Below are 135,808 nucleotides of genomic sequence, written 5' to 3' on the forward strand. Positions count from 1 at the left end.
GCATAATGCCTCCATTTTTTTTTTTTTTTTTTTTTGATAGGTAAATAACAATTGTATTAAAAACGCCTTCAAAAGGGTGCACAAAAGTATACACAATGCATACAATAAGCCAAAGGCTAAAAAAGACAAAAAGAGCACAAAAACACCACCCTTAGGAAATTCTGTTTGGGCTTCTGTGTCGGGGTGCAAATGAAGATAAGAATATCATTCTGGAATGTTAGAGGGGGAAACGACAGGGATAAAAGGAAGATAATAAAGTTAGTGATAAAATCTCAAATGGTGGACGAGGTTTGTTTGCAAGAAACCAAAATTAAAGAAATGACTACTGGCCTTGTGCGTAGCCTTGGGGTGGGAAGACATTTAGACTGAAGTGCAGTCAATTCAAGAGGAGCAGCTGGTGGCATTCTGGTGTTTTGGGATAATAGGGTGCTCGATTTGGTTGACTTGGAAAGAGGGGAATACTCAATTTCATGTCGTTTCAAGAACCGTGAGGATGGGGTTTTGTGGGTATTTATTGGTGTGTATGGTCCGGTGTGCCAGAAGGAAAGAGAGGACTTTTGGGAAGAGCTTGGGGCAATAGGAGGTTTATGGAACAACCCTTAGTGTGTAGATGGGGATTTTAATATGATAAGATTTCCTGGGGAACGTAGTAAGAGAGGAGGGTTATCTTCAACAATGAGGAGATTTTCAAAATTGTTAAAGAATTTGGAGCTAAGGGACATTCCTTTGTAGGGGAGCCCATTTACTTGGAGGGGTAGGTTGAATAACCAATCCCAATCTAGGCTTGACCGGTTTTTAATGACTAATAATTGAGACAACCTGTTTAATGGGTCTGTGCAGGGTGTTTTACCCAGACCGGTTTCTGATCATTTTCCTATTTTGCTAAATGGAGGAGGTATGAGGAGGGGACCATGTCTTTTCAGATTTGAGAACATATGATTGGAGGAGGAAGGGTTCAAAGATCACGTTAAAAATTGGTGGGTGAGCTTTAATTTTACTAGGACTTTCAGCTTTGTTTTAGATGAAAAATTGAGAGCCTTAAAAACAATCTTGAAGACTTGGAATACAGAAGTGTTCGGTTTCATCAAGGCTAAAAAGGGCGAAGCTCTCAACCAGGTTGTGTATTGGGGTGAGAAAGAGAAAGTTTCAGCCCTAAATATGGAAGAGTGTGAAGCCAGAAATGAGGCTAGGGAGTCTTATAAGACTTGGGTTCTGAGGGAGCAAATCTCTTGGAGACAAAAGTCAAGGGAAGTGTGGTTGAAGAAGGGAGACAATAACACCAGATTCTTCCACATGATGGCAAATACTCACAATAGAAGAAACTGGTTGTCCAAGATGAAAGTGAATGGTTGTTGATACACCGAGGAGAATGATTTAAAAGATAGTGTGGTTGGGGCATTTCATAACCTCTATTCAGAAGAAGGAGAGTGGTTTCCCTATATTGACGGGTTGTCCTTTATGGAGTTAGATAGCAATGAGGTTGAGAGGCTAAGCTTCCTTTTTTCGGAAGAAGAGGTATTTACAGCTGTCTTAGATCTAGGCAAGGACAAAGCTCTAGGTCTGGTCGGCTACACCATGGCGTTTTGGCTATTTTGTTAGGATATCATGTAGGAAGAGGTTTTGGGTTTTTTCAGAGACCTCGATGAAGGGGGCAAATTTGTTAAGTCTTTGAATGCTACTTTCTTGGATCTTGTTCCTAAGAAGGGAGGTGCAAAAGACCTGGAAGATTTTAGGCCGATTAGTGTTGTGGGCAGCCTTTATAAGTTGTTGGCCAAGGTGTTGGCTAATAAACTTAAAAAGGTAATGGGCAAAGTGATTTCGGAGTCCCAAAATGTCTTTGTAGAGGGTAGACATATTTTAGATGCAGTTTTGATTGCAAATGAGGTCGTGGACTCAAGGTTGAAAAACAATGAAGGTGATATGTTGTGCAAGTTGAATATAGAGAAGGTGTATGATCATGTGAATTAGAAGTTCTTGTTTGTAGTGCTTATAAAGATGGGCTTTGGAGAGAAATGGATTAAATGGGTAGTATGGTGCATCTCTACTGCGAAATTTTCTGTTTTAGAAAATGGATCTTCTTCTGGTTTTATCCAAAGTTCAAGGAAATTGAGACAGAGAGATCCGCTTTCCACTTACTTATTCGTGATAGTCATGGAGGTGTCTAGTTGTCTCTTACGGAGGGCTATTAGTGGGGGCTACTTATCTGATTGGAGGGTAAGAGATAAGAGTAGTGAGGGGATTTGATCTAGCACTTGTTATTTGCTTATTATACTTTGGTGTTTTGTGAGGCGTCTCAAGACCATATGTCTTATCTAAGCTGACTGTGATTTGAGGCTTGCTCAAGTTTGAAAATCAATCTAGAGAAAAATGAGCTAATTCTGGTGGGCAGGGTGCATAATATAGAGGATTTGGCCTTGGAGTTAGGGTGTAAAGTGGGCAGTCTCCCTTCCCGCTATTTGGGTCTTCCTTTGGGGTGGGCCTTCAAATCAATGGCAGTATGAGATGGTGTTGAAGAGAGATTTCGAAAAAGACTAGCCATGTGGAAGAGACAATATATCTCAAAAAAAAAAAGACTCACTCTAATTCGAAACACTTTGTCTAGTATGTCTATATATTTCATGTCCCTTTTTTGCATGTTAAGATAAGTGAGGTTGAGATTGGAGAAGATTCAGAGGGATTTTCTCTGGGGTGGTTGAGCTCTTGTGCAAAAACTACATCTTGTTAAGTGGAACATGGTTTGCTTATAGAAAAGGAAAGGTGGTTTAGGTGTGAGAAATCCCTCTATGGTAAATATAGCTCTCTTAAGCAAGTGGAATTGGTAGTATGCCAATGAAATAGAGGCCCTTTGAAAGCAAGTCATTAGTCAAAAGTATGGTGAAGAGGATGGGGGTCGTGTTCTCGCGAGGTGAGTGAGAGATATAGTGTGGGATTGTGGAAAGCTATTAGGAAGGAGTGGAATTATTTGAATGACAGATTGGCTTACCAAGTGGGTAATGGGCAGAGAGTTAGATTTCGGATGGACAAGTGGTATGGAGATGAGCCACTTTGTGAGTCCTTCCTTTCTTTGTTTACCCTTTCTTCATCCAAGGAAGCTTGGGTGGTGGATGTTTGGAACCTTGAAGGTGATGGGGGTGGATGGACCCCTCTTTTCTCAAGGGCCTTTAATGATTGGGAGTTAGAGTTGGTGGAGCGTTTTCTACAAAAGATCAAAGCTTTTAGGGTGCACAGGGATGTGGAAGATAAAGTGATTTGGACAGTTTCGAGGTATGGGACCTTTTCGGTTAAATCTCTTTATTCTATCTTGGAGCCTGAAGATTCTCCTTTGTTCCCTAGTGGTAGTATTTGGAAATCGAGCACGCCTCCTAAGGTGGCTTTCTTTGCTTGAGAGGCTTCTTGGGGGAAAGTCTTAACTCTGGACCAACTTCAAAGGAGGGGACACTTCTTGGCAAATAAGTATTTTTTTTGCCTCTTTGAAGAAGAGACAGTTGATCACCTTCTTCTTCACTGTGCAAAGACTCGGGTGCTTTGGAATCTTCTTTTCTCTCTCTCTGGTGTGTCTTGAATTCTTTCTTGTTCAATGAAGGAAACTCTTCTTGTGTGCCATGGGTCGTTTGTGGGTAAAGCTCATAAAAATGCTTGGAAAATGACCCCCTTGTGTATTTTGGACAATATGGAAGGAAATGAATTTGTTAGTGTTTGACAATGAGGAGCTTTCATTCCAAAGATTGAAAAATTCTTTGTATGTAACCTGTGGTCTTGGGTTAGGGTGTCTGTAAATTTGAGTCATTTGTTGCTTGTAAGCTTCATTGACTGCTTAAGACTCTAAGTAAGGGCAGGTGATGTTTTTTGTTTTTATCCCTCCTCCTCTAGTTTGAGCTTTTTGGCTTCTTTTATATACTTCCTGTATACTCTAAGGGCACTATATTTTGTGTCCCCTCTTTACTTTATATATGACTTTTCTTTACCTATAAAAAAAAGACCACCCTTGCCTTACTTAGAGTGCAACCAATCAATAAAATCCAACAAAGACAAAGAGCAGTCTCCTATGTGCACCCTAACCCATTCCTAAAAAATGTACAGAAAGGATTGTTTAATTACTTGATCCGTATTTTGGATGTTTTCAAAGGCTCTTCTTTTTCTCTTCTTCCATCTGGTTTAAAATAAACATAAAAGAACTGCTCTCTACACTTTCTTCCTCTTCTTCCTTGCAAATGAACCATGCCAGCTCAAAAGAGCATCCCTGCATTATCCATTGAACCCTAAATAAAGCATAAAAGCATGGCTGCTTTGGAACGCCCCCAATCAATCATCTTATAGGCAACCAAGTTCGCTTTCTGCAATCTAAACAAAGCTTAGATGATCTTCCTCACCCCTCTAACATTATAAAGGATGAAATAAACATCATCTACCAACCACAACAATGTCTCAACTTCCAAATTGTTTACCTTCTACACTTTAAAATTCACAAAACATTTCAACTTCTTTAATTCCCTTTCAAATTTTGAAGGAGAATTTTTCTTCCTCTTCCCACCCTCCTTGTCTTTTTCCTAACCTTCATTTTATTTACAAAAGCCAAAATCTCAACCTTGAAACCTACTATTGAGATGCTAAACCAATTACTAAAAGCTACCAAGTTCCTTGAGGACCAATCCTTTAGAGGCGCCTTCTCCCTTGGAACCAAAACCCACCCCCTCTTCCCTAGCCATCTCACTCATTGTGGCATCTCTTGGCCTAGCCTCAACCTCTTCAAACTCTATCAAGGTTTCACCTACTAAAACCATTCTAATTACCCTCCCCCAAGGAAACAACTCCAATGCCCACCTCAAAACCCTTCAAATTGAGACCATTCCTTAAAAGAAGAGAAGGAAAAGTTGTCTGAATTCTAAAAGAAGAAGTAGAAAGCAATGGAGAACCAGGGTACCTTGCCGCTTCAACCATGAGGACCTTGTCAATGTTTGTGAGGCAAACCACTAACCGCTAAAGCATCAATGCATTGTTTGCAAAGGCTTCAAACTCCTTCTCGAAGCATGACATGTTGCTAAGGATGAGCGCTTTAGAGTCAAAAGGAGCGTTGAAGCGCCTTAAGCCCAATTGAGCTTGGCCCACCTACACCCCTAGCTCACCATCAAACTCACTAGGGCCTAGAAAATGGCCTAATCTAGAATTTGCTTGCCCAATGGGATTACCCCTGCTCAGCCCACACAAAGGGCCTAACTTGGCCTAACCCTCACACACCTTGATCACCTTGCCATGGGCCTCCTTCCATAGCTTGTGATCCACTCCTTTAGTCCCCCTTTCTTAGCCCATCATCTTTTAGAATCCTGCCATTATTTTCTAAAGGCTCTGAATGGGCCAAAATGACCCACCTTAAATCCCTGGCATCCTCATCAAGCCTACACCCACCAACAATGCCTACACCTGTCCAGCCCAAAAGGGCCTTCTCAAAGTCATACAAACACACCACCTTCTTGCTCTCAATAGGAGAACAAGATGGCGTATCAGAAAAAGTTGTCTCACCACTCTTGCAACAAACAACCCACACTCTTTGATAGACACGTCTTCAGCCGCCCTAACACACAACTCCTAATCTTTCCCTACACTCCCACCAGCACATGAAAGCAGCCCCCCCCCCCCCCCCCCCAACTCCTTCCCTAACCTCCCGTTCTCTGCTATTGGGCCTTGTTTCAACCTCAATTAGCCATGATTGTTCATATCCTCTTGATCATTACTTCGTATTTGTACTTAATGGTTATTCCCTTGCTATACATGTTAGTTTTGTTTAAGAGATTATTTTCTATGGGATGCATGTATCAAAGGGAAGATTTATATATATATATAGATATAGATATATATCTATAAAGAGTATAATAAAAATAGGGCCCCCCAAAAGAGCACACCAAAGTATATAGGACGTACAATAGTAGCTAAAAGACAAGCAAAAAGAATGGGGTACAACAAAAAATTTCTCCTTAACCCAACCAATCAATAAAGTCAATTAAGGACATTGAATCATCTACACACAACTTAGTCCAAGGTGAAAGAATACAAATAGAAATCTTTGATTTGAAAAGTCATCGTTTTCAAACGATCCTCTGTTATTTTCTTTTCTAATTGTCCAAAAAATGCACAAAGTAACTACTTGCCAAGCCTTTCTTTTTTTACTTTTACCAACAAAAGAACCGTGTCATCCTAAGAAGGTTTCTCTAACCAAGGAAGATAGTACCTAAGACACTCCAATAAGAGAAAACAACAACTACCATAAAAACCTTTTTCTTGCCACAATGAAGGAGGATGTGGCAATAGATTCTTCCTAGAAAAGACAAACAAACATTTGTTTGCTTATGTATCAAGGGGGAGATTTTCTTGTGTCCTTGGTTTTATTATCATCAGAAAGGGTAAGATTGTTAGGCAAAGGTTTCTTAATTGATTTTTATGATAACAAAACAAAGAATTAGTGTTTAGCCCTTTTCTTGAAGTGTTGAGCCCATATAATTGCAACATTAAGAGCTTCAAGAAGAAAGCATGTGCAATAGACTTAAATTTAGAAGGCCCCTCAAGATCATTTTAGAATCAGGTTGCTTAAAGTTAGGTCAAGTTGCTAATAAAGCATGCCCTAAAAATAAGTTTTAGATTTTGAAGTACAAAGAATCACATTTTTAGAAGACCTTAAAAGAACTCATGTGTTTTATTTTTATTTTTATTTTCATAAAAAAAAATGAGTGTGATTTGAACAAGGATTAACAAGCTTTTATTGTTAGAAGGGTTCTTTTTCAAGTTTAAGGATCAAACCTAAACCAACCTAGGCTGTTGTTATAGGACACTGCATTTTCTTTGGAGTTTCCAGCACAGGCAGTTGATGAGTTCCTTGTGGGCTGGTTCCAATTTTTTGACATGTTTTGACAGTAGCTAACAGATGACCAACTGGCTGAGCACCACCCCCTGTCATCCAATTAGTTAAACTGTTTTATAATGCATTTAGTGCCAATGACTAGTTGGATGGTTAATTGAGTAGTCAACTGGTTTAATGGAAAAATGTGCCTAATAACCATATTTTGCAAGAAAATCATATAAAAGCTTCTTCTTCATTTATAGATTACCTACCACAAGCAAATCATTATAGTAATAAAAACTTGAATTTTTAAGATACTTTAAGTGCAATTAGACTTCATTGCACCTTTGAAGACTAGCTACATTTTAACTTGTAATCAATTTTGTAAATATTGTTCTTGTACTTTATTCAAGTTATGTTTATTGCTCTAGTGTGACTATGTGAGCGAGAGTTTAAGTGTTGGAAGAACACTAGTGGCCTAGTGGGATTGTAAAGTCAATTGGTACCCTAGAAACAAAGTGTACATAGAAGGAATCTTGGTTTTAAGGATCCTTGCTTAGATGAATACTTCAAGGCCTGGATTGAAGCTTGAGGACCGTGGACATAGTTGTGTTGGTGCCAAACCACATACACTGTTAAGACAACTTTGAACAAGAAAACTTTGAAAAAATATCTTGTAATTATATTATCATTATTATTAAAATATCTTGTAATTAAGAAAACTTTGAAAAAGTAACCATAGCTCAATTCAAGCTTCCCCTCCCCCTCTCTTAGTGATTACCTTAAGTTTTCTATGAACAAGACTTCAAAAACATAAGAAATCAAAAAAAGAGGGAATAGAAAATCTAGTATCTACATACAAAGCAGTCCTCCAAAATACAAGATATTGCCCAATTTGTTTTAGTTAACTTTTCACAGATATAATGAAGCAGACAGGAACAAAAGGTGAAATCAAATGGTGTCACCTTGGCAAAGGAGATGAACAGACAGAGAAAATGCCTCTTACCTAAAACTATCACAGGAAATATCAATATGAAGCATGGGAAAACACAAATTTCTGTTCTTTTCTTTTCTGTTTTATCTGCAACTTCTATTGGATCATAAGAAAGCAACTTAACAGATAATCCAATTGAAACCAAAGTAATGTATAAGCGTAGAACACCTTCAACAATTATAATACAATATCTATTGTGAATTGTATTTATTCATCACTCCATCACAGTACATTTGCCAAAAAAAGAATAATGAATGAGGGATTACAACAACAAAATCTTTAGTTAGAGCCTCGAGTAATATAATTCAAATCTCTTTCTCAGTACAGATTCCAGTAAGGTTAACTAATAGTGGTAGAAACAGTAACCAATTTATAGAACCCTTGGCCCTATCCCAATAATATTAAAATTGGATATGGCTCAGAAACACGAAAATTGAATCATACCCATTAATCTATGTGCTCTTAGCTCTCTCCCCATCTTCAGGCATCTCTGCGAGTTTCTTTTTATTCCTCTCTATAGCCTCTGCTACTTCTTTAGGCATATACTTCTCATCATGCTTTGCAAGTACCTCAATTCCTGAAAAATAATAATCTCCACTTCTTGCCTTCCCAGAGACACTCCTCGCGGACACCTCCTTACGGATTTCATCCGTGAACGGCTTCACAAATCCTTCCACCACCACCGAATGTCCCTCTCGAAACAAGTCCGGCAAGGCGCCTTGGTACCGTACCAAGATGTCAGTGATCAGATCGGTGACCACGAACTCCATATCCGGCGAGTGCGCCTGGCTGCATCACGCTGCCTTCGAGCACCAAACCGCCCAACCTGAACTTGTTTTTGGAAGGATTTGCCGCGTAATCCTCCAGAGCCTCAGTCGGAGTCACGCAGAACACCATTTGATCTTGAAATTGGTACAAGACGATGACTATAATCGCCGCGCTGCCGCTGAAGGATAGTGCATAGGTCCAGAGTCGCCGGTTCTGGAGCTGACGAGCTCGAGCTCCGATGTCGATAGTTTTCGACCGGACCGGTAGCGGCGGCCGCCGGCAGAGAAGAACCGGAGACCGGATTCGATGAACTGAAAATCAAGTACACGAGCATCGGAGGAAATCAACGTCTGAGATTCGATCACGGAGATAACCGGATGTTGGCGGCAGAGAGAGGATTGGGATAGGATGGTGGGCGTAAAAGACGAGATCCGAGACGGAACCCAAGCCGAGACGCCATTGAAGAAACTTTCGCGGGAAATTTTACGAGAAAGAGTGGGAAAATTAGAACCGAGAAAGTCAGGGATTTTTAAGGGTTTGGTGTGAGGCAGCACGCAGAGGATTGGAGCTCGTCAGCAGTTGCAATCCGCTACGAGCAACCCTATTTTATCTAAGCACGTGGCAAGTAATGATTAGCAAAAAGTTAATTTTATAATAGCTTTTCCTTTCCAAACCTCCTGCCATGTGGTAAATGGAAATAGAAACATTTTCTATTCTGTGCGATGCAGTCCACCCATTTCGGTGTTCTGAACAATAATACGTCGTCATGTCAGCATGTGAATCCAAGTCTTGCGTGGACCACCCAATCAAACCATCTCTTCCTTCCACTGTATGTATCCAAAAGATTCTCTTTCTCACATATTTAAACCCTAAACCTCATCTAAATAGTATGCCTTCTGCATCTCCCTCAACCTGCTCTCAAAACCCTGGATTTTTTTCTTCAAATTTGTGAGATTTTTATCTTTTCTTTTCGGATTTTTAGAGGCGGAGAGCATCAATGGATTCTCAGGTCATGGTTGCTCTTGGTCTGTCACTTGTGGGCGGAGCGAGTACTTCTATAGGTATGGGAAACTTGTTTTCTTGTACTTCAGTGAAAATTGAAAAATGGGTTTTGTTCAATATGGTTGTGATTTTCAATTTACAGCAAATTATTCTTTGAGTTGGTTCACTTACTGTGTTATTTTTTGGTTTGTTTACTAATTGGTTAGTGATTTTTGAAACGTCTTTTTGGGTAGTTGTTGAGTTTGGATTTTTGGTAATTCTGATGAGAAGAAATGTGATGTATGTTGAAATCGCATAATGGGTTTGGGTAAATTTTGCTTGTAGTTTTAAATTCCTAGCGTTTCAGCGTTTGAGTTGGCTTTTTAGTGACGCAATTTGGTGATTTGGTTAGATTTTGTTTGAAATAACTTCCTTTCACAGAAGAAAATTAGAACAGTCCGGATATTTTCCTCTAGCCAGAGAGGGCAGAGAGGTGCAGAGGCTATGTTTGGTTCCCATAAAATTTGAGGGCAAAAGAGAATAGAGAGGAAAATGAGAAGGAAAGAAAAAAATGAAAGAAGAATAAAAAAGAGATTTAAAGTTAATAAATTATTTTTACATATTATTTTCCTCTATTGTACAAAGATCATACAATTTAAAAACTTATAAATTTCTAATTAATTTTAATTATAGTTGATTTTCTTTCATATTTTTCATAGAGAAACCAAACATAAGAAAATCATTTTTCTTAACATTTTTTTTCTTTCCTTAGTGCTTTCTGGAACCAAACATAGCCCAGCATATTATTCTTTACTCAGAGAGTACCAGAAGAAATTGGGAGGGAGGAAAGTAGAGGTTAATTGAAAGTGAGTCATATAATTATTGACTCACAGTTGAGTTCATTGACTCATCCAGTAATAGAAAGCTCTATCACCTGCTCATGTTAAATACATCCTCTGTTGAAATTTTATGATTTGCAGCTGTTTGGCACTATATCTTTTGGGCATTATTCTTGATTTTTCTGATTGCTTCATGGGCCTTGATGATTAGATAACATTGATCCCAGATGAGGTTTAGTTCCATAATTTAACCATGGTTCCTGGGATGTGGACAGGTGCACTTTTTGTAATTCTTAATGAGACTCCCAACCTGAAGATGCTTGGGCTTTTACAGGTAATGTTCAGAGGGTAAACCCTCCAGTTCTCAAGTAAAAAGTTGTTTGTCTATTCTCAGAATACTAATCACTGGGGTATCACTAGTCCCTTTTTTTTTTTTTTTTTTTTTTAAACTTTACCCAAAAAAAAAAAAAAATGCTTGTCCGAATGATGAAATAAAGTGTTTGCTGAGCTTCATTGTTTATATTCTCTTCTCTATCTTTTTGTCATTATTAATGGATTACCAAACATCTCATTCACCAAGATGATTTTCTAGTTTGTATTATACCTAGTTTAATGAAATTTTTTGGAACAATTAATACATTTATATCATCTATGATTTTTTTCCTGATAGGTAACCTTTTTGTGTGTGCGTGTGTGTATATGCATTACATGGAATCAAGCCTAGAACCTTCTCATCCCCACTCCAACCCCTTACTGCCTAAGCCAGGGTTCTGGAGCATCATCTAAGTTTAAGCTGTCAGAGGCATTCCAGATTTATTATGCAGTAAAATTGTTTGGATATCTGGATTTCTTCATGTAGGGATTTGCTGCAGGCCTCATGCTGAGCATATCTTTCCTAGATTTGGCTCATAATGCTTTGAACTCCATCGGCTTCTTAAAAGGAAACCTTTGGGTGAGCTTTCTTCTTTGTCAGTGTTTAACTTCAAATCCATCATTTTGTTAACATAACTCCATTTTGATTTTGAAATCAATTGCCTATTCATTGACCATGCAGTTCTTTGCGGGTGTCGTTTTCTTTGCTGTTGTGGTTGGTTTTATCCCAGAGCCAACACTTGCTCCCAGTTCAGATGTGAAAAATAAGAAGGTTCGGATGATCTATTCTCCCAATAAAGGGACATTCACTAATTATGCTTGCATATGTATATCGACATTGGGTACTTCCATAATTTGGGCCAAGTATCTAAAGGTTAGTTGGAATGGTGCTTGATGCTGGAGAACAGAAAAATGGGGTTGAAGGGCCACAGGACACTATGAAAAAACATCGGCGCCAAGTTTTATTCAGTGGAATTATCACAGCAGTAGGTATGTCTACCTTGCCAATTTGTTGCAGTCTTCTCTTGGCCTGTTATTTGAATTGCTCCAGATTTATGTGAGCTCTTTCATCGAAATGATTGGAAATTATAGTTGGCTGATAAACTGCATTTTTTATAGATTTTTGGCTAGGCATAACTGCCTATTTGATTGATATGGCTGCTGCTAGGGATTTATATAGAACTGAATTGATGGATTATCTTAGGATATGTCAGAAGGTTGTTCTTTGGGTGCATGATTTTGATCCTCTTGGGATTTTTTTTCTCTTGATACTACTTGATGACAAAATTTTATGTTTCTGTAGTGGTTGTTATTATGGCCTTCTTCATTTGGTCAACTTGGAAAAGGACTCTAACAATTGATTAGTGTATGTATAGAAGGGGTTCGGCAAATTGGTGCATTCTGTGTAAAAGGACTTGGGGACTTGACAAACCATTTGTAGTTCATTGTTTGGTGGCACAAAGAATTTCATCATTATTGTTTGTAGCTTTTTTGTCATTTATGTCTTTCCTCACTCTTTGGGGTAAGTGCTTTCTAGTTGGCACAGTTATTTTGTTGGTAGTAATAGGAGGCAGGTGCGGAAGTCAGCCTCCCTCTATCTGTTATGTTGCATTTGAAAAGAATTGAACAGGAGTGAAGGCCTCCCTTTGTCTGTGTTGATAAATTTGAAAGGAACATAGTAGTGGGGTTTTTGAAGGGTTGAAATGTTGGAGATAGAGGAAGTTGTCCTGGACTTCTTGTATTCATGAATAGTTGATCTGTTTGAGAAGTAGAAGATGCTTCCTTCACTTTATTTGAAAGCCTAGGCTCTCAATGACATTATGTAGCTCTTGGTTGTAAACTTCTAATCTCTTTCCTTCTTCCCCCTTGACTCCCTGGTTGCTTGAGGGACTTCCTTCTTTACTCCCACTATAGTTGGGTCATGGCCTCTTTTTGGCACACGCGCACACACACATATATGTATGTATGTGTGTATATATATATATATATATATAGAGAGAGAGAGAGAGAGAGGGAGGGAGATGTTGAAAATATTTTTGGCATAGCATGCTTCAAGGTACATAATGTTGTAATTGGAATTTGAAATTTGAGATGAAGGTCTATGCTGCAGATCAGGGAAATTACATGATAACTAAGTTGCTTTTGACATTTATTATTAAATACATTTGAAGATCATTTTCTTGCATCTCCTTCAAGGGCATAGAGGTTCTTGGTTGATTGTTAACTCTTTATGTGGTTTGAATAATATTATAAACAAGAAACCGAGGTGCTAAGATAGCATGGATAAATATAGGCCAATTATTAGTATGATTCTACATGCAGAAAGGTCATTGGTTTAGTCACTTAAATGAGTTAACTTATGCCAGTTTTTGGATGCATGATACACTCGGCATTGACTTGCATGTGCATGTGAGAACTCCTGTTGAAGCTAACAATCCAATGTAATTATTTTACTTAGTAATGTAATTAATTAACTTTGTGTGCATAGTTAGATCAGAACCCAAAATGTGAGATGTGATTGTGCTTTAGAGAGCAATTTTGATTCCACACCCCCACCTCTTCTGGCCATTTGGCAGTCCTTTTGTACTGTAAACTGGACATATTGGTTAGCAGATGATGTCCTTGAGAGGTTATGAATAGTGCACAACGAATCAGACACCCTATTTTGTCAAATATCTAGATGAAATATCCTAATCAAGTTTTATCCTTAAATTCTCAGTGGGTTTCATTCCCCTTTCTTTGTTCTATAAGTTAAACTGTTTTAGGTCAGTGTTGGCAATGGAAAGAGGATGAGATTTTGGAGGGATAGATGGTGTGGGGATTCCCCTCTGTGTGAGTCTTTTCCCTTCCTCTTTGCTTTGTCCGCTGAAAAGGAAGCCTGGGTGGTGGATGCATGGGATCCCCTGGCTAAGGGGGGTTGGGGGGGTTGGAACCCTTGCTTTTCAAGAGCTCTGAATGATTGGGAGGTGGAGGAGGCGGAAATTTTTTTGGAGCGTCTTCATGGGAAGAGAGTGCTTGAAGATGTAGATGATATGGTGGTTTGGAACGAATCAAAGAGCGGAAAATTCTCGGCCAAGTCTCTATACCTTGCGCTAGAAGCGGACTGCCCTGTTTTGTTTCCATCTAGCTGCATATGGGATGTGTGGGTACAACCCAAAATTAGCTTCTTTGCGTGGGAGGCTGCTTGGGGTAAGACTTTAACCCTAAATCTTGTTCAGAAAAGAGGATGGTCCTTGGCAAATAGATGCTTTATGTGTCTTGAGAATGAGGAGACCATAGACCATTTGCTTCTTCATTGTTCAAAAACAAGGGTCTTGTGGGAGTTACTTTTCACCTTGGTTGGGGTGTCTTGGGTGTTGCCCTCTTCAGTTAGAGAGACTCTTCTTAGCTGACATGGTTCATTTGTGGGCAAAAAGCGCAGGAAGGTATGGAGAGCTGCTCCTCTTCATATATTTTGGACGGTTTGGAAGGCGAGGAATAGATTGGCTTTCAAGGATGATGAGTTGTCAATCCAAAGATTGAAATATTCCTTTATCCTCTCTCTTTGGTCTGAGGCTAAGTTGTTTATAGTTGAATGCCCTCAATCTATGGTTAATTTTATTGATTGGTTGGGATCCTTTTAAGGCTGTTTTTTGGGCCAGTTGGTCTTTGGGTCTTTTTCTTTTTCTTTGGCCTTTTTGGTGGTGGGTGTATAGGTTTGTATACCTTGCATAGGTTTGTATACTTTGAGTCGCTTTTGTGGCATCTCTTTATAAATGAATTTTTCTTTACTTATCAAAAAAAAAAAAAAAATTAACAGGGAACCTTATCCTCTGAGTTGCAGGCATAAGCTTGCACAATTTTCCCGAGGGAATGGCTGTGTTCCTTGGATCAATGAAGGTAATATCTGATCTTTTACATTATTCTGGGAGTCTTGAGATGTGCTATAAACCTTTTTCCTTCACTGTCAGAATACAATCTCTTATCTGTTTTAGCTGTTCAACTGAAAAATCAATTGTCTTATGGGTATTTCCAATTAATAAAGTACGTACTACCTGGCTATGCATTGCTTTCTTTCATAATTGACAACTTTTGGACGCTTCAGTTCAGTGTATAGCTTTAGCCCAAGGGACATTAGTAAAGATTATTCTTGAGTTGGAATTAGTTCGATGCTTATATAACCCAACTTTATCTGCATTTGAAAAATGACTGTCTTCCAGCCTTGAAGGAATTCATGAATTGATACTCTATTTTTCCAGTGGATTCAAATTTTAATGCACATAGTCCCAATGATAGGGAATTAGTTATCTAGAAGCCACTATTTGTATTCTGAACTTCTAGCCTTGAGGAACAATAAATCACTTATATTGATGCCTCTCAAAATTTTCATTTGTTACATGCTTCTTTTGTAGGGCCTTCGGGTTGGACTAAACTTGGCACTGGCCATTGCTTTGCACAACATCCCAGAGGTAGGACTGTTGTCTTGTAGTATAACTCTGTATGTTGTGTATACTGTTTAGAAGCTATGGGTTCTCTTAAACGCTTGCAATCTGCTGTGAATAGAAGTGGTTCTCGATTGCTCTCATGAGTTTTATTTACAAACATGCAATTGCACGCATACAGATACATTTGACTTCCAACCATTTTCTGTGGTTACTATTGCCAGACAGGTGTTCTGAAATTTGAGCAGCTGCTTCTTTTGTTCCCTATTAAATGAATTATACTGGCTTTAAGTATGTACTGGTTCAGTAGGTAGTCAACTACACCTACCAGAGACATAGTTAATGAAGATGAATCAACTCTGAAGTGCATATAAACATGTTGTTTAGCATGTGCTAAAATGCATGTAAAGGCAACTGGTTTTTCTTTTCTTTTCTTTTTTCTCTTTTGGCTTCCCTGTTTTTAGACTGGTATTTTACTTGTAAATTACAAAAGCATTGCAAAAGAGAAGAATAAACAATAAAGTGGGACAATATTAATTTTAGAGGCAGGAATGTGGACTTCTGAGGGAATTTATAGGGAGGCAGTAACCTCTAGCCTTACTTCTTTGGTCCTAACTTCTTCGAGTTTTCATCTATAGGGTGTTGCTGTTGCACTTCCTGTTTATTTTGCAACACAGAGGTAAGAATTTCTTTAAGGCACTGTAAGTTTAGCTTTTTTAAAGTACTCAAGTAGTAAGGAAAAAAAAAATTGATTGATTGATTTATTTATGGCTTTTTAAAACTGATTTATCTCTAAATGGTTCCTTTTTATATATTCCTCAGCAAATGGCAGGCCTTCAAACTGGCAACTCTTTCTGGCTTTGCTGAGCCCCTGGGTGTTATAATTGTAGGTATGTCAGTCCTACCTTATTGCGTGTTCTAATGTTTGATGCAAAAGAAAGTGAAAGCCACATTTCTTTGGTAGGAAATAGGAAATGCTTCTGAGGTATTATTGAGCCTCAATACTTGAGGTATAGTCAGTCTTTTGGGTCAGGCCTTGCATTTTATGGCATTATTTAACTCTCCGTCTTGAGATTTATGGCTAAAACACATGGAAAACAGTTTTATGCATATGGAAAGAAATATTTGTTGGTGTCATAGACATTAAGGGGTTTTTCTTGGTCTTTACAACCAAGATTTTGGGTTTTACAAATTCTATGGTATTCTATGTCAGTAAGTGACTTCTTCCTTGCATTGCAGCCTATCTGTTCCCAAGCAGCTTGAATCCAGAAATTCTTGAGGGCCTGTTAGGATCAGGTTTGCTTTTGGCTTTTAAAGTTCATCAAGTTGTGAAAAAAACATTTGTTATCTGTGAAAGTTCCTGATATGAATTGGCGTATCCATGCAGTTGGTGGAGTGATGGCTTTTCTTACCTTGCATGAAATGCTGCCATTGGCATTTGACTATGCTGGGCCGAAGCAAGCTGTCAAGGCAGTCTTCTTTGGAATGGCTTTCATGTCTGCAAGGTAAAATCAACTCCTAGCAGGACACTCTTTCAGAAGCCATTTAAAAAGTTTCTGGTAATTTCAATGATTTTGGTAGCCCTACAACCTGGAAGAAAAAAAATAAACAAATAGAAATAAAAGCAAAATCTAAAACAGAAACTAAATGAAGTAACTGAACAAGAAACAAAAAACTGGCAAGGTGCCATTGGTCTTAGATATTTTCATCAACTATCCAGGCATTTACTCTGATCTTAGGTTTTGATTTGGGTTCGTTAAATGCTAGGAAATGCACCTCTTGAAATAATGCTATTTATGTTCCATTAAAATGAAAATATGGATCTCACAAAAAGGGAAAAAGAGCTATAAGGGCTAACACTAGGAGTTTGCTGCTCTTCTAATTCCCCTGTATTTTTTGTTGCAAGCAATGCATGGCTTCTGCTATCTGTGCCTATCCAATTTTACTAGTTCAAATTCCTTGTGTGCTTCTGCATTCATATGTTTCTTATGTCTGTCCTTACACGGTTTTGCAGCCTTTATTTTCTTGAAATCAGCTTACCCAAAGACATGAGCTTGTAGCTATTGGGGCAACTGCCAGTGTTTCACAATGTTGTACATTCCTGGAACCATCATAACAGGGCTGCTAATGGTACTTGGTTGCAGCATATTTCCTGTTAACCTTCTTGCAATCTCTCCCCATCATATCCCAAAAGCTGAGAAGATATGGCTTCCTTGGATAGCAGCTGTTTGTTATCACCCATGGAAAAACTATGTACTTTTATCGCACTTTCAATGGATAAACCAAAATATGTTTAGCTTTTGCAGAAAATTGCCAGCCCCCATGGCCTATGTGATTATTCAGGAATCACCTTTGTCTGCACATTATGATTAAATAAATAAGATGCTGTCGTTTTATTTAGTCTCTCCACCCATTATCTGCTGGAAATTCTCAGGATTTTAATTATTATTGAGTCATTTTTAGTTATGCTGCCATTTTTCTGCAAAGACAATCCTTCCAGGATAGGTTTGTGCCTCTGCATATTGAAGAAAACAGATTGTAGTAATTCCATTTTGATGGAAATGCCTTATGAGATATTCTATAAATGACTGTTACACACTTCCTTGAGTCATTTCACTCCCTAAAACCACCTGCTAAACTTCTCTAAATACTTAAGAAATAGTTTCTTTGAACAGACCTGGTGTAAAGAGATGATCTTGACACTCATAAGGGTTTTTTCTTTAGAATGTGTTGACGTGATTTAAAGCATTGAAGAAGATAGTTAGCACTCATAGAAGGTGACTTGAGACATTATGAGAAGTTTATCATTTTCCCAGAAAACAAACAGCTCAATTAGAAAAGGGACAACACCATACAGTTGTGTGCAACATGCAATGTCATACAAAGGCATGAGAAACTGCATTTATGAAGTCGAGGAAATTTCATAGGCCCCATCTGCATATTTGAATTGAATCTTGTTGAATTGTCAATTGAAAGAAGGAATCTGGTTTCAATCAACCTTTTCCTTCCCTCACTGCAGTTCCTGGGAAATGTAAATTCCCAAACAAGTAAACACAAATCTCATAAAGAGATTCATGAGATTAAAGCTGTCTACTCCTATATCTCCTTAATATAGGAAAAAGCTAACCTTTTGATTGGATTCGTCAAAGTTAAATGAATGGGAATTGCTTGAGAGAGAGTCCTCACTCTCAAAAAGAAAGAAAAAGAACCAAAGTGCTGCATCAACTAAAGGAGAAAGATTGAAAACCCTAAAGTCCCTCCTCCCTAAAGCTTTATTGGCAAGAAAGCAACTTGTTAGATAAACCAACCCACCCATACACTCATTATTGGCACACCTTCAAATGATAAACCAATCCATCAAAATCCTAGTAAATCCAGACACCAAATCAAGAAATTTCAAATTTTGGGTTGCAACTTGGATGGATAGTAAGCTTAAAATATATGTCAAATCAAATCTAACATTGGGTTGCAAATTCTTAACTCATGCTAAGCTTGCAGGCAATTCAGATTCCTACCACCTCCCACAAAATTTCACAAGTTGTCAAATAAAAAAAGTTAAAATAAAATTTTAAATAAATAAAATTCTCATTTCAAAGATATAAAATATAGACCATCTTATAAAATATATTATTAGTTACTAATTTAATATAATGATAATTTTGAGCAAGTTTTTATATTTAAAAATATTTTAATATTTAAATAAATATGGTAAACATATAATAATGTGATGATTCAAGTTTCGACTGTCCCTACCTTCTATCATGATCAATAATAATATCAATAATATATTTTTTTATCAAATATTTCAAGTATTTATTTACAAAAATAAATATACCATTGCTTCGTATTTTCATAAGTCTATTTTGTTTTATTATGCTCACTACATTTTTCCTTCTGGGAGTCTTTGTCCACACTCCAAATTTAGAGGGTCTCTGGAAATCCAAAGCCTGACAACTTTTGAAGACAGTAAAATCTACGAAGCTAAGTATATGACACGGCTGATAACAAAGTCCAAAAGGATTTCTTATTGTCTCTTCTTTTCTTTCTTTTTCATTTTCAAAAAGCCAAAAGGTGTTCATGGGTCAAAAATTAGTGTTGCCCTTTAGCCTTTTCCTTTCCCTGTGGAACTTCTCTAAGTTGAACCCTAAATCTTAAGTGCTTTTGCATCAAAATTAACGAGTGCTTGGCACCACCAACTTCCATATGATTTAGCTAAATCTCAATCCCTCTTGAAATATTATAAGCCAAGTAAGATACAGTTGTTTGCACCTTCACTATAATCATTCTGAAATTGACTCTTAAAAAATTATTCAAGCAAGTAGGATACGGATGTTAGCACTTTCACTATACTTGTTTTAAAATGGATTCTTAGAAGCGTCATTCAAGCCAAGTAAGATACAGTTGTTCTTTATGTGATCAAATGTGATACAATGACAGAGAACAAGATAATGACAGGCGTTCATCATTGGTAAACTTATTAGTCTCCTTTGACAATGTTGGTTGGAGTAAATTAACTTATTTAAGAAATGGTCATAATACCTAGCAAAAGAACATTGTGTTGGAAAAGAGAGAAAAATAAATGAACAAAACATGGATTCATGGGAACGGATGACTTTTATGCAATGCTGAAACTTGAATAATTGATGAATGGTTGAGAGAGAGAGTATGATCAATTAATTCTAAATGTCAAATGATCTAATCATGAATTAATTGAAACTGTTATTGCTATGATTAATCCCCTAAATGGTTGAACCACATGAACAGTCAGATAGACATCATTAGCTATGGAAAGAAAACGTAATCAATGCTATAGGGGATCATGAATGGTTGTGATGTAAGTGCATAGCAATTGCATTAAGCAAAAGTATATATATATATATATATATATATACGCTTAGTGGGGACTTGAACCCCTAAACTTTTCATGCATAAGGGTATAAATATTCAAGTTGATAATTACTCCATGTACATGGGTTTCACACTTTTCTACATGCAGTCACTATTGTATTTGCCTTGACAGCTTTGTTTTTGCAGGCTATGGGAGGAGATGAGTCAGAGATCTACGCAGCTGATATGATTGTTTCTCCTTCCCATGTCTCAGTAAAAGTTAAGGGCTGATTCAAGAAAAGTTTATTGTGTATAGCAGACCTAACATGAGATTACATGTTTATAACTAATGGTATTGATAACGTGCGTATGGAAACAGTCTTTTCCCTGGAGTATGTACAGTAAATCCTTAGAGAGAGAGAGAGAGAGAGGAAAGAAAGAGGCAAGGTGGAGGTTGGAAATTAAAGCCTCTCAGTTCCTGTGGCTGTGCTCATTTGTGAGACACATATTGTTGCTTCCCTACAGTACAATACCCTGGGCTCATTTGTGAGACACACACTGTTGCTTCTCTACAGTACATACCCCGAATGTGTTGATTGATATGACATTTCAAGAACCCTGAACTCCTCTCTCTCTCTCTCTTTCTCTCTCTTCCGCTTCCTCCTAATCATTTGATTTGAATTTTTTTAATAGTGGATCTAAACATAGTATGTGTTCTGTCCATCAACCAAAAACTCACCACAAATAAACAAAGGCAAATGGTATCATATGCTCTCAAAAAGCTGGTGCATTCACAGGTCGAAAAGCCTCTCTGAACCTGCATCCGACCCAAAACATATTTGCCTCTCTTTTTCATTTCTGCCCGGAGATTCTATACCTAAATCCTTCAATGCCCATTTGCAAAACTGCTGGAGCTACAGACCCTTACAAATATTTCAATTCCCATTCAACACACAAGTAGATATGTGTGTGTAATGGAAGCCTGTAATTTATGTGAATGTGACTGTGCATGGCGATAGGTAAATGGGAGAAATGTTAAAGGACTGCATGCACAGTGGATCATCTCATTGATTTGTTTAGCAATAAATGAAAACATATGGGTACAACAACTGTTTTGAGTATATTCATCATTGCATTGCTAACTACATGTCTACAACTGAACTGAGTGAGTGAGTGAGTGAGTGAGTGAGTGAGAGAGAGAGAGAGAGACAGGTAGGGAGGGAGAGAGTGATAGCAGCAAAATGGATTTACAGGAACTGGGGGTTTAATATTAACGTTATTTAATTCTCTCCAACAGTACTAGCTAGGAAGTTCTAATGAAGGGGAAAAAAACAGTAGAGAAAAGGAAGTAAATTAAAGAGATAGAACATGGATCAAAGGTAATCGTAGTGCCAACCGATTACACTTAGTTGAAGTAAACAACCCAATGTCAGCCCAAAATGAGAGATATAGCTAGGTAATTTACTTATAATATGGAGACAGCTGATTACATTTTAACTATGCGAGGATTCGTTGTCTTGCTCAATTTCAGATGCCGGTTCATCCTCTTCTTCGAAGCAGTCGATGCCATAAGCTGCATGGCCATGCCCAAATGCCTTGATATGATCTTTGAGGGACCTCTTGTGCTTGAAATCTGACCCACAAGCACAGTACCAAAGTTTCCCACAGTTCTTCTCGTGGGTTCTCCAGTCACCTCTCACAGCAAAGGCCTTACCACACTTCCTACACATGAAAGGCTTGATTCCATGCTTTCTCTTGTAATGGGTCTGAAGGGTTCTGAAGTCTTTGAGTGGTCTTGATCTTGGATGATCGATGTTGTTCCTGCACCCGGGTGCACAGCAAAAGCATGGGAGTTTAAGCATGGCCGTTGGCTGTGTTCCCCTCAGAGACTCTGGCCCTTTTCTATACTGAGATCCATGCCCCCACATATGCATCTACAGCATGAGGTATTTTGAAGGCAAGTTAAATTAGTCTCATACAAAACCAAAACCATACATTCAATTATATATGAAACTTTGAGTTGGTAACTGGGGACAAAAAAAAAGCATACCATCCAATGAATTTAAGTAGGGCATGCACACAAGACTCAATGTCTTGGCATTTTATGTAGTAAGAGTATATCATATGGTTTTCAAGGCAGTTATAGACAAAGGGGATTTTACTCAACTGTATGGCAAGAAAACAGTGCTATTGATAGTTTAGAAGTTTGGGAGGTTTCTGCATGTATGGTGAATAGAAAGTTCTCTACACAAAAACTGAGTCTGAATTAGCTTCTGTTGAGAGTGTTTACCAAGCCAAAAACCATTTTGTAATTGGGGTGAGGATAAACAACACATTTTGGGTTTGATTTTCTCAACTGGCACATTGTTCTCTCCATATGGTCTTAACAGAAAAAAGAAGACTACAAACTGATGATTAGGTGAGGAACTGTGAGATTTCTTGAATATTCATGGAGAGAGAAGCATGACTATGTCTGGGGTTTTCACTCTATGAGGTTGTTTAATCTCCAGCTTTTGCATTTGGATTGATAAATTAATTTCGGTTGCTTGAGGAAGATCATCTGAGCCCTGGAAGACCTGGGAAATTTTTCAGTTTTACATACCTGCCAATGCGTAGAAACACAAACTTCAAGGAAAAGCACAATGCATGAGTAGTTCAATCACATAAAGAGAGTCGCTGATCTTTGGTCTGTGTTGGACCAGGTAGATTTATTCTTTTTATTCAAATCCCAAAACCCACGAATCATGCAAAAAGCTAGAAGGAGGGGAAACAAAAGAAAGATAAAAGAGAGAAGAAAAATAAAGTGGAAAAAAGAAAAAGGAAAACCCTAACGATCCATATGCGATCTCAGTGGCAAATAAAAGTGAAAGATTGAAATCAAGCTAGAAAAGAAGTATGCAAACAAAGATAGTAATGGGGTTTCTTTCTCTTTTCTACAAAATCAAAAGGATCAAAAACAGAAAGGGAAGTTTTTTAAGCAATGGGTTAATTTCATTAAACATACCTGCATGTTGTTGTATCTGTTGAAGGTCTTAAAGCAAAGAGGACAAGCAAACTGAGTAGGACCAATCAGAATCTGAGAAGGCGTTGGGATCCAATACTGACCCTTGATGAGAGTACTGCCTGTGGAAGAATACCCAGACGCAACAGTGACTTCTTCCTTGTCTTCTGTCTCTGAAGAGGAGAGCCTTGAGATGAGATCCGTAGAACTAGGACTTGGAAGCCCTAAATGTAGAGCTACTGTCACAGTTTCATCATCAGCAGAGCTGGATAAGGTGGTCTCTTCCTTCCCCTTGTTCATGTCCACTTCCATGGCAGTATTGCAGGAGGACTCTTGTTCATCATACCTTGTTGGGCCTAAACTGAGGAGGGGAAGAGCTTCTCTGAGAGGGGGAGAGGGGGGTGAGTAATGATAGTTGTTGGTGTTGAAGTTATTGTAGTACAATTTGTTGAAGTCATACCGAGGAGAACACAAAGATTGATCGGAAGAAGAAGGGGAAGAAGAGATGTGATAAAGAGGATTGAGGTTGAACCATCCATTGGAGTAATTGGAGTAGGGATCGGTCATGATGGAAGTTGAGAAGAAAGAGTAGTTTGGTAGATGGGTTCCTATTATAGAGAGAGAGAGAGAGAGTGAGAAACAAAAAAATAAAGGTCTCTAGATCTTTGAAGAATTGCAAGGCTTAAAGCTTAGAAAAAAAATAAAAAATAAACAAAATCAACGTTGATAAAGTAGACCGAATTGAGTAAAAAAAAGGAGACAAGAAATCACTAGGGAGGCTTGGAAAAACAATAGAGAAAATATGCCAAAGAAGAGAGATTTTGAGGGTGAGAGATCAGAATAAGATAATCTTGGGACTTGAAAGAACAAGCTCCTTATTGAACAGTGTGTGTGAAAAGATTAAAAAAAAATCCACCAACCCAAGCAAAGAGAAGATAAGAATAGCAAGGAGAAAAGGCCAAAGACAAGACCAGGAATTAGGGTTGGAGGTTGTCTCCTATCCTGAATAATCTCATGTTACACAAGCTAAAGAGAAAGAGAGTCCTTTCTTTGTTTTCTTTTTGTACTAGTACAACCATACATACATACACGAGGAGAACAATCTTTTGTTATATATATTAGACTTGTAGTTTTCTCTTCCTCGGGAAACAAATAGTTTCATCCTTCCCGGCATTTGCTTCGGTGGGCGCACCCTGGTCGACTGGGCTCAGTACTAGCTGAGCCTCTGTCCCAAAACCTCCTGTTCAACCGTCTTACATGCACATCAAAGTCAGCTTCACTGTTCTACCTCTTTACATGCACATCAAGTTTACTGTTCTCTCTCTCTCTCTCTCTCTCTGGCTTGGACTTGTGGTTCCAACACCTCAACCCCACCTGGGATTTTAATTCATTTCTACTGCAACATTTGTAGTCTGCTACACCGGACAAGCCCTTACTTTGAACTAACACTCCCCCGTAAAGATGTGTAATAGAAAATATATTGCCATACACCCTTATATTGTTTTACTTGCGTACTATAATCATTGCTTTCCTTCCGTTGCGTCTCTTTCTATTGACAATTTAAATTAAACAACAAGAATGTAATTCCAATTCGTTACTGATTAATCGCTTTCGGATCCATGGGTTCATTTTTATCTTATTCACAAATTCCCGGGTAGGCGATGTAACATGTCAAGGGATTTGGATTGGTGATTTGAGTTATATAACTCAATTGTTGAACCATCCACATCATCTCTCTCTTTCTGTCAGTTGTCCATTTGGGAAATTAACCCAAGCTTGAAGGCAAGAAAATGCTAAGCTGAGAAGCCGGATAAGTTGATGGGCAATGGGCAAGAAGGCTATAGTGATGTACTGCCTATACAGCTGGTTCTTTGGAAGCTTTTAGAGGTGAAGAGAGAAGCAAATACTATGGGGTGAATTTTTACTAGAAGACAAAGTACATGGTAACATTAATACTGGGGAAACATCTTGCTGCAGCCACTGACCAGTATGGGCTGCCCACCCTAGATCCTCCTTTTTGAGAGAGAGAGAGAGAGAGAGAGAGAGAGACAGAGAGAGACAGAGAGAGAGAGAGAGAGAGAGAGAGAGAGGAGGGTGGGAGAGAGAGAGAGTGTGGGACCTTCGTTTATACATATATATGTATATCAGGGCATGAAAATTTGGGAAGGGATGATGAGGGTGTGTATGCTATAAGAAGAAATAGAAACTTGAGGGGCAAAACACGGGGACAATATGAATGTTTTGGCATGTTCATTACGAAATTGTAAGAGAGACAATAACTGTGTCCAATAAATTAATTTAGCTTTAAATACACACGTATACATACACTGTAGTATACATCAGCTTCATTAATTAAGTTGATCGTCATCTGATAGGAGCTGAAGATTTTAATGAATTTCTGAGATAAATTGTCCCCCCAAGCCTACCAAAGACTGAACTGAACGCCATTTTTCCAGCTGCAACCGCCATAATTCTCTGACTTCTCTTGTTGATGATCCTACCCACTTTTAATTTGCTAAGCCGAACACATCCACAAAACCCCAGCTTAAAGCACTTGCTAAACTGCAACACAGCCCCATACTAGACCATAATAACTCTCTCTCTCTCTCTTTCTATATATATATATATATATATACATGCCAACAACAAATGCTTCACTGTATATATAATACATGGCCTTTTGTTTGGATGGAGGGGTACGTAACAACAGCTTCCTCTTATTGACAAGGCCAACTCCAATGGGGCAATGGGCAGGGTACTTGGTAGGTTTTGGGTTCGCCACCGACACAAGCTATGCAAACATTTCAAAATTCCATCGATCCACCGCCTCACCCTTTCTCAAGAATCTTTGCCTAAAATCATGTTCATATCCGCATTAGGGGGAGAGGGTCCATTGCATGTCACTTCCCAAAATCAGATATCTGAAGGGACTTGTAGGCACCGTTCATGACAGATCCCCATCTTGGTGTACTTTGTATAAGGATTATTATTACATGACATGTCACTATATTTGTACACAGACAGTTGGAAAACTATACAAAAATAATAATAATTTATTTATATATAGCATTGAGGATAGAGAAATTAATAAAAGAAATTTAAATTATGTGTTTGTTTTTTTACTTAATTCTAAATAAATTTTTAATGTTTAATAGTGTTAAATATTAGATTATTTATTTTTGTAATATTTTATTTTCATTAAGTATTAAAAAATAAAGAAAAATTAATATATTTTTTTTTATTTAAAAAAAATTATATATTTTGACTTTTTCTATTCAATAAAAAATTTATAATAAGTTATGAAAAAATTAAAAAACAAACAATCTAAATTTTGAAAATAAATTGTAAACAAGTTATATTTACTATGGAATTAACTTTTTAGATAAATACTTGGTTTGTCCATGTTATATATATAGGCACATCTTTCTTCCTCATTGCCCGTTCTTTTTCTTGCCTCAAAGTCAACATTTCACCTATTCTTTTTCTTAATAGAAATTTGGAAGGATCCGCCTATTTTTCTTTAAACTTCACCTAATTACTTTTTTTTTTGTCAAAATCTTTTGGTGATATGTTGCTCTGATTTCTTAAATAAATAAATAAATTGATATATTTGCCAAAATCTTTTGATAATTTTTGTCCTTTAAAAAATTTCTTTAGTCCAAGAAATATTTTACCTTTTTATTCATGCATGCAGCAAAATAATGCAAAACGTTATTGAAAATTGGGTGATTATTTTTTTTCTTTCCTTTCATTATGTACAGTAAAATTTAACCTTTTATAATATATTATATTTATTAAGAAAGATTCCTCACCAACTCATATTTGGAAAGAATCCCGACCCGCTCACACCACTAAGTCAGTGGAATCTCACTCCTTAATCTTAGCTTAACCAAATATTCTTCCATGACTTACGATCATGTTGTTGTTAAGTTGACTATACATTTCTGTAACTTTTTCTATAGTTTAGACTAGATAATTCTCCTTGATCATTTTTGTAACCTCTCTTCAAAGAAATAATATAACAAAAACCATTCTTCATATGGTGTGAGAGTTATTTCAACTCTCTTTGAATTTTGATCTATCATGGCTAATCTTCCTATCACTGATATTTCAAACTCATTAGACTTAGATATGTCTACCTTCATACCCAATGTTTCAACCTCTGTTTTTAGCTCCTCAACTAATCTTATTTCCACCAATGCCAATGCCCTACTTCCCTTAAAGTTTAACTACTCATAATTATCCCTCATGGCATGCCCAGTTTTATGCACTATTGTTTGGTTATAATCTTTTAGGATACGTAAATGGTTCTTTGCCATGTCCCTCTATTTCTAAGATTGCTGCTCATTCCCTCTGTTTACACTAAGATCGACTTATTTTTCATGCCATCTTTGCCTTACTTTCAAAATCTATCATGTCACTTATTGCCTCAGCTAAAACCTCCCATGAAGCATGGTTAAAATTAACCAAACTTTATGCTAGTCGTTCCTAGAGTTGTATCCTTCATCTCAAAAGAAAGCTTTCTTCAACCACTCGTGGAGACAAATTTATCTTAGATTTTTGCAAACACTCAAAAGCCTATATGATCAACTTACCTTCTATCATGTTGCCCCTAATGAAGAAGATTTGGTTGTACATGCTCTAAATGGACTTGGGAAAGAATATAAGGAAATTGTGGTTACCATTTGATCCAGAGGAACATCCATCTCTTTTGAAGAACTTCATGATCAACTAGTGAATCATGAGGAGTTTATGCAATAAGACTCCCCTAATCTTGAATTGGTTCCTATATTTGCAAACCTCACTCACAAATAGTCCCATACTAGAAACTTCTCTATTGTTTCTTTCTATTCCGTTGAAAAACCAAACTCCCACCCATTCTATCTTCCCACTCAACACTCAAAACCAAAGCAACCAAACCTAAGTCATGTCATTTGCTAATATTGTGAGAAACATGAACACACAATCAAGCGTTGTTTCAAGCTCCTCTTATCTCCGCCATGTCCATGCCACAGCCAACAACACTATACCACGCTCTATCAATCACTATTCTTGGCTTGTTGACTCAAGTGCCTCACACCATGTCACTATTAATTTAAGCAATTTAGTAATACATTTTTGTAGGATCTCAGGCGCTACCAACTCTCCTTAAAGCAATTGCTTTCATGAAATGCGCATACCTAAACCTTATAGTGCATTCACCCAAGCGCTCATGGCATTCGAACATGTGGGGAATTGATGGACGTGCTCAACCCTCTAACAAACCCCAGCGACACCCCTGGGATTCAAACCCGTGATCTCGGCTCTAATACCATTTGTAGGACCTCATGTGCTACCAACTCTTCTAAAAGCAATTGCTGTCAAGAAATGTGCATACCTTAACCTTATAGTGCATTTACCTAAGTACCCATGACATTCGAACACATGGGGAGTTGATGGACACGGCTAACCCTCTGATCTGCCAACAATTTTGAATATGTAGGTCCTGATAATATTATTCTTGGTGATAGTAAAGGTCTCTTAATAACACACAGTAGTTGTGTTAAACTCTTCATTCACTCTTCTCCTTAAAAATGTTATTTGTGTCCCATTAATGTAACGTAATTTAATTTCTATTTCCAAATTTTGTCACTCTCATGATGCTTCAATTGAATTTTTTTTCTTTCTATTTTCAAGTAAATAATCTTCGCATGGGGGTATCACTGCTACAAGGGTAGAATAAATATGGTGTTTATGAATGGCCACAACCTACATTTGCTCTTGGACATTCATTTCCTACTCTTGTCACCCTTAAAGCATCTTCTCATGCTTGGCATCAATGATTGGACCATTTCTTTACCAAAATTCTTCAACATGTCATTACTTCTCATAAGCTCCATTATTCCTCGTCTTTCAATTTCTCTTGTAATTCTTGTTTTTGCAATAAAAGTCATCCACTTCTTTTAATGTTTCTTCTCTCACTAGTCATCATCCTTTAGATCTCATTTTTAATGATGTGTGGGGACTTTCTCATGTTTAATCTCATGATGGCTTTCTTTACCATGTCATTTTTGTGGACCATTTTACTAAATGCATTTGGCTATATCCAATGTGTAAAAAATATGATGTCTCTAAAAATTTTCTTCACTTCAAACTTGTGGAGAAAATTTTTTTTTAAACATCCCATTGTCTCTATATATTCAGATAGGGCTAGTGAATACTACAAACTCAAAAGGCTTTTTGAATTTTAAGGAATTCAATATTTACTCACCTCTCTTTACACACAACAACGCAATGCAATCTCTGAAATATGTCATAGATATATTGTTGAAACAAGATTAGCCTTACTTCATCATGCCCCTTTACCTCAACATTTTTTGTCTCATGCATTTCAAATTGTGACAAATTTAATAAATCACCTTCCTACTTCAATTTTGGATCTTATATCTCCATTTGAAAAACTTTTTCTATTTTCCCAAACAACAAAATAAATGTGTCTTTGGTTGTCTCTTCTACCCTTGGTGAAAACCATACTTCTCACTCACAAACTTGACCCCAAATCTCATCTTTGTGTTTTTCTTGGTCACAAACTTGACCCTCATACTCAAAATATCCAAATAAACCATTCATAAGCCCTTCCATAATCTTACATGTTTACCAAAATAAGGAACTCGAATATCCCTTAATAAATGTGCTAACAAAGAATATGAGCTCAAGCAAGAGTCATTGAGACCCACAAGAAAATACTAACTTCCTCAAAATTCAATTTTAAAATTGACTTAGCATCCTACTACAAATGGTTAATTATACTATAATATCTTATGATATTAGAACAATATATAAACTTTGGTCCATGACCTACTATCCAGTACTACATGCAAACTTCTTATAAACTGGTATTCATAATCTAATGAAATAGATGTTATCAACCTCTCAAGATTACCTTTTCAATTCTTAAGTCTTAAATCCTCTTATTATGTATCCAATTGACATAGTCTAGCTCTTTCATAGTATATATTAAATTATAGTTAAAAAATTACTACGATAATAGATTTTTCGATCACATGTCCTTATAATCACCCAAAATGACACATTGTCTTACTCATGAGATATCATGGTATTATATTGAAAATACTTATTGTCACATGTCTTAATCAACAATGACTCTATTCATATGGAATATATAACCATATTAAGATTTCACGCATGTGCCAAAGTCATTGAAGACCTCAGCACTATATCAATATTCTCTCAAGATTGAGAGCTCACAATGCATAATAACTAGGTAAATCATAACTACTTGATAGTTAACGATATGATTAATTATAGGTCCTATTTAATGTATAATCATATATAATAACACACTTACCATAAGAAAAATTATTCTAATGATTAAGAATATAAGTTATTCCTCCAATTATGGGGTAGTGCACTACAATCTTTAATGAATTGTCCAAATTCATAAACCGGATATGAACTACTTATCATCTTGTAAGGAACTCATAACTTAGATTTTTTGTATAACTTATAATATAATTAAGTCAAGTATAATGTAAGTAATATAGTCGTAAATACTCAAACATCGATTAATGCAATTAGGATAAAAAATGGAAACAAAAATCATGATAAATAAATTTATTAATGAAAATTTATTCTATCACATCATATAATGTTTTTATAGGTTTATCCCAACAATTTTCATCACTCTAAATGCGATAAGACTTCACTGGCCGCAAACAATGCAGGGGGACACAAGCCACCAAGACAAAACCCAATATTGGTTGGTTGTGAAGATGATCTGAGTTGGCCAATTGCATTAATACATCAAGGACATTGGGTTTCCCAATCATGGTGGTGCCCTTGCTCAACATGAACCAACATCGTGCATGCCCATCAATACTCGCCTAGTTATCAACATAATAGTCGGTGGCCCCAACTCCTAAAGAAAACTCCGGGGCATTGCCAAATGATTTAAATATTCCCACATGAAGCACATTTTTTAGAACAAATCTAGGGAAGATAAAATGCGTACATGATTAATTGTAAAATACCATGAAATAGAATTATTTAATATGTGAACTTACAATATAAAGTTACAAGCTCCAAGGAGATCAGAAGGATTAATTGTAAAGAAACAAAGAAGACAAGCATTTTCCAAGACACCACGAGTGTGTTAATCTACAATATTATCTCATGTTCTTATATTTCCAAACATCTTCATCCCCACCCGGTTTCCCAAATCTCACCTGCATTAAGGCTTTTTAATTCACCTTCTTAGAATTTCCTTTATTTTTTATTTTTTTATTTTTTGGGATTGGTGTCTTCTCCAATCCATTAAAGGGCTTATCTTTATGTACTTATTTATTTTTATTTTTTAACTTTTTGGTTCATATGAAGATCATTAAATTAAATTATACAATTGGCATATGATTCAATTCTATAATTTGCATGTTTATTCTTTTATAAGGGTTGATAATGGGACGAGTTGGGACCGGCTTTTTTGACCCTAATTTTTAAAGCAAGTGTTTGATCTCTTTCAAGAGCCTTGAGTAATTATCCCATATGTTTCTAAATCATAGTATTCAATCTTATTTTCTCTTCCAAATTCAAGGTCAATTTGAGCATACTTGATTAGATCATAATAAACCCTACTATCGTGTTCAAGTTTCAATATCAATTGTTAGATTTTAATATACAATCTAAATTTATGATGTTTTGTCGTATCTTTATCATGTTTTTCATACTTTTGATCATATTTTTATAGTTTAATCATATTATTTTCTAGGTCACATTATTAGTATATTTTTAGCCATATTATGTTATTCTACTCATATTCTTATCACACACATGAAAATATCCCATGGTAAGAATGGGTATGACATTGAGCTCCAAATCAAACATTAAAATATATAGTTAATTAAGTTTAAATTATTAAATAAAGATATAGAAAAATGAAACTTATATATAAAAAAAAAGTGAGACAAATATACAAATAAATTAAACCTAGATATAAATAAAACAATAAAACCATTATAAGATATAATTAAAGCAAAAATCTTTTATAATAATGATAATTTATTATTAATGTACTTTTAGATGCTAAAAAAAGTGTTCCTTCTACCTTTCCGATCAAACTTATGTATACTCAAGTTTTGTCTTATTAGTTTGCATCTTGATCTTATTTATTTATACTTAATCTCATTTATTTATATATAATCTTATTTATTTATAACTTAATATTATATATTTATACCCTTATATAATAACCTATATTATTTTACAATATTCCTTCAAAAATTCATATTGCGTTTTCTCCAAATAGGGAATAAGGAAATTTTTCCTTGATATAATATATGAATATTTAGTATCAAAGTATTGATCCTGCCTTCATATCCATCACAACAAGGTATGCAAGGATAATTTTGCAAAGTTTGTAATAAAAAAACCCTCCTTCAAAAAAAAAAAAAAATCTCAATTTACATTATTTTTAAAAAAAATCATATTTCCAAAAGTATTTCGTATTTAGATTTTTATTTTTTATTTCCAAAAAGAATTAGTTCCGTGGCAATCTCAATTTTGTGTGTAATAATGAAATATATATAAAGAGAAGAAGTTGTGGAAAATTACAAAAAGTTAACCGCCATGCACGCCAAGGGCTTGCTTTTTTTTTTTTCTTTTTTTTTTTTTTTTTGCAGTAAGGCACGTGTGGGGATGTCAGAGGGGAGGAGGAAGAAGATATTCGTATTGATGGAGAGTGTACTGTAATCATTGGTATCTACTGTTCACAAAAACCTTTTTTTTACTTAATTTTTAACTTTATTTCAAATATAATTAAAATTATTTTTAAAAATTATATATTTTAAAATTATTCAATATTTATATAAAAAAAGTTAAATAAATAAATCAAATTAAATTAATATATAAAAATGATTTATAAATTTTAAATTTTATTTTATTTTTTTCTTTCACTTTTTTTCTTATTTTTTTCTCTTTACATTTTCCTTTAAATTTTTTCACTAAGCTAAGCTTGTAAAAGCCATAAAAGCAATGAGAAGAAAGAGAAGCACTACGACCCTTCACGTGCTGGTTTAGAGCCCGGTCCCTACTATTGTTTATGGTACCATGTGCATGTCACATTTTTTTCTTTCTTTTTTTTTTTTTTTTTTTAAATCAAATGATGACTTTCCAAGAGTCTTAAAAAAACAAATCTCTCCATGTTTGGAGACTAAGGTAGGGATTCACATTTTTTTTAATATAATATAATTTGATAGCTATTCCTTGAAACTATGAGTTAAAATAGTCTATTTTAATTTTTTTTTTGTCTTAAATTAATAAGAACATTTATGATTTTTGTAGAAACTAAAAATCATAGTTTCTAAATTTATGGTTAAGTTATAATTTCAAGATACGAGTTTTAAATTTATATTAAGACTCTAATTTTATATACTAACTTTAAATAAATTTGCACTAAAAATCTTTATTCATTTTTTCCCATGATGTAAATTAATGTTCTCGGATTACCTTTTAAGATGACAAAGAGATCTCAATCAATTGTTTCACTAATTCATTTTTTTCATTTCAAATCATGAATGGAAATATCAATACAAGAATCATTCTTTTTTATAATACAAAAGACTTTATCTTCATTTTCACAAAGAAAACAAGGAAAAAAAACTTTAAGAAAAATGACTTTGGTTTTTTCAGAAAGAAGCATGTATCCTTTCTTTTTTTTTAAGGAGAGAAGAAAACATATTCTCCTCTTTCTAGTTTTTTAGGGAGAGCCTATTCTCATGATGATTTTTTTTTTAATAGTGGCAATTTTTAGTTAGTTTTAGAACTTTTAGAAACTGCTCCCCTATTTTCTCATTATTGGGTCTCGGATTAGGCACCTAAACCAACTCTAACACCTCTTCTACTAAAAATAAAACCTTTTAAAGTAATGATCACATTCTCCCCCTAAATTAAGATGGTGTTTCTTTTTTTAAACTTTTTATTTAAAGTAATTTACTTTCATATTTTAATTTTTTTATTTTTTTTATTTTTTGTTAATTTATTACTCATTTCTAAAAAAAATTATTAAATTGAAAAACTCAAAATATTTTATTTTTAAATACTAAAAATAATCTATTAATTTTCATTTATTTCATAATACTTAATAAAAATAAAATATTAAAAAATAAAAGAATTATTTAGTTTTAAGTTTTATTTAAAATTAAGTAAAAAAAAAAAAATACCACCGAGTTTTTCATTTTCTTTCCTATTTGTTTTCCTTATTTACCTATTTTCCAGATGAAATATTATATTTAGGATAAAATATGATTTATCAATTATCATTTCAACATTTAAACCCTTTTGCATTTTGTTTCTATCCATTAAAGAATGAAAGAGCATGGAGAGAACAAAAGAATATTTAAACCAAAAATTTCCTGATATAATGTGTTGTATCTTTCATCATCCACTTGGGTATGGATTGTTCCATTTTGGGGACAAGGAGCTTAACTAAAGTCGGTGAAGTGGAGACAAAGTAGGAAGATGGGAGGAAACTATTCCTTTATTTATTATTATTAATTATTATAATTATTGAAATGCTTGTCACTTTCTGATTTTATTGACTTAGGTGGAAGTGGAACCTCCATATAGCCATGTAGGTTGGTGGTTGGCCCTTTAGTTTTTTCTTTTCTTTTCTCCACCTAGTGTACTAGGATTAGATTAGGCTTCCTTTTGGCACTCATACAAATTTTAATTCTTAATTCCTATATACCTTTAAATAATTTATTATATTAATATTGAAATCAACCTCTAGAAAGAAGATTTCTTTCTATATAAAAATTTAAATTAAATTTTAAAAAAAATCATCTATATTATTGTTAAAAATATCCATCAAACTAATCGTATAGGGCTCACTTTGTTATATTTTTTCTATTTTTTTTGTGTTAAAACCAACTACTGATAATTATTTTTTTCATGTTTAAACCTTTTTTGACCATACCCTTAAAACTCTTCACGTTACACGCAACAACCAATAATAAATTCAGGATATCATTAATGACAAGATTTAAACTCAATACCATATGTTATGAGACTACATTTTCGGATGTTCATCATGACCAATTGAATTACCCTATGGATAACCACGGTCGATAATTATAGTTTTAGGGTTAAGGTTAATTATGATTTTAATTTTATAGTTAAAATCATAATCATCCACTGTGATTTTGATATGAAAAAAATAAAATATATATATATATATATATATATATATATATATATATATATATATATATATATATATATATATATATATATATATATAGTAAGCACACACTAGTTTGATGAATCCTTTTTAAAACCATTGTACATTGGGAATTTTTCTTTTAGAAAAGAGCTACTTTGATTGCAAACTCTAATTTCCCAGCAAGCTGTGGAGACGAAGAAGCAGGAACACCGACAAAGGAGAAGTTTTGATACAAGGATGGTTTAGATTGGTGAAGAGGACGTGGTGGTTGTTGTTGGTAGAAAACTCCAAAAATGTACGAAAGGCATTCCAAAGATAGTGACACAAAAGACCCACACACACCCCCCACACACATTCTACTTTCAAACTTTCAACCACCCATCCCTCCGCGTAACAATAATCACAACCCTACATTTCAAAATTCAATGCTAATTGCTAATCATTCTACCAGCTTAATGCCACACAATTTTAACCCGAAACCGAAATGTATTTTTTCTTTCAATAGATAAATTTTTGTCTTTATCGAAACTTGACTCCAACCCTTTATTATTTGAGTCGAGCCTCAAATGGGTGTCTTTAACTCGAAAAATTATGAGATGGAAATGAACAAAGAGCAACATACAGAAGGAAAATGCTATTTGACAAGAAGGGAATATTTTCGTTTTATACTTCCCTCGAAGACAATCATCTAATATGGTCAGGCAAACAAGCAAGAAGAACAAAAAAAAGGAAATATCTTACAAGGATTAAATATGCATAAATTTATAATTAATTTTAATTACATTTGAATTTTCTTCCATACATTTTATAACAAAACCAACTATGATAAGGAATCTCAGATCAAACATAGCATAAGACGCTCAATCGAAACAAAGTTAAATCAATCAATTGAGACAAAGTTAAAACTGAGCACACAGTAACTTGAACATGAAAAGAAATGAAACTTGATGGCATTAGCAATAAATCAGCCTGGTGACCCGAAGCCCATCCATGTCCATTGGCAGAGCTAACTTGGAACCCCACAAAGTTACATCTAATCATTTTGGTCTCACTCAGCTTTATCTTTTATTTTCCTCCTCCCATTTTCTCTCCCTCCCCCTTTTCCCTATCCACTGCCCCCACAAAACCCCAAGCAAAATCTAGTTAAATCTGTCAAATTTTCTTGGTACTACCAGCAACCCCACCAGTACAATTGTTGGAAGTTTTATAAAGAAGGTTCAATAGCAGCTATTGGCGACCCCCTAGACAGCATTGTCATACAATCTGTGGACACAAAAGCATGTCAAATTCAATCACAGTTCCCCCAAGTATGGATTTGGAAAAGAAGAATTGAGAAAAAAAAAGCAGAGGAAAAGGTAACAACTTGTTAAATTATGTCTGGCAGAAAAGAAAATGAGGTATTTGTTCATCGAAACATTTTCCAAAAGTAAATAATGGTAGATCCTTTTGTAGCTATCCAAAAGAATTGGCTAGACATGAACAGAGATGTGAATGATGTTGACACATATCTGACACACCAACAGCAACTGGAGATAAGTATCCTACATTGGGCTTGAACCAAAGATCACTAAAAGAGCAATTGTTTAAAGATTTTTCACAACTGTACTAGGATACCACTCTCTTTTTTCAAACCAGTGGTGCATATACCTGCATCCTCCTGGGAGAAGATTCAAGCTCAAGTCTTCAAAATTCAAGTATCGCTAGCTTAAGCACTGGGATGAAGAGTAGACCAGACGTTAGGTTTGGATTGGAATATCAATCGCACCCTCCAAACCTCCTACACACATGCAACAGGGTTTCTAGGAAAAATACAAAAAAATCCATTATGCAGATGTTGTAAAGTAGAATATGATTATTGCCATTTTATAAAGGGTGTTGGTAAGCCTACTCCATGCTGGTGAACTTATACAGTATTGAGTGTAGTAAATAGCCGTACTTGGATAGAACCTCATATGTCTCTCCTTTTTTTTTTCCTTTTTATGGAGCTAAACTCCAGAGAACCTCAAAATCATGAGCAATACAAGTAAAACTGTTTGACACCAGTTAGGGTCTGTACACCAAAAATAAGAAATTGATTATGCAGAAGAAGAATAACAAATAGCATCTATAACAAGGACAGCATCAAGCCTAGGACCTTAGTTTCGGTGACCAACCCCAAAGTGAAACCTCTGTGCCTGCTGGTCATTAAATGCATATTCAAGTCGCAGAGGCCCTAAAGGAGAGTCCAGTCGAATTCCAAATCCATATCCATATCCACTTCCAGGCTTTAGCCTGGCCCCTGCAGGATCGCCTGAAACAAAGAAAAATAAATAAAGAACATTAAGTTAGAATTCTCAAACATTAAGCAGAAAATGGATTGCATAAGTACAAAAGTAACTACTTGAATGCTCAATTGGTTGAATTGACCATTTAAGCAATGGAGCTGTCTAACCAAGATAGTCTTTAAAATGTTTTAAGGATCCAAAAGCATTGATCTGGTGACTGGAGGTGGTCTAAAATTAGCTGGCAATAATGTTCGACATTAGAGATCACTCAAGTATCAAAAAGTCATCATGCCAACAGGTTGTCCAGCAATGGACAGCAGGGTTGTCCAGCAGTGGACAGCAGAGTTGTCCAGCTCAACGGTGACTCTTGTAGGCTTATCGGCTGTACAACTTAGATACATGAAAGGACAGGATTGCCAATCCCTATAGGACAATCCTGTTAGGAACACTATTATCATAAATACATTCATTTTAACAATATGACAAAGTAGTGATTATCAAACTTCAAGATGAAAACATGGGAGCACAAAATGCACTTAGGTTCTATGGCTTTTTTTGAAATTGTCCCACTGGCAACTTATTTCATCATCTTTAATGAACATCCAAAGAAAAAAGAGGGAAAGAAATAGAAAAATAAAGTTAGGAAAGTAAATTTTCCAAATAAATAGAACCTACCAGGCACGGTTGGGCCTGATCCAAGATCGGTTCCATAGTCAGCAAAAAGAGCCCCTCCTAATGGCCCGTACTGCAAAAGACATAAATCACAAGGAAACAATGAGTAGATGTATTTCATCTATTTAAGAAAGAAAAGGGAGGGTCCAACAACACATCATTTTCTTCCTTTCTACTCCATTTGGAGCTACATCCTCAGTATTTGACCATCTGCACCATTCTATCAACACCCTTTGATGCACCACTTATTCTCTTCTCTTTTATTTTCTTTTTTCCTCTTTTTTCTTTTTTGGTTTGGTAGTCTGTACCACTTACCCTCTTAAGGCCTTCAATATGAATAATATCACTTCTTATAGGTGGTGCCTCATCATATGATTGCAAAAGCTTCTCTTAGACATTGTAGAATTTTTATAAGAAACCACTGCTTATATTTCTAATTAGAATTGTTATTGTTCCATCATTTTACTTTCTATCTTGCTTTCCTTAACCCAACAATGACTCAAGTTTTGCTCTAGTTCTACATATATGATATATATCCACCTGTTTTTAAACCCTGTATCAGGAGTTTGTTATGTCTGTCTTGTATTCTTGGAAGCTTCATTCACTTCATGTGCACAACTAGAGTGACATCATCATGGACATAAAATAAACCCTCATTATGTTCCAAACACTGAGATCAGTGAAATCAAATAATTACATTCTTACCAAGGGGAAAGAAATTTCTCCACTACCAACCACATGAGAGCGACCTGAGCCCACAGCACCTTCTTCATAACCTCTCACACTGTTTGTTCCACCAATGGCAAATGCTTCATGAGGAGAGAAATTGCCCACCACATGACCACCAGACAAACTACATGGCAATAAAAACACCACTTCACTTTATTGTGAATAACAACAAAAGCAGCAAACTCATAAACAAACATATAAGCCCTGTTTGGATTGGCTTTTTGAAAGCTATAGGTTCTAATTTAAGCTCAATACCAGTTTTTGTATCCATTTGGATAACTTTATTGTAAGAGCTCATGATTAAAAAGACTTAAAGAGAAGCAAAGATCATATTACACCACATGGAAGCCCTTTAATGACTTATAAAGGAAGCTCTTTTATGTTTAATGAACATCTATAGTACCAAGATTGTCGTTTAAAATCATTGCTTTAGCTTCAGCTTTAGCTAGAATCTAAACCAAAAGTAAGAAGCTATCCCAAACAAGACCACAATTATGTTGATTGTCCTGTTATTGCCCCATGAAGATGTGATGATAGATTATTTCCTTCTTAAAAAAAAAATTCCAAACAGGGAAGCATACCTCAAAAGAAGGCAAGCAGGGCCAATTTCTACACCCTTTCTAGCACGAGCATTTACTCTATTAAAAAACAGCCACTCAGGCAAAACAGGTAATCCCTGTTCCATATTGAACACAAACTGCAGACAATAGCGTAAGTAAGAGGCCGTAGAACATCAAATAATAAATCTGCAAACAGATGATAAAAAACTAACCATTGAAGACCCATGGTCACCAGAACCAGTATAAACACTCTCAAATTTAGCAAGCAATGCATCATCATGGGTATTGCCACTGCACAGTAGGACCAGAAAATTAAAAATGCAAAATCAGAAGCAAGTATAATGTACCACAACTACAATATTAACAACCAAATAACACTTGGCAATCAATCCTAAAAAATATGCTATTATCAACCTTTAGAGATGTATACCTTGCAGTAAGAGGGCTGCTGTAAAAATCCTTAATAATAGGTTTCCCGTGTTCATCATGAGCACCAGCATGCTGCAAAATTGGGAGTCAACAAAATGAAATAGACAAGATACAGAAACTATGACACAACAAAGACAATAGACTAAAACTTACAATCTAAAGTTCAACCTTTTTCACAATTAACTTCCTAAAAACAGGAGAAAAAAATGCAAAAATTGTTTAACAGAACAGCAGGTAAATATATTGCTATGTTATTTGTTGGAGCACGGGCCAAACAATTCCATAAAGGTATGTACTCCAACATGGGTAAAAATAAACAACCATATGTTCTTTATAAGCAAATAAAGTGTATATGAAAAAGTGCCTTGAAGGGGCAAACCCAGTTCAGAAGTCATAATAAGTGAGATAATCCCTCTTGCAAGCATTGTTTAATCACATTATTACAAAGATCCACATCACTCTTTCAGAAATCCCAAGAGCCTTACCAGTTGCACCTTGCCAACAAGCAAGCCAATGGGGAACTAAAGAATCTTAGTATGTTAAAAACTCTTAAACTACCTGAAAAATGAGTCCTACTGTTCCGCTCCAATTTGGCCTGAATGGTCGACTGAATTCAATCCCAGCAGTAACGCGGCCAATGGTCAAGCTACTGTTGGCAGGTTGGCCTCCATGAACAAGAATTCCAGGGGTTCTTGAATTCTAAGCCAAAAAAGCAGTCGAAGCTATTAATCAGCTTCCCGCCATGACAAATATTATAGTAGTTAGAGACAAGAACACCTTATATTACCTGAATCATGATTGATCTAGATGTCCGCTTATCATCTCCTTCAATCCATGGGTCTGTGTAATTTATGCGAAATATTGAGTCAACTTGCCCCCTTTCTAATGATACATTGAGCTTTTGGTTTCGTCCGAAAACATTTCTATGGGAATATGCAAAGCTGCAAACGGAGTTCAAGGAAATATGAGCAACAATCTAGTGTAATACCAGATGATATCTCCAAAAGAAAAATAAAAAATTAACAAAAAATTACAACATTCTAAAGTAATCAATAGTCTCAAACTTCTGAAACAATCATTCCCTCTACTTCACAGTATTGATCATATATTAATGTTTATTTTATAATTATTAAAATTATGTATGTGAGATTAATATGTAGAAGGAAGGCTTTCTATTGTAGATTACATATAGCTCAGCTTACACATATGGAGACTCCGGATGGCACATATGGATTTGACAAAAATGACTATGTATTGAAGGCATCCACAGAGAAAGGGGAAAGCTCTATCATGTGACACACATTGAGGACCACTTTTCTTTTTAATGTTTCCTTTCACATTGTACATAAATTGTTTATTTTTTTATTATCACATATTGAAATTAAAATATTATAAAGTTTAAATTTAAATTGAGCATGTATATATTGGATATTATATACTACTTACATTATAATATATGAAAAATAAATAATTAATGCAATAAATTTATAATGCCAAACTTTTTTAACAAAAATAAACCAAAATATTTTTATATAAAATAAAAAATACCAAAACTTTTTGAAAATAAAATGCAAAACCATGTAAAAAATTAAAAAGTTTGGAAATCACACTTAACTTTAAAATATATATATCAAGTAAATATCATAGCATATACAAAACAAATTATTTAATCTCGTTTATTAACAATTAAAAAAAATAATCACATAAATTTAGTAACCACCTATATATTAGTCTTGTATACATAATTTTAATACATATAAAATATACATTAATATTTGTTTTAATAAAAAAATAAACTAAAATGCTTTCATATATAATAAAAATAAAAATAATTTAGAATTAAATAAAATAAAATAAAACCAAACCAAACCTTATAAAAATAAAAAGTCTAAAAATTGGTAGTTAAAATAAGTCCAAAACCATAGTAAGCAACTATGATTTTAATTTTAAGTTCAAAACCGTAGTTGATGAATATTGCTAAGCTTAAACTCAAAACCATAGTCAACTTACTAGAACTACCAACCACTTTTTGGTCTAATAAATCAAGTTTTGATATATACTCTCTTTCAGATCTAGGAAACAACTCTAAAAGTTTTTTTCCCTTTTGGAACATACAAGAGCAAAACAATCAACCTATTAATATTAGAAGGCCCAAAAGATTTGTTGTCTCCCGTAGGAGTCTAGGTAGTGTCTCAGTCCCAAGGTGGTTGATCATTCTCTTAGATCACATATTGACCATCATCTTGGTAAGCCATATTGCCTCACCAAGTAGCTAATCAGACATGAACCCTCCTCAAACATTCCTCCTTTTGTTCCTTAGCCTATACACTACTCAACCATCCTCCATTCGAAACACAATGGTAAAAAATATAAAATAAAAATAAGTTTGAGAAGCACTAGTCTAGGGATTTTTTTTGTTGGAGAGTCTATTTGAGGGATTTTTTGTATATAATAGGTTAAAATGGTTTACAACTCAGGAGGCCCACACACCTCATGGACCTTATCTTTTCCTTTTCAAGCCCTACAAGAACCCTCCAACAGCTTGTTACCTACATGCAATGGGCGTGTGCTGCAAAAAAGCTTGCTAAATGGGGAGTTGACCTATGGATGGGACTTTGGGTCCTACACTGCGACAATGTTTTTGTATAGGCAAAGATCAAATTTATTAAAAATATAACAAAAGAGCACACAAAGTACACATAATGCATACACTACACTGCAACAATGTTGGTTCACCTTTTGCAACCATCATATCCTTTTGTCCCTAACCTCACCCCAACTCAACACATGGCCTAACTGCCTACTTTCTCCACCATACGCACCCTTACCTATGATAGAGCCCAAGCCACCTTCTTTAACCTCCAAATGGCCTACTACCCCACTCTTTACAATTACGTTGAACCTTGTCATTGTTATAGTTCTCAAAGATAAAAACCACACTGAATTTTCCCAACAAATCAATTTTTCCAATCATACACTTAATTCATTATGGCACAGAAAGGAGCTTATGACAATTGTTATTCTCGCTATTCAATTTCCCTCAGGTGTTGTCTTGGTTGGTGAGAAAAGTGATTTTGGGGTAGCACAGAAGTTTTGTTAGGCAGAAGAAGAACAATGTGAAGGATTGCCCCTTAGTGTTTGTTTTGAATCATTTGACAAGAGCAGAACCATTGGATCTTTGATGGTCTGGAGTGTTTAGTTCAATTGTTGAGAGATGCACTTATTCAGTCCTCAATCTTCCATCTAAAATTCGTTTCAGTGTTGGTTGTCAGTCTATGAATGAATTCATTGAATGTTTCAATTTTTGTCAATTTATGAAACCCTTTATATAGTTCATGCGCACTGGGGGGCGCATCCCTCTTTCTTTGATTGGTGCTATACAAATTTTTGGTTTTTTTTCTTTTGCCTATCAAAAATAAATAAATCATAACCAGTCATACTTTCTATTGGCAACCAATTCAACTAGTAATGGCGGTAATGTATGTGAAAAATCATTTTAAAATTATCCATAATGTCAAACGAGGAGGCATTGAGTCTGTTTTGTTTGCCAATTTAAAAACTGGATTTGAATGGCGGTGGTTTCTCCTGGAGGCAAGTGCTGATTCGGTGTGGATTCAAAGACCTTTGAGATTTCTATCGGAGAGGTCAAAGGGAAAGTGAGTGGGAGAGTCTGCGAAAGAAGCCCAAACTTCTCTTCCTGGGTCCGCTTCAGTGGTAAAGGTTTGGCCTTCCTATTGGAAGGGGTTGAGACCTGCAACAGTCTCAAGATAGGGGAGCATTTCAGAAAATCTTGGGTGGAGGGGGGCAGAAGGTACCAATTGGAGTTGCATAGTAACAAGGCAGGACATTTTCTGTTTTGCACAACTTGGGATGTGAAAGGCAAGAGATTCTCCTTGGTGTTTCCCGAAGGAAGGGGTGTGGTTGGGGGATGGAAACTCTTGGCTAGAAAGTTGAGAAATTTAGGTTTTTCCTTCGCCCAGAGGGGAGAAGAGCCTAAACCCCTTGGTGGGAAAGAGTACTCCATGGTAGAGGCAAAGACTTCTAGCTCTGCTAAACTTCGTAATGCAGTGTGGTTGGAAATCAAAAAGGAAGTGATTGACAGTAATGAGGAAGTTCTGAATAGGAGCTTGGTGAGGAGATAGGGGGGACTCTCTGACCCACCCCCTGACCTCGTCTCTCTTAAGTCCTGGGCTCAGTCCTTTTGGAGGTTGAAAGGAAATCTTCACTTGGCTCTGTTGGGAAGACCCCTTATCCTCTTCGAGTTTGAAGATGTTGGCGAAGCTGAGTGGGTGCTTCATAGAGGGGTGAAGTTTTTTGATTGGTGGAACCTCTCTGTTGGGTGTCTCATTGAGGACAAGGAGTTTCGCGAGGTATGGTTAGAATTCTGGGTCTTCCTTTGCATCTTTGGGGCAAAAGTTTGTTCAAAAGTTTAGGGGAAGCTTGTGGTTGTTGACGAGGATACGTCGGAACGCAGGTTGTTGCAGTGGGCTAGGATTCTCATCAAAGTCAGAGGGTGGAACTTTCCCAGTTCCCTGCAGGTGGTGGTTGGTTCCACCAGTTACTCGATCCAGCTGTGGTGGGAGACTCCTCCATGGAAGAGCGAGGTGCACCCCTTGCAGCGTAGCAGAGGAAGGGGGGGAGGGATTCAGGGCATGGATAGGTCACGCGCCCCTCAAAGAGTAGCTAAAGTTCTTTCTATGAAGGGGGCTAGCATGGTGTTATTGGATGACCCGCTGATCTCTGCAAAAGGGGAAGAAGGCACCATCCCTGATGTGATGGGAGCAGTTGTTGGTACAGAGACCTGTCTGCCCCCTGCAGGTGACGGGTTGGAGCTTAGTGGAGGGAGGTCTTCTATGTTGAGCCAGGCTTTGTTGGGCCCAAAGAAAGATGTTAAACTTAAAAGTCCTCCTTTATTTAAAGCCCAATTAGATTTGGGTCTGGACTGCCCTTTAAGGAGAGGGGGAAAGTTTGTCTTTGGATCCTTTTCTCCTCCTCTCCCTTGTAATTTTCCTCCAGATCGGTGCCCTAGCAACTCATCGACTGTGTTAGCCTCCTTTGAAGGCCCCAATCCTTGCACATCAACTCTAATGGTTTCGATGGCAGCTTTGAAGCCTTCGGTTGACGATGTCCTTCTAGAAGAAGTCCTCAGATTCCAAGGTACACTCTCTTCATCCTGTACTTCTTGGGAGGAAGGGCCTTCTCCTTCTTCTCCTTTCTAGGCTTCGGGTTTTGATGTTGTTGGCAGGGACTGCAGAGGGAGTGTTCTTGTGAAGGTAAGGGGTGATTCCCCAGAGATGGCTTTTCCCAACACATTGGTGAAAGGGGCTGAAGCTGTGAAGGGGCCTCTGCCTATGGTTTTGCCATACAGCTCAGAGGCCGTCTTCCCCAAAAATGTTTCTCTTGATTAGGGCTTGCCTTCCGACAAGGAGCTCTCTAGGTTCAAAGAGTTTAGCAGTTTTTTGGGAATGTCGATTAAGGGGTGTGATAAAGAAATCTGCTTGTTGCTGAGTAAGTTGTGGAAAAAGGCTGGTAGCGGGATCCCTTGTAAAGGGAGGAAGAAGAAATCAGTGCTTGTTTCTCGCTTTGAAAAAGAGCTTAAGAGGTTGGATTGTTCGGTTAGTCATGGAGATTTTGCGCTTGCATCCAGAAGAAGTGGCAAAAACTATTGAGAGCTAATTATGGTGGATTGATGAAGATCAAAACCCTCTCTTCGAATGTTAGAAGACTCAATGACGGGGAGAAACGAAAAACTACTTAAGTCGGTGGTTAGGTCCCAGAAGGCAGATTTGGTTTGTCTTATTGAGACAAAGATGCAAGAGATGTCATTAAAGGTGGTGAAAAGTCTAGGTGTTGGTAAGTCTTTGGATTGGGGTGCAGTTGATGCTAAGGGAGCGTCCAGAGGCATCTTGATATTTTAAGATAATAGAGTTTTGGATCTTCTGGAGCTGGAGTGCGGAGCTTTCACCATCTCGGGTCATTTTAAGAATGTGGAAGATGGTTTTGCTTGGGTATTCACTGGTGTCTATGGTCTAGTCCTCTCAAGGGAAAAAAAAAAGACTTTTCGGATGAGTTGGGTGCAATTAAAGGTCTGTGGGACGATCCCTGGTATGTAAGGGGAGATTTCAACTCTGTTAGATTTCCAGGGGAAAAAAGGAATGAGTTCAATTTGACAACAGAGATGAGAAGGTTCTTTGAAGTCAACGAGGAACTGAGACTAAAGGATTTACCCCTTTCTAGTCACCAATTCACGTGGTGTGGTGGCTCTAACTCTCAAGTCGCATCAAGGTTGGATCACTTTTTAGTATTTGATGAGTGAGAGGACCACTTTCCAAGTATCTTCCAATGCACTCTTCCCATAATTGCCTCTGATCACTTCCCATCACTCTAAAGGGTGGAGGGGTTAAAAAGGGCAAGACCCCTTTCCGTTTTGAGAATATGTGGATTTTAGCAGAAAGAGCTAGTAAGGAAGAAGTGGACTAAGTATCCAGTTGTTGGGAGTAGTAGTCATTGCCTTGCTGAGAAGTTGAAGGCTCTAAAAAAGAATCTCAAAATCTGAAATAAAGAAGTTTTTGGCAATGTCCCCTTCAGGAAATCAGAAGCCTTTTCTCGAGTTCAATTCTGGGATTCCAAGGAGAGAGTTAATCCCCTTTCTATTGAGGAGGAAGAGGCTTTAGAGGAGCATAAGAAATGGGCTTTATTGGAAGAAGCTTCATGGAGACAGAAATATGGGGAAATCTGGTTAAAGGAGGGCGACAAAAACACCAAGTTTTTTCATAAGATGGCCAATGCCAGGGCGAGAAAGAATTTATTATCCAAGGTGAAAATTAATGGGGTTACACTGACTGACAAAGAAGAGATCAAGACTAGGGTGTGCAGGGCTTATCAGACTCTACTAACTAAAAATGGGGACTAGAGGTCGTGTCTTGGGAGTCTTCAATTTAGAGTGTTGGGAGAAGAAAGGTCCAGAAGCTTAGAAGAGCCATTTTCGGTAGAAAAGGTGTTTGAAGCCCTTTCCAGCCTTTATGGTGACAAAGCGCAAGGCCCAAACGGCTTCACCATGGTGTTGGCACTTTTGCTAGGATTTTACTAAAGCTAAGATTATGGCTCTCTTCGAAGATTTATTCCGCCTTGGCACGTTCCAAAGGAGTTTAAACTCCACTTTCGTAGTTCTAATTCCACAAAAAAAAAAAAAAGGTGCGGAAGAGTTGAAAGACTTCAGATCGATCAGTATGGTTGGGGGACTGTGCAAGCTTCGCACCAAAGTCTTGGCAAACAGGTTGAAGTCAATTATGGGGGTGTTGGTTTCAACTAACCAGCATGTCTTTATTCGGGGTAGACAGATTTTGGATGCTACCCTGATCACAAATGAGGTTGTGGATTCTAAGTTAAAGGCCAACGTCTCTGGCCTCCTCCTAAAATTAGACATTGAGAAGGCGTTTGACCATGTCAACTGGGACTGACTTTTTTTTGTCATGTCTAATATGGGGTTTGGAGAAAAGTGGATTAGCTGGATCAAGTGGTGTATCTCCACCGCTAGCTTCTTAGTCTTAATCAATGAAACCCCTTTCGGCTTCTTTTGAAACACTAAGGGCTTGAGACAAGGCAACCCACTATCTCCCTATCTTTTCATTTTGGTCATGGAGGCTCTCAGTCAGCTACTGTCTAGTGCCAGTTATGGGGGCTTCGTTGAAGGGTTTAAGATGAGAAGAAGCAGTGGGGAAAGAAGGGATTTGCTCCATCTCCTGTTTGCCGACGACACACTAATTTTTTGCAACGCCAATAGTGAAAATCTGAGATACTTGAGTTGGGTGTTTTTGTGGTTCAAGGAGATCTCCAGTTTAAAAGTGAATAGAGATAAAAGTGAGGTTATCCCCATAGGAAGGATTGAGTCTTTGGAAGATGTTGTTTCAGTGATGAGGTATAGAGTTGGGAAGCTCCCTACTTTTTATCTGGGACTTCCTTTAGGTGCCTCCTTCAAATCTTCTAGGGTGTGGGATGCAATGGAGGAGAGATTCAAGAAAAGATTGTCTTTGTGGAAAAGGCAAAGGGTTTGTTCCGAAAATTGCATCCTTTGGTAGTGACAAGAGAAGTGGAGGATGCTTTGAGTTGGAAAGAAACTAGGGATGGCATTTTCTCTGTTAAATCCCTCTACTGCTCCTTCACGAGGGCCTATAGTGACCCTTTTCCTTGGGGTCTTATTTGGAGGTCTTGGGCTCCTATGAAGGTGAGCTTTTTTGCTTGGGAAGCTTCTTGGAATAGAATTTCAACCATCGACCAGCTCAAAAAGAGGGGATGGAATATGTCGCATAGGTGCTACTTGTGTAATGAGAAAGAGGAAACTAGTGATCATTTAATCTTGTTTTGTAAAAAGGCTACAATGCTTTGGAGTTTGATTTTCTCCCTTTTTGGTGTGCAGTGGGTTTTGCATTCTTCAATTAAAAGGAATTTGTTTGGTTGGCATGGTACCTTTGTGGGTAAGAGGAGGGAGAAGGCTTGGAGGGCTGTCCCTATATGCTTAATGTGGACCTTATGGAAGGAAAGAAATGAAAGAGCATTCAATGATATCGAACGGTCAAACCAAGCTTTAAAACATTCCTTTTTGTATACTCTTGTAAATTGGGTTAGGGTGTTTATAGATGATCATACTTTGTCTATGATTGACTTTATAAAATGGCTATATACAGCTAGGGGAAAGGTTTTTCGTCTTCTTCACCTAGTTTTTTTGGCGTTCTGATTGTATACTTCGTGTGTATTGTTTTCGCCATTTCTAGGCACTTCTAATACAAGCTCTACTTACCTATAAAAAAAAATGTATGTGAACAATCAACATGGATAAACTATTCTAGACCACTTGGCCAAAACACCATTTTAAACAATTCAACACAATGGAGTATAGGATCATTCAAAATCATCTAGTAATCTGATTTTCCACCATATAACCTCCTTTAATAATTGATACAATATACAGCTATACATGATGATCAACAACTATTTATACAAATTTATCTTCTGAAATTTGATCCACTATTCCTACAAGTAAAAAAAGACATTAAACTTAAACTACTAGTTTTGGTTTAAACTATTAGAATCCTTTTCTTAATTTGTTTCTATCTTAACTAATAAAATCCTATTTTACTTTCGTAGCATATTTTTTCCATGCTTTATTTCTAGGGATATAATAACTTGGCATTTCTGGGTTAGCACTTAGAACTAAAAAATGTAGGGTTCATGAATCTCCAGACTACATGGTTTTCTTTTGTAAATGTTTCAACAATTTGTGGTGATATATCCTAAGAATTTATCAAGGCAATATATAAGGAAGGGAATTTCTTGCCTAGACTACTTCATATCCAGTAAAGGCCACCTGCCCATGAGTCTCTTAGATGCTATGACTAAACTGAACTATTGAATTTCACTAATTTCTCATAAGATAGTATAAAACAGTCATGTATGAAGAAGAAATCTAAAAGTCCAGTATCAAATGAAATGAAATAAAATAAATAATTAAAACTGGAAGAAAATTCACATCTTTCTAGATATCAATCCAATCCCAGTTAAAATCCTTCAGACCAACCAAACCTCTTCAATGAATATTAAATCAATTTCATCTAAGAATATTTTCCTTTTTCCCTTCAAAAAAAAAAATGAGAAAAGATAAGGAAAAAAAGGCTACTCAGAGAAATAGTCCAAGATATCACCTGAAATCCCAATGTATTCAAGCTTGTGTAAACTAAAAATGCACATAAAAACTAACAACTCAACAAGTGTCACAAGAATGAGAAGGCACCTTGATGAATTGTGATACCAATTGCCAACAACAATGCATATCAGCTTATTTGTGAGATGCAGACAAAGGATGCAGTATATAGAACCACAAAAGATGTGTCACCTAGGTACTGTAGTCTGTAACTTACCTTCCAATTAATCCTGATAGTGGCCGACTAGTTGTGATCCTACAAAGGAGAAGTATCACCGATTACAATTTTTTTTCATAAATACAACTTAAATGATATAAATATTAAAATTCAATATACACATAAATCTAGTGACATGGTATTGTTAGCTGGCCACCATGATAACATCACTTACCCTCTTGAAATTCCTCCACCAGCAGAAAAACCTCCACTTACACGCTCAACAACATTCATCACCAAATCAATCTTATCACGATCTGCAATGTTGCAACAAAAGTTTTGCATTTCAGAACAACAAAAGAAAAGAAATTTTTAACTTTAAAGACACCAATGTATTTACACAATTTTTATAAGTAGCCTTTTCCCCCCAGGGAATTTGAACCTACAGGCTAGAATCCACCACATCCCCATCCCCATCCCAACCCCTTTCCACTTGAACCATCAAGGGCACCAACATATGTACATGCACAGACATAACCATTCCAACATGTATATTGTTTTATAGGTACCACCTTTTTTTCCTGGGAATCAAACCAGAAAACCCCCACATCCCCATCCCAACACCTTGCCACATAAGCCAGGCCTCAAGGGCACCAACATATGCACACACCCATACAACCATTCCCACATGCATAGAAGCATCTCCAATTATTTATGCATATAAATTTGTCAATAGTTCATCATGCAAGTAGAATAACATACTAACAGTTATAAACACAGGGAGCTGCCTAGTGTTAACTAGAAACTTTTCTCTCATTATGTTCTACACCTACAGTTCCAACTCTAAATTAGATGGCACTTCCAGTTCATAAAATTCTGAAAAATCTACAAAGGATTTTTCATATGCACAACATTTTAAAAAATAAAAATAAAACAAATAGCACACACCCATCTTACCTCCTACAGATTGGTGAATAATAGAAACATCTTCCATTATTCCCATTGTTAACACAGTCTCCGCATCTCTTTTTCCTTGGATCAAACTATACACCTACACAGAAAGTAATTAAATAGAAAAATCCTCACTAGTCAAAGGATGTAACTAAAAACTATTGTACTAAGCCTGGAATCAGAGATAATACAATGTTATCCAAAGACCAAAGAAAAAATAATATTTTTAAGGCAATAAGTAAAGTTGTTAAAAAAGTATAAGAAAATACTTCAGTACACTATCACAATGGAGAAGTAGGTATTAGTGTCAAAGAAATCCCAAATTAAGTCCTTATTGAATACAAATGAGATGAAATATGTTCAGCTAGAAGGCAATGAGTCACTATAAGGAAAATAGGGAAAAGACCAATGCAAATTGAAGTAAAACTCAGTAAATCAACATGCCGACACCTACATGGCAAACAAAGCTGAAATTAGGGTAATACATCTGGACTTCAACCATTGAATTTTTTGAATCTAATAAAACCACAAATAGCAATACTAAGAATATCCATTTTCTAACTAAATCATCCTTTTGACTTGCCATGGACTAACTTGGATGAAAATGGTTCCATGCAATGATGAGGAATAGTGTCTGTATTCATTTTTTTTATAAGTAAACGCACAGAAAAATGATATATATAAAGAAAGAAAAAGGCATCTGAAGGCCGACCCAAAGCATGCAGGGGTATACAAGAGGTGCCAAAAGGCAAGAACAAAAAGAAGAGCGGATACAAAAAATCTCACCAGCCCTCATCTAGTATGTATTCATAGTTCCATGTACACCAACAATTAAAAATAAATGAATAAATAAAAGAAAAGAAAGGTACAATGAAATTCTAGTTTGAAAACTATTAATCCTTTCTTATTTAATTGACGTACAACTCCACAATAATATTGAGATGCTTGATTTAAGTTTTTTTCAAATTCATAAATAACATGCTCTCCATGACACTGCTATGCCAATTTAGATTGAAAGGAAAATCATTATTGTGTCAGAATAGCTCAATCCTCGGAAGTAGAAAAGCTTACAACACCTATATTATGCAGAGGAAATACCAAATGGTGGTTGAATCTGTTTTAGGGTCCTTTCAAAGGAGAAGCATATCCAAGCAGTCAATGCTAAGTTGCATCTCAGGATGATAGTCTAACAATGCAATGGTGACATAATCCTATAATAATGATGTGGGAAGATGGTAAGAGAATGATTAGCTTAGGGGAAGAGCAATCCAATACTTGTGGGAGGCAATAGCTGCATAGCGAGAAGGTCACAAGAAGCACTCTGGATTATCTTTTACATCTATAACTACCTCAATTTGTTTCATGAAGGGCTAACCGGATTTTTATTTTCTTTTTTAAGTCTTGAAAGTCTTTCCTTTTAAGTGTCACAAAGAGCTCTAGAAAATGTCTTTCAAATCTCTAAATTTCAAGGGTGACAAAGCGCCTTTGAACATCTTGCAAGTCTCTGAACATTTTAGGTTTAAGAAGTCAAAAAGAGTCTACATTGTTTTTCAATTGACTACCTTCTTCTATTTTAGAATAGCTCTAACTTAGAAATTCTTTAGAACTTTATCCATAAAGGTTCTAAAGCACTTTCTCCAATAAATTTAATAAAGTTTCAAAAGTCTCTTCTCTTTGATAAGAGTAAGCCTATTTATAGAAAGGATTGATCTTCGTTCCCGAAAGATTCCTAGCCAACCTATGAACTAATAAGAATGAAATTTCATACATCACAACATGACTCTTCCTAACAGCAAAGCTAAAATCTTCAAGCCAACCAAGCTTCACCCAAGGCCTTGACATTGTAAATTGTCAACAAAGAAAACCAGCACGATCCCAAAGAAAAAATCGATAAGCTCATGTGAGGGGTATGCGTTGCTTAAATAGATGTTGTTTTGTGCAAGGACGGAGAGGAGTTAAATAACCATATTCTCATCATCAACAACAAGGCTCACTTGCTTTGAGACCTTTTCTTTTCATTGAATCCTTCCAAACAATGTAGAGACTTGCTCCCAAGATGACATAGACCTCGATGGCAAAGAGTTGTAGAAAGGTGTGGAGAATGGCTCCAAACTGAAGAGTGTAATGGTAGAACTTTTAGAGAAAAGACGTGTTCGAGTTTGTTGCCAAACAGTTTTTTCTTAAGAACTTTTTGGGATTGGTCTCAGATCCCTCTGAGGTTTGATCTCTCTAGGTTGGACTTTATTGACAATGGAAGTCAACATATAGCCTTCCATTTCTTTTCTCTTAGCAACTTTGTATACCTCCCATGTACTTGAGCCTCACCTCCCTTTTTATTAGTGCCTTTTAATACGTAATAGATGGACTATCAAACTAACCTGACATAGTTGTGAAGACACGAAATAATATTAGTGCAAGTGTAGAAGCCTTGTCAGATCTGCTCATTTCACACTGAAAAGGGCAAATTCTTTTTTAATTCTTTTTTCACAAATGATTTTTTTTCCTTCTTTTTTTTTCATATATGCGCTTTCTTCTCTCTCTTTTCCAAGATTATTTTAACAGATAAAATTAATGGGTTTCCACAAATAAACTTGACTGGTTTTCAGTATTTTTTTAAACAATGACAAAGAACAAAAAAGTTTGAAGAAGAAGAGATAACAAAGGAGTTTATTAGAAGCCAGGTTTCACGAGCAGTTGATGTTTGATCTGTTCAGTATTCATTGGGTGCAAACTGCTACCATTAAGGAGGCTCCATTAGGGTGGCACGATTTCTTTATCGAAAAAAGGCATAAGAAGGTTTGGAGAACAGCTCCCTTGTGTATTTTTTTGGACTGTTTGGAAGGAAAGAAATCACAAGTCGTTTGATAATAAGGGGCATTCAGATCATTTTTTTGAAGAATTCCTTTCTAAGCAATTTGTTTACTAGGGTAAAGATGTACATAGAGACAGATTTTGTAGAGTGGTTAGGTTCTTGTTCAGAAAGGGTGTTGTTTCTTTGTGTTCCCTCTTGTTTTTAGTGCTTTTAGGCACTATTTGTATGTGTCTTGTATACTTTGTTGTGTCCTTTTGGCACTTTAAATATATCATGCTCTCTTTGCTTATCAAAAAAAATGATCTTATTAACCATATGAGAGATTATTTAGGGATAAAGGAGCAAGTGAATTTTCATAGGGGAAAAAATAAATTTGCATTGGAAATAGAATGACATTGATGGTTGTAGCTATTTTTATTTACATTTTAAGAGACATGGGGCACTTAACCTCCCTCAAGAGCATTTTTTTTTTTTCTTGAGAAGAAATATGGAGAAAGATTTTGACCCTCAACATTTTGGCAAGAAGCGGGTGATCAATGGTGAATAGATGTATTCAATGCAAGTCTATTGATGAATCAACAAACCACATTCTTATTCACTGCAATAAAACCAGGCTGCTATGAGGTTTTTTTGTTAGTTTTTTATCGGCAATCTTCAAAATTCATTGGGTTTTCTCACAGTTGATAAAGGAGCTCCTTATTGAATGGAAAGTTCAAGACATGAATAAGGGGAAAAAGAAAGTTTGGCATTGAACTCCCTTTTGTTTGTTTTTGAGAATTTGGAAAGAGCACAATGGTAAAACCTTCAAAGAGGAATCCTATCAAAAAAAACCTTCAAAGAGGAAGAGCTATCAGATCAAGAATTGAAAGAAATCTTCATCAAGTGCCTTATGAAGTGGTCAAGGGTGTCAATGGGGTTGGCAAACTTTTTTTTTTTTTGATAAATAATGGAGTTGGCAAACTATTCACAATTAAATGTTTTTGATCGCTTAAGTTGGGGATGGGTGTTTCTTTCTGCAGGTTGTTTCCTTTTGTTGGCAGTTTTCTTTAACTTTGTGGTACCTCATGAATACCCCCTCTATACATATAGGGTGCATCCCCTTTTATTACATTTTTTTAATCTCATTTATTTTCCTCTAAAAAAATACTTATAATTTTTATAATTTCACATGTAATTAAGACTTAGCAAGAAGCATAGACTTATAACATAAGTTTCTAATTGAAATCATGTAATGTTTTCTTAATTTTAAAATAATAAGATTTTAAGAAATATATTTGGACTAAAAATGTGGTGCAATTCAAATTGTATCACCTTTTATCAATTTTAAAATAATAAAATATAGTCCCAACCTTAAAATGAGATAATAAAAAAATAAAAGAATAAATCATCTTAGTTTATTAAACAATAAAATAAAATAATCAAAATAATAATCCTGCAATTTTGGGAGTATAGTTTGATTATAAAATCTTATGTTCTTTATATATTTGCTTTGTTTACCTATCAAAAAAAATTATAAAATCTTATGTTTTCTATACGCAACATACCACTGTAGCAGAATATATAACAATTACAAAGGCATTTACTTTACCTAGCAATAATCTTATTCAAATTTATACCTAAATAGAACGATAGACAATACAAGTACCACCAACAATAATTAATATTAGAATTTCCCATAGTATTATATTTTATTGGAAATAAAATAATAAAAATATCAAAGTAAGAATCTTAATATTATATATATATATATATATATATATATATATGAGTATGGTTTCTAACCTTGTAGTTATCTTAGAGAACTTCCTGCTTGATGCTAATCTAATTATATTATATGTTGCAATCCCCATTCTTGCACCCATTATTAGATTCTTTTTTAGCCAAGTCCCCATATCATAAGGTTTTGGAATCCGAGGGATCAGACTCCTAGACAAGTACTCATATCCAACAATTGTACTTGAACCCATGTAACATAGATTTTAATATATTTCCTCTACTTGCTTATCCAAAAGAAAAAAAGAAAGCAAAAAAAGAATTCCTAAGATACCATAGAACCCTTTGAACCCTATCATGAACCCAAGCAAGCATTAAGCATCAATGTGCATTAAGGATAAGGTAGGTGGTTATTGATCAAATTTTCCACATTGTACCAAGTGAGCCTCACTTTCAAGGAGCCTTCTTGCAAAATTTGCACCAGATGCTTGTTCATAGTTTTCATGACACTTTTTGATAGACAGAGCTTATTCACATTTAACATGGCATATCACACCTAGAAGGTGTCATTTAACCATTGCCTTGTGCCATTATAAGTGTCACCCACTTATTGGCCTACTAGTATAATCTAAAAAAACCACCCTCCTACATTATTGACATTCTACGTTCAAGGTTACTTCCTGACAAAAATACATATCTTTTGATAGACAAATAAGAATAAATATAATAAAAAAAGCACCTAATGCCAAATAGAAATAGGACATCTTTATAACATATACAGACACATCCATGGAAACGCTCCATTTACCACAGCAAATAAAAATGCCTAAAAGTTCAAATCAATATACACATTATGTCATGATTCACACCATTGGAAACTGGTATAGCAGTCATGAGATTGTGAAGCTGAATGAGAAGAAATGAACTCAAACCAAATTACTAATGGTGTTAGTGTTAATATTATCCCCCCCAACTCCCCTAAATGTGTGTAGCTTAGAGATAATGTCTTTTAGCAATGAATCAGATTTCCAGAGTTTGAAACTCCCCACTAGTGAAATGGTATATGGTAGAGAGCCAAGCTTATACCATCTAGGATTAAATAGTTTTTTTTTTTTTATAAGTAAACCAGAAATTCATTAAAGAAGAGGCAAAAAGCCACACAGCATACAGGTGGTATACAAGCCGGCTAAGGCCTCTAAAACAAAAAACCAAGAGAGACTCACCACCCCTTAAGTGGATGCTAACCACTCCAAAAAGCCTATAAGGGGGAGAGACTCCTCACCTATAAACAATCTAGCCCAACTCCATAAATTACAAACAAAAAAATTCTTAAGTTTCTGGATATTCAACACACCCCCCCCTAAAGGCTAATCTATTCCTCTCCTTCCAAACCGTCCAAAAAATACACAACGGGATGGATTTCCAAACCTTTTTCCTTTTCTTCCCCACAAAAGGGCCCCTCCAGCTAATTAAGATCTCCTTTACAGTTTCTGGAAAGACCCACTTAACATCTACTAACCCAAGAACAATATCCCACAGGACTCTGACCACTATACAGTGTATAAGAATATGATTTACATTTTCTTTTTCACAACCACACAAAAAACAACAATTTGGGAGTTGTAACCCTCTTTTCTGGAGCCTATCAAGAGTAAGCACCTTCCCCCACGTCGCCTCCCAAGCGACGAAAGCGACTTTGGTTGGAAGTCTATCCACCCAGATACATCTAGGATTAAATAATTGAGTAAATTTGTGTAATGGAAAACTCTCTCTCAAAAATCTTAGAACTAGTATCCTAAGCCTAAGGCTTGTGGGGAGACAGTCTTTTCTTTTTCTTGATGTTTTGGTCATCCTTGTACACTTTCTAGGTACCTAGATATTACCTGTTTCAGTTCAGCACATGCTAATTGTTTTTATACAAAAGACAAATGAATCGGTAGTTATTACCTAGGTTACTAGGAAAAAAATACTCTTAATTCTTATTTTACTTTAAATGATCAATAAGTAGAATTCAATTACTCACAAATTTGTGAGTGTCTCAACGAATTAATAAAAGAGATGAAGAGATTCCAACCAATAAAGCGACAATCATATCCACTAGAAGACACCTTTTCAATGATAATATTATACTAATGGATGACAAGAAAACCAAAGAAAATCCTTTTTCCCTGAAAATTGATCATATATCAAAAGGAAAGAAAATATACCAGTAAGGCAAAGGAAGGTTAAAAATGCAGCTATGGTGGAGACTCACTCATTAATGAGTGTCACCCTCACTTTAGATTCTTCTTAAAAACACACTTTCAGCTTCTTCTTAATTATACACTTTACCTCAATATTTATTTACTAGAAATATCATCTGTTTACATAAAAAAGACTAAGGTCCATGTGAATACCTGTCCCTTTTTAGTTGTAAGTTGTCGAAGTATTGTTTCAGGCTTTGTCTTCCCTATGGTTGGCTCACCACTGAAGATAAAGAGTTGGGAATATAATGTTACTCATGAAATCTAAACATACAAGTTCATCAAATAAGACATACAAGTGTAAGTGTGTCTATATATATATATATACACACACACATGTGCATTGTGTGATAAAGATCAACTCAAAGAAGTTCTTACGTCTTCCTATCAAGGAAACGCACGGAAATATCATTGACTTCAGCTTCTGAAACTTTTAATCTAATAATACCCCCAGAAAGAATTTCAACACCTGAAACCTGTCAATGATTAAAAATAATTGTCCATTAACATGAACAGGTTACAGTCCAAATCATGACAAACTATGACTAGTATATAAATAAACAATTGCAAATATGATATCCTAGATGAAGCACTAACCATGCCAAAAAGGCCCCTTTCATTGTACCAATCATTAATGGAAGTTATCACGTCATCCAATCGCCTAATATTAACCACTTTTCCTGCAACACTTGACACCAAAATTAAAAGACAATGGAGGTTTCACATGAGCACATTTGGAAATATGTGAGCCAAAAAGGTAAATAATGTGATATATATATACATAAGCATAAATAAATATAAACAGAACATACCATATCCATCACGGAAAGCATCCTCTAGAAACTTCGATGGAAGAACATTAGCTCCTTCACATACCAACCCTTGAAACTCCTGGTTTGGTTCTACCTTATGCCACAAGAAATCAATGTTAAAAAAAAAAAAAATCCATGCCAAACTACTGCCACCCCACCCCCCACACCACCAAAACAAATATATAAATAAGAAAAAAAACCAAAAAAAAAAAAAAAAGGAATAGATCTTTTTAATTTTCCGGGATCTCACTCAACTTGGATCATCACATTGATTTTCAGCCTAACTAATTACAATTGATGAACCTCATGAAAGCCTGACATCATAGCAAAGATAAAAGGATATCAAGGATCCAAATCTAGAACCCTGGAACCCACTGAGTGTTAGTATATAATAATTAACCCAAGCCATTTGTTTATTAACTTAATCCTTACCTTACAAGATCAGCATTCCACATCAGCAATAAAATGTGAAACATCAGCAGTTTTTCCTTCCTTTCTCATTCCCAGGATGGTTAATCATCTACAATTTTGGTTATACAGAGGACCGTTTATTTCTTGCAGTCTTTACAAGAATACTAAAAGCTTTCTTGTATTCACCGTGTGCTAACATTTCCTTGCCAATACATTTTCTACTCATTCCTAAGCTTCTCTACTTTTTCCTTCTATTAAATGTCCCCACTGATTCGACATTATCAAAATCATCACAGCAACCATATAATTTCCATCCAATCTTCACAATGCAGTTCATAGTGAGTCCATTTTTTTTTTATAAGAATTCATAATGATTCTATAAACACCTAAAAATTCACATATCTAAATACCACTTAAGAAAAAAGCAAAACCACCCACTAATAATGCAAATTAAAATAGCCATTTCTAAAATATTCGAATTATTCACATTTTACAAAACCAAATTAATAAATAGCCAATCATTTTGAATTCAGACCCGAATTGTCCCAAATTTTTCAGAACCACAAGGCAATGCAGTTCATAATGAGTCCATTTTTTTATTTTTTTTATTTTTGATAAGAATAAATAATGATTTGATAAACACCTAAAAATTCACATATCTAAAATACCACTTAGAGAAAAGCAAAACTACCCACTAATAATGCAAATTAAAATAGCCATTTCTAAAATATTTGAATTATTCACGTTTTACAAAACAAATTTAATAAATAGCCAATCATGTTGAATTCAGACCCGAATTGTCCCAAATTTGTCAGAACCATAAGGCCTAAACCATATGCCATCAAAAATTCAATGCCAACCAAACATACCCAAACCAAAACTCAAACTCTCGGCAAAATTAGCTAAGGAAATGTAATAAACTGGCCAATTGTTTTGAATTCTTCTAAGTTTGTCACAACAGAAAAATTTAAAGCCATCCATTAATTAACCAAAGACACAATATCAGCCCAACATACCCAAAACCAATACTAATTCAAATTTTCAGCAAAACTAACAAAAGAAAATAAAAAAAAAGTCAATGCTTTCAAATTCTGTTTGCATTCTTTCAAATTTGTCAGAACCTCAAAATTTAAACGATTCAACTGACTAAAATTCCATCAAAAACACAATGTCTTCCAAACATACCTGAAAAACCAATCGAATCCCATCGCGAGTATCGACCGCGACTGGCATACACGACCAAAAAAGGCCGCTATCAATAATTCTATGCACGTCCTCCTGAACCTCACGCACCGTGAGCGCCGAGTTAGGGCGACACGCCTTCAGCGCCGCCACGGCCTCCGCTTCGAGGTCCTTCCTCTCCAGCTCCTCGCCGTCCTTGTTCCGAACCAGAACCTCACTAATCAACACCCTCTCTTCATCTTCCCTCGGGTGGCGAGCAACGGTCTGGCCCTTCGGCTGAGTTGCCGCGACCTCCAACTGAGTCGACTCGGCGGGCTGAGACAATGACAGCGACGCCGAGCAGAGAAGCGGGGATGGTCTGGCGAGAAAATTGAGGGGTTTCCGAAAATTTCTGAACGAGTTAACGAGATGAATCACTGACTTTGTGGCTTCTGTGAGATGGGAGCCTAGGGTTTGGGAAAAGAAGGAAGGGGGTGAGAGAGGAATTTTGAGAGAAGAAGATGTAAATCGAACATCCTCGTTTTTGGACATTGTGGATCAGTGAGCGAAACAAAGATCGAAGACGGGTTTTGGATGAGAATCTGAAAAACCCTAAGCGGAAATCATTTGCCGGAGGTTTATCATTTTCCTATGGTCTGCAAATTTGCAATGAAGGAGATAAACCCTACTCCGTTTATTCACTGAAATGAGAAATTTTCCCTCTTTAGAAAAATAAAAATAAAACAAATATTTGATTAAAAGGATAACACTGAATTAATTGGTTAAAGGGTTATAATAATTCTCACATTTGTGCCTCTTTTGGGAAGAGTTTTTTTATTTTTTACATAAATGCCCCTAATAATATCAAATATTTATATCTTAATTTTAAAATAAATAGTTATTTTTACAAGAAAAGTACTAAGGGTATTTTTGTAAAAATATGATAAAAAAAATAAAGAAGATTTTCAGAATTAGATTTTACCATTTTAACCAAATAACTGAGATTATAAAATAAAAAATAATAATTTTGTTTATGGAGAAATTTTATTATTTTATCCCTTTTAATACAAAAAATAAAGAAATTAATTTGTAACATACAAAATTAGTAAATTGTATTAATATAAGAGATATTAAAGGCCTACTATCAGCCCCTTAGACCCTTGACTTAACCATTGAGGAATAGGCCTCATGGGTAGGGTTTGAACCCATGAGAGTCTAGGATGAAAGTAGGGAAATCCTGGAGGTTTGGTGGTTCAAACTCTAGGAGTCATGTGAGGAGGCCACGAGCGAGCCAGACACGCACCGCGAGCGCACCATGAGCAAGCCAGACGCGCACCGCGCATGCACCACGGGCGAGCCAGATGCACACCACGAGCGGGCCAGACACGCACTGTGCGCGCACTATGGGCGAGCCAAACATGCACCGCGTGCGCACCAGATAGGCATCGCACGCGCACCTGACTTAGGTGGTGTAAATAAAGGCTAAGGGATTTGGAATTTTAATTTATAATTATTTTATTATTCCATTATGTCTCCTCAGACATATTGATGTCTCCTCAAGAAACAATGAAAACGGTTTGTATTGCTCTTTAAGGCGGGGGTAGGTGACTCAAAGGAGGGAGCCACCAAGAAAAGCCTTGATCGCACCAAGGGGGCACCATGACACGGCCTTAGGTGTGCCTAAGACACACGACGCGACTCGAGCACACACACATGGGCTCCACGACATGTGTGGTGTGCACCCCATGGCCGCAACGGCACAGGGCATGGTGCAGCCTACCCCTTCCCCGAGCAGGCACGAGAGCACCTAAGCCTTGTGCGGTGAGCCAGCCGATGAAACCATGGGAGCAATGCCATGGTCTGATGGCTCCAAGCAATAGCTAACTCGCACCAAGATGCCTATGCACAGCACAGGGGTGCAATGCCATGTACACCAAGAGGGATCAACCATGGGCGCAATGCTATGGCTCGTTGCTGGGAAGCTGGAAGCAATCAACAAGCCCAAGCCATGGGCACCTAAACATGGCACAGGCTCACACATCAGTGCGGCGAAGGCACACTAATGCACTAGATACTTGGTCAAATGGTTGGTGCACGCTGCCTGGCTCAGATGGCCTTGATCAAAGACATGTTGATGGGCACCCGGTCACAAGAGGCACCTTACGGGGGAGGGGTCGACTTGTTAGGGGGACTCACTAGCAGCTTGGCGAACAAAACCTGAGGAGATGGCGGTGTAGCTAGCTAGTGGCAGCTAGATCAGTGACCAAGTCAAGCCATCATTTGACCTGCAATTGGCTGAGGGATGATGGCTGGTGCAAGTGGGTGGCATGTGCAGGCCACTATCTGGGTGGTGGGTGGTTATGCAAGGCAGTTGAGGGCAGTTCTGGCCAGTTGCATAACCATATAGTTGGCTCCAAGATTTGAAATAGGAAATTCAAATTTGTAACTGCAGCTTGAGTCGTTTAAAAGGGCTCCTGTAGCCTTGAAACAGATAAAAAAAGATTGGGGAAAGGGTTCCTTCTCGTATGCTTGGGTGAGAGCATTGCACTCTGGTTCATGAAACAATTTTGTCTTGTAAGAGTGATTAATACAAGTTGGAAAAGGATTCTCGTAACCTCGTGTGTCCTTATTACTTTGTTTTTTATGTGTTTTACTCTGTTTGTCTAAACGCTGGGAAGGAAGGTTGGCTAAGGAAGGGTCCTTAGCACCGGGTACTCATGAAAAATTAAGTGAGATATTCAAGGGTGTGACACCTACCGAGGAAGTGTTTTTAAAAACAGTTTTTTGTTATTCAAAATAAAAAATATAGAAAACACATTTGAGAATTGAAATTATTTTTTATTTTTTATTTTTAATAATAGAAAATAAGGTGTTTTCAACTAACTTTTTTAGTTGTTGTTTTTTTTTTTTTTTTTTTTTTTGCTTTCACTTATTTTATGAGTGTTGTTTTAAGAAATTATTATACAAATATGTAAAATAATTAAAAATAAAATATTAGATATAAAAATTATTTTTAAAACGTGTTTTAAAATTTAAAAACCAGTTAAAATTATTTTAGATTTTGAAACAAACTTTTATTTTACAAAAATTAAATAACAGTTTTCAAAAACTATTTTTCATAATCATTTTAACTCAATATGCCTAAGAGTATTGTTTTGAACGGTTTTTTAGAACAGTTTTATGCTTTCAAAAATAAAAATCATAGAAAATATGTCAAGGCAACTAAAAACTATTTTTTGAGTGTTGTTCTTAAAATATAAAATAAAGTGTTTTTAGATAATATTTTTTAGTTATTTTCATTTGTTTAGATTTATTTTTCTTATAACTGTTTTAAAAAATAACTATACAAATATTTTAGATTTTTAAACAAATTTTTGTTCTTTAAAATTATAAAATAATTCTCAAAAATTAATTTTTAGAATTATTTTCAAAAATTATTTTTCATAATTATTTAAAAAACAGTTACTAAAGAGACCCTAAGGCTCATTGGTATAAAAAAAAAACAAAAAAAAACAACTATTTTAGAAAAATTGTTCGAAAGCATCTTTTGACAATTTATTTTTAAAATATTTTGATTTTTGATAAATTTAAGATATTTTTTATGTTAAAAAATATTTAAAAGGCCAGAATCTTTCATAAACAACTATATCAAACTCTTAAAGTGAAAATTGAAAACTTCAAAAAAAAAAAAAATAGGTATCTTTAATAATGCTTTTAAAAATATTTTTCAAAAATTAATTAAAAAAAAACCGTTACTAGGAAAAGTCAAAACTTTGTTTTAAAACTCAAATATAAAAAATGATTTTATCCACTTATTTTTGTTGATCAAAATATTATTTATATTTTTAATTACTTCTTAATATATTTTTAAAAAACATATTAAATTTATAATTATTTCCTAACACATTTTAAAAAATGTTTTAGAAAGTTTAGAGGAGAACGTGAAGTAAAGAAAATAGAGATAAAGAACAAATGAAGTAAAATAAATTAAAAATTAATAAATTATTTTTATATATCATTTCAAACTCATTTTACTTATTCAACTATTTCATATAAAAATCAAATGTTTTAAATATAAATATTTTTTTACTAATTTTAATTATATATTGTATTTATGATTTAATATTAAGAAGATGTATTCTAAAATGAAATCAAATTTTATTTAATATGGGTTAACCTGATATTTATACATCCCCTTTCATTTTTATTTATAATTTTCACTTACCTCTCATCTCACTTAAAATCGAAAGATATTTGATAAAATTTTAAACCTAAGAAGCTCGGATGTATTTAACTAAAACTTCAATGAGGTAAATAAAACTAACTCATAAATCAAAAGCATAATAAGTCAAGTGGCTACCAATTGAGTGGATAATGCATGAGGGTAACGAATGCAAAAAGCTGCAAAATGACAGAAGGTTGAGGCGAACAGTTGGGGAAAGGTGGGTTTGCAAGCAGGAAAGAGAAAACCTATTTGATTCTTGAAAAATCGACCAATCCAGCAGCTTGGATGATTCGATTGTCTATTCAATGGTTTAATCATTAATGTCGGTTCAATAGTTGGACGAGTCCAACAATTTGGACGGTTCAAACAATTTGATTTCGATTCAATGTTTGAAATGATTCAACTATTTAATCAAATCAATATCATGCAAGTCGGTGGTCTAATCAATTGGACCAGTCGCTACTTAACCAAATCAATACCGATGGTCTAATCGATGTGCAATATTTGTAACAGATGGCCCAAAAACATAATTTTTCCTAATGAAAATTGATACTATTTTATTTTAATTATCAAATTTATTATTTTTATAATTACATTTTATTTCCTTTATTTAATTTGGAGCAACTTTTATTTCTCCCTTGTGTGGGACCATTCGACACATGTCACAATTTTATTTAAGAGAGTTATTACTATATGACAAATTTTACTTTGCCACAAGTGTTTTGTAATATATACTCTATGGTATATTGTGATTTTTTATTTAGGCATTAATGAACATATGTTATTTTACAATTTAATTATTATGTTGTTATTAATGAGTAAAAACCAAAATATTGAAAACGACCTACCATATACTAATATTAGTAGTCTATGACTTTATGATTAACAAAGGAAAAGTGGGAGGTGAAATGTCAATTTGGATGGCCAATCTAGTATGCCATAAAAGATTCATCTCCAAACAGCTTTCCTAGAGTTATTTTCTATCTTCCCAAACAGTCCTTTGGTGCATCCCTCCTTCTAAATCCTTTCCCTAGTGTAGGTTAAAAGAAGAATCATGTGAAGATACTCCATGGTCGGCCATGAAAGGCAATGGAGGGAAGACCAAAGCTTGTCTAAGGGTGTTCACATAAAAATGTGGGGAGATGATGTTGACTTCCACAACTCACCTCATTGGAATAATGGTCGTGGCCAATCACTACGGCCTTTGGGATGTCCAAAACTTCCAACAAAAGTTAAAAGCCTAAATTATTTTTGACATTTAGCTCCAGACTAAAAGTAAAATAAAAATTGGACAAGGACCACTATTTTAGTGGCTCTCAACTTATACCCATTTGTACAAAGTTACATTTTGATAAGGGTGTGTCATGGGTCCATACTACTATTTTTTAGCTACCAATTAATAAGTTGATTAATCAATTTAAGAAATGGTTTATGCTATTTATCCAATTAAGGAAATTTGACATATAATGATGGGTAACATGCTATTTCAAATTTTTCTTTCTATTCCTCGTAGTCAAGTTTCATCGATTTAAACAAAATATCAGTCGTAAACAATCAAGTGAAATCCAATCCATAAAAAAATTGATTTATAGATAACGTTGTGGTGGTAAAGGTCACAATGCTAGATGGTATATATTAAAATACGTGTCATTCATTTAATCACATGTTGACAATGATGAAAGGGGCTTAGGTTTTATATTAATAAACACGAACCAATATCCAATTTAAGTAAGGTTTGTTTGGTTAGCATAATAGAGATAAATACCCCTACTAACATTTATATTAAGGTCACATGCTTAACATAGGTATGAGCTCGATGACAAGGTCGAGGAATATTTAAAATTTATGTAGTGGGGTTGTGACAAATGTGGAACTTAATTTAAATAAGGTTTAAAAAATGGAGGATGATATTTAAAATTGCTATATGTTATTACTATTAACTTATAATTGCTAGTATTTTTCATGTTGTTGTTCAATAAATTAATAGCATTAGGACCGAGGAAAATCTATTAATTAGGCAAATGTTGATTAATTATTGAATTATCGAGATATTGTCTATAATGTCTTATCTTATAAATTTAACATATTCACCAAAGTCAAGACTAATAAAAAATTTATTTATTCGAGGTTATTAATTTATCAAGTACAACCCTACTTCTAATTTTATGCTCATATCTTTTGTTTTACGAGTATTTTAGTTAGAAAATGATTATTGAAAATTTTATAAATGTGACATTCCTAAATTAGGTAAATTTCTCTATTCATTCCTATTATTAGAAAATTAAAAAGGAAATAAGTGTCATATCTATTTATGAATAATTTTATTTATTTATTTATATTATTAAAATTAAATAAGGAAAGAAATTAGTGCAATGCTCATTTTCACTTAATAAAATGCCTAATTGCCCTTTTTAAAATTCTCCTTATTATATACTGATTGCTAGAAAACATGGTTTGAAGGGTTGTTTTACAAATTTGTATCAATCTTCACATGTATATATTTAAAATAAATAAATAATTAAACCATGTAGTCAAATTTAGAGGCAAACTTTTTTTAAATATTTAATTTTAAAATAGAATTATAACTTAATACATTGAGACTATGTTTTTATTTGTATATTTTATCAAAAAAAAAAAAAAAGTATAAAGCAAAGATTTTGCTTCAATCTATTTTTCTTTTATAATTATTTTCTCTTTTTTTATTCCATTTTCTACTCCCTTGCGAAAAAATCAAAATTTCATAAACAAAAATATCATAATAGTTTATAATTTGATAAATAAAATATAAATAGAATTATAAGGTCTGTTTTGGTAATTATTTTAAAAAATAGTTATTGAGAACAAATTTTTAAAATCGTTATTTGATGTTTTGTAAAATAAAAGTTTGTTTAAAAAATCTAAAATATTTTTAATCAATTTTTAATATTTTTAAAAATAATTTTAATATCTAATGTTTTATTTTTAATAATTCTATATGTTTTTATAATTAATTTTTAAAATAGATTTTAGAAAACAAATGAAAATAATAGAAAACAAATAAAAAATGTTATTTGAAAATAAAAAATAATATTTTGTTATCAAACAAATTTTTCTATTTTTTTTCTAAAGAATAAAAAATTATTTTAAAAACTAATTACCAAACCAACCATAATTTTTGTCATTTTCAATACTAGAACTAATATAGAAATTAAAACTCAAAAAGACATCTTAAAAATTAAAATATTATAACACTAATTCTCTATCATATACCACTCATGATGCGAAACATTCAATAATATAAATTTTAATAAGATACAAATATATGAAATTAAGATAAAAATAAAAAAATAAAACAAAAATATGGTTACAATATTATTTAATAAATTGACAAAAATATGATAATAAAATTAATTATAAGGTACGAAATATCGAAACTATTTACAAAATTCAAAATAATGAAATCAAATAAGACCATTCGTAAAATGTGAAATAACGAAACTTTATATATATATATGGATTGACACTTTTATCATAGATCTATACATTTATTTTTAATTTTTATTTATTTTTGGCTATGAAATCCCTTGTTTGGAATAGAATTCCACAAGATATATCATTTTACCGCGAGCCAAACACACCTCATTTAAATAATACAAATATTGGTGGGAAATGGAAATAATTAGACGTTGCGGATTCAAAAGTTCAAAAAGTATACGAAACCAAGCAGAAGAGTCCACCCCTTTCTGTGCGCCACACCTTCGTCAACCAGAATCTTCTATTTCATTCTCACAAAACCCTAGCCCTAATCGTCTAGTGTCTACCCGCCATCTTTTTGGGAAACCCTAATTTCTCTCCATCCTCCCTTCCCAACTCTGCCGCCAAGAGCTCTATCCACTTCACGTGATTCTTCCGTAATCTGACGCCCGGATAAGTCCAAAGAGGTACTGCTGCATCCGCATGAGTCCATGCTCCATTGATGTCTGCTCTGCAATCTGGGAACTTTTCTCTGTCCTTTCTATTTGTTATCATCTCAACTCAATATTCTAGTACTATGCTTTCTGCTACGTTGTCAAATTTTCAACCTTTTTTTTTTCTCTCTTGAAATTTAAGGTCTTGATTTCACTTTTTCGGCTTTGCGTTGTTTTGATTCAATTTCTTTGCTCCTGAAATTTAAGGTCTTGATTTAACTCTATTCAGGTTTCCCCTGTTTTGATCTTTTTCGTAGTTTGATATTTGTACTTTTTGTAGAAAATTACAAATAGGATTTCTTGGGCTCCTTTGTTGTGAATGATTGTTGATTCTATTTTATTTTTTTATTTTGGGAATCGAGGTTATACTAATATTCGTTTTTGTTGGGTTTGGGTTTGGGTGCCCAAATGGGTTGATCCAACCCGACCCAATATATAAGAAGTGGGGGACCAGGGGGAGCAAGCAGTTTCTGGGAGTTTTAAAACTACCCGGAATCTGTCGCTATGAAGCTATCTTTCTCTGAGAAAATCAAGTATAATATTCTTCTTTCCCATCAGTTTTTTTCTTTCATTGAAGGTTTTTGGCACTTGGTATTTCTGAAAAAGTACAAGTATGATGTTTTTGGATGTATGTTTTAGCTCATTTAATGCGTACGATGACCAGTTTTTGTTTTGTTTCTTTGGGTCTTAATACGTTCCTGTTGGAGTTTTTCCTTTTCCTTTTTCTTTTTTTTTTTAATAATTTTATTGTTTAACTTATCTTTTATGTTTGGTACTCCATAAATGTTAGTATAAAGTTTTAAAAAAATATGTTTCAGCTGAGTTTTTGTGATTTAGATTAGTGACCTTTTAGATTTTAGAAAAATATTGAGGTTTTAATTTTTTATTACTGGGTATCTGGTTTATAGGGGTACAAAGTTTCTTACTTTATGTCAGCTCCTGCCCTGCTCAGGAGTGTTTTGATAATTATTTTATTATTTTATCCTCTGTTTGATTGTTGAGAAAGAAGAGGAAATGAAAAGAAACAGAAAAAATGTTAATGTTTTCTGTTGTTGACTTGTTGCTTCTTTATAGCGAGGGATTGAACTCCATTAAGCTGTATACGTGTATCAGACTCAGATGAAAAGTCTAAGATTCAAAATTTTTTTGTTGGTTGTATTATTTTTCCGTACTTTTGTTATGTTTTGTCATCAATCAGATGGAGCTCAGTTTATGAAAATATTTGGCAATTTATATTGCACTGCTTGGAGTAGGAAATGGGAAGTTGGTAACTTCAAAGATGAAGTGTTTGGCTTTGTAGTTCTGATTTATTTCTCTGTTATTCAGGATTGAGGAATAGGCATCCTTGGAATAAGGAAATGGAGATCAATGGAAAAGATGAACTTAAGTTGCCTCTGTTGCAGCCTCTGGATGGTGTTGTAGTTACTGCATCTCAACCAAGTACCATCATAGACAAGAAAATTAAGACGGTTATGTTCAAAATAGGGAATATAGCGTGTGCATCTTGTGCAACATCCATAGAATCTGTACTTCTTGAGCTTAATGGGGTTGAGAGTGTTATGGTGTCGGTGCTTCAAGGTCAGGCTGCTGTTAAATACATACCAGAACTCATTACGGTAAGTCATCTTTGGCAATGCAGCTGAATTTTTCTTGAAATGATGTATTATCCGAGTTTTATAGGGCAAATCAATTCTTTGATCATTTTGAGATCTCAGGATAACTTGGTAGCCTTTATATGGAAAATCAATTTTTTGATCATTTTGTGAGTTTTATATGGCAAATCAATTTTTTTGATCATTTTTAGATCTCATGACAACTTGGTAGCTTTTTGTGTTTCTTTATGAAGAGTTATTATTTTTCACTGGCTTCATGCAGTATAGAATAACATGAACGTGAATTTGTTTCTTAGAATGCTATTGACTATGAATGAATACCCTGTAACTTTCTTATGCCTGAGCATTTGATGCTAGTGTGTTTAATGTGTGCATGTCCTTAAGAGAGGCAAAAGCACAAGTTCTACTCCCTTAAAAATTTTGTTTGCTTCATTCCAAGTATGATATACTCTAGCAGATTTGTGGACACCTTTACAAATCTTGAGTTAGATTACTAATATTTTTATGCTAAGGTGATGTCTTATTTCCTAGATGATGAATTTATGGTTGTGGTTTCATAGTTTCTGGATGTCTATATTCTGGTTCTTTATATTCTTGAATGCTGGAAGCATTTACGTTGGAATTTTGTTTTAGGCAAATGCAATTAAAGAAGCCATAAAAGATGCAGGTTTTCCAGTTGATGACCTGCCAGAACAAGAAATAGCAGTGTGCCGTCTCAGAATTAAAGGCATGGCATGTACCAGCTGTTCTGAATCGGTTGAACATGCTCTTTCATTGGTTGATGGAGTTAAAAAGGCTGTGGTGGGTCTAGCTCTTGAGGAAGCAAAGGTCCACTTTGATCCAAGCATCACTGACTTCAATCACATTGTTGAAGCAGTAGAGGATGCTGGCTTTGGAGCTGATGTCATAAATTCTGGGAATGATGTGAACAAAGTGCACTTGAAACTTGAGGGGATCAGCTCTGAGGAAGACATAAACATAATTCAATCCTATCTTGAATCAGTAGAAGGAGTGAATGATGTAGAAATGGACTTGGCAGAAAATAAGGTAACTGTCAGCTATGACCCTGACCTTACTGGTCCAAGGTCCCTCATATGTTGCATTGAAAAAGCTGGACAGGGCTCCAATTTTTACCATGCAACCTTGTACAGCCCTCCAAGACAAAGAGAAACAGAACGTCAACAGGAAATTTGGATGTACAGAAACCAGTTTATCTGGAGCTGTCTATTTTCAATTCCAGTATTTATTTTTGCCATGGTACTTCCAATGCTTCATCCTTATGGGAACTGGCTGGACTTCAAAGTTCAAAACATGCTTACAGTTGGGATGCTCTTAAGATGGATCCTTTGCACTCCGGTGCAATTCATCATTGGTAGAAGGTAATAAAATAAAACATAAAATTACAGCTTCTTGCTATTGGTATATTTTATGGTTTGAGAATTTCTGATTTAGAGATGATTTTCTGAAACTCAATAATCTTCTTGCTTTGCCTGTGGTTGACAGATTTTATGTGGGTTCATATCATGCATTGAGACGAAGATCTGCTAATATGGAAGTTCTTGTTGCACTGGGCACCAATGCTGCTTATTTTTACTCTGTTTATATAGTAATAAAAGCATTGACTACAGATATGTTTGAAGGAAACGATTTCTTTGAGACTAGTGCAATGTTGATATCCTTTATTCTGCTAGGAAAATATTTGGAGGTTGTAGCTAAGGGGAAAACATCAGATGCCTTAGCAAAGCTGACAGACCTTGCTCCTGATACGGCTCATCTGATAGCATTGGATGATGAAGATAATGTAATATCAGATATCGAAATTAGCACTCAATTGATACAAAGGAATGACATACTCAAGATTGTTCCAGGGGAAAAAGTTCCTGTTGATGGCATTGTTGTAAACGGTCAAAGCCATGTGAATGAGAGCATGATCACTGGAGAAGCAAGGCCAATTGCTAAGAAACCTGGCGATAAGGTATACCTTTGTTGTTTTTCAAATTTCTGATGTTGAAAGACAAACCATTCTTTTTTGTGATTTATAGGTTATTGGTGGGACTGTCAATGAGAATGGATGCATACTGGTTAAGGCTACTCATGTTGGATCAGAGACTGCGCTCTCCCAAATTGTTCAACTAGTGGAAGCGGCTCAGCTTGCCAGAGCACCTGTTCAGAAATTAGCTGACCAGATTTCAAGGTTTTTTGTACCTACTGTGAGTTCATTAGTCTCCTTCATCCCAGATTCTGTTTGCTTGCTGTTTGAATCGTTTGCTCTTGCTTTAAATTGGTAGTTTTTGCTTTTCTTTTCATTTAATTTATTATGATAAGCTCAAAATTAGATTTTTTTGCTGTCAATTTAGAGATGTAACTGTCATCTGCATGAGGATATCAACTTTAGATACTTCGGTCCCTGTTCTAGTCTTTCCAGAAGCTTGTTCCTGGGTTGAAGTATTATCAGAAGAGCTGATGCTTTCTATGAGAATATATATGTTTGTGTGTGCATATGCACCATATGTTTATATATGCATATTTCTCCTACTCTTTCTTTTTTTCTTGTTCGTCAGGGTCTATTCATTTCAGTGCTCATGATGTATTAATGAGTGCATGCTTCTCTTGTGGATTGATGATAAACATACAATACAGCCATGACTGCATACCTAGCTGAATAAAACAAGGAAAAGCTGGCTCTGAATTACACTGCTTCATTCTGGAATAACAATACACTATACACACACACATGTACACACATAAATGTGTATGTATATTCTAGTTTGTGAAGCTGATATAAATTGGAACAGTTAAGACTGATTTTGAAAACATGTACACTACTTCTCCAGAGCTTTGCCTTGTGAGAAATACCCCACAAAAAAGCCTAATGCTTTTTTCTTGTGCAAATTGCTGTCATTGTTATAGGCAGTCTGAAAAGGAAGTTATGCACATCTGCTTGTTGCAGAGTGTTTAACAAACCATAATATAGAAGGAAAAAGGGAAAATATAATCTGGGATTCAGAAAATTACAAGGATGAAATTAATTGATATTATACATGAAACTACTGCCAACTACGTGACAAATGTATAAAAATCATTCCGTGTTTTAATTATTCAAATGAATGCTGGAAAATATTTTCCGTTGGTTTTCAGAAATATGCCATGGTATAAGTTGGAGGGTTGGTTTTCTTTCAATCTTGGACCAATCTCGTTTAGTTAAAAATATTATTGATAAACTCAGTTGCTAATATTTGCATTGGATTTTATTTCCTATCGTTATTATACCTGTATCCTATCATTTTTCCATCGATTTAAGAAGCATAAAATTTGTGCATTATTATAGTTTAGTACAATTCTATTTTCCAGGATGGTTGCTTGTGTGGGAAATTGATTTTGTTCATTCACCATGTGCCAGGTTGTTGTAGTAGCATTTATAACATGGGTGGCTTGGTTCACCCTAGGAGAACTTGGCAGCTACCCGAAACATTGGATGCCAAAAGGCATGGATGGATTTGAGCTTGCACTGCAGTTTGCAATTTCAGTGCTGGTGGTGGCTTGTCCATGTGCTCTGGGACTAGCAACCCCTACAGCGGTTATGGTGGCCACAGGGAAGGGTGCTTCGCTAGGTGTGCTCATCAAGGGTGGAAATGCACTTGAGAAGGCGCACAAGGTAACACCACTATTTTCTGCTAACTACTAGGGATGAACAATAGGGATTTGGATTTGATATTAAAGTTCAGTGTTTAGTACTTTGTTGAACAAAAAAAAAATGGAAAAGACCCACCGATAAGTCTGGTTTGGGGCTCAGGAAAATAGAAAAATGGGCATGTTTTCTCTTGGTATCAAGGAAACATAGATATGTGAAATGGACCTTGACAGCACAGAGTACTGGATGTTTGCAGCACAGAGATTGCTAATTTAATTTATTTATGCCATACTCCTTTTTTTAGGGACTGCTTTCCTGGATCTCAGCTGGTTGTCAATGCCCCATGTAACTCATATTAGTAAATGACTAAACAACATAGCATATAGGCACTGTGGTATTAAGAAGTATATGCTTCATCTAACCATGGCTCCTCCATTTTCATGATTTGTTGTTCCCTATTAAAACAAATAGTCTTTGTTGAGAATATAATCTACATTTCTCTGAAATGAATTGAGTCTGTTTTAAAATTCTCTGTGGGTTGCTTCTAAGATTATATTCCAACGGGAGAAAATGACCCTTTCTTGAAAAGGCTATTACCTTTGTCCAAAATAAAACAATTTGATTTTTTTTTTTCTTTTCTAGTGGGATGCCTAGGTCAGTTTAAAATACTTTTTACTGACTTTAGCTTAAAGCTAAAGTCATGATTTCAAAGGAGCAATCATAGTATTACAAAGGTTCCATTAAAAATGAAACTTCTTTCTGCATAAGCTAAAAAAAAAAAGCTTTCACAAGAAGTAACATTGTCATTGCTTCCATGTTATGCTCGTCTTTAAGCCAGAAGCTCTTTTAATTAAATTACCCAAAAACACACTCAGAAGCTTTTATTGTAGAAAAAAAGGGGGAAAAAAAAGAGCTTTTGACTCACAAGCTTATCTAAATAGCCTTATTTTCTTTTTGGAAACTATCTAGATTATGCTTGTCTTATTCTCATCATTCCATGCATCATTTCACTAAGATTAGCAGCCCATTATCATATGCATTATGACAAACAGCTACTCTTTTTGTCTTTTTCTTGATTTTTAACTGAGCATTATTGTTTGATCCTTCAGGTGAAAACAATTGTCTTTGATAAGACAGGGACGCTGACAGTAGGAAAACCAGTGGTTGTTAGTGCAGTGCTCTTTTCCAGTTTTTCGATGGAGGAATTCTGTGACATGACTACTGCTGCAGAGGTGAGTTGAACGTATTTAGAATTCTGTTTTGGTTTGAAAATTTTGGTATTTTAGTTCATTTTTTTTTTTAATTTCAGGAACCAATTAGGTAGATGTTGTAAAAGTAGGTCTGAAAGGTAGTTGCAACAAAAATGTTCTGCAATCATTGCAAATAATTCAGAACAAAATAATTGAAATTTCAAGTTTTAGTTTTCCTTTTAAAGAAAAATATATGTTTTCTTTTTCTGGTGTTTGTTGTTGTTGGCTCAAAGCAATCCATGAAAAAGAAAAGAAAAGAATGTCCTGACAACATGCCTTTTTTTTTTTTTCTGAGTATAACCGGAATTTCATGAATAATTTGAGAAATGTATGCACACTGCATATGATATTTCTGAGTTGGTTATTTGCTTGGCAATAGAATTTACTAATGCATGCATAGTTGAAAAGCAATGTATATGTATGGATTCAAGATGTTTTGCAGATTCTTTATGCTGCGGATTGAGAACATATAAAGTTGATTTCTCCATGTTTTCCTTCCACCTTCAGGCAAATAGTGAGCATCCATTAGCAAAAGCTGTAGTGGAGTATGCTAAGAGACTGCGCCAGAAGTTTGGCCCTCAAACGGAACAAATGACAGATATTAAGGAGTTTGAGGTGCACCCAGGAGCTGGGGTTAGCGGAAAAGTTGGTGACAAATTAGTCTTGGTTGGGAACAAGAGGCTTATGCAAGATTCTAGTGTGCCAGTTAGTCCTGAGGTTGAGAACCACATTGCAGAAACTGAGAATCTGGCTCGCACGTGTGTGCTAGTGGCAATTAATGGAAAGGTTGCTGGAGCTTTTGCTGTGACTGATCCAGTGAAGCCGGAGGCTGGGCGTGTAATATCTTTTCTCCACTCGATGGACATCTCAACTGTCATGATGACTGGTGATAACTGGGCTACAGCAACCGCTATAGCAAAGGAGGTTGGAATTAAGGAGGTGTATGCTGAGACAGACCCACTGGGGAAAGCCGAAAGGATTAAAAATTTACAGGTATGCTCATTTTCATACTCCAGGGTGTGGATTCATCAACATATTGCTTTTTAAGTTAGCATCCTCCTATCCATAAAAAATTTCCGCTAGATGATAGGAGTACCTTGTTTTAACTATTTATATGAAAATTGAATGCAGATGAAAGGGATGACCGTGGCAATGGTGGGTGATGGAATAAACGATTCCCCAGCTTTGGTTGCAGCTGATGTTGGCATGGCAATTGGTGCAGGGACTGATGTAGCTATAGAAGCAGCTGACATAGTTCTTATCAAGAGCAACTTGGAAGACGTAATCACAGCGTTAGACCTCTCCAGAAAGACAATGTCAAGGATCCGGCTGAACTATGTTTGGGCCCTTGGCTACAATGTGCTCGCCATGCCAGTAGCCGCTGGAATCCTGTTCCCCTTAGATGGAATCCGCATACCACCTTGGCTTGCTGGTGCTTGCATGGCTGCTTCATCCGTGAGCGTGGTTTGCTCTTCTCTCCTGTTGCAGTCTTACAAGAAACCTTTGCATGTTGAAGATGCTCGAGATGTAAGTCACAACTCGAATTCCAAATGAAACCAACCTCATGTCAATCCGCCTTCAGGATGAAGACACAAGCACTTGTGGATAAATAAATTCCTCTATTCTTCTGCCAGATGGGGCTAGAGGTGTGTCTCCAGAATTTCTTACACTGCATCTTATCAAGAACTGTGAGCGCTTTACATCTTCCAGGTTACTGAAATAAATAGTATTACAATCTAGCAACATTGTTAACATTGTAAACCTAACAATGTTTCTTCCCAGTTTACAATTTTGAAGATCATCAGATTGTGAACTGATTGAAACACCATCTTTTTGAGGAATAGAAACGTTAATCCTCGTGAAGTTATGTATGGGAAACTTTTCAAATTTAGAATTACTTATGAGGGAGGTGAAATTTTGTTATTCTGATTTTATCTACTTATTTGTGATGTCCCACGTTGTTTAGGAGAATAAATTTCTTGTACTATGTATATCATTGCTATTATGAGATAATTGCAAGAAAAAAAAATAGTAAATTTATTTATCTTTCTAACAAAATGAAATACTAATATAAATTCACAAATTAAATAAGAGAAATAATTTTGAATTATCATAATTTTTTATTGCTGATGTGGAATCTTGCACGCCACATCAGTCACCACGTGTAAAAGAATAACAGCCCAAAGCATTCTCCTGACTTCACCAAAGATCTTTGTCTCGATGTTGACGTGGGAAACAACCATCGAATTAAATGGACTAATATGTGACTTCAAGTCGGAGATGTAAATTCTCATTTTTCAACGACCAATAAGAATTCAATAGGTTTCTCACCTGACTCATCGTCGACTCAGTTTTCATCTTCCCTTTCAGCACATTTCTCTCTCTCTCTCTCTCTCTTTCTCAACTCTTTCAAACCCCTGTTCTTGTAAAATCTCCGTTGTAGATCATCAAATGGTAAGCTTGATGGAATTTGCGTTTTTAATGAAAAAATTGGTTCAATTTAATCATTAATTGTTGTGTACTTTTCCAGGGGAAAGTTCTTTGCGTTAGTTGGAAATTTTCCTGGGGAAATTCGTGGATTCGAACTTTTTTGGGGTTTTGGATAAGCCTCGACTGTGCGATATGCGTAAGAAAGTTTGAATCCTTTTAGGGCTTTTTTTTTCTATTTAATTTGAAGGGTTTCTGTTTCTAATCAGTAATTTCAGAAGCAAAGTTGTGAGGCGTTTGTTTATTTCTTAGTTTTTGGGTTACTCATCGGTTTGGTTGGTGGAAAATGGTGGAAAAGTAAAGAATAGAGATTCAATATATATATATTTTTCCGTTGTTTTTTTTGGGGGTGGGGTTTAAGCCAAGTAGTTGTATTAAGAGTGGAATTTTTGTGTTTTTTTTTCTTTCTTTTGTTCTAGATATGGAAATTTTAAGATTTGAAGGTTGATTGTTTCCCTTTTCCCTCCATTTTTCGTACTTCAGATTAGGGGTTTGGAACCTAGCGTGAGAAGATGGATAATTCAGGTATGAGGGGTGGGTTTTTGTCGGGTGCGAGTGCGGGAATTTTAGACGTTGAAACTTCTATTCAGAGGCACCAGCAGGCCCAGATGAGTATTCCACCTCATACCCATCACCATCACATGAATGTGATGACTGGCTTTGAGAATGATCATTGTCCCATGGAAGCCAAGGGCTCAACCCCAAAGGGTATTCCTATAAATTATGGTAAAGGGAAGGTGATTGCTCCTGTTAGTGTTGCAAATAATGACAATAGCAATACTAGCGACGAGGATGAGCTAAGTTACACAGAAGATGGGAGCAGTGAGAACTTCGGTGGGGTGAAGGGTAAAAAGGGCTCTCCATGGCAGCGAATGAAATGGACAGATAATGTGGTGAGACTTCTTATAGCAGTGGTTGCTTGTGTTGGGGATGATGGTACCCTTGAGGGTGTGGAAGGACTGAAGAGGAAATCAGGAATTTTGCTGAAGAAGGGTAAATGGAAAACCGTCTCTAAGTTAATGATTAGTAAGGGTTGTTGCGTTTCACCTCAGCAGTGCGAGGATAAATTTAATGACTTGAACAAGAGATACAAGAGGTTGAATGAAATTCTTGGGAGGGGAACTACTTGTAGAGTGGTGGAAAACCCTGCACTAATGGACTCCATGCCCCCAACTATCTGCTAAGATGAAGGATGATGTGAAAAAAATATTGAGCTCAAAGCATTTGTTTTATCAGGAAATGTGTGCTTACCATAATGGTAAAAGCATATCAAATTGTCATGATGTTGATCTACAAGGTTATTTTTCACCTCTTGCCAGAAGTTCAAAGGATAATAATGGTTCTGAGGAGGAAGAAGCTGAGGAAAATGAGGACTTTGATTTTGACGATTTGGATAATGAAGAGTATGATAATGCTGATGGGCATGCACAGAGTATGGGGGGGTTTCATCAAAGGAGGAAAGTGAATCAAGAGGATAGCAATGCTTGGCTACAGTATGCTGGTCGGGATAGTTTTGAAGTGGAAATGGCTGGGATTTTTGAAGACCCCGCCAAGTCTCCGTGGGAGCAGAAAGAGTGGATAAAGAACCGGATGCTGCAACTTCAAGAGCAAATGGTCACCATCATGGCTCAAGGTTTTGAGCTTGAGAAACAACGCTTTAAGTGGTTGAGATTCAGCAGCAAGAAAGGCAGGGATCTGGAGGATTCGAGGCTGGAGAATGAGAGGATGGGATTGGAGAATGAGCGATTGGTCTTGGAATTGAAGCAGAAGGAATTGGAATTAGATTTAAAGGGTCCAGAAGCATCCTTGGATCCAGCTTCTTTTTGCATTGACGGGCTACAAGGAAGAGATCAGATTGAATTGGGCAGGCATCAGTAGCTCCTGTGTACTACTAGTTGCTGTTAGAATCATGTGTGGGATCCTACTAATCCATTATGCAAGAAAACCATAGATGCTTAAGTGTAAGAAATGCATTAACCTCATAAGTGACTTATATTGCTTTAGATTTTATTGTAGGAACATATAAAATTCTCATTTTTTGCAAAGGTTTCTGCCTTAAAGTTGATGATCCCTTTTTTCTCCACCTTGGACCTATCTTGTTCTCCAGACCATGTAAAAGATGTTTGAGTTCTTGTGATTACCTGATTGAGTTTTGAAACTGTCTTTTTTTCCCTTTTTTGGCTGAAATATGTAACAGTCGAAGCTTTGCACTCTTTTTCTGTAATTTCAGAATTGGTGGTTCAAAAGGGCCTCTGAAAAACTTCAATTGAATCCAGATATTTGTATAGCATTTAGTTTGCTTGTTTTATCTGGTGGATAGTATCTTTCTTTAAGACCCTCTCAAATATATTTTTCTTGTTGTGTCATTTCATTTTGTTTGCTTGATTGTTATTGGATTCAGAATTCTGATTCATTCTCTACTAGCATTGCAGTCTCTATTATAATTATGGTTAAACTCTCTGTTTGCTAGAAGTTGCTTTGTGCTTCCCAACACCCATGCTATAAAAGGTCTCTGAAAATTTTCGAGTTAGCAATTTAGTTCTTGTAACTTCTCGACATGTTCATTTTCATCCTGTCCATGGTCATATTGGATTTGGGCTGGGTCGAAAGAGGATTAGAGTCACCTAGAGTATACAGAGAGAGGCACTTTCCATTCTACCTTGTCAAATGGCATTGGTAATACAATTTAGAAGAAACCTGGTCATTAGCCTTACTGGGTCATGAGTTCCTGTTTTCTGCGCAAAATCTTTATTGGTATTACCTGAGTTCTCGGTTTTGATCTTGTATTTTGTGACTTCCAAACAAGATCCTTTTGAGGTGAAGAAGGAAAAGAAATGAGTTTAGATGAAGCAGAAAAGGAATAACATTCAAGGAAGGGCAAGTAGTTCTTCACAGAGAAAGGGAGAGAGAGGGAGGAGATAGAGAATGCAACAGATAAAGCCACCAAGCTCATGCTGATCTCAAGGAAGGCAGAAATGCCCTCAACGTCGTGTATAGTTCTTTTCTCTGCATGCAAGTGACTGTCCTTGGTGCGATCACTTTTTTCTTTGATGAAGGTCTCCCTTACATTGAACAATAAATAAACGCATTCCAATGAAATCTTTTCACTTTGATTGGTAGGCGGACCCTGTTTGGTTGTATATGTTTGAATGATCCTTCCAATTGACCATGAATGTAGTGTTTAATTCCTGAATGATAACGGGTCTGGTTGATGATTTTTTGGGTCAAATGAATACAAAGAAAATTAAAATTGGGGTGGATTAAAGGAATATGCAAATTTGAAATTTATGAAACAAGGTGCATTAAAAAAATATTCGCCCAATAAACAATAGTCAATGCTAAGTAGTTAAAAGATCATAATTGAGAATTAACGAGCCTTTATATTTGAAATTAATGTCAACTAGTTGTTACAAATATTTTCTAGAAGCTTCGGTTGACCGTGTGGTTGATCACTTAGCCAGTTGTTAGGCATTTAAATACATTGTAGATCTTTTGAAGCATTCGAGGGACCATCGTTGCAATTGTCAACAGAATCGACCGTTCCGATATTTCCCCTTTAAATGTAAATATGAAGCATGCGGCATGCGGACGGAGATGACAATTCAATGGCAGCCTAGTAGGTTATTAAAATTAAAAATAATTTCCATTTAAAAAAAAATCAAGAGGAAATGTGTCAGCTTCCAATTGGTTGGAGTAGAGATGGCAAATTTTTCATCCTCCACCGAGCATTTGGTCAAAGCCGCCATTGTGCGCGCCAACCACGTTATTCTAGTCTTCATAGATTTTTAAAAGAAGCGACCATAAAATCTTTTTATTTTAATTTAATAATTGATAATGAAATTGGTTGTGAAATCATTTTTTTTTTCCTAATCACAAAAACGAAAAATTAATATTAATTTTTTTTACATCATATTTTAATACTATTTATACATTATTTTATGAAATGATTATTCAAATATTATTTTTAGAATAAATTATATATTTAAAAATATTTAATTAATTTATGTATATATATATATTTATTAAATGACTTCTTTTACCCATTTTAAAATAATTTATTTAATATTTGGATATAATTTTCTATTGACATTCCTTTAAAAAAAATTATAGGAAATATATAAATTATAATTAATTGATTTCCCTTTCAAGATTAACAATTTGATTTGAAACGTTCAAAATCTAAGAAAAATGGAAAAGCAATTTTCACATCCCTAAAACAGACACCCACCAACGAACTTTTCAACCATTCAAAATTGGGCCCTAGATAAAGGGATCACCAGTCAAAATCAGAGAACTTTCCAAAAGGGCCCACCTCAACTCCCATCACCGTCCATCACGCACCACCTTCCCCCAGTCCAACGCTCTCAAATCCACTCACACCATTTCCACCACTCCATCACAGATATACCCCATTGTTCCTCGATACCCTCCACTTTAAATAGCAGCTCCTCTTTCGCAGAAGCCCTCTCTTCTGCTTTCTCCATACATTCAGCCGCAAATCAGGTGACCTCTCTCTTTCTCTCTCTACTGTCTCTCACTAGGAACTGCGTTTCCATTGCTGAGATCCGCATGATCTGATCCGTTTCCTGTTTTGTGTTTGTTTTTTCTGCTTTTTTTTTTCTCCTGCATTTTATGGATTTGTAGTTAAATCGATTCAGATCTGTTGTATTTTGATTGTGGGACGTGTTTTTGTGCTCTCTTTAGATCTGTGTGTTTTAGGATTCAGATTTGTGGCTTAAAAGGTCCGTTTTTAGTTTAATTTTATTTGGTGTTGATCTGGTGATGTTGACTGTGTACTTTGGATCTGACTGGGACTTTTTTTTGTTGTTTTTGTCATGGTTTCCGTTTGATGTATACATACATACATATATAGTCTATGTATATATATACATGTGTGTATGTTGCTCTTTTTGGAATGAAATAGTGATGTAGATTTAGTTGGTGTTCATGTTGTGGAGATGTAGATATGGATTTTTGAAAAGTTACATAGATTAAAAGAAAATGGTTTCTAGAAATGTGGATAGGGTTCTGCAGGGGTGCTCGAACTTGGCCTGCAAAATCAGGAGGCTTGAATAAATAGGCTTGAGATCTGCTGGCTGATCTCACTTCAATTTCGGTAGAGCTTCAAATTAGGCTCATCACAAGTTGCTTGGTTGGGATTGGAATGCTCATGACTCCAAATAATAGGTTTGGTTAGGGTTTTAAGATCTTTTTGTCTCGTGCACTATCTAAATTCAACTTTTCATTGCGTTCATCTTAGTTTATTAATTGGTTGTAGAGTGCACATATGTCCATTACTAGGCTTCTTGATATTTGATTTTGAAAAATCAACAGACCTCCGAAATTGGGTTGGCTTGGATTTCGGGTGGTTTTGTCTATAGATATTTAAGAATATGAGGTCTATTTTATTTTCTCATTTTAATTTTAATTTTGGTTGAAAATATGTTTTGAAAATGTGTTTTTTAAACTTGTGTTCCATCTCTTCATCTTTGCTGATGTTAAAAGATCACATTTAAAATAAGGGGATGTAGAATGAAAACTGAAGTTCGGATGTATAGAATTGCATGGAGATTAATTATGTTTTATTTAGTCAATTACAATTCTGGATGATGCTGTGTAGGATTAGACTAATTTGGATTTTGAATACAGAGCCTTGATTGGGAGTTCATGATAGTGATTTAGACTTGTTACATGGTACAGGATTTAATCTTTGTTCATTGGTTGGAGATATTTTATATGAAATTCTAATTTTTACTTTATTTTTGCTTTCGCCCCTTTACTTAATTTCCATTTAATGATGGGTCAGTGCTTTTGTTTGTTCCTTTTATGATGGCAATATTGTTTCTGATGTAGTATTACCTCCCTTAGCTTAGCAAAGATTTCTGCACCAAATATTGTCCACATACAGCTTCATTATTGGGGTTAATTATCTTATGAATCTTAACTTAATCTTCCAATATCTTTTAAGTCCTTTATGCTTGTTGAGAAATTTTCTTGTAATAATACTATTTTTGGATTTTCTAAGGTGTTGTTTCTGTTTACAGTGAGCTCTATGCTTCATGTAATACCATGTTTTTTTTTTGGTGTTTCTTAGTTGACACCCTTGCTTGGGTTTTTCTCCATTTCTATCCCTGATTTTTAGGTCTTATAGATTAATTAAATTTATTAATTACTCGTGCATGCACACACACACACACACACATACATATATAGATTAATTATGCATGCAATCTCACATTCTTGGTCATTTTAATATACATACATATGTGTGAGTTATTAGTCTATGTGTCTGTGTAGATGTATGGATAGCTAGATGGATATTTAGGTCTAATAAATTCATTGATAGATATTTCTTAGTTGACACCATTCCTTGCTTGGGTTTTTATTCATTGCTATCCCTGATCTTTTGGTCTGATAGATTAATTAATTACTCAAGCATTCTTGGTCATTGCTCTTGGGTTATGTGACTCTTAATGTGCTAATATTCTAGTGAACACCAGAAAGGAACTGATATTTATAACAAGGAAATGGATCCAGTGTATAATCTGTACTACATAAAGCAACCACAGGTGACAGGCCCCAAATAATAGTTCTGTTTATGAATGCCTTTCTTCTCTAAGTAACCCCATGAAACTGTTTTATCATTCTTCTACATCAATGGTTTGATTCAGTTCTTTGTCATTCTTTTGTATTCTTATTTTTAATGCCTAACTATTGAATCTTTCTGGATTTATTTTTTCTAGCAATATTTTCATACGAGTTTAAAACTGACCATTTTTGCAGGGGTTTGATTTGAAGGCAAAATGGCTGAAAGGCACCAGCACCCAAATATTATGCGGAAGGTAGCTGGTCAGCTCCATCTCAGTTCCAGCATTTCCCAAGATGTTCATACTCACTATGGCAGTTTCCAAAGTCCTGCTCTGTACCAGAGGCGTTCTGCCTTTGGAAATTATTCTAATGTGGTATTGCAGTATCCCATGACCCAGTCATGTCAAGCTACCCAAGATCTGTCATTGATTGCCTCAACTGCTTCACCTGTGTTTGTTCAAGCCCCCCAGGAGAAAGGTTTTGCCAGCTTTGCTGTCGATTTTCTTATGGGAGGAGTTTCTGCAGCTGTGTCTAAAACAGCAGCTGCTCCAATTGAGCGTGTGAAGCTTTTGATCCAAAACCAGGATGAAATGATTAAGGCTGGACGGCTTTCTGAACCCTATAAGGGAATTGGAGATTGTTTTAGCCGAACAATCAAAGATGAAGGATTTGCATCATTATGGAGAGGGAACACGGCTAATGTCATCCGTTACTTCCCAACTCAGGTTTATTATATTTCTTGGATTATTGAGAATTGGTGTATTTTCTCCTCTTGCTTCTGTCACTTACATTTTGTGCTTATTAAATCTAAATTCTTCTCCAGGCATTGAACTTTGCTTTCAAGGATTACTTTAAGAGACTGTTCAACTTTAAGAAGGACAGGGATGGTTACTGGAAGTGGTTTGCTGGTAACTTGGCATCTGGTGGTGCTGCTGGTGCTTCTTCCCTACTCTTTGTCTATTCCCTTGATTATGCCCGAACCCGTCTTGCAAATGATGCAAAAGCTGCAAAGAAAGGAGGAGGAGACAGGCAATTCAATGGCTTGGTTGATGTCTACAGAAAGACTCTCAAATCAGATGGGATTGCTGGGCTTTACCGAGGATTCAACATCTCATGTGTTGGTATCATTGTGTACCGTGGTCTCTATTTTGGAATGTACGATTCTCTGAAGCCAGTGATCCTGACTGGAAAGCTACAGGTTAGTAGATTACTCTGCAGAGTCATCTTGTTTTACACATGTTATGTGGTTAACACAATTTCTGATCCCAAGCCCCCAAAATTGTTTTAGAAAGTACATAAATGAATCTTAGTATCTTAGTCACATACTCTGTTTTGATGCAAACTTAGAAGGTTCATACTGTTACTATGCATGATTTAAATAGTCTGGAAAAATTATAAACTAATCTACTGATTCGACCCATAGAATAATGCATTAAACATGTATATAAAAAATACAACATTGAGTTTACTCGAGCAAATATTGAAACGATGGAGTATATTGTTTGAGTAGAATATTACACCTTGTCATCTGCTACCCATGTTGATTTTCCATGTATTTATTTTTTTATGGTTTTTTTGTTGTCATTTGAGATTTCACTTTGTGAATCAATTTCAACTTTTTTCCGTGTTTGGATGATTTCAGGATAGTTTCTTCGCTAGCTTTGCTCTTGGTTGGGTTATCACAAACGGTGCAGGCCTCGCCTCCTATCCAATTGACACAGTCCGCAGAAGAATGATGATGACATCAGGTGAAGCCGTGAAGTACAAGAGTTCCTTGGATGCATTCAATCAGATCCTTAAGAATGAGGGTGCGAAATCTCTCTTCAAGGGTGCTGGTGCAAACATTCTTCGTGCAGTTGCTGGTGCCGGTGTGCTTGCTGGTTATGACAAGCTTCAGGTGCTTGTGTTGGGAAAGAAGTATGGTTCCGGTGGAGCCTAAGTAAGACCATCATTTCATGCTACTCCTTACACCCTTTAGTTCTCTCTATAGATGGTGATGAAAATCATTTTTGAGTTATTAATCTAAGAATTCATCCAAACCAATTTTTAAGCATTTGAATAACATAGCTTAGGAGGGGGTTTATGACCCAAACATTGTTCCTCATTAAACAATTTTTTGTTCCCACAAACATGATTGTTGGAGAGGTTAAAATTATCCTCTATGGATTTGAATTTATATTCAACTATATTTTTTGCTTTATTGATTTGGTTTTCATTTTCCCCTTGCTCTAATACCATATGATATATTGTTCATGGTGCAAATTTACTTTGTACCTTGGGTAGCCCTACTTTTTCCTCTCGGCCCTCATTTCATCTTCTGTACATGTTTTCATGTTTTATTTTTCATGATTTTTTTTTTTTAAAAAGAAAAATAGATGCAAATGGGGGCATAGCATTTCACTGAGATGTGCAATTGACTTAAGGGCTGTTCCCACCAGATGATAAATGTAACATATATGGGATTAAAAAATTCATAACAACTTGACACATGAAAAATATATAAGATTAAAAAAGTCAAAGTAAAAAAAGTGTATATAAATATTGCACGATGAGAGAAAATCAATGTTAGTTAAAGAAATGGTTTAACCCTTATCTAAAATAAGAAAATCTTACCAACTAGCAATTTACCCTTATTAATTAAATATATATAAAGAGATTATAATTGAATATGAAAATTAAATAGATCCAATATCCTATTGTTTGGAAAATATGTGGGATCGTAGTTTTCAAAAAAACTTTAACTAATTATTGGTGTTAAGGTAATATTTAATATTTTTTTCATATGAATATAAATTTTGTAGATAGAAATATTAGTATTTACATTCTTATTTTTATAATTTATTTTCAAATTCTATAATAATCTTCTTTTGTTATGACTATTTGGTCTTGATGATATACAAAATTAATATATATATATAAAATGGTTCACACCTAACCATATTAATATTATCTGTTTTGGGCCTAAAAAGACCTTCATAACCTTAAAACACGTTTACAAATCTATTCGATGTGGGATATCGTAATTATCCTACATATAAACACAAACGTTATGTTTTATGAGATTGTAGGGCAAAACAAATTGATACCCCTCGTAAGGTTAAACAAAACCCTATACTGGGTTAGAGATTAACTTTGATATCATTTGTAATGATTTACATCTAATCATGTAGATATTGTTTGTTTTAAGCTTAAAGGGCCTTCATGATTTTGAATGTATCAAAAACTTTTTTCTCATATCTCTGATGTAGGATATCATAATATATATATATATTGTTTGCTCTGCATCTAAGGGGCTTTCACAACTTTAAAACGTGTTAAGAACTTTATCTCATATCTGATGTGGTATATATATAAAACTATGTATTACATTTGAATTGGATTTTTAAATGGAGGTGCATGGTTAGAGCATATCAACATTTTGAGTACAAATTATTAAGGGGCAGTGAAGCTCTGATGTCACTTCAATTAATCATAATAAGAGTCCATTTTCTCTTCTTTAAAATAAAACATTATGAATTTAATTTAAAATTAATTAAAACTATGTATTACATTAGAATTAGAATTTTAAATGAAGTGCATTGCTAGAACGTATCAATATTTGGAGTACAAATTATTAAGAGCCGGTAAAACCCACATGTCACTTCAATTAATCATAATAAGAGTTTATTTTGATAGTAATTTTAAGAAACGTTTTTACATTTTTAACACTTGAAAATTTTTATTGTTAAAATATTAGAAAAATTAGAAACATTTTTTAGAATCACTATCAAACACACTTTAAGTCAAATGAAGCATAGCGAAATCCCACCCATCAAACTCTTATTGGTTTCAATAGATTACATTAGTCTGTTTGGAAAAAAAATGTAGGAATGCCAGCAGTAGAGCTAGGGTTTCAAATACTAAACCTGGTTTATAGGAGCTCACCTAAGCTTAAAAGGATATCTTTGGATCAATAACCTCTCCTGAGTCCTGACCAAGCCTTTGCATATTTTCTTGGAATCCTGACAACAAAAAACAAAAGAGATAGGTCAAAGCCATTGCAGCAACCAATTGCACCCTTAACCGCTATCCCATAACCTTTTGTTTTAATGGTGGAGATTTAATCTCAACATCTAACAGTTCTCCTTAAATGTTGGGCACAACACTAGGTGATGTTGTGGGACTTGGGGCTTCTATAGTACCAAAGTGTATTTTTAATGGTGTGGTATCTCATAACCTTCATTTTGATGGTGGAGATTTAATCATCTTCGATTTTGGTAGGTATTTGAAAGATACCATGAATGATGTCATATATACATTTTTAAGTCTCATTATTCGTAACCTAATTTCATTTGTTTATATTTCCCTTTAACAATTTAGATCTCATTATATATATTTAATGGTTTAGATTTATAGTTTGATAGGTATCACGTAAATAAATTTGGTGTGAAATCAAATTTATTCCTTATATTATGTATACTAAAGAAACATCGGGTGTTGAAGGTCTTTGACATGATGCATATTTTTTGAATTTTCCCATTCATATGGCAAGATAATAAGATATCAACTCCTCATTAGTGGTAGGATATATACATGGTTTTAAAAATAGGATCGGATCGGTTGGTCCAACTGTTGGCCAATCACGATTTAGGTTAATTGGACCGGACAGTAGTTGGACCGGATAGTAGTTGGACCGGAATTGGATCAATTGAATTTTGACTGACGAACTAGATGGTTCCCTCCAAACCGTCTGGTTAAACCATTTTTTTTTTCCAACAACCCATCTTGTGTGATTGCCACCTCTCACTGTCGCCGGCCATTGGTTGGTTGGACGTCGCTCCCCTATTGGCAAAACGCCCCCCTCATTGGAAACCACCCCTTGTTGGAAAACCCAATCCCCACGCCACTACCACCACAACCATCACACCGCCACAACCTCTCTTAATTTGAAATTAATTTTCTGATTTTCAAATAAAATTTTAACCCCTCTTTCCCAAGTTTTATTTATTTTTTAATTTATGATTTTAATTTTAATTTCTAATTTGAAATTAATTTTCTGATTTTCAAATAAAATTTTAATTTTTAAATAATATATAAATTATTATTTTTATTTTTATTTTAAATTTTAATAATTTATAAATTATATATTTATGATGTTATCGGTTTGATCTCGATTAAACTGTCAGTCCGACTAGTGAATCGCCATCAATAATTTTTTTGATTCAATAATCGATATTCTGAAAACATTTTATATATATATATATATATATTTCAAATTTTCATGAAATTAACGGTAAACAAAGCTTACTTTCCCATCAACTATAAATAATAAAATATAGTCGGAGTCTCATTCAAACCCAACAAATCTTTGAAGCTTTTTCCCGCCTGAATACAGGCGCAAAGAGAAGGAAAAACACTGATGTTTATCCTCTTTCTCATTCGCCTCGGATCTCTACGTTGGATTCAAAAGCCTTCACTTCCTTCTTCACGACACATTCACACTCGCGCTCTCTCACCCCACAAAGAAAACCCCATAAATTGGAACACAAACCACTCTTTTGTTCTCTCAAATCCTTTCCTCTCTCTTCTGGAAAAATGCAAATCCATCTCCCAGCTGAAGCAAATCCAGTCCCAAATGGTCCTAACAGGGCTAATCGAAGATGGGTTTGCCTCCAGTAGGTTGATCGCTTTTTGTGCTATCTCAGAATGGCGAGATCTTGATTACTGTACTAACATTTTGTTTAATACCCGAAACCCTAATACGTTTTCTTGGAATGTGGCTATTAGAGGGTTTTTGGACAGCGAGAACCCGCGAGAAGCTGTTGTATTGTATAAGAGAGTGTTGCAATGTGATGGGACTAAGCCTGATAATTACACCTACCCTTTGTTGTTTAAGGCTTGTGCGAGGTTGTCGTTGATTCGGATGGGAAGTGAGATTCTTGGGCATGTGTTGCATTTGGGTTTTGATTCGGATATATTTGTATCTAATGCGGTGATTCACTTGTTGGTGTCGTGTGGGGATCTAGACGGTGCACGGAAAATGTTTGATAAAAGTTGTGTAAGGGATTTGGTTTCTTGGAATTCAATGATAAATGGGTATGTTCGGAGAGGGTGGGCGTATGAGGCATTAAATTTTTATAGGGAAATGAAGGTGGAGGGAATTAAGCCAGATGAGGTTACAATGATTGGGGTTGTTTCCTCATGTGCCCAGTTGGAGGATTTGGATCTTGGAAGAGAGTCACATTGTTATATTGAAGAAAATGGATTGAAACTTACAGTTCCACTTGCTAATGCGCTTATGGACATGTACATGAAGTGTGGGAATTTAGAGTCAGCACGAAAGTTATTTGATAGCATGACAAACAAAACCATGGTCTCGTGGACTACAATGGTTGTGGGCTATGCCCAGTCTGGCCTTCTGGATATGGCATGGAAGCTTTTTGATGAGATGCCGGACAAAGATGTGGTACCTTGGAATGCCATGATTGGTGGTTATGTTCATGCCAACCGTGGTAAGGAGGCTTTGGCTTTGTTTAATGAAATGCAAGCCATGAATATAAATCCTGATGAGGTAACCATGGTTAGCTGCTTAAGTGCATGCTCACAACTTGGAGCTCTTGATGTTGGAATATGGATTCACCATTATATTGAAAAACATGAACTTTCTCTAAATGTGGCATTGGGGACTGCCCTAATTGACATGTATGCCAAATGTGGGAAGATCACTAAGGCTATTCAGGTTTTCCAAGAGCTTCCTGGAAGAAATTCTTTGACTTGGACAGCCATTATTAGTGGTTTAGCCCTTCATGGGAATGCACATGGTGCCATAGCTTACTTCTCGGAGATGATTGATAATAGTGTGATGCCAGATGAGGTCACCTTCCTTGGCTTATTATCAGCTTGTTGTCATGGAGGTTTGGTTGAAGAGGGTCGTAAGTATTTTTCTCAAATGAGCTCCAAATTTAATCTTTCCCCCAAGCTTAAACACTATTCTTGCATGGTGGATCTTCTAGGAAGGGCTGGTCTTTTAGAGGAGGCAGAAGAACTGATTAAGAGTATGCCAATAGAGGCAGATGCTGTTGTGTGGGGTGCACTGTTTTTTGCATGTCGAATTCATGGGAATGTTTTGATGGGAGAACGAGCAGCTTCTAAACTTCTTCAAATGGATCCTCATGACAGTGGAATTTATGTTTTGCTTGCAAATATGTATGGAGAAGCAGAAATGTGGAAGGAGGCCGGGAAGGCGAGGAAGCTGATGAGGCAGAGAGGAGTGGAGAAGACTCCTGGTTGTAGTTCAATTGAGGTGAATGGTATTGTTTATGAGTTCATTGTTAGAGACAAATCACACCCTCAATCTGAACAGATCTACGAATGTTTGATTCAGTTAACAAGACAGTTGGAGCTTGTTGAGTGTACTCCGGTTTTTCCTATATTTGGAGATAACTCTCTCTTTGGTTCTGACTTTGGCAGATGCATTTGAATTTGCAGGTCAGTTGCATCCTCCCTCCCTCTCTCTTCCTCAGATAATATATATGCTTTGGGATTGATCCACTGTTATCAATCAAAAATTTATGAATCGGCATACCTTTTCTTTATGCCTCTCTTTATTTCATTTGAAAATTCTTTTTAGAAACATACTATGTTACTTTAGTTGTTCTTAGTCATTTATTCTGTCAGAAAACATCCATATTCTCTTTTACATATATCCACTTGTGGTCCTTGATTGCAATTTTGTTTATTGGTTGGTCATGTTGAGATATCAACTTCGAATTATCCTTGTCTGAAAATTGGATTTCCAGTTAAAATATTGTTACAAACTTACATCATGCGATTAATTTTATTTATGTGTTTGGGTTTTACACATTGTCTCCCATATTACAGATGATTGATCAACACCTGGGACTACTTTTTGTTTCCTTTCTTCCTGCCCCAAATTGCTGGACAATGTCAAGCTAGGTTAATTATAACATCACACACTGTTACGTATCCATAACATGCTGGTGTATCAGGATTAGGCAGTTTGTTGATGGTAGGGGCCTTTTATAGGAAGGATAGTGCTCAATATCCTTATGATAGACCTATATCAGGTGGTTATGACTGTGATTGAGTTTGGTATGTGAGAACTACTAGGTCTTGAGTATTTCTTGATATCAATAAAATAATATGGGATACAATTAGGAATATTATGCCATGTCACTGGGTACCTTTTGCCATATGAACTGTGAAGCTGTTCTTTAATTTGTTCTGTTGACATAATTGTATGATGTTCTCTATCATTCTAGAGTGGCTTAATTTGACTGGAAAATTGTGGCAGCAATCTGTTTAGGCCTTTCTGAATATGTTTTGTTCCCATATTTTCTTTGATCAACTTTGTGCAACATCTGCAGGGTTTCAATGGCAAGACATGATAGCTTATTCGTTTTCACACCCGAGTGTCATCCAGAGGTATCTGGCAGATGCATCTTAGTTTCTGCCTTTCCCTGGATGTTTAACCTCACAGCTGCTGCTGCTGTGACTGCTAAAAGCCCGCCCTCCATATAAGGCACTTTGCATATAGGTATTATTTATTGCTCCAATACAGAATTGCTGTACTCCATAACACAGTCATCCTGAACTACCCGTGAGCTGTTATTGGTTGTCTTAACTGCTTCACCTGTTTTTGTCTAGACCTCTTTGGAGAAAGGCTTTGTTAGCCCTGCCTTTGGGTTTCTTATGGCTGGAGTTTCTATCATGGTGTTCAAACGGCTGCGGCTCTGATTGAGGATATGAAGCTTTCATTCCACATCCAGGATGAGATGTGCCTTGAAGCATGCGATAGAATTGGAAATCGTTTAAACTGAACGAACTAAATGCAAAGGGGTTTTTCCGATGTCTGTAGTCAACATGGATAATTTTATCTTTTGACACTCCACTCAGGTTCATTCTTCTATTTCCAGTAATCCATTACAGATTCTTGTTCCTTGTTTACTTCCATGAAGTGTATGCTCATTAATCTCTGAATTCTTTTCCAGGCCATAAATATCGAAGTTAAGAGGTGGGTCAATTTAAAAATGACTGCAGCTTTGGATGGCTAATGGAAATTATTTTCTGTTAAGTTGAAATTAGTTGGTGGTACTGCTACTTCTTCCCCAATCTTTATTCATACCTGGACTGTATGTGCACATCCATCTGGTAGACAATGCAGAGGCTGCAAAGGAGGGAGGAGAGAGGCAATCCTAGCACTGGATTTTTTCTAGATTTCTTCAACATCGTCTAAAGATAAATAATGCCTCTTAACGATATCTTCTAGGTATGTTTCACCATTGATTTCTTCATCATCTATGCCTTCTTCTTCCCTCCAACACTAGCACTGGATTTTATTTTATTTAATTGTTTTCTAGATTTTAAGAGATCTTTTGTTTTCTAAAGCATAATTCTTATGTTCTTTCTCATTCTTGTTTATAATTCTTTTTTACCAGATTTTATGTAGATGTGAGTAGTTGGGGTAAGGTTAGCTTAAGTTCCAACTCATGATTGAACTAAGGAGGACTCCTCTTGGAAAATATTCATCTAGGACCACCTTCGAATATGAAGATAAGAGACGATGATCATGTGACACTTAAACAACTAAGTACCCTCAAATTTGGAAAGTTACACAAGACTTTTCAGCTTGTGAAGATCGTCTTGTTCAAGTAAGATCACCCCTATTGATAGGCGCCATGGACTTTTCTTTTTCTAAAATTTTCGTAAGTGTTTCTAATGCTTTATAATGTTTCTACTACTCTCTGCATTTGTAGATCAAATGCTTTAATGTCAGAGAAGTTATCCCAAATGAGGCTTTAATAACATTATATAAGCAAACTGTTTTATCTATGCTTCTTTTTGATATTTCTAAATTGTTGAAGGATCAATACATTTCTTGACAACATGTCTTATTCTTTGCAAATTATGTTTTTCCATGACACTTAGATTGGCCAAACTAAGTACAAAAGCTTTTCCTTGTTTGGGTAACTTCTTGCTTTTGGCTTTTTTAGGAAGTTACAAGCTAAATAAAAAATCATGATTTGAAAGGTGTAATCACACATGAAACAAATTACTCCTATCCTATGTCTGTCAAGAAGGGACATCACAAGAAGAAACATTGTCTTCCCTTCCTTCTTAAGCTCTTTTAAGCCAAATAAGAGCTCAATCAGGTACAAAAGCTCTTTTTTAAGTTCAACAAAATGTTGCTTCTTGTAAAAGTTCTATTTCGGCTCATGTGAGAAGATTTTTCATGTTTAATAAAACTTTTACAATACTAATAATAACTATTAAAAATTATGACTTTGATTTATCTTCATTTTCATCTTCTAGCTTAAAACAAAAAATTGAAAGAAAGCGTTTTTACCATGATCACTCCCGAACCTCGCTATAATAGCGATTTGTTGAGGGGGTCTTCCTTTGAGAATCGGTTGTTATTTCATTATACTAACAAATTTACAAAGAAAGATTTCAAGGTGGGGTGGGGGAAAAAGGGCCAAGCCATTAGAAGAGGGGCAACACTTGATGCCCTGTTTGGCATGTCTATATGAGCGTGAGCGTGATGAATAGAATACAAAGAAGAATATAATCATTTTCAGTTGCTTGCACGCTAGGTCTCCTCTTCACTCCCTTCCCACCCTTTTCCACCCCTTTGGAGCCTACCACTCCTAGTATCATTCCCTTCTTTCCCATGTTTTGCCTTTTGATTCATCATTATCTTTTGGGTCCACTAATTGCATTGCATCAATCAATGACATGGGTTATCCGTGTATTTTGGTCTTATTGCTTTGTAACTTTGATTCCATTATTTATACTTTCTAATGAAGATATAAAGTTTGATTGACATTTGGTTGATTCGTTGAACTTTTCTTATTTATCTAACTATTACAATCATCAATTATAATATTTTCTTAGACGTGTTTGTAGGTATAAAATTTTTTAGTAGACTAAATTATCACTAAATTGATATTTAAAATTACAGCTCTTTAACTAAACAAAATTTGAACTTAGCAAGTGATGAGTCGTACATATCGAACATGTGACATGTAACTCAAAAAGTGACACGTGATGAAATTTAAAAGACTATAAAAATTAAATATTCAAAAAAAAAAAAAAAAATTGAAGTGAAAAAAGAAGTAAAAATAAATATTCTTTTATCAACAAATTTCTTACATAAAGAAAACAAATTACTAAAATTAAAGAGCCAAATTCTTTGAATTATGCATTTAAATCTCGAGTATTTCAAATATAATTTCCCACTTCACATATAAATGACAATGACTTCATTGGATGAAGAGGAATAGAAAAACAACTTCATATAAGAAATCAGACTTCATAGTGAGAAAAAAGTTTTGTTGAATCCCGCATATTTTCTTTTTATAGTTTTTCTCATTTTGCAAGACTTTATCAAATTTCTATAATTAATTTTGATTTAAAATTGGAAGTTTATTTTTAGTAAAAGTAAGTTAAAACCCTTTTAATCATTATATTCATGTCCAAATAAAACTTTGGAAAAATAATATGAATGTTGCAATTATTCAAGAGGCCAGGAAGGCCAGAGCTTGAATTATGGGATTTGCCTCTTAAGTCAATCATTTGGCTTTTGTACTCACTCCATAGGTATTAATTATCATAAGCTTACCAGGAAAGTTGATTAAATGAAGATTTTTTTTTCAAAATATTTGATATGGTATAAATAATTTTAATTTTTATAAATATTTATAAAATATATTTGTTAAAAAAAGTGGGGGAGGAATTGCAAAAACATTTTCTACCGATACTAACCCTAATTATTGGAAATTCTAATAATTTTACATCACATAGAAGAGGATCTAATTGTACTTTGCAAGTGGGTGCTGACACCATCCCCACAAAGCCTTCTACTTTTTGAGAAAGATGATTTCCTTGTGAATCTGATGCCCTAAATAAAGGGCTTTCAATCTACCTTTCCAAAAAATGAATTGGTTCCCACCCAAATTTAAAAACTATATAAATATAAAAAAAATTAAATAATTTAGTGGATGACACTTTGCTTAGAAAATAGTTTAAAAATTATTCTCTAAAACGAAATTTAAAAATTATTCTATAATATTTTGTAAAACAAAATTTTGTCGGGATATGTTTTTCTCACCTACTTTTTTTTTTTATTTTAAAAATAAATTTTTATATCCGATATTTTATTTTTCATTATTCTACATGTTTATGTAATTGTTTTATAAAATAGTTTTCAAAAAATAAATAAAAAATATGATCTAAAAACACCTTTAAGAACATAAAATATAAAATAGTTTTTTAGTTATAAAATATAATTTTTTATTATTTTGTTTTGGAGAACAGAAAACTTTTCTCCAAATACTTGCCAAACAAGCCCTTGGGGTTGTTTTGGTTTCTTCCATGGAAAATTTTCATGTGCAATGCAATTAAAAATAAATAAATAAATGAAGAGAGTGATGGTATTAAAGTTCTTGGCTTTATTTATTTTATTGAGAAGATATGACCCCACAGAGGAGTATTTGTTTTTGTTTTAATAAATGAGAATGCATGGATATGGGGATTTGATTCTTAACAAACCTCAACTGACACCAACCTCCACCCTTTTAGTGAGTCAGATGGTTTTGGTGATCTCTCCTCAACCATCTCCATGTTCCACCATCAACCATTATATATTAATAATAATAATAATAATAATTTCTTTAAAAAAAAGAAGAGATTGGGAGCTATTAAAAACTTATATAAAATAAATTGAGAGTGATTTTAAGAACTATTTTTTTTAATATTTGTAGTAATTTTGTTGTAAAAGTATGAGGGTGTTTATTTATTTTTACTTAAATTATAAATAGAAATTAAAATTAAATAATAATTAATAGTATTAAGTATTAAATGGTTTGTTTTTATAATATTTTATTTTTGTTAATTATTAAAAAATAAAGAAAAATCGATATATTATTTTTTGAATTTAGAAAAAGTAAAATATTTTTATTTTTTTTATTCAAAAAAAAATTATAATAGCTTATTGAAAAAAAAAAAAAAACCGACATTAAAGTATAAAAACAAATTATTTTCAATAAAAAAACTAAAAAAACAAATACCTTATTTTTTTTTTCAACATATTTAATATTTATTTATTTAATAAGGATTAAAAGGTGGGCAGGTATGAGGCAGTGAGTGAATAGACGAGTGAGCAGTGTCACCTAGTGTGGGTGGCTCACCCACTGGCTGGGTCGTGGGTGATAGGTGAACCTGCTCACCAAAGGACTTGTTTCTTTGGACTCCGCCTTTAACGGTTTCACCATACTCCACTTCTACCCAGCCCTTTATATATTTATTTATTTTTGTTTTTAAGAATTTAATAGCAAAAAAAATATACAATAGTGAAAACTGTTGGATATGTTTCATTTATTTATTTATTTGTACTTTTTTCAGTGATTTATAAAAATAGTGTGTTTGAAAAGTTGTTTTTAAAAATAATTTTTCTATTTTGATTTTATTTAAAATTAATTCAATGTATATATTTTGATTCAAGTCTTATTAAAAATGAAAATAGTTTTTAGTGAAATATGAATAATAATATTATAATAAAATCATAAATTATATAAGGTGGAAAAATATGGATATTAACATTGTTTGTAAAAGTATAGCTGATATTTTTGGTTAAAAGTGAATAATGATAATTTAAAAATAATATTTTTAATAATATTTTATTTAAAATGATTTCTCAAATAAATAAAGTTTACTTTTTTAATATATAAACGAGTGATCGATTATAAATACAATATTCTAAAAAGTTTTGATTTATTTTGATTTAATATCTAAGGATATATATTTTTTAAATTTCAAATTATTCTTAAAATTTATAAGATTTATTCAATAATTTAAATTATTCATTATGTATCATTTAATTTAAAATCTATTTATATAATGTAAAAATTTGAAAAATACAGTTATGTGTATAAGAGGAATAGACTCATAATGTATCAATTTTGATTTATTATTTTTTGTAGTGATTAAATATATTTTTTGAATTCTAAATTATTTTTAAAATGATTAAATTTATTAATAAATTCAAAACAAAGTGTTATTTGATTTGAAGTTTGTTTTTCTAATAAGAAAAACTTATAAAATTATAATTACGTGTAGAAAAAACTTATAAAAAATAATTATATGTAAAAATATAAGTCAATTTTTATTCATAAATTTTTCGTATTAATCTGTCATTATTTGAGTTCAAGTTTTGATTGATTTGAAGTTTATTTGTTTAGTGAAAAAATTTACAAATATATGATTTATACATTAAAAAAAAACCTATGAATTTTGGTCGACTTTCTAATGTTATTGAATTTTATAACATTTTAATACTAATTATATTCGTTTTTGAGTTTCAAAATATTCTTTTAAAATAATAAATTTTATATATCAAGTATAGTTTAATTTGAAATTTACTTGCTTAATGGAAAATTTTAAAGAAGTTAAAGAAAATTTAAAACAATACCTATAATTCAAAGAAATATCATATTTAAAGTAATTTGTGGAGAAGATTTTCGATAATATCATGTTCAATTTCATTTGTTTTTTATGTTATTTTTTTTATTTCTCAATCTTTTCATTTTATTTTTAAAAATCAATGAAAATAATTGTTACTTGTTTTATAAAGAGCATTGTTGATTGCATGTGGTTTTTAAAAACAAGAATTAGAGAAGGAGTAAATAGTACTATGAATTTTTTAAAAACAATTTTGTATTTTAAAAATAGAAAATTCCTTTTTTTTATCACATGACCAAACAAAATCTTATGGACTATTTGATAATGTTTTCTATGTTTGTTTTTAATTTCTTTTAAGCTAAAGATTTGTTTTTTTTAGTATTTTATAAAAATAAGGGTGTTTAGAAAATTGTTTTTAAAAGTAAAAAAATAAAAACTTGTTTGAATAAATTATTTTTAAAAATAATTTTATTTATTTATTTTGATTTAGTAAAAATATTGTAAATTTAATTATATTTTAAAAAATAAATAGTTTTTAGTAAAAAATGAATAATAATATTATAATAAAAATTTATAAATTAATTTTTCATAAAAAAATGTTATTTTAATATATGTTAAGAAAATATGATATTAACATTTTTGAAATAGCATAACTATTATTTTTTAAATGAATAATAATAATAATAATAATAGAAATAATAATAATAATAATAATTTAAAAATAATAATTGTTAATAGCATTTTATTTGAAATGAATATTGAGTCATTTTTTTTATATAAATTTTAAAAATAATTTTTTATTTTAAATTATTTTCTATTAAAAGAAAATGACAATGATAAATTTTTTTTTTTAATTTTATCAATTATTGGAATCCTTTGCCGACGGTTAAGGGAAGAAGTGTTTCACTGTAGCCGCGAAGCACTGGAAAATTACCCTTGTAACGGAGTTCGCGTGTCTCTGAAACCACTGCATAAAGGCGCCACACACCCACGACACACTGTAGAGAGAGAAAGTAGAGGGAGAGAGAAAATGCGAGAAAGTGAGGGAAAGTAGAGAGCCAAACAAACAACGGGAATCCATTCTCATGCACTCCTCCAAAAGCGATCAATGTCGGTTCTTTATTTCCAAAGAATCATGCTCTTTATCTCATAAGGATTGTTTTTTTTTTTTTTTTAATTGCGTTTCTATTCATTTTCGAATCTTTCTTTTTTTATCTAATCTTGATCGATCGATCGATTCGATTCATTCGTTTCCATTAGATTCGATTGATTGTTTTGTTTTCCTGAGAAAATTTGGCTTTGAAATCTCGCAAAAACGACGTGTTCTGATTGAGAGCTTTATGATGTGATGAGGTATTTGGTAGTTTGTTTCGTTTGTTTGGTTGCCGAGAAAATTGAGGGAAAAAGGAGAGAGAACAGAATGCTGAATTGTGATGTTTTGGTTTTTATAGGAAAATTAAAGTGTAATGTCAATTAAGGCAAAGCAGAAATCCAGTCAGTTTCGAAATGACAGTTTCCTTCTCCTTTTCTACATTTTCTAGGCAACCAAATGAAGCATTTTAGGTTGCCGCGCGGTGACTGTTGGGGAATCATGAGAAATTTGATCGAAATTTGCGGAGATTTGTAAAATGCGGTGTTATGCTATTGTTACCGAGAGATTTTTTTTTTTTTTCCTTAGCTCTTGTTTGCTTCAACAGAAATTGGTTCCTTGAAAATTTTTGCCGAGGCTTCGTTAAATTCAGAAGGGGAATATCTCCGCCAAAGTTTTTACGAGAAAAAAAAATCATCAAATTTCCCTAGGAACTGATTTCTGTGAAAAATTTAATATATGCATTACTTTTTGACGGTGGAAAATTTAAAACAATTGGATTTAACTATTTAGTTTGACTTTTCTAATTTTTATTTTTGACAGAGGATATGTAGTCTTTTGTAGCTATGTTGTGAGAATGTGAATGTGGAAACACTGTTGATTTCTTTGTCTAAATTGAATTATAATCAGAAGCTTTTGTAATTTGGTTGTAGGCATTGCAGAAAGATTAGATAACTAATCAGGGAGTAGTGCTTCTCCACCTCTGATTTTCTGAGAGACCAAGGTATTAATGATCAGTTATATATTTTGCATGGTTTTGGTGCCTTTGCAGTAGCATAATTTTGTTTGTTTTTTGCGCCAATATATTTTGACAGAAGATTTGTTCAAGATGAGCTGGAATCCACAAATGGATGCTCATTACATGAACACTAGCTATCCTTATAGTACAGTCGGAAGTTTTATGGATTATTTTGAAGGTCTTGCTTATGAACATGTGAATTTCATCTTTGCTACTGCTTCACACGGTCAGGTATTTTATTTCCTAATTCCAAATGATTCAAATTGGTGGGGATTGTTTCTTTGTGTTAGTGTTCTATTTTTAACGTATGTTCTTACATGTGCGATGTGTCTATTTGTTCATATTAATTTCCTATACTCTAAATTTAAAGCAGTTATCTGCATTTTATTTATCTGTATATTACTGAAACTTTCTGAGTGTTAGATGAAGAGCATTGCTCATATTAAATTAGTTTTTTTTTGTAAAATTGATTTCCCTTCCTATTTTTGTGCAGGAGAGTCCATATGCATCATCCATGAATACGAGTTTATACAAATTTGGGTTATCTGAAACAGGGAGTACTTCTTATTATGATTATGATCAGGCTTATGTGGTAAATGATCACGTTCCGGGAATTAGTGAATATAGAAGAACTCCAGAAAACTCTTCAGCCATTACCACGGACCAGATTCCAACAGTAAATACACAATGTGAAGGAAATACAAACACTACTACTACACATGCTACTCCAGTAGAATGTAAGTTTATTGCTGGGCTTATTCTAATTTTTTTTTTTTCCAAACAAGAGTCTTAATAGTTTTCTTTTTATGGGTGAATGGTTTGGTTGGAATGTTGGAATTTGTGGTTTAAAAGAATTTGATGATATTGTTTGGGTACTTGATAAAAAAAATTAATAAATGAGATATAGTTTTGTAAAATTTTATTTCCCTTTCAAAAATTTAATTAATATTATTTGTGTGGCCTAAAAATATTTTAGATGCGATAAATGAGAAAATAGATAGGATTTCAAATGAGATAAATGAGGAATAAAAAAGGGAAAATGACAAAGAAGGAAAATTGATAGTGAAAGGAGGGAAAACAAAACAAGAAGTCTCATGGGAGTAGATTTCTGCAAGCCTACAACTGAAGGGTTGAAGTACAAACTGGATCTCATTTCAAACTCAGAACCAATATACCGAAAGGGGAAGAGAGAGATGAATGAAAGATGCTTAGAGTCTCGTGCCCTTCATCATCAAACATGTTCTCAGGTAGTCAGGGTTTTTAGTTATTTTTTCTAAAGATCATAGAAAACATCTTTAGAAGAAACTATTATAAATTTTTATTATTTTTTATTTTACATGTCTAGTTATAGGACATGAATTTCTTCCTGCTGGCAGCATAGTTCATTTGCTGCAAGAACTAAGAGAGCACTTTAGCTGGTTGCATTCATCAACATTAGAAATATTAAAGTTGGTGTTCATCGTTACCACTTGGTTATCTGCAGTGTAATAAAAAGATGCCTTGGAACTTTTGGAACTGTTATGTATTCTTGGAAATAATAAAATGGTTCTCTGGCAAGTTGACATGTCAGAAAATGAATTTGCTGAGGTTGCCAATGTTGCAGTTCACTTTTTCTGCCGAAATAATAGGGGTGTTCAGTGATGGATGAAGTGTGTGACATGTAGAAGAATAGAAGCATTTAGTTACTGATTTTTTTTTTTTTTTTGATGAGCAAAAATCACATTAGTTATGGATATAGCATATGCCTATACTGTTTTCGGGTAGCCTCCACAATTGGGGAAGAAATTATAGAAAGAAAAAGATCTTACACGCATTAAGAGGCCAATCTGGTAGTCTCAAAAATTTATAATGTTATAGCCTCTAAACCATGATTTATCAGCATAAATGACCACCAAATTAATAATGTGTGTCTCAATGTCATCAAAATCCAACTCTGGAACCTAAAAATTCTTTCAGTTCCTCTCCTTCCATACTGATCATAACATTGAAAAAGAGGACTATCTCCACAACCTACAGCCCTTGGTATTCTGAACTCTATATTTTCTGAGTCATCTACAAAATTCAGTAATTATTTAGGCATCACCTTGCACATGTTAACTCTTTTCTTAGAGATGAGTCCAAACAACGGACATGATGATTAGTGAACAAGTGAATAATCCACTGATTCCAGCTGCCTTATAGCTTGGCAACAATTTGGGATAATCTAGATTCTAGTAAAGTTCTATGTCTTAACCTTTTTTTTTTTGGTAAGTTTTGTCCCCATTGGCACTTGAATCTGGAACATCCCACACATCCTCCCAACCCTTTACCACTTGAGCTAGTCCTGGGGTCTTACCCAATTTTGCAAGCAGATGAAGAAAGCATTTTGGCTGGAATGGTTTTTCTCATGTAAGCTTCTCTACAAGAAGGATCATCATCTTATTCAACCACAGATGGAAGAATCTTATTGACAAAACTTTTTATCTGTCTGGAAGCTTCACTATTTAACCTTTTCAGAAAGCTCTCTGAAGTTTATATTTGCCAATCTTAAAGGTTTCTGAGAAACGAGGGGGACAAGATCACCTTTCTGTCAAATCTAACTGGTTGGTTACCAGCTCTAGCATTCTTGCTTGCAACTGCATAATAAAGATCTAGGTATGCCATGTTAAGAGGGATAGATCTAGGTATGCCATCTTAAGAGTGTCTTAAGGATTTGGCCACATTGCATATCATCTCAAAGTTTGACTGTTGGACTATTACCAACATTAGTTTTGATTCATGATAGGAAAACCATTTTCACTGTTGCTCCATTACCAGCATTAGTTTTGATTTATAATGAACAGAACCATTTTTTTTTAATAAGGGAAGTGCTATTTTTGAAATAGCTTTCCTTGTGGAGCAGCTAACTGTTGAGATTGCTAACATACTGAAAGCCATGCATTATTTCGCAATCTCCTTTCTCAATCAACTTTACAAACTTTTTTTATCTTTTATAGAGATTTCTATGTTCATGCACTGTAGGTTTAGATCCAGCCCATAATACAAGTTTTATTAGTGCATAGACTCACTTTTCCAATTCAACACCATCCTAATCACTATTTTTAGATAGTGGATTATTTTGTAGTACCTTTTCTGTGGCGTACAGCATCTTAAAATTATGGACCTTGTGGTCAAAATTATTGACCTGTATAAGGCTTGTTCTTGAAGTCCATAAACCTCAATGTAATAGGAAAGTGTGTTGGTTTTTGACCAATCTAAACCTGACATGGCTACTGTATGTGATCTTGGATTTAGTGCAATTTAATACTAAAGTTGCGTACAAGACAACCTCTGCACTGTCTCATGTGCGTAGACTAGCATGTATTATTTTCCATTCTTTGGAGCTAGAAATTAATGTGATCCAGCAACTGAGAATTGCCTTTCACAGAAGCCAATAGGATTTCTTGCAGCTTGTTCATTTTTGCTTATGGTCCAGCCAAATTTCAATTGTAAATCAGCTGAGCTTCCATCCATGCTGAAAATAGTAATGGAACCCAAACCTGATTAATAGCTTTCAATTATCCTATAAAATAAATAAATAAATAAATAGATTTCAATTAGGAATAGACTAAACCATGTATGAAAACCACCAAACAGCCCCTACTCTGCATATTACTTTTCTTTTTCTATTAGGCAATCATTATAACCTGGGATTGAGTTACCTGAGGAGTTGGCAACAACTATGGGCAGAAAAGTCTACACTTAAGCTGGTGTCAGACAATTCAGTTTGAGAACTCCAGTACTTGTCTCAGATTGGCTTGTCTTCAGGTTTGTCCAGATGTATGTTTGAAAGTTTCCACAGACCATGGATGGTGAATTTCATGTTTGAAGTACCATGAACAAGTTGAGCAGTTGTTACAGGAATCTTTCTAATTCAGTAGTTTTAGGAGCTGCTCAATAAAGAAACGTTGGTGGTGGTGTGAAAGGATTTTGATACTCATCTTATGGCTGCTTAGTTGTTATATCCTTGTGACTTTCCCTCCTCTTCCCCCCTTGCTACTGTCATATGGTGTTATCCTGTTTCCACTCATACAATATTTATTTGAACTTTTTAACAGTAGACATTTGTCTTAATTTATTTCCTTAAAAATTTCAGGCCCTCGGAGTCATCCCAATTCTCAGGATTATCAGGTATGAAGCGCTCTCATTGGCAGTCCTAGTATGAAACAGTTTGTGGCTGAATGCTCATAATATATCAAGATACACTGTTTTCTTGCTTCATGTGTCCCATGCACCCTCAAACAAATATCTATGACACAGGCACACAGGTAAAGACAGTCTATGCATGAGATGCATAGGCAAGCTTTCCCATTTGTGCTCTCATTGAGAGCAAAATGTTTATATTAGTAACCCAAAAATTGGTAATGGATAGCTCTCTCTCTAGTCATCCCCCCAGGTGTGTTTAGCCTTTTAGTATTGATCATCTAGAGGAAATATTTTATTTTTATGTAGGTTAACTTGTTAGTCTGATATTTTTTATTAACTAGAAATATCAGTTTTAAGATTTATAAATGTGTTGAATTAATGTGTAACAAGCTGTCTGGCCCTTGAGGTCTGTCTCATTTAGCAATTGTTGGGGGGTGGGGTTGGAGAGGTTCCGGTTTTGAGTCGAGGCATGGATATTAAGGCTACATTTGGTGAGGCATGGATATTAAGGTTACATTTGGCAGGATGAAATATGATGTGGATATTAAGGCTACATTTGGTGAGGTGTGGATATTAAGGCTACATTTGGTGAGGCGTGGATATTAAGGTTACATTTGGTGGGATGAAATATGATATGATATGATATGATATATATATATATACACATATAGGATGTCATTTCCAATGTGATATGATATTCTTGGATATTATATTATCCTAAAATATTGTATCTAATGGAATATATTATACTATGTTTATATTTGATTTGTAGGAGTATGTTTGATATTGCATTTCAATATTTGATATTTTTTTAAATAAAAATATATTGCATCTTAATATTTGCTATTATAAATAAATATGAAATCTTTCTCATGTTTAGTATTATTTAGAAATCATTCTACAATTTATAATTTAGTGCAAGTTTGGATTCATTTTCTATTTTTTTGTTTTTAAAAATAGAAAGTCTTATATAAAATGGAAGAATTCTTATAAAAAAACTAGGTAGATAATTTGTTTACTTGAAAACATTTTGAAATTTTTTTAAAATTCAAGAAGTAAAAAATTTTCAATTTCTCAAATTTTAAAAATTTTGAAAAGAGTTTTAAGAACACAAGGTGAATTTTTATTTTTATTTTTTATAAGAATTCTTATATTTTGAGTAGTTTAAAAATAAAATAGAAAATGTATCTAAACGCTACCTTGTAAAAGATTTTGTTTTGTTATTTCTTTGTTAATAATAATATTCATGATTGAAATATTTTAAATTTATAAATTAAAAAAATCACATTATGTTGTTAAATATACAAAAACCTTTCTATTTATTGATATTATATTAAATAATACTATATATTTGTATTATTTTAGATTGTAGTCTACACATTTTTTTAACTGAATTTAATTTTTTAATCAAAATTTTTGTTTTTCAGAATTATTAATATAAAAAAATTGAAAAAAGAAATGAAGAAAATGGATAAAGGAATAAATTTATGATCCATATTCCATATTTCAACTTAGAATTATTAAATCTCATGTATACAAGATATAAAAAGGAGGTTGGATACGTTATCCTATCACTTATCCCATCCCATATTTGGTTAAATATGAGATATAATAAGTGATGAGATGACTTATCCTATCCCATTGCTAATCATATATAAGATATGATATGTTATCTCATATTTTTATTTTATCTTATATTATATCCAACCAACCAAAAAAAATTCAAGGAATTAAGATTTTATTTTGCACTAGTTTTAGAGTAAATTTGATAAACAAAGGCATGTTTCTGTATTTTTTATTGTATTTATGATTAATTGCCAAAAATGGAGAAAGACCAAAATAGGATTTCATTCAGAGAGATTCAACCACAGCCATGGGGTTGGGGGTAGAGGTAAGTTCTGTATTTTTTTTAGTAAGATAATTTATATCACCAAGTCTAACCAGAATTAGGATTTGAGATTGAGATGAAAGAGGAAATTTACCTTGTGAAGTTTGTATTATATTTTTCTTTAGAAACACAAAATTGGGCTTGAGCTTTTGGTTACTGGGGAAGACAGTGATTGTTGTATATAGAGATTCACATTGAAGATATTGCATACTAACTGTTCATAATTAATTTTTTATTTTTATAGTTTCCTGTCTACATAGGTTGTGCCCACTTTTTATTAGGCGCTTCTTTTATTTATCTTTTTCTTTTGCCTATCATATATATATATTTTAAATTTTATTTAAAGTAATATACACTTACACTTTCTTTGGAGTTAGGATCCAGAGGAATTAATTCCCTTTTCCTTTCATGTGGACTGATGCAGGTCATTTGGCAAGACAACATTGATCCTGACAACATGACTTACGAGGTTTGCTTTATAAAATTCCTATATTTTTTTGCTTACCACCGGGACATTTCTTTATAAACCAAATCTATGTTTTTTTTTTCCTTTTAATTTTTGCCCCTGCCAAGAGGGGGAAATCCATGATGCTTATAAATTTTACCTTTTTCACCAAGTAATGTTGTGAGGATATTTGGCATAATTGAAGTATCCTACCTTTTTCACCTTGCAAATCTCTTGAGATGAGAACTATAAGTAAGCAAACTTTTAATATTTTGGGTAAATTTTAGTGATGCAATATTTCATATGCAGGAGTTACTAGAATTAGGTGAGGCAGTTGGAACTCAAAGTCGAGGCCTTTCTCAAGAACTTATTTCTTTGCTGCCAATTTCTAAGTACAAGTGTGGATTCTTCACAAGAAAGAAATCACGATGCGAGAGGTGAGATATGGGTACAGTGACTTATGACTTCTGGAATTGTAACATTGCATCCTTTTCAGTTTAGCATAGAGCTAATCATGTTGTTTAAGTATTGGCATGACAGAATTTGCTATTTCAGGAACTTCCTATTGTATTCAACCATTTGCAATACATGATATATAGGAGGAACCAACATGTTTAGAAGACACCAAAATGTGGGCAGGGTTTCAAGGTTCCTCCCCACTTTTTTTGTTTGGTAGGTCGTATGAAGCTGTAAGTTTCAGCTTCATGAGTACTAAAAATCGCCCTTAGTAATCTGAAATAAATGTAAATTTGGGTTTGTTTCCTTCATTTTACATTTTATCTCTTTTTTTCTTCTTATTCCAATTTTTTTTTCTTTCCAAATTCAATAGCCAGAAGCAAGTGACCTAGTCTGCCCCACTTCAGGAAATTCCTAGTTGCCACAGATCATTTTAGCATTATGCCTCAAGGCAACCATTCCATAGGGATCATCAATATCTTACATGGTGTCTATATAAAAGGAAACAGTGTAAAATTTGAGGTTTTTAGTGCTTTATATTTTAGAAAATGACAGTAAATTTATAGACCCTTCAATTTCTATTAGAACATTTTTTTCCCCTATTGGTGACTTATGTTCTCCTAGTCTCAGCTAGTTTCCTCTTGTTGGGAACAGATGTGTCATTTGCCAAATGGAATATAAAAGACGTGATCGGCTGATCACTCTTCCATGCAAACATGTTTACCATGCTGCCTGCGGCACCAGATGGCTTAGCATCAACAAGGTAAGAACATTTCATTTCTAAACTAGCTTTTAGAAAATTTCTCAAGAGTGGGTTAAGTGCATCAGTTGCTGACCATACTCTGTTTTCCCAGGCTTGCCCCATTTGTTACACTGAGGTGATTGGTGAAGTACCAAAAATTGACAAATAACACGGGTGAGCATATAGAAGAGAAGCTTCATTTTTTCTTTCTTCCTTTGAGAGTTTGGGTTTCTTTCTTACACGGAGATATGTTTCTTTCATTTTTCCACTTTTTTTCTTTTAGTATAACCGTCATATTAGCTTTTATAATAAATGAAGATTGTAAACTTTGTATGGGATGGCTCCTAGTTTGTATCGTGGGTTTATATGGGGGTTTCTAGTGAGCTTTGAATGTGCTTATGCTATAGAAGCTTATTGTCATGGAAGTATTATAAAGAAAGATCTATATTGGTGATTAGAATGATTTTTGGTCTGTAACATGGATCATACATGATCCCTGGAGTTACCTTTCGGACCTAATTCCTGCCTTATCCTCAGAGACACCTGGGAAGACCTTTCCACCAAGCACCCTGCATATGATCAGGATAATTTCTCTTCTTTTATGAATCCTAAAAACATTAGGTGAAAATGTAAGAGTTTGGTTTCAAAATGACCTTTTTAGTCATAAAAATATATATTTGGGGGCCAATTTTGAAACATTAGTTCAAAATCATCCCTTTCTTTCTTATGTCTTTCTATTTGTGTGAAACTGCCTTTTGAAAACCAGTTAGGAACTATTTATTTATTTATTTATTTTGAAAAAATGGTTAGTTTGAACAGTAGTTTCAAAGTATGTCTGAAACCTACATTATGTTTTGTTTAAGGGGTAAATTTGACTCAGAAATCAAAATATAAACTCTAGGATCCCAATTTTCTTTGGAGTTATCCAAAGTGAATCATTTCAATTATATTTATATACTTCTTAAACTCCTCAATTATATAAAGATTAAATGATTTTAAAATGTATAAAATTTTAATAATATTTGATTTTCTTTTATTTTTTTTAATAATGAAACTAAACATGAGAAAATTATTTTTCTTAGTATTTTTTTCTTTCCTTTGAGTTATGCTTGGTTCTCGGAAAATGTGAGAGAAAATACAACGAAAAGAGAAAATACAACGAAAAGAAAATAGAGAGGAAAGAAAAAATAAAGGAAAATAAAAAAATAGATTTAAAATCAATAAATTATTTTATATGTTATTTCAAATTTATTTAACTTATTTTTTCAAAGAAAGATTAAATAATTTAAAAATATATAAATTTTTAATAAATTTTAATTATATTTAATTTTTTTTATTTATATTTTCATGTTGAAACCAATATGAGAAAATGATTATCTTTAATATTTTTTCTCTCCTTAGTACTCTCCCAGAACCAAACCTAGTTTTAATATCTTCCTTTTTGATATGAACATTGGCCAATGAATGATAAATTTCTTCTCATCTTCTAAAATAAAAAGTCTAATTGAAAGTAACCTACCACCAATAGTAAATGGTAAATACAACAACTACAAAGATGGCATTGGAGTCTTACAGGCTCCATAACAATATTATATACAGAAAGGAATAGTCTCATTTTGGTTTATTTTAAAATCCTTCTCAAAACCCTAATAAAATGCTTCCATTTCCAAGCAAACCCACAGGTGGCCTTGTTAATTAAAACAGCTCTTGTGAATGACAGGCAAACTTTGACCCGGAAGGGGCCAACAAAAATAACATAAAGAAAAAAGACAAAACTTTCAGAAAAGAAAATTCAAAGCTGGGAAACGTGCTTGCAAATTTCTGAATCAGTATTGGCAGCAATCAAGCAATGTTAAAATTTAATACAATACTATAAAAAAAAAAAAGAAAAGAAAAAGAAAAAAAAAAGTCAAGACTCAACCACCTTGTAACAATAAAAATAGTGAACAACTGGAAAACACAGCATGGCTACACTCCGTTTTCACATTGCAATACCCATATTTTTATATTTTAAAAATTTAAAAAAAATTAAAATGGGAATTTTTTTTTTTGTTGAGAAAATTAGAATTAAAAAAAATGGGATTCTGATCAGGAAATTAATTTATGAAGCAATATGTTTGAACAAGGCTAGAATCACATGCATTCAATTAGGTTAAACACTTGTAGTGCTTAATTATAAACTTAATAGCCAACTAAGTAGTTGCTTCCAGAAATCAACACCAATTTTAGAGGAATGGATCAAACACAAATAAGATTAAGAAACTTCTTCATTACCATACAATATTTTTGCCAAGTATTTTCTTCCCATCACTTTCAGAGGGCCACACGCTTAACCCTGATTCAAGCTTTCATTTTTGACTTCAGAACAACTTTCCCTCACTTTCTCATTACCTTCCTCTTTCTTCCATCTTTGGACACGAAACTTCAAATACTGGTATAGAAAATTGCCCCTTCCAGCAGTACTGCACCATACCTACTCTACATTGATCTTGACTTGTTCATATTCATATGAATATGTATGAAATCCTTAGTGGGAGTCCACAATCCTAGAGTTGAAACTCTGTAGGGTGAGGTTTGGTTTACTATTTTAAAGGTTTAATACAGCCTGTTGGCTTCATTAAACTAACATATCCTTGCGTTCAATGATTCAAATCATCACTATATAAAGGGGTTCTCCCCAATTGTTTTTTATAAGTCTCAAACTCCATCGAGTTCTTACCCTTTAAGAACTTTTGGGGATTGGAGAGTTTGGTTTGCCGGAGATGGGAAGTCCAGGACACTCGGGCCATTGGCCTCGGGTGGTTTGGGCCATGGTGTTTTGCCTTATAGCCACTAGTGTAGCTGCCTATGAGCCCTACATTTATGCTTCGCCGCCACCACCAAAGCATTCTCCTCCGCCACCGTACTACTACAAGTCACCACCACCACCCAAGCATTCTCCTCCACCACCATACTACTACAAGTCCCCACCGCCGCCACCAAAGCATGTAGAGCATCCGCCATATTACTACAATTCACCACCGCCCCCAAAGCATTCTCCTCCACCACCATACTACTACAAGTCTCCACCGCCGCCACCGAAGCATGTAGAGCATCCACCATATTACTACAAGTCACCACCTCCCCCTAAGCAGTCTCCTCCACCACCTTATTACTACAAGTCACCACCGCCCCCGAAGCATTCTCCTCCACCACCATACTACTACAAGTCTCCACCACCGCCATCGAAGCATGTAGAGCATCCGCCATATTACTACAAGTCACCACCTCCCCCTAAGCATTCTCCTCCACCACCTTATTACTACAAGTCACCACCGCCCCCAAAGCATTCTCCTCCACCACCATACTACTACAAGTCTCCACCACCACCACCGAAGCATGTAGAGCATCCACCATATTACTACAAGTCACCACCCCCCCCTAAGCATTCCCCTCCACCACCTTATTACTACAAGTCACCACCGCCCCCAAAGCATTCTCCTCCACCACCATACTACTACAAGTCACCACCGCCCCCTAAGCATTCTCCTCCGCCACCTTATTACTACAAGTCACCACCGCCCCCAAAGCATTCTCCTCCACCTCCTTACTACTACAAGTCTCCACCACCACCAAAGCATGTAGAGCATCCACCATATTATTACAAGTCACCGCCACCTCCAAAGCATTCTCCTCCACCACCTTATTACTACAAGTCACCACCACCTCCAAAGCATTCTCCTCCATCACCTTACTATTACAAGTCTCCACCACCACCAAAGCATGTCGAGCATCCCCCATACTATTACAAGTCACCTCCACCACCAAAGCACTCTCCTCCACCACCTTACTATTACAAGTCTCCACCTCCACCAAAACACTCTCCTCCACCACCATACTATTATAAGTCCCCACCACCACCACCAAAACATTCTCCACCTCCTCCTTATTACTATAAATCCCCACCACCCCCCTCACCATCTCCCCCACCACCCTACTACTACAAATCACCACCTCCCCCGTCACCCTCACCACCACCCCCATATGTTTACAAGTCGCCACCACCACCATCACCGTCACCACCTCCACCATACTACTACAAATCCCCTCCCCCTCCCTCTCCATCTCCTCCACCTCCATACCACTATAACTCACCACCTCCACCATCTCCATCACCACCACCACCATACTACTACAACTCACCACCTCCACCATCTCATTCCCCACCACCTCCATACCATTACAACTCCCCACCTCCACCATCTCCATCTCCACCACCCCCTTACTATTATAAGTCACCACCACCACCATCACCATCACCTCCTCCTGCATATCACTACAGCTCTCCTCCACCCCCATCTCACAAGCAACATCCCCATCCTCCATATTACTACAAATCACCCCCTCCACCTTCACCCTCACCACCTCTACCATACTATTACAAGTCACCCCCACCACCAAAACACTACTAAGCTGCAATTTGCCCCTTGAATCAATCTGTTTGAAGTGTTTGTGCAAGAATAACTAGCTTCCTTTGGAGCTATGCCGAAGACATTTTTAGCAATATTGTTTTCATTCTTGGAAAAATGTACTCGTGAATAAATCAAGAGCTGAAAAATGGAGACCTTTTGGTTAACTTATCTGTAAGAAGCATTTGTTGTATAATTTCTTGTAAGCAATAAATGTCTGAAATTCTATTCTACCATGCACCATCTGCTCCAAAGTGCCATATGATCATTTTTATTATTATTTTTTATTATGTACTTATTATTTTTGAATTCAAATGCCAAGGAATTGGGTCATGTGATTCAGGGTTGAGCAGCACAAGCTCTATTGTGATTCCAATAGGGAATTTATTCTTCTAAGAGGAACAATTATTCTTTTTTCCCTCCATAAAAGCAATTGCCCAAATAAGTGATCAATCACTAAAATACTGTCTACGATAATTTTTTTGTTGACCCTTTTAGGAGCTCAAACTAGCTGTATTTGTCCAATATTTCAGTAAGAAAACTGACATGCCAGTAAACCAAATTGACCCAACAACTGATGAGGAGCATAGCATGCTTGTTTACTCAAGGAATTCATTTGAAAGCTATTGGAAGCATGCAAATACGACAAGCCTCAAGATGTAATATTGTTTGAAGCCTGGACTTCAGTGGGTAAAACCTAGTGTATCAACAAAAATCATGACAAAAATGTAATTTCTTGAAACCAAAAATTGATGTGATAGCTAGGTAATATTAGCCCCCTAGGTCTATATGAAAAAGTTTAACTGAAGAAGAGCATCAAGATTTTCTTTTCAACAGAGCCCATGGCTCTTATATATTTCACAAGCATGACAAAGTTTAATTGGAAGACTTAGGTCCTGCATAGGAAATGAACTGAAATTGGTGACACATGACCAAGTCGCCAATGTCATGTCTCCTTGTGCATTGTTTAGTAATAACCAATAACAAGACCAGATAAATCAAAGACGAGAGAGAGCAGTTCATATCTCAAGTGATTTAATTAGCTGACTTTTCTTTTCTTCTGTATTTGTTTTTTGTTTTTGGGATTTTTGGAAGAAGTGTATGTAATAAAAAATAACTAGAGAGAATAGGAATGGGTAAAGGGAATTGTAGATTCATTGCCTGCAAGTGCCTTATGCTTACCATTATTAGGATGAACCTAATGGAAAATATCTACATCATAGCTCATATGACAAGTAGAGCCCTTGTCAAGATACCACTCATGATCAGAATCAAGGGAATAGATTTATATGAATTGATGATGCCAATGCTTGATGAAGTTGCTCAGCTTGATAAGCACAAACAGATGGATTATAATGGTTGACAGTTAAGGATGGAATACTTGTAAAACGATCAGCTTTAACTTTTCCAGAGGATGATCCAGACTATCTAGAGAGAATCAGTTGTTCTTACTTGAAAACGAGTATGAAGTAGCTGGGGCAGACAGCAGATAATTTTCAAAATGAGATTGGGGTTATTCAAACAGAAGATTATCTAGAGACTAGAAAAAATATCAAGATCAATTATTGTTTGATCATAGTTGGCACCATGAGTATGATGGACTTTGTTGAAATGAGGTTATCTATTTGAGCCACTTGTAGTGCTTAATTATAGTTTAATTGATAAAGACATTTGATTCTTAAGACACCAATTTTCAAAGAGATTGACAAAACACGAATCGAAACCTTCAAGATCAATATAATATGCTATGCAAAGTAGCTGTATTCCCATTGCTTCAGAGAAAACTTGAGCCATTTCCATAGAGTAGGCCAAGTCTAACAGACATCTTATTCCTAAATCAACCTTGCGTTTTGATCAATTCAAATCATTAATCCCATATTTTCTCATCACCTGCCTACTTTCCAGCATTCTACAGGAAACTTCAAACTTGTACTTGTCAGAACGCACCTTGTCCAGCAGTACGGCATCGTACCTACTCTCAAACTTGACTTGATCATGGCCAATTATAAACATAAAATACATATGGGATTCTTGGTAGCAACTCACAATCTTAGAGTTGAAATGTCTGGTATGAGATTTAAATTAATTATTAAAATGATTATTATATAAAATCTATGTGAAAAATGGTAATTCTATTTCACTCTTTCAAACGTTCAGAGATACAAAATTTATGCCAATGGTAAGTCTTTTTCATTCTTTCAAACGTTCAGAGATACAAAATTTATACAATTTCTTCATACATTGATGCCGGAATAACGGAGAAAATTAAGGGGGGGGGGGGGGGGGAAGATTACAATGTAGGGCAGTCCAAAAATAGGAAATTAGTTAACTATTTATTTACTTATTTTCTATTCCGATTTTCTCCAAAAGAGTAACTAGTCTATCCTTTAGTTTGAATGTTAGCTAACTGCCCCTCTATTGAAACATATGATGCACAAATTAATCACGCCACTTCCTTGATAAAGTGATAGTCCACCTTTAATATGCTTTGTACAATATTGACTATAGACACAACAACTCACGTATTCCATGAGCCATAAATCTAAACTTGACCTCTACATTTCATCTTACAACAACTAATTGCTTCTTATTTCTCTATATCACTAAATTTCCTCTATAAAGACACGTGACTTATGAATTGATTCACTAGACTCATTGGTTGAAAGGACAAATCTTGAAGAAAGGGTTTAGATTCATAGATTCCTTATCTTCACCTAATGACTCCCTTGAAAATAAGGATGAGAAAATTAAAGTACTGATTTTCATTAAAAATGATCTCCATAGTTACCAAGAATTTCCTACCTAGCTAGATTCTAGATGATATTATTTATATTTATTTTATTTTATTTTATAGGAGAATGATAAATAAACACACCATTCAATGCTCAAGGATTAAGTTTACTATGATGATAAGAATAAATGTGAACATACGAGACACTTGAATATTTTAAGAGGAAGATGACTGGATACACAAAAATTAGTATAGAATTTTGAAAAAATATCCACTAGAACTCTTATTCCCTAAAACTCTAGACGCTAACCTATTGATCAAATGGGGCACAATCAAAATTGCTTCTCCTTAATATGGCTTAGGAACATTATTTGAAATAACAATGCTTAGGTTACCTTTAGGAGATGACCATTTTTTTCACTTTGTAATACAATTTTGTTGTGAGGAATCATTACATAAAGATTGGTGTGTAATTCTTTCCTTTGTGAGAAATGGTCCTAGAACTTGATTAAAGTATTCCTTCTATTATTATTGGATCTAATACTTTTGATTTAAACACCAAATTAAGGATGAATTATTTTATGAAAAATAGGAAACATAATGCTAACATATGATTTATTTGTCATAAGAAATAGCTAAGCTATTCTAAAACAATCATCAAATTATCAATAAATAAAACAGACCATCAAGCTTTAGTGAAATTTTTGATAAACCCTAAACATCAACATGTATTTAGTTGAAAAGGATTGGATTAGATGAGACTTTTTCTAAAAAAATGAGAGAGGTCATATGGTCACCATTGCCACTTCCACTTTCAATATAACTTTAAATTTATCACACCAACATTTAATTTAATAAGAAATTAAAAAGTTCTCTCTTTCAACAAACTTCTATAACATCAGCACTTAGTTTCATTGTATATATTCACATTTTTACTTGTGGACTCTACCAAAGAAGACATAATTGTAGACGTCTAATTTTATTCTTAGTATCCAAATACATGCATTTTCACATATGCATCTTCACTTATACCTGATTTTATGATGCACTGACCATGTTTTTTAGGAGTTTTCATCCATTTTAGTGTGGTTTAAAGACTCTCGAGTAGTCATGACTTGAGAGAAAGTTGCAGAAGAGGAATGTTCAAAAGGTAGGAGAAGGTTAGACTTTTTAAGGTTGGTATCGGTTTTGGCATGCAAAATCGATATAGCTAGGAACAGATACGTACAAGGAAGGCCACTGTCGGATTGTTGGATGGATGATGATTTGCCTCAAATGGACACCAAACCGATGCCAATAGACCCATGTTCCAGGTCTGACATTGAGAGAAGCCACCATCGAAATGCCATTATTGCTTGGATTGATGCAGAAATGATATGAATCGACACGGCTAGGCCCCACTGTTGAAAATTTCAAGGGATAAACTAATATGACTATTAAGGGCACTAGTACAATTATGATCATTTTATAATAAATCAAACCCACTAAAATTGATGGTACATGATAGTCAAAATTGTCTAAAAGTCATTGAATATTTGTTTCCACTGCCTCAGTCCAGCCTGTTTTTGGAATTAATTTACAAAATGTTTGGGAGACTTGGGACTAGTCGAGCATATGATATCGACAGTGTGCCATAGGGAGCATATCACAACAAAATGCCAAAAAATAATTGGAAGTCTTATAAATATTCATTCATTCATGAGAAATAAAAATAACACCATTTTTAATCCAAATAATTAAGAGAATGGTGAAAGTTGACTAACCTCTCTTTGGGTGGAAATTAAAGACTTGGTGGCCTAAGCTCATGTCAACTCTAGTGCATATTAAAAATGATGATAAAAAAAAATATATTTGGAAGTATAAATATTCAAACATTTATGATTCACATGATCTTTTCACAACTGCATCAATTATTGAATAAAAAAATTATTAGATTATAATTTTATTAATTAGGCTGATGATTCAATCGTATTTAAATCATAATATTGATATAATATATAATTAATATATTATTAATTTTTTTAATTATAAAAAGTTATATATAATTAAAAATTTATTTAAATCATGATAAAAATAAAATTTAAATATATTAATATTTTAAAATTGTATATATAAGAGTAAAATAAAATTTTATTATTTGACTTCACCCACATTTTGATGGTTATACATTCAATTATTTTAATTATTATTTTAAAAATTACTATGATTTTTGTACCTATATTATTTTCATTTGATCTATTATCTTAAAAATTAATATGTATAAATATTTAATTTTTATTCTAATTTTTTTAAATATTGTTATTTGCAAAGAAGTAGCAAACCATTGTATTTTATTAATTTAAGCTATAAAATAGCAGCCTAGCTCACTGCACCAACTGAAAAAATCAAATTTAATAGCCCGCCCATTCTTGCAAGATTGGCGGGTCAACCGGCTGGTTTCCAAAACCTTAACTATGCAAAAAAATAAAAAAGATAAAAAAGAAGGAAAATAATTAATCATTAAAAATTGATTTAGGCTGGAGTGTGATTAGTAAATTAATTGCAATTAATAGTTAATAAATTAAATGAATAAATACTGAGAACACCTAATTAATTCTGAACTTTGGAATTTGAACACAAATTTTAAAATTGCATTTCAAAATGATTGTCCCTTGTGCATGAACTTGACCTCCTTAAATGCTAAGATTCTTCCTCTTTGAACCCCAGTGATTGATTTAGGGTTTTTTGGTAATTGATTTTGAAAATAATTTTTAAAAAGAGTTTTTAAAAATTATTTTTTAAATTTTTGTATAATAAAAATGGTTTAAAAACCTAAAATGTTTTTAACTTATTTTTAATATTTTTAAATATGTTTTAAAAATAATTTTTATACCTAGTTTTTTATTTTGAATCATTCTACATGTTAGTATAATTATTTCTTAAAAGGGTCAATAAAAAATAAATGAAAATAATAGAAAACAATTAAAAGATGTAATATGAAAACACCCTATTTTCTATTCTTAAAAACAAAAAACAAAAAACAGTTTTTGGTTTTCAAATGTGGTTTTTGTTTTGAAGAACAAAAAACTATTTTAAAAAATAATGTCCAAACAAACCCTTGGACTGTCTAGAGATAATTTTATAAAATTTATCCTTATAATTATTCCATATATATAAACTTCTCACGTAAGTATTTGGTCCTTTAATAAATGGGAGAACCTTTAAAAATTGTGAATTTTTAGATTATTCTTTAATTTTTTTTTTTTATCTATTTTGAGATTGGGTAAGATTGTATATTGTGGATGACTCTTTGTTGATGCTTGATTTTGTAGATTGGTTAGAAGCTTCATAAGGTGTAATTGTTTTTGTGTGTTCCCACCTTTTTGTTTTTTGTTCCTTGTATACATCATATATACTTTTCTTTTTAATACAATTACCTTTACCTATATTAAAAAAAAGGGGTATTTGGTGCTTTAATTGGAAAAAGAGTTTAAAAATAAGATCAAATTAATATTCAATAAAGATGATTTGCAAATATTAGAGTATGTTTGAAAGTGTTTATATTTGAAATGCTTTCAAATGAAGTATATTTTTTGAAAATCACGTATCGAGTACTTCTTCAAGAAATATTATAAGTGATTTTGTTTTAACTTTTCAAAAACAATTTTTAATTTTGTCAAAACATTTGATTTTTCTTCAAAAATATTTTTTTTAAATATTAATGTTAAAAGTGCATTATAAAATTATTGTCAAACTCAGTCTTAGAGTGTGTTTAATAACATTTCTTTTCAAGGTACCTTAATGGAAATGTTTTTTTTAAACGTGTTTTTGAGAAAATTATTTATCAGGAGTCGGTTTGATAGTGATTTTAAAAAACGTTTTTAATATTTATAATACTTAAAAAATTTTATTATTCAAGTGTTAGAAATGCTAGAAATGCTTTTTAGAATTATTTTTAAACGTACTCTAAGAGTATGTTTGATAATATTTCTATTTAAAATGTTTTTAATGAAAGTGTTTTTAGGAGAATTGTTTATCGTGTTTCTCCAAAAAAACACTTCAAGTGATTTTTATAATTTTAAAAATATTTTCTAAAATTTGCCAAACATCTTTTTTTTTTTTTTTTCAAAAATACTATTTATGGTAAAATTTTATAAAATCACTACAAAACAGACTTTAGTATTTTTCGAGGAAACACTACACGTGATTTTTGAACTTATTTTTAAAATGTTTTTCAAGCTTTACTTGATGTTTAGCTTTTCTTTGAAAACAATTTTTAATCTAGAGATGTTTTTTTAAAAACAGTATCAAATGGATTCTTAACTTGAGTCACATGTAATGCTGAAGTATTAGTATAATTTGTCGGTGTTGTCTATCAATCACATATCTTAACAACTTAATTAGCAAAGCACTCGCTTCCGATCCAAGTATCCACCTCACACCCTTTTATTCCTTGTCTGATCCATTTCTCCCGCAATGATTTTCAGGAAACTTCAACCCTGTTGCCTTAAAACGCGGTTTCACATGCAATGGCAGAAAAAAAAAAAGAGTTGTCTCTCCAGTACTGCACCATATATACCTACTCTCAATCTTGACTTGTACTCATTGCCTATTATATATGAATAAATATGAGGTACTTAGTGGGAACCTTCAATCCTATAGTTGAAAAAATGTGAATTGCAATATTAAAGCTTCAAGACAGCCTGTTATAGTTTGATTAAACAAACATACACTTGACTGCAATGATTGAGAAGATCACTATATAAAGGCTTAGTCTCCCTCTCCTTTGAACTCACAGAAACTTGGTAGTTCTGTTGGAGTTTGCATTGCCGGAAATGGGAAGCCCGGGAAGCTCGGGGCATTGGCCTCGAGTGGTTTGTGCTATGGCGTTTTGTCTCATTGCCACTTGTGTCGCTGCCTCTAAACCCTATATTTATGCTTCGCCTCCTCCACCCCACCACCCTAAACACTACTCGCCGCCATCATACAAGTCTCCTCCGCCAAAGCATGCAAATTACCCACCGTATTATTACAAGTCACCACCCCCTCCAAAGTACTCTTCTCCGCCATCTTACCACTACAAGTCACCGCCGCCTCCACCAAAGCATGTAAGGCATCCACCATATCATTACAAATCACCGCCACCACCAAAGCATTCTCCTCCACGGCATTACCACTACAAGTCTCCACCACCACCACCAAAACATTTAGAACATCCTCCTTATCATTACAAGTCACCACCACCACCAAAGCATGTAGAACATCCACCTTATCATTACAAGTCACCACCACCACCACCACCAAAGCATGTAGAACATCCTCCTTATCATTACAAGTCACCACCACCACCACCACCACCAAAGCATGTAAAACATCCACCTTATCATTACAAGTCACCACCACCCCCACCACCAAAGCATGTAGAACATCCACATTATCATTACAAGTCACCACCACCACCACCAAAGCATGTAGAACATCCTCCTTATCATTACAAGTCACCACCCCCACCAAAGCATTCTCCTCCACCACCTTACTATTATAAGTCACCACCACCGCCAAAGCATTCTCCACCTCCTCCATACTACTATAAATCACCGCCACCTCCCTCACCCTCTCCCCCACCCCCTTACTACTACAAATCGCCACCTCCACCATCACCATCGCCACCTCCTCCATATGTTTACAAGTCCCCACCTCCACCATCTCCGTCCCCACCCCCTCCTTACTACTACAAATCACCACCTCCACCCGTAAAGTCACCACCTCCTCCATACTATTATAAGTCACCACCACCACCATCACCATCACTTCCCCCTCCCTATTACTACAAGTCTCCTCCACCCCCAACTCACAAGTCACACCCTCATCCTCCATACCACTACAAGTCCCCTCCACCCCCAACTCACAAGCAACACCCTCATCCACCATATTATTATAAGTCGCCACCTCCACCTTCACCCTCTCCACCTCCAACATACTACTACAAATCTCCCCCACCTCCAAAACACTACTAAGCCTCCATTCACAACTTCAATCTGCATGAATTGTCTGTGCAAGAATAACTAGCTAGCTTCCTTTGGAAGCTGAGTTTGAAGACATTTTTATTATTGTTTCCGTTATTAATCAAATGTATTCGTGAATAAATTAGGGCTCAAAATGGAGGCCTCTGGTTAACTTGTCTGTATGGAGCATTCAATGCATCATTTCTTGTAAGCTGTAAAAGCCCGGAATTCAATTTTTAAGAAGAGCCTTATTGCCTTTTTTTTTTTTGGGACTATTTAATTACTGTTTTCATTGAATTTAAATACATCTAGGTCTGTGTTTTCTGCTAACTTTTAACAGTGTTATGTATTTTTCATCAAGCATATATCTTCCGTTTATGGTTAACAATCATGCTTCGCTAAGATAAGGGCATCCTATTCAGCGAACCTATATATTAGCTTAGTAATGTGTCCTGTGTCCAGTGTCCAGTGTCCCAGCTCAATCCATATAGATGAGACTTGTACTCCTGAGCAGAAAATCAAACCAGGCCTTGTAGCCCCAGCTTGCACACGCTTAGTAGAGCTTCACATATGACCTTCCCATGGATTTCTACTACTCAATTAACCGTGGAGAATTATATTATGGTGCAATAAGAACAACTGCAGACAAGTCACAGAAAAATGAAGTTGGTGACCTTGAGATTAGACAATGCATGTGCAGGTTTTGCAGTCTTGTTTTTTTTTTTTTTTTTCTCTTAATTAATTCAGATTTACAGTGGATTTTAGACAGTCTAGTGCATATAGAACAAGAAAAATAGAATTCAGACTTCTCAATTCTCTTTCGATTAGCTGCCCTTAAGTGGTGCTTTCGCTTAAAAACTTAGAAATCATCAGATTCCTAAATTCAGGTTTTTTGAGTCAACATCTAGACAATCATAAAGCATACAATAATCTGAAATGCAACTTTTCATCACATCTAAAAAATATTGGGCTTTTCAAAAAAAAAAAAAAAAAAAAAAAAAAATTAAAGATCCCAACTCCAAAAGAAACCAAAGGGCCCAAACAGCCAAACCCAGGTGTACAGTCACATTTTTTTCCCTATAGTAAAATGAATACTAAATCAAGGACATGCCAGAGAACGTGGGGTTTATCCCACATAGTAAAATGAATAATAAAAGGGGACATGCCAGAGAACGTGGGGTTTATCCCACATAGTAAAATGAATAATTAATTGGGGAGATGGCAGAGAACGTGGGGTTTATCCCCTATAGTAAAATGAATAATAAATTGGGGAGATGGCAGAGAACGTGGGGCGTGGGGCTTATCATATATACATGTAGTCAGCAGATGTCCTTTATTTTTATTTCCCTCTTGATTTGTTTATTTATCTGTATATGCATGTTATGTTAATTAATTCATAGGAATCAGTTTTAAGTCTAATTAATCTTAATAAGTATAAACTAAGGAGCTAATTGAAATGAGCTTAGTTGTTGCTTAATAATAATACCTCTCTTAAAGGAGTTTTTTGTAATTTTACATATGGAATTAAGGATATATACCTTCTGCTTAATAAGGATTGTGTCAAGTAAGTCTTGTAGCAAAATCTTCCACCTTTTGATAAGGAGTAGCACCGGATCTAATTGAATTTACTGATCTTATATATGGGTGTGCTAACAATTCAATGCTCAATAATGCTTGTTTTGTCCTGTTTGAGGTACCATCCCCAAATAATGTAATTCTTCTAAGTATAATGTGTCTAAGTGAATGCTCTTGTAATTATACTCCTCAGGTGATTGTATGTGTTTGTTAAGATTCTTTACACGGACTAGGTCCTTCTCTATTCTTCGAATATTTAGTAACTTTTAACCATCAAACTTGCATCAAAGTAAAAATAGAAAAAAAGTAATGATATTGAACCACATTAATCAAACTAGCTAAGAGAATAAATAATTTAAATGTGAATTCACCTCGCTCTAGTCTACTATTCATCAAAATAACAAAAATTGATTAAAACCATAACATAAGAATCTATAGTAACTCAGCATGAATACTATAGCAAAAACATCAAATAATATTGATCAAACCACATTATATATAAGACTTTTCCCTCAAGGGTGCTTGTCGTGGAATAATGTGTTAAATGCTGCTTTTATAGTATCTTGGTTATAGTCTTTCCACTAATAAATTTCACAATAGCTTTTGAATCCAATCATTGTAATATTAATCGGTTTGCATCTTAGGGTTAAAGTGTGTATGGAGTATTTATTGGTCTACAAACTCCCATCTTATACTATATTCTTTGTCTCTTGTTTAACCAATTATCATATGGTGTCCAAATAGTAAGGTGATGTCTGTTTTTTGGTTAAATAAAAAAAAATCAAAATATTTAATTTTTTTTATTCAGTTAAAAATAATTTATTAATATCAATTAACATAACTAAATTGAACTAATTGATAACAAATTTACTCTATTTATATTGATTGATATCAAAAAGTTATTTTTTATTGAATAGAAAAAAATCAAATATTTTAATTTTTTCTATTCAATCAAAAAACAAATATCATTTAAGTTTGGTCTGGGAAATATTTTTTTAATCTAAATTTCATGAAGATTTGGGTTAAGAACTCTCGTAATTTTTTTATTTAAAATATATAAAATTCTAAATTTCTTATGAACTACTTGTAATTTTAATATTTGGATGCAGTAGGAGGCTAAATACTTGTAGTGATTATACATGCATATTACTACAAATGTGAAGTAAAAAACTGATAAAATCTTTTAGCAACTACATAAATACACACACATAAAAACTTTTCTTATGACATAAAACTTTAATGGAGATGATATAAATTATTTCTATTACATCGGGATGTACTTATTTTTTTGCTATTTTTCACAAAGCATTTTGCTTTTATACCATTTCCAAACTTCTATTTTTAAATAAGTGCAAAATATAAATTTAAAGAAGAATTCAACCCTCGGGGCTCCATCACCTCTGCCAATAAAAACGAAATATTGCATGATTAATAGCTGAATAAAAATGGAAAAATGCAATATAGTCAGTGGAAAAGATATTTGAAGGAATAAAAAACCAAAAAATGCAAGGGGAAAAAAAACCTGAAAACAATGTCAGAAGTGGGATTTGAACCCACGCCCTCTCTCGAGGACCAGAACTTGAGTCTGGCGCCTTAGACCACTCGGCCATCCTGACTTTGGTTAATCATCTCAAACAAATATATTATATAGACAACTATTATTACCTAGTATCTCAAAACTTAAGGTATGCAATAATATGGAAAAATGATAAAAATACATTTTAGAAACACCAAGGCTATGTTTGGTTCTCAGAAAATTTGAGGGAAAATGCAAGGGAAAGAAAATACAAAGGAAAAATATAAGGAAAGAAAAAGTGAAGAAAAATAAAAAATGGATTAAAAGTTGATAAGTTATTTTTATTTTTTACTTCAAACTCATTTTATTTATTTTAACTCATTAATATAAAGATTAAATAATTTTAAAATACATAGGTTTTTAATTAGTTTTAATTATATTTGATTTTCTTTTATATTTTTCATAGGACAACCAAACATGAAAAAATTATTTTCCTTTGCATTTTTTTTCTTTCCTTAGTATTTTCCGGGAACCAAACATAACCCAAAAGTTTCAAAATCCAATATCTTCAACACACTTATATTGAATTTTAAATCTAAAACATGTAAATATTTTATTATATTTCATCTTTTTTAATCATATTTTAGATAGGTTAGCAAGTATGTAGACAACAAAATGATCACTCGGGGGAGAGTGCACTTTTTTTATTTGTTTATATATTATGATAAGATAAAGTTTTGAATTACTTTTAAACTATTATATTTTGAGAAAATATTAAAATTTCAAATCAATATTTATCAAATTTTAAATTTGATTTTTAATTGAAACAAAAATATAAATTAAAATAAAATAGAATGTGAATTAAATACAATTAGATGAAATTAAGGTATAAAATAATGAGATTCAATATGTAGTACAAATGTCTGAGATTCACATGGAGCATAATGGGACTTAAGTTGCACATGTAACAACACTTGATTGATGATTTTTTTTTATGATTATCAAAAAATACTTTTGATATTCATGTAATGGGTCTCTATATTTTGATATGTTTGATTATATTTATTGAAGTTTAATTAATGATTTATATGTCTCTTATTGATATCTACTCAATTGAATTATCATTCTCATGTTTTCTTTGGTTTGTTAATCTTAAAGAAGGTATTAAGTGATAATTAATTCAGTCGCGTTACTATCTAAACACTGATTTGATCAATTTTGTTTCAACTATCCTCACTTGCGGGTTAGAATCTAAAAACTTATCAATTATTTGGGCAAAATTCCTTCATTCAAAAATACTCTCATGTGTGGAAGCGCATACATCAGAGGATCGAAGAGTCATTGCAAGCACATCAAAGTTCGCAAAACCACAAGGGAATAAAATATCAACATCCCCCTGCCCACACCCCCTAAAAAAAAGGGCATGTTCGTTTCTCCTTTTTTTGTAAGGTTAAGAATGCAAATAAATCATATGGGCGAACATACATGAGTTGATGTTGGAATTAAACTTGATAGTTGAGTCATTGTAGATTTAAAGTTTTCTATTATTTGAGGCTGAATGAGAAAGTTGAAAAGAAGTCAAATATTTAGACATATTTAATTATATACAAAAAAAACTAGGAACTTAATTTGGTGTCTCCACAAAATTTTAGGTTTGACTTTTTATGTGTTTGGAAGAAGTACAGGCATCACCAAGCCACCACAGAGCATAACCAAAGCACTCATGGACAACCAAGAGGAGAAATATAATAACCCGCAGAGGGCCAATTGAGTCAGCACAAAGTGAGCTTATATCTCCATGTTCTATAAAAGCCCAAATGGTTTCACCCAGCCTATGGTACAAGTTCACCAAACGATATTGTTCCACTTGTCACTATTTGAATATATTGGTCCATTAGGGTTATGGCAGCGTTGCCCTAAAACTTTAACATACATAGATCCTATTCTACTTACCTGTTCATTAGTTGATATCACCTGTCATTCATGAAGTTCATAGCCATTGCTCTCATCCAAATCAATGTAAACACTCATTTTTTTTAAATTACATCATATAAAAGGAGACACAAATAAAGGACCAGATCGATATGGTCCAATCAAAGAAATTAAACAAATGCATTATATTTTGAGTAACAAATAAAAAAAAAAAAAACATCACAAGAATAGACTTCCAAAGAATCATCCTCATGTGAAGTTCCTTTATTCTCAAGAAGACGCTCAATTACTCCCTCTTGTACAAATTATTCTTTCTATCAATCTTTGAGCTGCAAAAAAGAACAACAGTAATTATACAGTGATCACAATGAGAAGTAAATCAGTTACTGTAGTTTATGAATGCTTACATGAAACAAGAAATAGTCATTCTTTTAGTCAACTGGAGGTGGAGGGGAGCTGTAATAATACGGTGGTGGAGGTGATGGAGAAGGAGGGGGTGGGGATTTGTAATAGTAGGGAGGAGGGGGAGATGGAGATGGTGTTGCTGGTGATTTATAATAATAAGGTGGAGGAGGTGATGGGGAAGGTGGAGGAGGTGGCGGTGATGGAGATTGAGGTGGTGGGGACTTGTAAATGTAAGGAGGTGGAGGTGATGGAGAGGGTGGTGGCGGGGATTTATAGACGTATGGAGGAGGTGGTGATGGGGATAGAGGTGGTGGGGATTTGTACATATATGGAGGAGGTGGAGATGGGGATGGGGGTGGTGGTGATTTATAGATGTAAGGAGGAGGCGGTGATGGAGATGGGGGTGGTGGGGATTTGTATACGTAAGGAGGTGGTGGTGATGGAGAAGGTGGTGGAGGTGATTTATAGACATAAGGAGGTGGTGGCGATGGAGAAGGTGGTGGTGGGGATTTGTATACATAAGGAGGAGGTGGTGATGGAGAAGGTGGAGGTGGAGACTTATAGACATAAGGAGGTGGTGGCGATGGAGAAGGTGGTGGTGGGGATTTGTACACATAAGGAGGTGGTGATGGAGAAGGTGGAGGTGGAGACTTATAGACATAAGGAGGTGGTGGTGATGGAGAAGGTGGTGGTGGGGATTTGTACACATAAGGAGGTGGTGGTGATGGAGAAGGTGGAGGTGGAGACTTATAGACATAAGGAGGTGGTGGTGATGGTGAAGGTGGTGGTGGGGATTTGTACACATAAGGAGGTGGTGGTGATGGAGAAGGTGGTGGTGGGGATTTGTACACATAAGGAGGTGGTGGTGATGGAGAAGGTGGAGGTGGAGACTTATAGACATAAGGAGGTGGTGGCGATGGAGAAGGTGGTGGTGGGGATTTGTATACATAAGGAGGTGGTGGTGATGGGGAAGGTGGTGGTGGGGATTTGTACGCATAAGGAGGTGGTGGTGATGGAGAAGGTGGTGGTGGGGATTTGTACACATAAGGAGGTGGTGGTGATGGAGAAGGTGGAGGTGGAGACTTATAGACATAAGGAGGTAGTGGTGATGGAGAATGTGGTGGTGGGGATTTGTACACATAAGGAGGAGGTGGTGATGGAGAAGGTGGAGGTGGAGACTTATAGACATACGGAGGTGGTGGCGATGGAGAAGGTGGTGGTGATGGAGAATGTGGAGGTGGAGACTTATAGACATAAGGAGGTGGTGGTGATGGAGATGGAGGTGGTGGTGATTTATAAATGTAAGGAGGTGGTGGTGAGGGAGAAGGTGGTGGTGGTGACTTATAGTAGTAAGGAGGTGGAGGTGACAAAGATGGAGGAGGTGGAGACTTGTATTGGTAAGGAGGTGGAGGAGATGGGGATGGGGAAGGTGGAGACTTGTAACGATAAGGTGGTGGAGATTTATAATAGTATGGTGGAGGTGAAAGCTCCGGTGGTGGTGGTGATTTATAGCGGTATGGTGGATACTGGCGATAAGGGGGAGGTGGAGATTTGTAAGCATGATATGTTGGTGGAGGTGGAGAGGCATAAATGTAAGGCTTGTCGTCGGCAGCTACATTGGTGGCTATCAAGAACAATGCCAGGATATAAACTAGGTGAGGCCAGAAATTGGCCATTTCTGGTTACCCTGAAACAGGTCACCAGAAAGTTTCACTCAGTATAAAGTACCCCACTTCTCTGGACTGCCTTGAATGGACACTTTTGAATGACTGCAAATTTGGATCTTCGGGTTTATATAGTGATCCCTTCAATGGGTGTTGCATTTGTTTAATAGTTGTTGAAATATTCCAACTGGTCATCTATATAATTTGACCTTACAATTCCCCATGTTATTCAAGTCTTTGACCATATGATCATAGTGGGATTCCACTAACCTCTATATGTCCAAGAAGAAGTCAAGCAAGAACATTTCAGGGTTCTAGGCTTGATATTTATAATGAGAAAATTTTCCCTGGAAGCCCTGACCTGATGTCTAAATTAATTAAACTTACATGACCTCAAAGTCGCTATATATATACTATATATACAGATGCCTGTCCATGTCTTGATCAGTATTTAATTCGAGAAGCCTAACCTGCCTAACCTTACGATCATTTAATCAAATCATTCCTTTTACTACTTCAGCGATATGATTCTCCGGCCAGGGAATTGAAAATTTATAAAATTATTGGCAGATTAACTTTTACTAGTTCACCGTTTCTCAGTCAATATAGTTGGTCTAATTAGGACAGAGCATTCAGGCGTAATCATCCAAAAGCAAGAGCTATTAAGAGAAGTTTGGGTCCATGAATGAGCTCATCACATTAGTTAATTAATAGAAGTTGATTTTGTTTTTCCCTGTTTTATTTAAGAAGTTGTTTCCAAAGTACCGCAAGCAGCCCCAATATATAAAAGCAATGGCAATTGATAAAGTCCTTTACGAAAAAGAAAGTTGGGTGGTTTAGGTGTGGAAATTAACATTCAAAGACATACTAATTTTTGTATCTATTTTGTTCTATTCCACTAAATTTCTTTATGATTTTTAATTTATGTATATTGCCGGTGGCATTTCTTCTCTCTTAGGAATTAGGGGAAAAAATTCATATGAAACTTGGTATCAGAGAAGTGCCATTAATAATATGAGAACTTGATGGAATTAGCTACCTGGCGGCTTGCTCTTGGTTATGAACAAAGTGATTATGATTGGAGAAATGAAACTGCCGGGTGTGACATTGGTTTTAGGCCATTTCACTAGCTAGTTTAAGGGTGCATCAAAACTTAAGTAGGGAAACTGCCATCATTGATTATTGGTTTCGTGGTACTCCAACAAATGAGTGCTTATCTATAATATTGTTGAAGAAAAACTCAAATTCTTCATGCCTATGGTTGTTTTTTTTTTCTTCCTTTTTATAGCCATCACATGAAGGGGCCAGGCCTTTTTCTATGCCATTACAGCCTTCTACAACTGTTATAGCCTTCTGTCATAAGTTGTCAAAAGTGGTTGAAGATTCATTTTCGGCATTAGGAAAGAAGGTTGGTTCTAAAGGTCATCTCTTGTGAAGGACCTCCCTCGTAGGTAAGTTAATTTTTTGTATTTTCAATTGCTTTTGGTCTGATTAAAACATAGAAATGTACTTTTTCAATTTTTTTCAAAAAAACATCACTAATTAGATGGTATCACCTATACATTTTTGGATTTTATCGTTTGTATCATAATCTCATTTGTTTATATCTTTGTACCTTGGTCCTATTGGTTTTTATCCTTATTCGATGATCTAGATCTCACCATACATATTCAACGGTACCATGGATCATTTATTCGGTAGGTAGCATTATGATATCTTAACATTTTCTATTGCTTTTCCTTGATGAAAAAAATTGCATGTAGTTGTCATACAGGAGCATCATGGCATATATATACTTAAGGTCCTTCCTTTGTTAGATTGGTGAAGGTAATTTACGGATGCTGGTCTTTCAAAGAGTTAAAAAGTTGTACATGATATCCTTCCATGTTGGAGAAACACTTCAATTAATAACTCGAAAGGAAGGCTTTTCTTCTTTTAAGTTGCTTATAGAAAACAATCTTAAGAAAGTATACTGCAGCTGAATTCATAATTGGCTACCATTCTTCAATGATGCCTCCATTTTCCGTTTGTTGACTGTTTGCCACTGGTGAGGCTAGTTGGCTATTGATGATTGATTGTCCTTTCATTTAGATTCAAACACTGGCAGTTTAACCAATAGTGGGCAAATTAATTTGGACGCCTCCTATGGAAATGATATCAATATATTGTGCTTTATAATGAATATTTTGACAAAATAAATGCACATATATCCCGGTGGCTTTAATTATAATGTCCTAATCTTAAATAAGTAAATAAATAAGGCCTCATCTTTAGTTTTAAATAAAAAAATTTAATATAGACTAAAACAAATTTTGAATTGAAATTTCAACTGATCAACAGATCAGGCATCCTTGAAGGCCATCACACTTTTGTACATAAATACCTGCCTTGTACACTAATGAAAGCATTAACTAGAGATACATGCAAGATGGGTATAAATAAAAGTGAATACTGTGAACCCTTTGAGCAGTGAATGAAAAAAAAAAAAAAAGATTTCAGGACCTTTTGAGTTCTTAAGAGACTTAGAAATATTGATAGGTTGGATGCTTAATTTAATGAGCCAAATTTGAATATTGATGGAAAAGCACGGCAAAGCTAATAACTTAGCCATCGCCAGCATGCTTCAAAGCTTGCTGGAATTAGAAATGTATTACCATGGAAACTACTGTTGAGCAGCACTACTAGATGCAGCTTAACAATGTTTCACATGTTGAAACTCTCTGCGGGCTTTGCTCAACTTGAGAGCCACACATTTCGATATTTTCAATTTCTAATTGTTTACTCTGGAGGCTTTCTGCGCATTAATGAGAATTACAGTTGACCCTCGGTGAAGTTTTGCCTCTGATCCATCTGGGGTACATTCTCACATTCAAATCAATGCAAACATTCCTTTTTATTTCAATATCAGTAACATAATTTGTAGACAGTGAATGGATAAATATGATCCTGTGGAAAAAAATCAATCGTAATATATTTGTATTCATGACTCATGAATACGAATAAAATCAAAATCACATGAAGAAAGGCAAAGAAGCATCCATGGGCCAAAACCCTTATTCTTAACGCCATTGTCTTCTTTGAGTTTAGGTGGTCGTCAATGTGTCCCCAAAGAATATCTGCAGGCTCCTTTTATTAATTACATTTTCTATCAACCAATGAGCTGCAAAAAAGATTATAAAAATATTAATTCCATAAATATAATAAAATCCAGGAGTGAATAGGCTGAAACCTAAGTCTTATACTCACATAAAGCAAGTAGAAATAGCCGATCTTTTAGTAATAGTATGGAGGTGGTGGTGATGGAGAAGGCGGAGGTGGAGACTTGTAGTAATAGGGTGGAGGGGGTGAGGGAGATGGTGGTGGTGGGGATTTGTAGTAATAAGGTGGGGGAGGTGATGGAGAAGGTGGTGGTGGAGACTTATAGACATATGGAGGAGGAGGTGATGGAGATGGTGGTGGTGGGGATGGAGAAGGTGGTGGTGGGGATTTGTAGACATATGGAGGAGGTGGAGATGGAGATAGTGGTGGTGGAGGTTTGTAAATATAAGGAGGGGGAGGTGATGGTGATGGAGGAGGTGGGGATTTGTAGACATATGGAGGTGGTGGTGATGGTGAAGGTGGTGGTGGTGATTTGTAGATGTAAGGAGGAGGAGGTGAAGGAGACGGAGGAGGTGGGGATTTGTAAACATACGGAGGTGGAGGTGAGAGAGATGGTGGTGGTGGAGATTTGTAAATGTAAGGAGGGGGAGGTGATGGTGATGGAGGAGGTGGGGATTTATAAACATATGGAGGAGGTGGTGATGGTGAAGGTGGTGGGGGTGATTTGTAGATGTAAGGCGGAGGAGGTGAAGGAGATGGAGGTGGTGGGGATTTGTAAACATACGGTGGTGGAGGTGAGGGAGATGGTGGTGGTGGGGATTTGTAAATGTAAGGAGGGGGAGGTGATGGTGATGGAGGAGGTGGAGACTTATAAACATAAGGAGGAGGAGGTGATGGAGATGGAGGAGGGGGAGACTTGTAAATGTAAGGAGGTGGTGGTGATGGTGAAGGTGGTGGTGGTGATTTATAAATATAAGGAGGGGGAGGTGATGGTGATGGAGGAGGTGGTGACTTGTAATAGTAGGGAGGTGGAGGAGATGGAGATGGTGGCGGTGGTGATTTATAGAAATAAGGAGGTGGTGGTGAAGGAGAAGGTGGAGGTGGTGATTTGTAGTAGTAAGGTGGTGGCGGAGAGGGAGATGGAGGAGGTGGAGACTTGTAGTAGTAACGAGGTGGAGGAGATGGTGATGGGGGTGGTGGGGACTTATAGTAGTATGGAGAATGTGGTGATGGAGAGGGTGATGGTGGTGATTTGTAGTGGTAAGGTGGATACTCATGCTGGTAATACGGTGGTGGAGGTGGAGATGCATAAATGTAAGGCTTGTCGTCTGCAGCTACATTACTGGCTATCAAGCAAAACGCCAAAGCAAAAACTAGATGAGGCCAAAAATTGGCCATTTCCAGCAACCCTTAAGTCTGATCCCCAAAATGCAGGACTTCTACCTCAAAACTTCTATAGAAGGAACTTGTGAATGACTGGAAACGAGGGGCTCTGCAGAGCATTTATAGTGATCTTTTGAGTAAGTGCAGCATTTGTTTAATAGTTGTTGAAAGCTTCCAACTTGTAAAATACCTAACAATTTGAAAAAGTATCCCAAGTTATTCAAGTATTTGACAATATGTCATGGGATTCCACTACTCTCTTGATGGATTAGATGCACTAAAGATACATGTCTAAGAAGAGGTCAAAAGAACTAATGTGAGAAAATTTCAGGGTCTCAGAAAATCTTCCATGTAGCCATGCCAAATGGATGCCAGCAGCTAGCCTGCCGGCCATCAGCTGACAAGTACAACAGCTAGGGCCAGCCGGTGGATTATTAATAATGATAATTGTAGGTCTTGGATCTCACATAGACTTGGTCTTCCTACCAAATATCAAGAACTTGGACACATATGTACAGAATATTTGGCATAAAGCTGAAAAATCATTCCAACAATGAAGTTGGTTGATGTTAATTAAGTCTAGAAATTTAATTTACTGAAAAATCTTTCTACTCTTTGTTCTTCTCTTCTATATATTAATTTGTCTTCTATTTCAGCCATGAATTCTTTGAAATTTTCTTCGACTAACATATATATATATATATATGGGCAATTTTTTTTCCTTTTCTACATTTAAATTTCCAGTCATTGGTATAACTACAATATGCAATACTGGGTATGAATCATGAACAAGATTAACATTCTAGCTGCTTTTGTCTGGTTTGGTCCATGCAAAGGTACCTGTGATTATCAAGTTTTCAATATAAGTTAGTTTAGCTTGTCTTTTATGTTCATTAAAAAGACCAGTTCCAAACCTCTAGCCAATAAAATAGATGCAGTGACAATCAAAAAGTCATTTGTGAAGAAGAAGATAGGGTGATGAGGCATGAAATGTTCAAGGACATACTAGTTAGATTTCTTTTAGTTTTTGTATCCTTTTCTAGGATTCCTTGTCAGTTACATTGATTTGGTATATTGTATGTAAAGAGAAATTTGATGACATCTCCAATGGGAATCAGTTGCCATCGGCACTTGTCTTTCCCATTATAAAGCAAATTAACCAAGTCAAGATGAAGCTTGGTTGTCCTACACCATTATCTGCCATCAATTAATTATATTCCAAGTTGATTGAAATGATTATACTAGTTAACGAGATCGCTCCATTTATATTCGGACAGTGCTTGCCATCACTATCTGAAATGGAACTATTAGATAAGAAATTTGTTGAGGCCATTTAGCTACAGCTTACATACAATGTCAAATATGAAATTTTTGCCATCACTATCAGTCCACATTCATACAAACTGTTTAAATGCTAGCTAGGAAGAAGCTACTTAGAGATCTTGTTCATTTTGAAATACAAATTTTAACTGGAAAATTCATCATGATGTGCTTGAGATATGAATATATAGGTTTATAGATTATTTAAGGATTTCCATTATTCTGACTAATTCTGCCAGAAGTTCTCCATTGTCTCCCTATAGCTAGTTTGTATTCTCTTTTTTTTTGTTTAAATATTTTAGGAGAAGGTTTTAACAAGGCAAGTTTCACCCTAATATGACAAAAGCAAGAAGATGAACCTACTTCGGTTGCAGACAATATTATTGTACTAGATTTTTGGGCTACTAATGGCTTATTAGCCTTTAGGAGGCTTTCAATCCTGGAACATTGAATTAATTTATAGGTTTTAAACCTATTATTTTCTGTTTCAATGACATTTAAGATTTTAGTTATTTGAAAATTGGGATAAGCTTTATGGCTAAGTTGGAAGAGCTTTTATAAAAACTAGAAGAAGTCATAATGTTCCTTCATTTTGTACATAAATTTTATGTATTCATTATGATACATATCTTTTTCTTCTTCAAAAAAGGTTTCAAGAAACCATTTTCTAGCTTTGGAATTTTTCTTAGAATAGAAATGCTCTTTAAGCAGTTCTTTATTTATCTCAACGTTATTAACTTGTATCACCATTGGGTGATTGATGTCTGCATAGCCAATGCCGAACAAAGTGGGAGTTCCTAATCTCCTAGAGGATGCTTCAAATGGTGGGATTTCGACCCTATATATTGGTTTATTAATGTGGTTAGAACTTTCCCAAACTCCTTCGCAGGTTTCCTTCCTCGAAATTTGTATTGGAACCGAAGATGTAGACCTTCTCAAAGATGGTCTAGATGACTCTTTAGTCTCTATCTTTATATTTCTAGAAGGAAATCTTATTTATACTTAGTCATCTTTATGCTCAATGATATTAGAAGGTTTCATAGAAACAGGAACTTCAACTGGAACAACATCTAGTAATTTCTAAATTTCAAAACCTCAATATCTTCCCATCTAACCTTCTATGGGACAAACACTTTTAATTTTAAAATATTTGTTTGAAATAGGGTAGTTTCTCTCCTTTTATCCTTTAAGGCTTTCTCTAGCCTAACATTAGGACTAATTGTTGTCATGGTTTTACAAAATATTCTTTAAATTAGCACCATATTTTGGGCTAACAGATTCATATCAAAACCAATGGTTTTAATATTTAGGGTTAAAACGTCTAGAATAATTGGATCAATAAGAGAGATAGAAAAATTTGGGAAACAGTTAAAATAAACTAATCCCTATGTTACTAACCCTAACAAAGAATCCAAATATTGGTTGTGCTTGGTATCTCTTAAGCTTATAAGCACTGAGTTATTAAGCCCTTCTCTAGTTAGAAGCTTAATAGCTATTTGCACTAGCCCTAAATGAAGGAATTTATAATCTTCTTGGGCTTTTTCTATTATCCTTCTAGGTAATAGTTTGAATGTCGTCTGTTTTTTAATAATAGCAAGAATTTCTTCTACTGTTTGATATGATAATCTGAACGGAATTCATAAGTTCCTCTATTACAGACTAATTTAGAGGATGCATGTTTTGGGAATCATCCAGTTTTGAAGATGATCCTTTATATCTGCTATAGAAACAATTTTTTATTTTTAGAAGATAGTCTTAAGGTAAAAAAAGAGCAAAATAAATTGGCTATGATGAGAGGAGTCAAGAATATCTAAACTTCAAAATTAAAGCTCTCTGTAGGATCGGACAACGATTAATATTGCTATACTACCCTTCCTGGGTCTGACTAGGCTA

The 135,808-nt window shown here is 34.8% G+C and overlaps 10 protein-coding genes, 1 non-coding gene and 2 pseudogenes across 18 annotated transcripts; 8 read left to right on the top strand and 5 right to left on the bottom strand.

The window, feature by feature from the left end:
• Positions 1 to 8,000: 8,000 nt before the first annotated feature.
• LOC100267347 (cytochrome c-type biogenesis protein CcmE homolog, mitochondrial-like) lies at positions 8,001 to 9,163 on the bottom strand (annotated as a pseudogene).
• A 270-nt stretch (positions 9,164 to 9,433) lies between these two features.
• On the top strand, positions 9,434 to 17,604 carry LOC100250064 (zinc transporter ZTP29). The gene is made up of 12 exons (XM_002285477.5): positions 9,434 to 9,652; positions 10,687 to 10,745; positions 11,271 to 11,363; positions 11,466 to 11,555; positions 11,692 to 11,773; positions 14,607 to 14,662; positions 15,175 to 15,231; positions 15,843 to 15,883; positions 16,027 to 16,094; positions 16,444 to 16,500; positions 16,592 to 16,709; positions 17,219 to 17,604. Exons 1-12 carry the CDS (start codon positions 9,589 to 9,591, stop codon positions 17,262 to 17,264), a joined length of 831 nt encoding a protein of 276 aa, XP_002285513.1. The 5' UTR covers positions 9,434 to 9,588; the 3' UTR covers positions 17,265 to 17,604.
• Positions 17,605 to 21,277: 3,673 nt separating this feature from the next.
• On the bottom strand, positions 21,278 to 24,497 carry LOC100245035 (zinc finger protein WIP2). The gene is made up of 2 exons (XM_002282914.4): positions 23,036 to 24,497; positions 21,278 to 21,965 (listed from the first exon to the last, which is right to left on the bottom strand). Exons 1-2 carry the CDS (start codon positions 23,597 to 23,599, stop codon positions 21,525 to 21,527), a joined length of 1,005 nt encoding a protein of 334 aa, XP_002282950.1. The 5' UTR covers positions 23,600 to 24,497; the 3' UTR covers positions 21,278 to 21,524.
• Positions 24,498 to 37,078: 12,581 nt separating this feature from the next.
• Positions 37,079 to 60,609, bottom strand: LOC100255222 (outer envelope protein 80, chloroplastic). The gene is made up of 16 exons (XM_002285471.5): positions 59,882 to 60,609; positions 58,286 to 58,379; positions 58,071 to 58,153; positions 57,852 to 57,949; positions 57,627 to 57,696; positions 50,712 to 50,805; positions 49,990 to 50,071; positions 49,815 to 49,853; positions 40,688 to 40,841; positions 40,459 to 40,599; positions 39,902 to 39,972; positions 39,684 to 39,762; positions 39,493 to 39,608; positions 38,888 to 39,035; positions 38,186 to 38,255; positions 37,079 to 37,536 (listed from the first exon to the last, which is right to left on the bottom strand). The coding sequence occupies exons 1-16, from the start codon at positions 60,407 to 60,409 to the stop codon at positions 37,382 to 37,384; spliced, it is 2,022 nt and encodes a 673-aa protein (XP_002285507.2). The 5' UTR covers positions 60,410 to 60,609; the 3' UTR covers positions 37,079 to 37,381.
• Positions 60,610 to 67,742: 7,133 nt separating this feature from the next.
• On the top strand, positions 67,743 to 76,446 carry LOC132253927 (copper-transporting ATPase HMA4-like). 5 transcript variants are annotated; one of them, XM_059737367.1, is made up of 9 exons: positions 67,743 to 68,002; positions 69,356 to 69,645; positions 70,276 to 71,021; positions 71,146 to 71,617; positions 71,685 to 71,852; positions 73,043 to 73,297; positions 74,383 to 74,505; positions 75,031 to 75,516; positions 75,655 to 76,446. In XM_059737367.1, exons 2-9 carry the CDS (start codon positions 69,388 to 69,390, stop codon positions 76,075 to 76,077), a joined length of 2,931 nt encoding a protein of 976 aa, XP_059593350.1. In that variant the 5' UTR covers positions 67,743 to 68,002; positions 69,356 to 69,387; the 3' UTR covers positions 76,078 to 76,446. The 5 variants fall into 5 exon arrangements, with proteins under 5 accessions (XP_059593350.1, XP_059593353.1, XP_059593352.1 ...); XM_059737370.1 differs by lacking the exon at positions 67,743 to 68,002 and adding an exon at positions 68,219 to 68,236; XM_059737369.1 differs by lacking the exon at positions 67,743 to 68,002 and adding an exon at positions 68,398 to 68,562.
• A 351-nt stretch (positions 76,447 to 76,797) lies between these two features.
• On the top strand, positions 76,798 to 79,300 carry LOC132253928 (uncharacterized; annotated as a pseudogene).
• Positions 79,301 to 81,322: 2,022 nt separating this feature from the next.
• On the top strand, positions 81,323 to 85,798 carry LOC132253930 (ADP,ATP carrier protein, mitochondrial). The gene is made up of 4 exons (XM_059737372.1): positions 81,323 to 81,513; positions 83,794 to 84,323; positions 84,422 to 84,796; positions 85,241 to 85,798. Exons 2-4 carry the CDS (start codon positions 83,814 to 83,816, stop codon positions 85,535 to 85,537), a joined length of 1,182 nt encoding a protein of 393 aa, XP_059593355.1. The 5' UTR covers positions 81,323 to 81,513; positions 83,794 to 83,813; the 3' UTR covers positions 85,538 to 85,798.
• A 3,123-nt stretch (positions 85,799 to 88,921) lies between these two features.
• LOC100248441 (pentatricopeptide repeat-containing protein At2g22410, mitochondrial) lies at positions 88,922 to 93,008 on the top strand. Its single transcript, XM_010652950.3, is given in 5 exon segments — positions 88,922 to 90,950; positions 90,953 to 91,065; positions 91,965 to 92,134; positions 92,245 to 92,493; positions 92,589 to 93,008. Coding segments are annotated over 2 exon segments (1,989 nt in total). The 5' UTR covers positions 88,922 to 88,996; the 3' UTR covers positions 90,988 to 91,065; positions 91,965 to 92,134; positions 92,245 to 92,493; positions 92,589 to 93,008.
• Positions 93,009 to 99,013: 6,005 nt separating this feature from the next.
• LOC132253931 (E3 ubiquitin-protein ligase BIG BROTHER-like) lies at positions 99,014 to 108,321 on the top strand. 4 transcript variants are annotated; one of them, XM_059737375.1, is made up of 9 exons: positions 99,014 to 99,165; positions 100,078 to 100,148; positions 100,243 to 100,394; positions 100,657 to 100,900; positions 104,278 to 104,312; positions 106,640 to 106,684; positions 106,970 to 107,097; positions 107,771 to 107,879; positions 107,971 to 108,321. In XM_059737375.1, exons 3-9 carry the CDS (start codon positions 100,254 to 100,256, stop codon positions 108,025 to 108,027), a joined length of 759 nt encoding a protein of 252 aa, XP_059593358.1. In that variant the 5' UTR covers positions 99,014 to 99,165; positions 100,078 to 100,148; positions 100,243 to 100,253; the 3' UTR covers positions 108,028 to 108,321. The 4 variants fall into 4 exon arrangements, with proteins under 4 accessions (XP_059593358.1, XP_059593356.1, XP_059593360.1 ...); XM_059737373.1 differs by having other exon boundaries at positions 99,015 to 99,165; positions 100,240 to 100,394; XM_059737377.1 differs by lacking the exon at positions 99,014 to 99,165 and adding an exon at positions 99,219 to 99,408.
• A 2,244-nt stretch (positions 108,322 to 110,565) lies between these two features.
• LOC104879629 (extensin) lies at positions 110,566 to 112,542 on the top strand. Its single transcript, XM_059737378.1, has one exon. The coding sequence runs from the start codon at positions 110,621 to 110,623 to the stop codon at positions 112,307 to 112,309; it is 1,689 nt and encodes a 562-aa protein (XP_059593361.1). The 5' UTR covers positions 110,566 to 110,620; the 3' UTR covers positions 112,310 to 112,542.
• A 7,283-nt stretch (positions 112,543 to 119,825) lies between these two features.
• On the top strand, positions 119,826 to 121,296 carry LOC132253932 (extensin-1-like). The gene has a single exon (XM_059737379.1). The coding sequence runs from the start codon at positions 119,852 to 119,854 to the stop codon at positions 121,031 to 121,033; it is 1,182 nt and encodes a 393-aa protein (XP_059593362.1). The 5' UTR covers positions 119,826 to 119,851; the 3' UTR covers positions 121,034 to 121,296.
• Positions 121,297 to 124,128: 2,832 nt separating this feature from the next.
• Positions 124,129 to 124,212, bottom strand: TRNAL-CAA (transfer RNA leucine (anticodon CAA)). The gene has a single exon. It is a non-coding gene; the product is annotated as a tRNA-Leu (tRNA).
• A 781-nt stretch (positions 124,213 to 124,993) lies between these two features.
• On the bottom strand, positions 124,994 to 132,610 carry LOC132253910 (extensin-2-like). Its single transcript, XM_059737274.1, has 4 exons — positions 131,390 to 132,610; positions 129,153 to 129,243; positions 126,485 to 128,127; positions 124,994 to 125,062 (listed from the first exon to the last, which is right to left on the bottom strand). Exons 1-4 carry the CDS (start codon positions 132,608 to 132,610, stop codon positions 124,994 to 124,996), a joined length of 3,024 nt encoding a protein of 1,007 aa, XP_059593257.1.
• Between the last annotated feature and the right edge of the window lie 3,198 nt (positions 132,611 to 135,808).

Source organism: Vitis vinifera, chromosome 6 (assembly GCF_030704535.1).
Source record: "Vitis vinifera cultivar Pinot Noir 40024 chromosome 6, ASM3070453v1".
NCBI lineage: Eukaryota > Viridiplantae > Streptophyta > Magnoliopsida > Vitales > Vitaceae > Vitis > Vitis vinifera.

Bases quoted from the DNA above. Each gene is read 5' to 3' on its own strand.
- LOC100250064 (XM_002285477.5), top strand. From the start codon at position 9,589: ATGGATTCTCAGGTCATGGTTGCTCTTGGTCTGTCACTTGTGGGCGGA. The intron at 11,556-11,691 runs GTTCGGATGATC...GCTGGAGAACAG, and splicing joins CAGATGTGAAAAATAAGAAG to AAAAATGGGGTTGAAGGGCC. The intron at 16,501-16,591 runs GTTTGCTTTTGG...GTATCCATGCAG, and splicing joins TGAGGGCCTGTTAGGATCAG to TTGGTGGAGTGATGGCTTTT.
- LOC100245035 (XM_002282914.4), bottom strand. From the start codon at position 23,599: ATGACCGATCCCTACTCCAATTACTCCAATGGATGGTTCAACCTCAAT. The intron at 21,966-23,035 runs GTATGTTTAATG...CTCATGCTGTAG, and splicing joins ACAGATACAACAACATGCAG to ATGCATATGTGGGGGCATGG.
- LOC100255222 (XM_002285471.5), bottom strand. From the start codon at position 60,409: ATGTCCAAAAACGAGGATGTTCGATTTACATCTTCTTCTCTCAAAATT. The intron at 57,950-58,070 runs GTTAGTGCTTCA...AATCATTGACAG, and splicing joins AAAGGGGCCTTTTTGGCATG to GTTTCAGGTGTTGAAATTCT. The intron at 57,697-57,851 runs GTAAGAACTTCT...CTTTATCTTCAG, and splicing joins CGTTTCCTTGATAGGAAGAC to TGGTGAGCCAACCATAGGGA.
- LOC132253927 (XM_059737367.1), top strand. From the start codon at position 69,388: ATGGAGATCAATGGAAAAGATGAACTTAAGTTGCCTCTGTTGCAGCCT. The intron at 71,618-71,684 runs GTATACCTTTGT...TGTGATTTATAG, and splicing joins CTAAGAAACCTGGCGATAAG to GTTATTGGTGGGACTGTCAA. The intron at 74,506-75,030 runs GTGAGTTGAACG...TTCCACCTTCAG, and splicing joins ACATGACTACTGCTGCAGAG to GCAAATAGTGAGCATCCATT.
- LOC132253930 (XM_059737372.1), top strand. From the start codon at position 83,814: ATGGCTGAAAGGCACCAGCACCCAAATATTATGCGGAAGGTAGCTGGT. The intron at 84,324-84,421 runs GTTTATTATATT...ATTCTTCTCCAG, and splicing joins TCCGTTACTTCCCAACTCAG to GCATTGAACTTTGCTTTCAA. The intron at 84,797-85,240 runs GTTAGTAGATTA...GGATGATTTCAG, and splicing joins TCCTGACTGGAAAGCTACAG to GATAGTTTCTTCGCTAGCTT.
- LOC132253931 (XM_059737375.1), top strand. From the start codon at position 100,254: ATGAGCTGGAATCCACAAATGGATGCTCATTACATGAACACTAGCTAT. The intron at 104,313-106,639 runs GTATGAAGCGCT...GGACTGATGCAG, and splicing joins CCAATTCTCAGGATTATCAG to GTCATTTGGCAAGACAACAT. The intron at 107,098-107,770 runs GTGAGATATGGG...TGTTGGGAACAG, and splicing joins AAGAAATCACGATGCGAGAG to ATGTGTCATTTGCCAAATGG.
- LOC104879629 (XM_059737378.1), top strand. From the start codon at position 110,621: ATGGGAAGTCCAGGACACTCGGGCCATTGGCCTCGGGTGGTTTGGGCC.
- LOC132253932 (XM_059737379.1), top strand. From the start codon at position 119,852: ATGGGAAGCCCGGGAAGCTCGGGGCATTGGCCTCGAGTGGTTTGTGCT.
- LOC132253910 (XM_059737274.1), bottom strand. From the start codon at position 132,610: ATGGCCAATTTTTGGCCTCATCTAGTTTTTGCTTTGGCGTTTTGCTTG. The intron at 129,244-131,389 runs TAAAAGATCGGC...CCCTTAAACTAG, and splicing joins CACCACCTCCATACTATTAC to CTAGTGAAATGGCCTAAAAC. The intron at 128,128-129,152 runs GTAGCTAATTCC...CAGGGTAACCAG, and splicing joins AACCAAGAGCAAGCCGCCAG to AAATGGCCAATTTCTGGCCT.